Source organism: Coffea arabica, chromosome 3c, assembly GCF_036785885.1.
Source record: "Coffea arabica cultivar ET-39 chromosome 3c, Coffea Arabica ET-39 HiFi, whole genome shotgun sequence".
Taxonomy (NCBI): domain Eukaryota; kingdom Viridiplantae; phylum Streptophyta; class Magnoliopsida; order Gentianales; family Rubiaceae; genus Coffea; species Coffea arabica.
In genome coordinates this window covers 41,876,061-41,996,155 of record NC_092314.1, presented here as the reverse complement: position 1 = coordinate 41,996,155, position 120,095 = coordinate 41,876,061, and the positions used below count along the sequence as shown (strand labels likewise).

At 36.0% G+C, this 120,095-nt stretch overlaps 10 protein-coding genes, 1 long non-coding RNA gene and 1 pseudogene across 18 annotated transcripts; 8 read left to right on the top strand and 4 right to left on the bottom strand.

Annotated features, from left to right (window-relative positions):
• The first annotated feature begins 3,563 nt into the window (after positions 1-3,563).
• Positions 3,564-6,311, top strand: LOC140037997 (uncharacterized). Its single transcript, XM_072083183.1, has 4 exons — positions 3,564-3,738; positions 3,922-4,146; positions 4,314-4,914; positions 5,543-6,311. Exons 1-4 carry the CDS (start codon positions 3,564-3,566, stop codon positions 6,309-6,311), a joined length of 1,770 nt encoding a protein of 589 aa, XP_071939284.1.
• A 13,438-nt stretch (positions 6,312-19,749) lies between these two features.
• Positions 19,750-29,164, top strand: LOC113735113 (uncharacterized). 4 transcript variants are annotated; one of them, XR_011841746.1, is made up of 8 exons: positions 19,750-20,026; positions 20,138-20,259; positions 21,134-21,229; positions 21,965-22,060; positions 27,629-27,675; positions 27,764-27,849; positions 27,959-28,036; positions 28,875-29,164. It is a non-coding gene; the product is annotated as an uncharacterized lncRNA (long non-coding RNA). The 4 variants fall into 4 exon arrangements; XR_003459516.2 differs by having other exon boundaries at positions 27,959-28,344; XR_011841745.1 differs by adding an exon at positions 25,280-27,465 and having other exon boundaries at positions 27,959-29,164.
• A 368-nt stretch (positions 29,165-29,532) lies between these two features.
• On the bottom strand, positions 29,533-33,155 carry LOC113735112 (putative disease resistance protein RGA3). The gene is made up of 2 exons (XM_027262070.2): positions 30,067-33,155; positions 29,533-29,717 (listed from the first exon to the last, which is right to left on the bottom strand). Exon 1 carries the CDS (start codon positions 33,019-33,021, stop codon positions 30,079-30,081), a length of 2,943 nt encoding a protein of 980 aa, XP_027117871.1. The 5' UTR covers positions 33,022-33,155; the 3' UTR covers positions 29,533-29,717; positions 30,067-30,078.
• An 11,347-nt stretch (positions 33,156-44,502) lies between these two features.
• Positions 44,503-47,658, top strand: LOC140037996 (uncharacterized). The gene is made up of 3 exons (XM_072083182.1): positions 44,503-46,391; positions 46,515-46,525; positions 46,647-47,658. The coding sequence occupies exons 1-3, from the start codon at positions 45,445-45,447 to the stop codon at positions 47,444-47,446; spliced, it is 1,758 nt and encodes a 585-aa protein (XP_071939283.1). The 5' UTR covers positions 44,503-45,444; the 3' UTR covers positions 47,447-47,658.
• Positions 47,659-49,632: 1,974 nt separating this feature from the next.
• LOC113735983 (inositol transporter 4-like) lies at positions 49,633-51,832 on the bottom strand (annotated as a pseudogene).
• A 14,453-nt stretch (positions 51,833-66,285) lies between these two features.
• Positions 66,286-67,420, top strand: LOC113735982 (probable disease resistance protein At4g19060). The gene has a single exon (XM_027262938.2). It carries the CDS (start codon positions 66,773-66,775, stop codon positions 67,304-67,306), a length of 534 nt encoding a protein of 177 aa, XP_027118739.2. The 5' UTR covers positions 66,286-66,772; the 3' UTR covers positions 67,307-67,420.
• An 11,395-nt stretch (positions 67,421-78,815) lies between these two features.
• On the top strand, positions 78,816-80,285 carry LOC113735981 (putative disease resistance protein RGA4). Its single transcript, XM_027262937.1, has 2 exons — positions 78,816-79,133; positions 79,233-80,285. Exons 1-2 carry the CDS (start codon positions 78,816-78,818, stop codon positions 80,283-80,285), a joined length of 1,371 nt encoding a protein of 456 aa, XP_027118738.1.
• A 48-nt stretch (positions 80,286-80,333) lies between these two features.
• Positions 80,334-81,383, top strand: LOC140037995 (putative disease resistance protein RGA3). Its single transcript, XM_072083181.1, has one exon. The coding sequence runs from the start codon at positions 80,334-80,336 to the stop codon at positions 81,381-81,383; it is 1,050 nt and encodes a 349-aa protein (XP_071939282.1).
• Positions 81,384-85,493: 4,110 nt separating this feature from the next.
• LOC113735980 (uncharacterized) lies at positions 85,494-86,666 on the top strand. Its single transcript, XM_027262936.2, has 3 exons — positions 85,494-86,004; positions 86,143-86,330; positions 86,421-86,666. Exons 1-3 carry the CDS (start codon positions 85,494-85,496, stop codon positions 86,664-86,666), a joined length of 945 nt encoding a protein of 314 aa, XP_027118737.2.
• Positions 86,667-104,111: 17,445 nt separating this feature from the next.
• LOC140037994 (uncharacterized) lies at positions 104,112-105,791 on the top strand. The gene is made up of 2 exons (XM_072083180.1): positions 104,112-104,132; positions 105,288-105,791. Exons 1-2 carry the CDS (start codon positions 104,112-104,114, stop codon positions 105,789-105,791), a joined length of 525 nt encoding a protein of 174 aa, XP_071939281.1.
• A 4,787-nt stretch (positions 105,792-110,578) lies between these two features.
• On the bottom strand, positions 110,579-116,826 carry LOC113735110 (putative disease resistance protein RGA3). Of its 5 annotated transcripts, none has more exons than XM_072082774.1 (7): positions 113,828-116,826; positions 113,612-113,680; positions 112,710-112,899; positions 112,455-112,618; positions 111,374-111,937; positions 111,129-111,193; positions 110,579-110,976 (listed from the first exon to the last, which is right to left on the bottom strand). In XM_072082774.1, the coding sequence occupies exon 1, from the start codon at positions 116,822-116,824 to the stop codon at positions 114,785-114,787; it is 2,040 nt and encodes a 679-aa protein (XP_071938875.1). In that variant the 5' UTR covers positions 116,825-116,826; the 3' UTR covers positions 110,579-110,976; positions 111,129-111,193; positions 111,374-111,937; positions 112,455-112,618; positions 112,710-112,899; positions 113,612-113,680; positions 113,828-114,784. The 5 variants fall into 5 exon arrangements, with proteins under 5 accessions (XP_071938875.1, XP_071938876.1, XP_071938878.1 ...); XM_072082775.1 differs by having other exon boundaries at positions 111,129-111,702; positions 111,791-111,937; XM_072082777.1 differs by having other exon boundaries at positions 111,791-111,937.
• Positions 116,827-116,901: 75 nt separating this feature from the next.
• On the bottom strand, positions 116,902-117,461 carry LOC113735109 (putative disease resistance protein RGA4). The gene is made up of 2 exons (XM_072083179.1): positions 116,969-117,461; positions 116,902-116,918 (listed from the first exon to the last, which is right to left on the bottom strand). The coding sequence occupies exons 1-2, from the start codon at positions 117,459-117,461 to the stop codon at positions 116,902-116,904; spliced, it is 510 nt and encodes a 169-aa protein (XP_071939280.1).
• Positions 117,462-120,095: the final 2,634 nt, after the last annotated feature.

The window sequence follows — 120,095 nt, the reverse complement described above, 5'->3', positions numbered from 1 at the left end:
ACCCCTGTAAAGAAAACAAAACTAATAGAGTGAGCTAAAACTCAGTGAAGTTCCAAATATCAAATTGGCCATCAAATAAAGTAAAAGCAGCATAAGAGTGAAATAGCGGCAAAACAAGTCAAGAATTGGGTAATAACACTTCATATAGCCAAAGAACAACTATTTCGTATTTCACATGTAAGGATACAGTTGCTCGTATGTAGGTTCCACCATAGCTTGATCGATTGGTAGTTGAAACTCCGTCAACTTTCACGTAAGAATAGAGTCCAATAGAACACCACTTAACTCCAATTTCCGTCCACCGATCAAATCCCTTACCGGACCCGAACTCCACAATAAACACTGGATATTATTATCACTTCTAATCACATACTTAATATCATCTAAAAGGGAATGAAGACGAAGGGAATGAAGAAGGTGAACTACCTTCGAAATACAATTCTTGTATCATATGCACAAATTAGTTTGGAATCTGGAAGATCTTGGTATTTCCATTGAATTCTCTTAAATCTTGGTTTTGACCAAGATGAGATGCTTGGGAGGTAATGGGTTTTGTGTTTTCTGGTGAGAAACAATGGATTCAGTCGAAAGGAAGACGATGCTAAACAGTCACCAGCTCCACCCAGATGACGTCACCCAACCCACTAAAATGACGTCACTCAACCCATTGCAAAGTATCTGTTGTATTGGGTAGACTAGGTTGAGTGCCACGTCGGATGTTGAGTATACGTGGCATGTTGTGGATGGTCTGAGCATTTTATAATATTACAAAGACGCTCGGGGCGGACACGTGGACAGTGGATAGGGGGCCACGTCACCCCCCACGGGATAATTGGACGGTTGAGATCAACTCAACCCAATAGCATTTCGGTGATTTGGTTGAACAGCCCACTTGGCGGGCCCCCACATGTCCCCCCACGTTCGGAACGTGGGCCGCTGTACTTGTTTGCCACGTGGTTGAAGGCCACTGGCAGGTCGAGAGAGATCGGCCCCACACGGATGCACAGTGCCAGTGGGTGGAGCAGCACAGTGCCAGGAGGCACTGTTGCAATTGAATTTAAAAATTAAATTCGAAATTCAATTTCGAATTTTTCCGCCCACGTCGAATTTCGAATTTTGAATACTCCCACTCGAGGCGGGATGGACGACACGTGTCCCCGGCCTGGTGGCCGCCATGCGCGACACGTGGCAGAGTGAGAGGATGATAAATACGGAGCATTCCTTGCTCGACACGCCCATTCCAGTGAACTGCTCGATATGGTGCGTTTTGAAGGCCAGGAAAAAAATGGCAAACAGAAGGGACATGGCAAGATTCTTCAGGTTCGTGTGGGACTACGACATAGAGCACGTGGTGCTCCTCGGCATATACTTCGCACTTCGCATGGGGAGCCTTCGATTCATCCGCGAATTGGACCTGCTGTTCAGGGCAGTCGAGGATCTCAAGGGAACCCTGTCGGATTCAGAGGACGTTGCCGATGATGCCAGCTCCACCGGGAGCAGCTGACCTTCTTCGGTAGAAGAAGCGGACTGATGAGGAGGAATTGAACCCTCAGACTCAGGAACAATCTTCCCTTGGACGATGAAGTGGGCCCCACACGCACAGGGATATATGTATAAATGTAACGGTATAGTACTGGATAGTATACGAGTATTCGTACGTATGTATTACATAGGAATTTAATGCAGCAGTGAGACGTGTAATAGACACGCAGCACGGAAATAAAAATGCTTCAATTCATTTCATCTTTAAACGATACGCGTACAAATAAGACAGCCCTGACCCTACTATTAATCGTGATATGTTGAGATACTACATTTTTTGCATACATTGAGAAATTATTTACTGGGCCTGTTGGAAGGCCCAGTGCCATTGTTAAATGGCCCACTGGATCAAGAAATTGAGAACATTTTTGGTAAAATTCACCTGGGCCTGGTGCGAGGCCCAGTTAAAACTTGATCGACCCATTCGATCAAGAAATGCTGAGTACGCAACCCAACGCGAACTTAGTTATTGTTGTCCAATTCTTCAACTTCTTGGACAGGTGCTGTCTGGTCTTGGTTTGTGAGTGTGAATAGGGGTTGTTCCAGGAAGAAGAATGCAGCATTCTGCTTAGTCCAATTGAGAAGATCCTGGTGGTCTGGTGCACTTAAGTAGACGTGATATGAAGAATTGAGACCAGGATTGCAGAGCACAATTGTTGGAATTCCCTCTTTTATTTTTCTGGGTTTGACATATTTGCAATTGGAAGACCAATCTCGTTGTGCACCCAAGAATTCTTTCCAGTGTTTGAGAAACTGAGGGTTTACGTCATCTATGACGTTATACCACGCATCATCACAGTGATGGGCCATTAGGACTTCAACCCCAAGACCCTTATCCCAAAGGACCAAGGTTCAAATCTTGGGAAGGCCCCCCTCCAAGCACCCGTTGCTGAGGCGGACAAATACACAATTAGCCTCCACACCCTTAATCTGCATTATGACTATTCTTGCGAGCTTCAGGATTACCAAGTTACACTCATTTCCTTCCCTTTCTTAGCCATGAGAAAACCATTAACAACAAGGTTTCTACTAATTTGACACTTGATCCAAAGAGCATGGGCTTGCCTAAAGACTGATGCAAAGGAATAGTGGTTTTTGGTTTGAAAAAAAAAAGAAGTGCACAAAGCTCGCATTTGTAAAATGTGAGTTTGGCTAACTATGCTGCCAATCTTCGAAACAAAGGAGCAAGTTCTAAGCCCCCAAAACCTAAGGTAATTTGGATTTGGGAACACCAAAATTACTCCTGTTTTTTAGGCCAATACCAAGATTCAAACCAGTGTAAACATAGCATCCATCATCAGGTTTCAAACATTTGAGGAAGTTCCAGATTTGTTTCCAAAAGCTGCAAAAACTCACTTCATCTCCAGAAAAGTACGTTGTCACTGGAAAGCTTCAAAACATCGCTAGAAAAGTAGCTGGAGGGTGAGTTTAGGGACTATCTTGCTATGTCCTTTTGTTTGATTGGTTTTTGGCTTTGTTAATGTCGTTTGCAAAATAGGAAAGGTTTGCACCTTTTGGTAGCACCTTTTACAGAGAAACTTCATGTTCCTTTGAAAGGTTACATGTGAACAGTTTCTAACGATTTTCTGAATGTTGTGGGTGTATAAATGAACGCCAAAAAACTAACTTAAGCATTTTTATTCTTGACTAGACAAATTCAAGAACTTACTACTTGGTTGTCTAATTAGAATTCATTGTATTCTAAAGTTTTTGCCCAGAAACCAGATTAGCAAGATAGTGGGGGCAATCAAACTTCAAGGAAAGTGATTACATGCCTTGAATTTTTCAAGTTTTGATCCCCATTTATGTAAACTTATTTCTATAGAATTCTCCCTTGAATTTTTCTGATTTGACTCAATACAGTCTTGTACTTCTATATTATTTTTTTACAATCTTGAAGTTTGATTCATTGACAAGAATGGAGTCTACACAAGAGAGTGCCATCAAAGTTATGAACCAAGATTTCGTTAAACAAACTTGATGGAACTGGAACCAACTTCAACTGTTGGAAGGACAAACTTATGTTCTTCCTCACTGCATTGAAGGTGGCTTACATTCTTAATTCGAATCTTCCGAAAATTCCTGCTCCAGTGGAGAGTGAGTCCGAGGAAGTGACAAAGCAAAGGCAAAAGCGTGAAGAGGACGAGATTATTTGCCGAGGCCACATTCTCAACACCCTCTCGGATAGTTACTACGGTATGTTCCAAGGAGTATGAAATCCAAGGGAAATCCAAGCTACAATTGAGCGAGAGTATACAACCTAAAAGCAAGGCACAGATAAGTTTCTCATTATGAAATATTTTGAGTTTAAGTTGGTTGATTCTTTTTCTCTTATGGACCAAATTCATAATCTTCAAGTGATAGTTTCTAAACTTAAAGATAATGGTGTTGAAGTTGTTGAATCTTTCGAAGTTGGTGCAATAATTGCTAAGTTGCCACCATTATGGAATAATTACCAAAAGAAGTTGCTTCACACTTCTGAAACTTTAACTTTATCTAGTGTTTTGAAACATCTTAGAATTGAAGAAGGGGTTAGAATACTTCAAAAACTAGAAATTGACAATGCTCCTAAGACTAATATGGTTGAAGAGAAAATGAATTCTGGTAGTAAGAGAAAGAGGCCTGAGAATACTAATTCAAAAGACAATAAGAAAAAAATAGAAATTGTTACAATTGTGGTAAGAAAGGCCATTATAAGGCCGAGTGAAAATTCAACAAGAAACAAAAGAAAAATGTTGCTCCAAGTGCTAATCTTGTTGATGAGTGTGCAGAAATTGTAGCAATGATGACTTTTGGTACGGTGACTGAACTTCATATGATGACACCTACGCCTTCAAAGGATTGGTGGTATGATTCTAGTGCTGTAATTCATGTTTGTAATGCTAAGAATCAATTCAAGAGTTATGAACTTCTTGAGGGTCATGAAGTTGTCATGGCAAATGGAGTGAGAGCCAAGGTTCATGGCAAAGGGGATGTGCGTCTTCAATTCACATCCGGTGAAAAGTTGGTCCTTACCAATGTACTTCATGTTCCCGATGTTGTTAAGAATTTAGTGTCTGCGGACATTCTTTACAAGAAAGGATTGAAGGCTGTACTAGAGTCGAATAATGTAATTTTGTCAAAGAATGGTGTATTTGTAGGGAAGGGCTATTCTTGTAATGGAATGTTCAAGTTGAGTATTAATAAAGTGAATGATACTTCTATTTACTCTTTGGCTTCTACTTCTTCTGCTTGTTCTTATTTTTTGTGGCATGGTAGGTTAGGACATGTGAATCATAAAGTGCTGAAATTTATGTCTAAAGATGGCCTAATTTCATATAATGACCTTGAGAATAAGAAATGTGAAACTTGTGTTCAAGCCAAGATTACAAGGTTGCCTTTTCTTAAAGTTGAACGACAAACACAAATGCCTTGTGCATTCTGATGTGTGAATTCAATGGTTTTCTAACTAGAGGAGGAAATAGATACTTTATCACATTCATAGATGATTATTCTAGGTTTGTGTATGTGTATCATATGAAACACAAAGAAGAAGTATTTAGTATGTTTAAAATATACAAGGCTTTAGTAGAAAATCAATTGAATAAGAAAATCAAAATTTTGAGAAGTGATAGAGGGGGTGAGTACTTTTCTAGTGAATTCTCAATATTTTGTGAAGAAAGTGGAATTGTACACCAAACCAGTGCACCATACACAACACAACAAAATGGTTTGACTGAAAGGAAAAATCGAACTCTTGAATATATGGTTAATTCCATGCTTTTGAGTTCAGGGTTGCCAAATAATTTGTGGGGTGAAACTTTGTTAGTTGCATGTCATGTTCATAATAGAATTTCTTCCTTAAAAACTAAAATTTTTCCCTATGAAGTGTGGAAAAATAGAAAACCAAATCTGTCTTATTTAAGGATTTGGGGTTGTATAGCCTACTATAGGGTCCCTGATAATAAAAGAACTAAATTAGGACTTAGAGCTCTTAAAAGTGTGTTCGTTGCCTATGCAGAAAATTCGAAAGACTACTTGATCTTGGTTCAAATATAATAGTTGAGTCAAGGGATGTTGAGTTCTTTAAAGATAAGTTTTTTAGAGACTCAACAGTTAATATAGATCCATCCTCTCCAAATGCAATCTCTTCTAGTGGTACAAAAAGAAGAGAAATTGATACTCCTAGTGAACCTAGGAGGAGTCAAAGACAAAGAAAAGAAAAGCAATTGCCCCTCGACTTTGTGTCTTTTCAAGCTATTGTTTTTCTAGTAAAAGGAAATAGAGATTCTCTACTAAATAAAACTCCAATTTTGTTGAGTGTAGAGGATGATCCTAAGACATATGATAAAGCTACGAAATCGAGAGATGCTGCATTTTGGAAAGAGGCTGTGAATGATGAAATGGACTTAATATTGTCTAACAATACTTGGGTTCTTGTGGACTTGCCTCAAGGTTCTAAACCTATTGGTTGTAAGTGGGTATTTTGCAAGAAATATGTCACTGATGGAACTATTCTTACTTACAAGGCTAGGTTAGTAGCTAAAGGCTATAGACAAAAGGAAGAAATAGACTATTTTGACACATATACACCTGTGGCTAGGATAACCTCTGTTAGAATACTACTAGCTTTAGCTTCTGTTTTTAGCCTTCATGTGCATCAAATGGACGTTAAAACAGCTTTCTTAAATGGTGATTTGAATAAGGAGGTGGACATGGAACAACCGGAAGGTTTTGTACTCTCGAGTAATGAACATATGTCTCGAGTAATGAACATATGTCTCGAGTAATGAACATATGGTGTGTAAACTAGTGAAGTCGTTATATGGCTTGAAACAAGCTCCAAAATAATGGCATGAGAAATTCGAATCTGTTTTACTCTCTAGTAGATTTAGGTACAATAATGCTGATAAGTGCATTTATTCTAAATCCAATAGTGAGTATAGTGTGATTATTGTTTGTATGTGGATGACATGCTAATTGTTAGTGCCACATTTAAAGGTGTAGTAGAAACTAAGAAGTATTTGTCTTTTAAGTTCAAGACGAAAGATCTTGATGAAGTAGATACTATCTTGGGGATTAGAGTTAAAAGACATAGTGGGGGTTTTGCCTTGTCTCAATCGCATTACGTTAAGAAAATATTAAAGAAGTATCAACATTTTAAGTGTGAAAGAAGTTGGCACCCTTTTTGATCCTAATTTTAAACTGTATGAGCATACCGGTGAATCAATAGCTCAACTAGAATATGCTAGTGTTATTGGTAGTCTTATGTATGCAATGAATTGCACTAGGTTGGATATTTCATACTCGGTTTGTAGACTAGCTATATACACTAAAAATTCAAGTAAAGATCATTGGAAAGCTATTTGTAGAGTGCTTGGTTATCTTAAAAGAACCAAAGATCTTGAACTCTTTTATAATAGTTTTCCTAGTGTTCTTGAGGGGTTTTCAGATGCTAGTTGGATTACTAGTATTAGTGAGCAAAAACTGACTAGTGGTTAGATTTTTATGCTTGGTGGTCGAGCTATCTCATGGGCTTCAAAGAAGCAAACGGTAATAACTCATTCAACCATGGAAGCTGAATTTATTGCACTATCTTTAGCTTGTAAAGATGCTGAGTGGCTAAGAGATCTTTAACTCGATATTGATTTTTGGCCTAGACCAATGCCTCCAACAACTATCTTTTGTGATAGTGAAGCTACTATGTCTAGAGCATTGAATAAATTTTACAATGGTAAGTCTAGACATATAAGTTTGAGACATGCATTTATAAGACAAATGCTTGCAAATGATGTTGTCAGTATTATGTTTGTAAGAACATACAAAAACTTGGTGGATCTGTTGACTAAACCTCTAACAAGAGAGTTAGTGAATGTGACAACATCCGAAATGGGATTAAAACTCTTAAACTAAAATCACTTAGCAAGGGTAACCCAACCTTTCTTCTAGTACTACCCCTAGTTTGGAAGGTTTAAAGGGTAATAACAAGTTGCTTCAAGTGATAGTGAACATTATGTTTTTTTTTTATGTGTAGATCATTCCAATTGGTAGTGTTATGTGTTACTCTTAAGTGAGTAGGATGAGAAGTAACTCTTATTAAACATATTTCTTGTGTTTTATTTGTTAAAATTAGAAATATAGTTTACCTATATGGTTATAGAAGTGGTGCCGCTTCTAACAAGAGTTTTGGGTGATCTCTTGTATATGATCACGAATAGGATGAGCACATGGCCGGTAATAGTGCTACAGATGGTTGTGAATATATAAATGCTACATGATTCATGTATGTAATATTTCTTATTTTTGTGAATCTTGGTTTAAGCAATCTAGCCACCAAGGGCTTCACTTAAATGTGTATTTCAGTTTGGTGACCAGAAGACTCCTTAGGAGTTAAGCGTGCCACGCTAAGTGATCATGCTTAAAGATCGGAGTTCCGGTTACAAAACAAAAGACTTCCTACGAGTTAGACGTGCCTACATCTAATCCTGAACGACCAAATCAGACTAAAACTTAATTTTCAGCAAGGGGAGTTTAAGACAAGAGTTACTTTCCTTGATGCATGAATTTTCAGTGTTAGTTTGACTTTCTATTTTGCAAACTAAATGAGGGATTGTTAATGTAGTTTGCAAAATAGGAAAGGTTTGCACCTTTTGGTAGCAGCTTTTACAGAGAAACTTTATGTTCCTTTGAAAGGTTACATGTGAACAGTTTCTAACGATTTTCTGAATGTTGTGGGTGTACAAATCAATATGTTGAACACCAAAAAACTAACTTAAGCATTTTTATTCTTGACTAGACAAATCCAAGAACTTGCTACTTGGTTGTCTAATTAGAATTCATTGCATCCTAGAGTTTTTGCCCAGAAACCAGATTAGCAAGATAGTGGGGGCAATCAAACTTCAAGAAAAGTGATTATACGCCTTGAATTTTTCAAGTTTTGATCCCTATTTATGTAAACTTATTTCTATAGAATTCTCTCTTGAATTTTTCTGATTTGACTCAATACAGTCTTGTACTTCTATATTATTTTCTTACAAGCTTCTTGGTTAAAGTTTCTAACGGTTTTCTGAATGTTGTGGGTGTACAAATCAATATGTTGAACACCAAAAAACTAACTTAAGCATTTTTATTCTTGACTAGACAAATCCAAGAACTTGCTACTTGGTTGTCTAATTAGAATTCATTGCATCCTAGAGTTTTTGCCCAGAAACCAGATTAGCAAGATAGTGGGGGCAATCAAACTTCAAGAAAAGTGATTATACGCCTTGAATTTTTCAAGTTTTGATCCCTATTTATGTAAACTTATTTCTATAGAATTCTCTCTTGAATTTTTCTGATTTGACTCAATACAGTCTTGTACTTCTATATTATTTTCTTACAAGCTTCTTGGTTAAAATTTTCCCTGCACCAGCACCAATGGATCCCAATAATTGTAACTGTAATTGTCGAGGACAACATATGAAGATCAGAGGTGATTGAAATTGATCACAAATCTATCATTGGCTTGCCTAGTTATATCACGCGTATGTGTTCAGTTCATCCAAGATTGCCAAACATAGCAATCTTGAATATAAGTACTCTATGAAAGATCTTGCTATGTCCTTTTCTTGTAACTTGCATGCTGAAATTGATCAATCACACTATAAAGATCTTGAATGTAAGTACTCTGAGTCTATGGGCTATAATTTGTGTTGAAACTTGAAAATTGATCCGTCCAGGAAATGGTTTTTGTTCAGATGCCTTTTTCCATTACCTCACCTTCTTAAACGGAATTTTAAAATGAAACTTCCTGTGAACGGCTGATTGCTAGGTGTTTGTTTCATCACTAATTACTTCTCTGCCTTTTTTCCCTTTTGTGATGTTTGGAAACTTGTAATTGGAATTGCCAGCTTCGAAGATGACATTTTCTTTCTTATAATTGGTCAGCATTTTACAGTTAATTTGGCCCAAGTCAATTTGTCAATTTGAGATGTGATCCTAATATAATCACTAAACCAGATTGTTATATAATGACTCTTTTTAAGTTTTAATTTATTCCTCAAAAATATGTTATGATATTAATTGTTCAATCATGTCCCCTATACGAAGAATTTGATAGGATTCTCAATTCTTTCAACACCCAACCTTCTTATTAATTTTCTCTCCCACACAACTCTCTCTTTGTTTCCATTTTTGTCTCCCTATAGTTGCTTGAGTATGGGATTATTCCTCTTCATGCACAAATCATGGTTCTGGTTTATATAATTGCTGCAGCACTAGGAATTGCATCTGTCCTGCTGCTATTTTGTACCAGTGACAAGTTTAATCCACCAAGAGAACGAGAGAAGTCAGTAAATTTGAATTTGAATTCTCTTTGGTTCATTTTTTGCATCATCCAACTACGCATTAAGGCTTAGAATTTTATCTAGTATCTTTTCCCTTTGGTGAATTGTATAAGAAGATAATGCAGCAATTTTTAGGGATGCATTGGTAAGGAGTGAAATTCTTTATTAACGTTTAGTTCTGTGCTTTTCAGTACCTGTACACCAAAATAGTGATTGGAGAGAAATAAAATTCACTAATTTACTCTCATGAGCAAATGGCGGTCTCAAAATGGATACATATCCTATTTAAACCGGAGTTTGTGATTATGCAACGTTATAATTCTCATCTTTTGTAGTGGTATACGTGTATAGTTTTCAAAATCATTTAGATTGGTTGACAAGGAGTTTTAGCCCATTTATAGGGGAATTTTTTCAAAAGTCAAAATTTTTTCAAAATTTGTACAAAGTTGTTTAAAAAGTTTTGACAAATAAATATAGTATTAGTTGGCTCTTGAACTGTGCAACACAAGGAGGATGATCATGAGAAAGATGAGGAGAGAAGAGCGCAAAGAATGGGAGGATACATAACAATAGGCACCTTGTAGAAGTTGACACTTTAGCAGCCTATCTGGCTATCTTAGCTTTCTTGCATCAGCACGTTTGCAGTAGAAATAGGGTGGAGAACAAAGACATCAGCACCTTTCTCGCATCAGCACCTTCAGGCCAGTTAATCTCTGTTGGGCTGTCTCACGCATCAAGGCTTTAGCAGTGGGTCGCCAGGTTACTTTTGCTCATACCTCTAGGGAAGCAAATGCGGTTGCAGATGCCCTGGCACAACTAGCAAGCTCCACGCATGTTAGTCAAAGGCTCCCCCTACCTCATTTCCAGCGCATATACAGGGATTAGCCCGCCTAGATAGGATACAGACGCCCTATGTACGCTTGGCTTAGGGTTTACCTCACCCGATGTACGCTGATGGTTTTTGAATAAAAATTGGAGTGGCGCCCACCACGTATACGGGGTTAGCCAGAAAAAAAAATCTCTGTTGGGCTACATAAAACACGCATATTTGATCAATTTCGCTGCCTCACTAGAACCTGGAAACAGAGGACGAAGTATAAACAGTTCAGCCATTGTTACAATGGGTAGCTTTTTATTTTTTCCAGATTCAGAAGATATGGGCAAAAAGATATAAGTTGGTGTCTAAGCCAAGTATTAATGGTTTTTAAATGTTGAGGAGTTGTCTAAATATCTATTTGAATTCGTACTTTTTTTGACAATACAGATTGTCATAAGGTATGTTCATAGCACACACCTGCTGAACCTTGCAAATTGATTCATATAACAGATAGTTTGGATGCTTTATGTCTTTGATGATTTTTCCCATTTAAACCAACCTGCTGATGACTTTTCCCATTTAAACCAAATTTTGTTCCTTTTGCTGTTTGGATTGTTGAATTTCAAGTATTTTGGTGATGGTGTCTTGGTAAAACTGTAAGAATTAATCTCGTATAACCGGGTGGGCTCAAGCTTGGTCTTGTTTAGGCAAGCTAATGCTTTGATTCTTTTGAACCCATAGTTGATTCCAGGGTCCTGCAGGTAAGGTGAACTTGGAAACTACATGATGTTCCAATATGGTACTATGAAGAGGATTTTGAACGCAGGCTATTGAAGCTGGTGATGGCTTGTTTGGCAACCGAGACAGATTCAAGGCCTGATATCGAACATATCATGCTCAATTTGATGAACATGATTAGTGGTTGGGTGTAGTCCCATTACTTTTTTTAAAAAAAAAAAATATCAGTAATTGAAAGAGAAGGGAATTTTGAGTAATACTCGTAATAGCATTTCCACTGTAATTTTTTTTTCTGCAATTGTATTTGTATTTTATAGTAGCAAAACTACAAAGCCATTATGAGAGGTCAAAATTCTTGTCCAGCTTCTAATGAACGCCATGAAAGAAAAGGAAAGGAACCAATGTTCAATGATATAGTTGACATAACTTCATTTGTTGCAAGTTATAACTTATAAGTAACTCCTAGCAGAGTAAAACTTTGGATGAGTTAGATGGAAACTAAGATGTAGTTAGATGAACTTAGATCGATCATTAGACGAAATCGTCATCGAGCTCCAAAATTAGTTATAAATTTTGAGTACAATTCATTTATTTTTTTTCTCAATTTGCTTAATACTGGCTGTTACATGCAAATGCTCTCTGTTTTTCCTTAGTTTGGTAATTTAAATTTTAATAAACCAATAAAAAAAAAAGATTAACCATCAATCTGCATCGTCTATATCAATTATGAGGTGCCAGACTGACCTCGCATTTGGCCATCAATGTGCATTGTCTACATAAATTGTGAGGAGCCAGACTGACCTCGCATTTGTCTGGTTTTCTTTTTCTTTTTTTTTTTGAATTTTGTGGGATGGAAATTTAAAGTGACTTCGCATTCAGCAAATGAGCTCAAGACTTCACATTTGCCGAATGTGAAGACCCTTGGAACGGAATTCTATACTTAAAATGCCCACTTTACAGAAATTTTTTAAAATTCATCATCATTTTGGAAATTTCTCATTGTTTCTCAGGAGTGGAGCTGGGATGGAGGGGAAGGGATGACTTAGTTTTCCTTCTACAGGGGTTTTGGGAAAAGATTCTGGGCTTTGGGCTTTGAAGTCTGGAATATGAGAATTTTCACAAGAAGTAAGCTACTTATATCTAGTAAAAATCAATCAACAAATAGACACTATAATAAAGACCTTATTAGTACATTTTATCATCTAATTTTCTATTTTCTTTAGCTTTATTTTTTTTTTTGGTTCTTTGGTAGGATACTAGAAACAAAACTTAAGGTATTGAGATATTGAAATTGAAAATATTGGATACTTGGATGTATCCATAAATATGAAGTTATGCTGTCTAATTTATCTATAAATATGTGGCCAAATGTTCTTCGTCTGTCCTTGGAAAAATACCATTCTCAATTTATACTTTGGGTTTTCTAATAAGGACTAACCTAACAATCACCTTCAAATTGTCTGTAATACTAAATCCCAGTAGAAAACCTTTTGCTCTCTTTTTTTTTTTTACTTCCATTTTACAATATAATTGTAGGTTCACAATAGTCAATAACAAATCCTATTAAACCTAAAAGTCTAATCACGATTGTAACGCAAGTTTCGTTGCCTAAGAACAAAAGATAAGAAAACTTGTATAAATAATTAATTTAATTAATCAAATAATAGAGATGTTACAATCATTGTAAACTTATTAAATCAAAGATAAAAGTCCTTTGATCCTTCTCTTCAAAGGATTTTAGTTGAAAGGCTAAAGAGGCTTAGACTCTAATCAAATGAGCGTATTCTACCACTTAGGGATAAAACAAACAGTGATTTGATGATGTTACTAAATCTTTAATCTTCAAACTCTACCATGAGTACCATATTTGATTTTAACTTGAACTTGAATCTAAGGTCCACACTTGAATATCCAATCTTCAAATTTCACTACAAGCAACATATTTGATTTGACTTGAACTTGAATCAAATGCCCTCAAAGGGACATTTGAACTTGAATTCAAGGGCCACAAACTTGTCATTGGATTTAATATCATTTTGAAATATAATATAATGACCAAAGGCGTATTCATAGATTTGATTTTTTGTCTTGAGAGAATTCTTAAGTGAATTTGATAAAGTATTCTAAAAAAATATCGAGGACTCGAAATGTTACTTGACTTGAAGAGGAGACCCATATTTATAATCAAAATAGGTTGGTTCAGGTTTTTAGAAAAAAAAAAAAAATCTTGCAAAATCTTTTTATAGTTCAGATGACTCAGCTTAAGAAATCTATTTAACTTAAACTTTGAAAATAACTCAACCCCAGTAATTCATTGCTATCGATTTAACTTAAGTTTTGATAATAGAACAACCAAAACAATTCATTGCAAATCGATTTGAATAATGAACTCACTTTAATTAACTTAAAAATGCACCTTGCACTTTCATTTTGAAGGCCACGTGGCATTGGCTCAATTTGATTGCAAGGATTAGCGGACTTGCCACAAAGTTCATTTAATTAAACTTAATCAAGACAAATTTTTATTTTTTTAATCTTGGCTAGATAAATTAATTTAATTTAACCTTCGCTGCCTACAACAATGTTTTTTGTAATTGAAAACCAAAGATGATCTGACTAAAAGGGAAATGTTATTTACACTCCCATTTTTGTTATTCACGCTACCACTGTAATTTTAATCATATAACTATCATTTAGTAAACTAAATGATAAAACAAATAATGGGTGTGCAAATAACAAAAAATGAAGTACAAATAACTTTTTCCAACTAAAAAAAGGATCCATGTTTGTCAATTCAAAAGTAATAACACCATTGACAAAGTATATATCCAAAATCTTTTGCTCGAAGTGATCCCCAAATCTTGCTCAATGACTTCTGCATCAAGTACATCATGCATAAATGGTTCTATTGTTCTCATCTTTAGGAGCACAACTACAAGGGAAAACATTTCACCAGTCATGTTGTGAACATTTCTTTGTATTGGAACATTAATTAATTCTATACACGGGTTCCACCTTTTCATAATCCAAAACACAATTTTCCTTTACAACCCGTAATCCTATATACACCAAACAAAAATGTTTATTTGGCATATTAAGTATTTGTGAAAGAAGGGAGACAGAGTATGAAGAATAGCCAAGAGGGGTTTGGAAAAATTTTGACAGCCTCTACTTTGCATTAGAAAGTGAACAAGAAGGGGAACAGCTTTTGGACTCAAAGTTTCAGCTCCCAGCGAAATTGTGGCCAAGACCAACGTGGTTATTTAATTTTGGTTTTTCTTATCTGATTTTCTAAATTTTAAAATTGTATCTAGTTTTTTTCCCAAACTACATACATACATACATACATATATATATATATATATATATATATATATATATATAAAGCATAGACAGATGGATGGGATTTGCTACTTTACCGTATAATTTAAATTAATTTCACAAGTTAGGATATTCTAGTAATTTTATCCAAACTAGATGGATTTTTTTTTTTTGTCTTTTTCCTGGTAGGATCCCTATTTCCATTGGTACATCAACAATCATTCTTCTACATTTTAAAAGTAAGATGGAGTGGAGCAGTCCCAAAATCAAGAGTTAGAACTTAGAAGGTTCAATCGGTTTAACTAATAGTGTTTAAATCAGATGATGCCATACATATATTAACAAACAATGATTAAGGAATATTAAAAACAGAAAGAATGACAAAAAAAGGTACACAAAATAGCATGAGAAGATAATTTTTTTTGAGTTATTTTCCAACCAGACCTTTTTTTACCTAGTGAATTACTATCTTGTTATTTTGGTTAACTTGAACGGAATAGTCATTCCATCATTACTTCAATCTAATAAACTGATTGGTCAATTAAAGGCTTTTATTTATTAATTATTTTATTTTATTTAACTATTTTGCTTTTGAGCAAAGTGTGAGAAGCATTTCTAATTGGATTAGAAACTTCTCCAAAATGATTATATGTTTGTAAAAGGGGTAATTTCAAAAACCATCCGTGAGATTTATCCTAATAATATCACCCAACACCCCTCACATTTTAAAAATCTCACACAGTTTCCTCAAAATAACAATTTGGGTAACATTGCCGTCCTTTATGTGTAAAAGTAATATTAAAAAATGCATTGGAGGAGAGAAATTATCTTTCTACTTTTATCTTTCTGCAATTTGATTTATGAATTTTGAAATATAAAGAAAAAGACAAATAAGGTGGAATACTAAACTCAGAATATGAGAAGGTATAAGTGCCATAAGTAATAAATTTAATCGCTTCATAGTCAGACAACACCTTTATGTGCAAGGGTAATATTTTAAACTACTTCAACATTATAAAAAAAGAGACTAAAATTTCAGGAGATTGGTTACAGTGAGAAGAAAATTGTAGAAGATCTTTTGTAGCATAGACGAAAATTAAAAGTAAAGATTTTTGCAATAAAGGGAGATAAAAATATTTTCGATGGCATTCTTGTTATTTTGTTTTTAGATATTTTAGCATGTAGGAATTTTCTTTTACCTTTTTCAGGCCTTTGGCTATCTTTGTATTGGAACATTAATTAATTCTATACACGGGTTCCACCTTTTCATAATCCAAAACACAATTTTCCTTTACAACCCGTAATCCTATATACACCAAACAAAAATGTTTATTTGGCATATTAAGTATTTGTGAAAGAAGGGAGACAGAGTATGAAGAATAGCCAAAAAGGGTTTGGAAAAATTTTGACAGTCTCTACTTTGCATTAGAAAGTGAACAAGAAGGGGAACAGCTTTTGGACTCAAAGTTTCAGCTCCCAGCGAAATTGTGGCCAAGACCAACGTGGTTATTTAATTTTGGTTTTTCTTATCTGATTTTCTAAATTTTAAAATTGTATCTAGTTTTTTTCCCAAACTACATACATACATACATATATATATATATATATATATATATATATATATATATATATATATATAAAGCATAGACAGATGGATGGGATTTGCTACTTTACCGTATAATTTAAATTAATTTCACAAGTTAGGATATTCTAGTAATTTTATCCAAACTAGATGGATTTTTTTTGATAGGTTGCAATTTTATCATTTATTTTATTATTAATTTCTCCTATTACCTGACTTGATGTGGATTAATTGCGGGATTCTATTCACTTTTAGTATTTTGCATTTATTTCAGGGAGTAGAACGAAAATATAATAACAGTTGCTAATTTGGCAGGAAAAGAGTCCAGATGATAGAGTTTGTCCTAGGGACATTTTTGAAACAACAAAACGTGAGCCCTTATCGGGCAAATTGGGCGAAGTCTTCATTTTTCCGCACAGGAGCCGCCGCAAGGAGCACTACTTTTTATATAGGAAAATTGGCAGGAAAAAAGGGAGTCTTCTTCTTCCTCTCCGGAAGGAGGCCGTCGCACAGAGAGGAATTAGAGAGAATAGGAATGGTGGGACAGCCACTGTCTTGCTTTTCTTCTTAGTTTTCCGTTCTTCTAGTTTAGCTTAGTTTTCTTTGACTTTTCCATTTTCGTCATCTAGTAGGGACTTGACCCTTTTTAGCTTGGAGTAGTAGTTTTCTTTTCAGCCGTACGTAGGAGAAGCAAGCAAACAATCAAGTACCTCCTGTAGCTTACTTTCTCTATTAAAGATAACGAAGTGAACTCGCTCATTTGGGACTGATGGCCGCGACTCTTGCTTTCTTTTCTCGTGGGTTTTGTTCATCGATTATGAACTAAATTTCCTCGCTCTAGTAAGGGAATAACGGATGCTTTGATTCGCCTAAAAAATTGTGAGATCGATTTAATTTTATCTTTTTTTTTATTTATTGCTATTCGCATATTTCCTGGTTGCAGTGCTTATGATTATTTAATTAATTGATTGTCTTGGATCCGGATAATTAATCAATTTAATAATCTATTGTCAATTGAGGTATTGAATCCGTAATTGTTTAATTGCCTCAAAATAGTGGCAACTGGCATAATTAGACTTGTGTCAGGGGAATACGCGGGCTAATCTAAAATAACTCTGGTAGTGCGTTATTTGATTAGAATAGGGCTCCTCTAATACGTAAGACAATTGGGGAATTAAATTCTATGGGCATACCTAAGATTATTTCTCAATTAGAGCAGTGATTAACGGGTGTACTTTAATCATCGACACAGTAAGGAGGGGTTGACTGTCATCGCTTGTTTGGCAGTTATAACCTATTTATTAGTAAATAATTGGAATTGCCTTTGCTTATCGATGATCAATTAGGTGAACCATTGCTGAAGTTATTTCTTGGCTAGATCCTTAATTATCACTCATTTGATTTTAGTAATTTGTTATTTAATTATTAGTAGTTTCTTAGATTTTATTTGAATTTATTTGATTGTCACTTTCTGCATAAAAACACCCCCTTGTCACTGTGAACTTGAAAAGAAATAATTACTCCCAGTCCCTGTGGATTCGACCCTGCTCACCGCTATCTACAGAAATTATTTTTAGTTTGAGCAGGTATTTATTATTGCACAGACTTCGACACCCTGTCATTTTTTTTTTTGTCTTTTTCCTGGTAGGATCCCTATTTCCATTGGTACATCAACAATCATTCTTCTACATTTTAAAAGTAAGATGGAGTGGAGCAGTCCCAAAATCAAGAGTTAGACTTAGAAGGTTCAATCGGTTTAACTAATAGTGTTTAAATCAGATGATGCCATACATATATTAACAAACAATGATTAAGGAATATTAAAAACAGAAAGAATGACAAAAAAAGGTACACAAAATAGCATAAGAAGATAATTTTTTTTGAGTTATTTTCCAACCAGACCTTTTTTTACCTAGTGAATTACTGTCTTGTTATTTTGGTTAACTTGAACGGAATAGTCATTCCATCATTACTTCAATCTAATAAACTGATTGGTCAATTAAAGGCTTTTCTTTATTAATTATTTTATTTTATTTAACTATTTTGCTTTTGAGCAAAGTGTGAGAAGCATTTCTAATTGGATTAGAAACTTCTCCAAAATGATTATATGTTTGTAAAAGGGGTAATTTCAAAAACCATCAGTGAGATTTATCCTAATAATATCACCCAACACCCCTAACATTTTAAAAATCTCACACAGTTTCCTCAAAATAACAATTTGGGTAACATTGCCATCCCTTATGTGTAAAAGTAATATTAAAAAATGCATTGGAGGAGAGAAATTATCTTTCTACTTTTATCTTTCTGCAATTTGATTTATGAATTTTGAAATATAAAGAAAAAGACAAATATGGTGGAATACTAAACTCAGAATATGAGAAGGTATAAGTGCAATAAGTAATAAATTTAATCGTTTCATAGTCAGACAACACCTTTGTATGCAAGGGTAATATTTTAAACTACTTCAACATTATAAAAAAAGAGACTAAAATTTCAGGAGATTGGTTACAGTGAGAAGAAAATTGTAGAAGATCTTTTGTAGCATAGACGAAAATTAAAAGTAAACATTTTTGCAATAAAGGGAGATAAAAATATTTTCAATGGCATTCTTGTTATTTTGTTATTAGATATTTTAGCATGTAGGAATTTTCTTTTACCTTTTTCAGGCCTTTGGCTACTTAAAAGGAAAACATTGGAGGTAACATTAATGTCATTTCAACGCCATTAATTAGGACTTCTAGTCATATAATACTAATAGGGAATGTTAGGGAAATTTTTAAAACTTTTTGGATGCTAGTTGATATTAGGATAAATCCCAAAATCAACCATGAAATTAACTACTTCTTGTTAGGGGTAGCAAAGGGGTGGGGGATTTTTCCCCGTCCCCCGCCCCATTGCCTATTAATTACCCCTGTCCCCCGCCTCGACTTCCCTCTCCTCGCCTCACCCTGCCCCGCCTCGCCCCCACTGGTTAAAAAAATTTTTATTATATAATTTATTATAATTAAATTTGAATAAATAATTAAGTACTAAAATATCAACACATCACCAAATTATTATTCATTGTAATTTCACAATTGAAATTCATAAAAATAATTAAACAAAATTTATTTGAATACAATCTAATATGATAAAATAATCAAGTTTTTACTTTTGATACAAATACAATCACTAAATTATTATTATTTTTTTTAGAAAAAAAGTGTTATTATATTAAGTGTAGTTAGGAATTTAATATAAATGTATCAATAAATTTAATATAAATAATTAATAATTTTTATTAATAAACATGTATAATTAGTAGTATAATTGATAATATCATTATATATATAATTATATATCAATTATATTTTTTTTGTTTCAAACGGGTGGCGGGACAGGGGCCTTTTCTAAAACGGGGGAAAATCCCCACCCCTCCCCCCCCCCCCCCCCCCCCCCCCCCCCAGTAGTCCTCCGGCAGGCAGCCGCCCATTGCCATCCCTACTTCTTGTAGTTGGTTTCTAAGGATACGTCAGTGACCCAAGAAAGAACACTCGGACAGAAAGGGAGTGCCAAAAAAGGGATCAAAATCAAAACGAAAATGGCGGCTGCTGCTTCTTCTTGTTCTTCTTCAATTGCTAATAACCGCTCAGTTCATCATCGTCCCCGTGGCATCTTCAAGCATAATCATCAGCCCATCATCTCTGTTCCGCTCAGACACCAGCAATCGTCATCTACATCACTGTCTGTCCAACTTCAACCACCAAAAGATCAACTTGATTTGATTTACCTTTCTTTTTTCCTTTTTTCCCATTAAGTCAGATGTAATACTTATGTTTTTTACTTAATTTATAGAATCTGGATTTGGGATTTTGTGGAAGAGGAAGGAGGACGAGAAGGGCCGGCTGGGAAGTCTTGCAGCTGTTCGACAGTTGACTGGGTCACTCACAACTGCTGAGGGTCTCCGTTTTGGCATTGTCAGTGTCATTGCAATTTTCCTTTTCTCTCATCTATGCATTTTTTATTTTATATTCCAATCTTTTTAAAGATGTTTTAGTATGTCAATTAAATTCCTCTGTCCGATTCTTGGCTTGACAATTAAATATTACAGTATCGATTTTTTTTGGGCCATGAATTCAATAAGGAAAAGAAAGGTCTCATTTTTTGTGGGTTTTGACAGATGAGCTCCAAATTCGTCAAATTGAACGATTTATGCGAATTTTTTTTGATGTAAGGAAATATGCTTTCCTTTTTCCTGGGCCAACTTTGGAAGCAATCGATATTTTTTTTTGGTTGAAAAAAGTTCTTAACTGGCTTTTCTACAATGTGAATAAAATGCTCAGAGAAAGGATTTTCTGGAAAATGAAAGTTATTTGAGTGCAAAAGAAGTAGAAAAATAATGACAAGAGATATATAGCTTATGAGTGACTGAAATATCTTGTGTGAACTCTGTTTTCAGTTATTCTATAGATTTTTTTTTTTAATTTTAGCTATTTAATTTGTTCTGATGCGTATTTTCTTAGAAGTGGTGTTATTTCATTAAGTTGGATTCTTGTCTTATTTCAATTAGGGTTTTTGGCTATTTATTCGCAAGTGTAATATTGGGACTTGAAGGAGTTGTTGATTAGTGTTGTCACATTGTAAACTAGGTGTGCTATATATGATGAAATAGATTTAGTAGAATGCCAGTGTGTAAGATATAGATGATTCTTTTTGTATAGTATCCAACTGGAGTTTGTCAAAGAGAAATGACCTAAGGCATTGTTTTGACTTCCATGTGATTTTTCTTTTGAGCTGTGAAGCGTTTTTTGATTATTCTTTATTTTGGATTGTATTCTTTTGTGTGTAAAGGTGGTGGCTCGCTTCAATGAAATTGTCACAAAGCCACTGTTGGAGGGAGCTTTGGACACTTTCAAAAAGTACTCGGTCAAAGAAGAAGATATCGATGTAAGTAATTTTGAGCTAGTATTTGTTTTCTTGCCTTTTTTCTTGCACACTCATTAGTTGTGACTTCATCGCACAGTTTGACTTCCACATTTTGGAACTTGCTTCCCTTGATTTAAATGGACTTTTCATGTATCACTTCAATGTTATAGCCTACATACTCATTTGGTGCCTGTTGTGGTACTTTTTCTTTATGAAATTTATTGTCAAGCCAGTTTGCCTTGTCATTTCCTGACTCAAATCATTCTTGTTTTACATTATAATGTTTAACCTAGAATTTTGGTGGTGACTGTTTTAAATAAACTGACAATGATACCTTATTATGCTGGTTTCTTTATTGCAAATGTATCAATTTTTTTTAACACAATTTTTTTTTTTTTAACACAATTTGCAAATGTATCAATTTTTTTTAACACAATTTCATTTTCCCTATTACTAGAAGTACTAGCATATTTTTCCTGGTAGCTTTCTGGGATATAGTTCATTTACTGATCCATTTTTTCAAGATGATTAAATGACCTTTGGGTTCAATATTGAATCAAACCACATTATACATGTTATCTTGGAGTAGCTTTTTATGAAGTTAAGAAATGGTTCATGTATTGGAAGTAACATGGTTTACAATTGGGGTTTGTTAAATATGCAAGAAAATAAATTGGCCAAATGTACATCACTCATATGCACTTTTAAGTTCTCTTAATGGGCTACATATGAATCCTTATGATCGTTTTGCATCAGGTTGTGTGGGTTCCAGGTAGTTTTGAAATTGGTCTAGTTGGAGAGAAACTTGGGAAGTCAAGAAAGTATCAAGCCATCTTATGTATTGGAGCTGTGGTAAGCACTCATCAACTATTTCCTGTTTGATAATGCTCAGTTAGTAGATTTGATTCCCTCATTTAGTTGTTTATGTTCCGCTTATACTCTTTTCCCACTCAATTGAAGCAATAGTTGTGGTGAATCTTTTTTAGCATTCTTTGGTTTGCTTATAAGTTGCATCAGGCCTTTAAATGGCATTCTCTTTCACAAAACAAAGTATGATTGCTACTGTTTCACTCTTGCATTTGTAGCTTAATTGTGACTGACATTGGCTAGAATCCATTATTCTCAGCTTTAACGGTCCCTAAAATTGCTACTCCAATATCATAGATCAACTGTGACATTATTAGTTATTCCTGTGAGGACATCCTTGATGATTAAATCAACCTGCTTATAGCTGTGAACTGGTCGAGTGTTCCATATGATGCACTGAACTCTCATTGCTAGAGCTGTAAGGCTGGAATCCTTATGGATATTAGTTTTCCCAGGTTGTTCATAAAATTTGAAACTTGTTACGCTGTTAGATTGGAAAGTGTTGTCTTTGGCATATGAAGATTAAACCTCCCACAAATGCACACATTTGCAAGAGTTTATGCTATGTTTTGCTATCTTTCTGTTTGGGGGATGAATCATTGCTAATGTTGAACTGATCTTATTGGACCATATATGGGGTATTATCTTGATTTTTAATCTATAAATATATGTTGAGAGAGAAATAATTCAAAATATCAAAAACTCTTTAGTGAATCCATCTACTGTAGATAAATAATTAAAAGTTTCTAGTCTGGTGCATAGGGAGACACATACTAAAAAAACAGTATGCGCACATGATGGATGGCGTTGTAATCTTCTACTACTTTTATCAAGGAGTTCTACAATACAGAAAATAAGAAAAAAGAAAAAAAATAAACTTGACAAGTGAAAGATAAAACAAAAATGGCATAAAGAATTAGCTACCAATGTTTTAAAAAGCTCTCGGCAATGAAAATGCGTTGGGACAACCAGGTGGGGCTTGGGTATTGAAGGGTGTTTGCCCAGACAATTGGGGTATATGTCTTAGGTGATAAGCCATGGCTTTTGTGCCCCAAAGTTTGATGTGTGTGTTTTGTAATGCATATTTGTTAGGAGTACTTCACAGTCAGAAGTTTGTAGCTCATAGTGCATATGTTCACGTGCATTATTTGCTTTTGTAATGTGGGACCATTTACAATTATAAACTTAGAAATTCACTTGGTCTCTCTTTGTTGCACATTCCGATCTCTTAATCCATGGTATTTTTACTGGACCATCATTTTTCACTCCATTACTTTTGTGATTTACGTATGAACATTTTTTCTTTTTAATTACCCAAAAAAAAAAGAATTGTACTTATTAGTATAAATATGCCATGTAGTGTGATTTAAGGCTTCAGATAATGTTTCTATCAACATTATATTTTTGTCTTCTTGTGCTTTGGGTCAACCTTGTATGTATTTTCCAATTGTGGAAAATAATTAAAATAAGTAGTTTATAAAGTGAAAGATAGAAAGTTGTCCTTTTAGTTTTGGATGTCCTATGGATAATGATTTGATGGAGGAATTGTGTTTTTGACACCTATTTATTAGTAATTCACTTTGTAGTGTATGTTTTATTTATCCATCAGTTATAATTCTCTGTGCTATTTTTTATATTTAAAGCACTTAGTAATATTTTTCTTATAGCAAATTATTCATAGTTTCTATGTATTACCATTGAAATTTCAAAATTTGTGGGGCTAACGCCCTACAGCTCGGTGCTGTAACCTTACCTCAACTGAGATAAAATGCCATGCCCAACACCCCTAAAGATGGCTTTCAGGTGTTATAATATTTTTTAATTCCCCTAAAGATGGCTATCAGATGTTATATCATTTTGTCTTATTAGTAATTTCTAGTCTTATGAATCAGGTTCATCCCTGCATCTTTGTGTCAAACCTCTTTTAAACGGCTCTGCCCTTTTTTGAATTGTTCTCCATTTAAGTCTATGGAAATCACTTTCTAATTCACTGCCAGAACTAGTTCTTTGGCAACTCCGTTACCTCAGAATATCCAGTTCCATTTCAAAGTAAGGGCCAGCCCTCGCCTTTTTTAAACACTATTAGTTACTTAACTGCCTTTACACCTGAGGTCCAGATGAATCTGAGGACAGACATCTACCTAAGTTAGTCATCTCTAATGAAAGTTTTCCATGCTTTGATGCTTGGTTAACCGCAAACCTTCTTAGACAAGTATTGGTTTAGCCATGTATGTTATTTCTTGGAAACTTTTTGATCAAATACTACATGTTAGAATTGTTTTTGGAGCATTTTACGGGACATGTTCGTGGAAGTTAAATAACCAGTTGACAACCAGAATGAGGCCAAATATGCAGAGTGTTGCTGAATACCTAAGATGCTTTTGTGTTAAGACATGAGCCATTGTTTGAGTTCCAGGCCGAAGGAGCTGTCTGATTCTAGTGTTTCAAGCTATGTAAGCCACTGTAGTTAGTATAACGAATCTTATTGCATTGCTCAAAAATGAAGCTCTGTGTGGAATAGTTGATATAATATAGTCTTAACATTTATTAGTAGTAATTGACGTGAACTAATGGCAAATATAATGTAACTTCCATTATAGAAGGGCACGGAGAGTTTTTGCAGAAATGCTACTTAATTTCAGGTTTTTTATTTCAAGCATATCTGCTTGGGACTGGTTTCTTATTGCTGCTAGATGAGATTTCTAAGTTTTCCCTTAATCTGCATTTTGACAGTTCTTGCGAGCTTCAGGATTACCTTAAGTAACACTCGTTTCCTTCCTTTTCTTGATTGTATTGGCTGCCTCGCAGAAGAAAAGAGAAAGGGTACAATGAGTGGGATAGATTTTCTAAGGCACCAAATATAATAGGGAATAGTTCAGTCATTACTGCCATTAACAAAATCACATACTTAAGGCTCTTCCAATGAAAATTCACAACAGTCATGGTCATTCTAATTTATTTTTGAGTTGATAATATACTTCTAGATTATATAGTAGTGAACTCTTTGGTATTTACGAATTGTAATAGAATTCTTACCTTTTGAATGGTGGTGATGGCTCTAACTTCGCATAAATTTGATATCAACGATCATTATCAAATTCTTCTTCCACATTTGAACCCTGTATTCCAAAAATTGAAAATGTAAATTTCAGTTGGAAGTAGAGGAACAATTTTAATTGTGCTAATGAAAAGAGAATGCATTAGGGTTTGGTGTGACTACTGCTTTCTAAATTGGATATCAGTGGATATTGGACTCTTAAAACATAATAAGCAGGTCATGCTCTCTCTCTCTCTCTCTCTCAACTGCTCTCTCCCTCCCTCTCTCTCTCTCTCTTCTCTCATGCGCACATAATGTGTGGACCTAATTTCTTCCCATGTACTTATATTTTTTGGCTCTTGGTTGATGGATGATGGCTAGTCATCTAGTAACATTTGACAAAGCTAGACTATAGCAGGTTGCTTATAGTTTCTAAAAGGAGAGAAATGGTGGTTATGTTTCTTCATACTCATTTGAAGAATTGAAAACCTGTATCTGGATATGAGAGCAGCTGGATGATAATGTTCAATTTGGGGAACAAACTTTTCCTTCAACTTTTGTAACTTTATGATAGTTCTTCTGCTTTAAAATTGTGATTCTATGATACTTATGTTTCTTAAAGAGTACAAACATGTAATGACTGCTAAAACATCTTGTCGGTCGTTTAGATCCTCAGTTATCTTTATGAGGTTTCATGGGTTGAGTTGTTCATTCATTTTAATTGCCGAATTATGGTACCATTCAACTTCATTACCAGTTACTAGTTCCTTATTTCCTGCCAGTTGTCAGTGCATGAATCAATGTTAATGAGTTTGGTTTTTCTGGTTACTTTCTTTTCTGGGCCAGTAGATTAGAGGCGATACTTCCCATTATAATGCTGTAGCTAATTCAGCTGCATCTGGAGTACTGTTTACAGGCCTTAATTCTGGTTAGTTGATGTTAATGCAATCAAGCACAATAAGAAATGATGAAATACATGTTTGGATATCAAATTATTCTAAATAATATTTCGCTTGCATCATAAACGTATTTTGCAATCCACCTTTTTATATTTCCAATTATCTTTTTATCTCACATACATCACGTCACAAAAAGTGCTACAGTAATTATTCCAAATAATATTTCAAATAATACTTTATCCAAACAAACCTGCGGCATATCTTTTCCGCTGTTGGCGGTAACTTTCTGTATTATATCTCTCACATTGGTCATTCGCTTTTTATATATGCATTATCGTAGTACATTGCTCAGCATGAGATTTCTGTTCCTCATAAGCTGTGTAAGAAAGAAACTTTCTATAATAGATTTTCCTAATTTACCTAGAGTATTTTCTTTTTTTCCCCACTTATTGACTCTGGATTTTATTTGCTTCTGTGTCTGATTTTTGGGATACAAAGTACTAGGGTTAATTTACTGGGGTATAAGAAAAATGGTTCAGCTGTATACTTATCAGAAGTGACTTTGTTTTCCCTAATGTATATGAAATTGGAGTTTGTGCTAAGCAAGTAAAATACGATGTCTTTTATTCTTCCCTCTTTATATTTGTTGAGATGTTTGGAGGAGAGAGGAAGAGGTCAGGCTTCCAAGAAAGAGAATTATCCAGATCCCGCCTACATTTCAGGAAAGGCTACTAGCCCAGGATACGGTTTATTTCAATACCTAATGAAGAAAAAAATGTCAACCTACAAACTGTAATAATATTATTGCCTTTCATAATGGAAATGATGCGCAAGTTTTCTTGATCTTAATGATTTCATATACTAGGAATAACTACTATCTAAACCACTATGTTATCTGGAGAACCAATATTTACTAACTTGAAGTACTAAAAGCATGAATTCAGCCCTAGGGGAAATAGTTGTTAGAGGAGCTTTGGTAGATTTGATTGTATTAGCAACATATCCAATAGCTTAGTTAAACAAGTTTGTTAAGAAAGGAATCAAAAGATTGTTAAATGTGTATACTACTGATCCATAGGTTATAGGAGTGATGGAAAATTTTGCCTAGTTGACAGATGGTTCTTGTGTTAAAAGCACTCAACCCGAATGGGAAGAAAAGGATCAGAAAACCGCGATCCACATTGTAAGTTTGCTGAGCAGACCAATCAGGCATTTAGAAAAGGGAAGGGAACTTCTCAGCAAAACTTTTGTTGTTAAAAGATGTTCGTGGTTTATTGCTACATAGAACCACTTTGAAATTGTCTAACTCATAATAAGTACACAGCATAGTGGTTGTACCTGTTTTTCCCATTTTGTGCTCGTAGACACAGAAGCAGAGGGTCTTATGTTCTCAAATGTCAGATGATGAGAAAATTGTTGAGTGTAGGAGTTTGCAGATACATTCCTCATAAAAGGTAATTGAGGTGCTTAGGAATCATCCACTTGCTTTATTGTGCGCACGCCTATAACTTCATTTTTGTGTTTCATATACAGACAATTCTGTCCGTGGAATGCAGTCTTAAAACATTTACGTGGCTTAATGGTGGAGTAATTAATTTTCCTTTCAATGAATTCCAGGTGTTCCATGTGTATTTGGTGTTTTGACCTGTGATGACATGGAGCAGGTAAATTCATGAAATTTCTCTTTTGCTTAATAAAACTCATCGAAAACTCACAGTTGACCTTTCTGATCTCCTATACTCTTTTTCACAGGAGTTATTGCATAGAAAATCATAAAATAGTTCATCACATAATTGCCATGTTGCTGGATATGATAATCATCCTGTGGCTAATATTTGGTAAAATGTCTATGCTGATGGAAATTGTCACTCTGATCTTTACCAGTATTCTACAATTTTTTTTTCCATTGGTACCCCATTTCTTAAAGTTACATTATGATAAATGCAGGCTCTCAATCGAGCTGGTGGTAAGTCCGGAAATAAAGGTGCTGAAGCAGTGCTGACAGCTGCAAGTCAATTTCATTTTGTTTAGTTTCTTTGTTCTTGTCTCTTCATTTTCTTGTCATTTTACTCCATGGATTATTTATTTGCTGTCTGGTGAATTGGTTGCTTTGTGGATAGTATCTGATTTGTGTTCCGTTTAAATCAAATCTCATCAATAAAGAACCTTTTTTGTTTTTCTTTTTTGTTCGAGGCCCATTGGAAAGGGGTGATTTGACGTATTTCTCTGTCTCTACTGGGTTTTGCCCTTGTAACAGGCCTCCTTTCAATATAATTTAGTAGAATACAGCTGATAGTAATGCTTGGAAAGGGGCTTCTTGCTTAAGCAGTGAGGTATCAATCATCCAAAATGAATTACTTTTCGAGTTAAAAATGGGAGTTAGAAGGTAAATAAGGGGTTGAACTCCATAATGACCATTGGTGGACCTCTGTGATATTACTGGTTTCCCAACCAGAGTTTCTCGGCAAGACTCTGAAATATCTAGCTTTTATTAGTTCCAAGTTGCATCTAGTTTATGACAGTGCATGTAGTTATCGGTAGGCTTCTAAATCCAATTCTGATTGATTGCTGCTCATAATATTGGCCTCCTTTAGGTCATCATCTTATGAGTAAGAAACTTTGGACGGGAAGAGTCTGTTTCCTGTCATAGCATATTTATTGCCATGATGTTCATTTTGTATCCTGGGTCTGACAAAATAATGAGCTGTGTAATATTTAGACATAAATGTTCCTGTTCTGCATTTTCCTGTTGTGTCATATTTTAGAAATAAATTTTCCTGATCTGCATTTTCCTCTCTAATAATGTCTATTCATGATCCAATACCAAGGATGAATTTGTTTCCTTGTTTGAGTTGTATTGCAGATTGAAATGGCTTCTTTGTTTGAACACCATCTGAAATTTTAGGAAGCAGGTGCTGTAATTCTTCTCTTCTGAACCCTTCTCAGCAGCCAGAATATGTCCATCCTGTAATACTTGTAATGATTGATTCCTTGCGTCAAAGATTTTGTGTTGTAATTCTCTGCATGCATTCGGTCGTGGGCTAGATGGAGTATTTGTTGAGATTTTTGTAAACCTTATAAACAGTTTCTTCTATGCTCTTATGCACTGCTTTGGTTTCTAATTTGATGTTTGTGGCGATTTTTGTCAATGAACTCTGATGTGTCAAAAGTCTAATTTATCTTCAATAAATACTGCTACGAGAACTACCAGTGCTACTGCTACTATAAAAGTATCATGGGTTTTTGTGCCTTGAAGTGTACATGCATTTTTGTTGTCTGAGTTTTTGTTATTCCAATTATCTATGTAAACATTTTTTTAAGAAAGGAAACAAGATAAAGAATAATTTGTCAATTTGTTAACTTTTAACCACTAGAATAAGGATTAACTTTTTGAGCACTCACAATGTAGTGATTTTTTTATTATTAACTGTTTTAAATTCAGGTTATTCTTAGAATAATACCATAAAATAGGTACACTAATAATAGATTGTCAATAATACACTATATAGATAGGCACAATGTACAAACTTTCTTCTTTATTAAATCTGCACAAATTTACATACAATAGGACAATAATAATTTGAAGAAATAAAGATTGGTTGTATAACCACTTGAAATTCAATCTGGAAATTGGTAAGGTTGCAGCCTGGTTGATCCCCCAATGCTTTATGCTGTAGCTTCATTTTGAGCCATCGATGAGTATTATCTGGAAAACAAAGGACAAAAGCGAAAAAAAAAGATAAAAAGACAAGACATAAATGGAATTCCAAACGCTAAGAGTTTACAATTAGATATTGTTAGAAATTTAGTGTTGTATTTACTAGTTAATGGCTTGCATGTTCTCAATTTAAAAAAACCATTCTAATGAATATTTTATATTTTCAGTATATATATGGCTCTGTTAACCCTTGATTCATTATTAAGCAGTAAAAAATGATAGGTAATTCTATAGTCATATTCTATAAACTAGGCCTTTGTTTGTTGTAATTCTATAAGCAGTAATTATTTGACTTCAAAGATGATAGGTAAGTAAAAAAATGTGTGAATAATCATACCTGAGCAGATTACTATTCATCAGATATGTGAACTCGAGGGATATGTGATATCTTTATCCAGTCATCTCCTGTTTTGTCAGAATAACGATCGCTCAACTTGTTACAACCCCGAATATTTAAATTTTTGAGAGATGATATCTTTCTGACGATGCGATGTGGTAGGGTTTCAAGCTTTTCACAGTACCAAATTTCTAGCTCCTCCAAGCGTGGCATGATAGAGACCGCAACTTCTTCATCATCTTCACTTAAGTCTTCCCAATTTGTCCAATTGTGAAAGGACTCAAAATGTAATTTTCTCAAATTTGGAAATGCTATTGCTTCAGCTGAGGATGATGACTCGGAGTTTGATAATGTATCAAGAGCATCATGACTACTCTCATGCAGTGCTTTTGTAGCTCCGAAGAATTCCTTACCCAAACATTCCATCTTTTCCGCTCTCCAGAGCACAAGCTCTTCTAGGGATGATAGCTTCCCATTGGCGCGAGACTTCGTCACAAGCCAACTTGGTAACTGGGTTCCTGGATAGCAAATTAGCGTAAGTCGTTGCAAATTTGGAGGTGGTTCCATGGTTTCAATGCAACTTGGATTTTCTATGAAGTGGGTCCCCAAGCTAAAGAACAAAGACATTTGGCTCATGTTGATTTTCTTTCCGAGTTCCGCACTCCCAAAATCTACCTTTCCCTTAATACTAATGTGCAATATTTCCAATTGGTTCAGGTCCTTCAAAATTGCCAAATCATCAGAGTCGCTCCTGACGGTGAATCGAGTCAAACTACAAAGTGACGTCAGCTTCCCGAGTCCTTGTGGAATTTGACGTAATTCAAATGTCTCATGATTGAAAAGGTGTCTCAAGTGTACAAGGTCTTCAATCCTTTGGGGAAGGCACGAAAGCTTTATACAATGATTGATATCCAAAGTTTCCAAATAATACAGATCACATATAGCTTCTGGCAGTGTCACGAAATGATTATAACTTAAGTCCAAGTGCCGAAGATGAATCAAACTTCCGATCTCGGGTGGGATTTCAGCTAGCTCACAATGATTGATATCCAAAGTTTCCAAATAATATAGATCACATATAGCTTCTGGCAGTGTCACGAAACGATTATAACTCAAGTCCAAGTGCCGAAGATGAATCAAACTTCCGATCTCGGGTGGGATTTCAGCTAGCCCACAATGACATAAAACCAGAGTCCTCGCGCATTTCAAACTGTAGAACAGATTTTGGAGAACTACTACTCTTCCAATTTCAGGAAAAGTTAAAAAGCTCCTGAGCCTTTCAAAATCAACGACTCGAGAACTAAACATCTCCTCCTCAATGCCTTCCAAAATTGTTAGATGATGTGCTCTTTCACTGGAAGAATTTCTTCCAATTCCACCAAGTGCATGACATTCATTTTTTGTAAGAAATTTTGCAAATCCATGCACTATGGCATGCATCTTGCACTGCATATATTCATGAAACCCATCAACATTTCGTATTTCTTGAAAAAAGGAATGCATTGCCAAATTGTTGAAGTACTCAAGGCCCACTAGCTCCAAGCGTTCACCTCTTTGTCTTGGGCGAACATAACCTTGTGCTATCCACAGCCTAATAAGCTCTTCTACATTTATCTCATAATCTTTGGGAAAGACAGCACAATAGGAGAAGCAACGTTTCAGCTCCGGGGACAACTTGTTATAGCTTAAATACAAATGAGGGAAAAGGTCCACGGCTGCTTCCTCCAATTGCCATATCTCACTGTCCAAAACATCCTGCCATTTTTGTACGGTATCTTTGAACCGTAACAAGCTCCCCATAGTCTTCTCAGCAAGTGGCAACCCCTTGCATTTTTCTGCAATTTTCTGCCCAATTCTTTCCACCTTCTTGCACAAGTCCCCTGATCTTCCATCAAATGCTATCCTTTGCATTATTAGCCAACAATCAGAGTCGGACATCAGGGCCATCAGGTGAGTATGAGTTGTTCCCACCGCTCTGGCCACTACTAGACTCCTTGTTGTTACCAAGATTACACTTCCAGGAGCCCCATCCTTGAGAGAGTATTCGAAAGGTTTCCACTTTGAGTCATCCTCTGTCCAGACATCATCTAGGACAAGCAGGAATCTCTTACCGGAAAAAGTTTCTTTTATACGTCGGATCAACAGATCCAACTCTGCTTCATGAGAACTATTTCCAGCATTGTCAAGGATAGCTTTCGCGACCCTTTTCTGGTCAAAAGGATCCGATACGCAGATCCAATTTCTAAGATCAAAGTGATTCTTCACTTCATTATTATTGAAGAGTAACTGTGCAAGTGTGGTCTTTCCACTTCCACCGGCCCCTACTACAGAGATAGTTTGAACCCCATCATCTCTTCCTTGACTGCTACTCTTAGACAAAACTAGGTCGAGTAAAGCAACCTTATCAGATTCTCGACCATAGACCTCTGATTCGTCTATGATTGGGGTAGTCATAATTGGCTGAAAATCTTGAGAATCAGGAATACCCCCACTTGTAATAAACTTGAATTGATCTGCCTCTTTCAAAGTTAATTCTAGCAGTTCATTTATTTTCTTTATTTTCTCAGCTATATCACTACGAACAGGAACTTGTTTAGGACAAGAACAAAGGGATGGGATGAAGGAACGAACCTTGCTCCACAATGTTGCCTGCAATCTGGCATTCTGTTGAGTTCCCTCATTCTTTGCTCTGCGAATCTTGAAGCTCCATTCGTCCAGCGTGTCATCCATCTCATATGTTATGTCCTCAAGCTTTTCTAGCCAAATTCCAACACTTCTGTCCTTCAGCCTTCGTCTCTCTGCATAATGCAGCACTTTTTCAATGGTTGCCAAGTTAGAGGAGATATTTGCCACCTCCTCTTCAACCCCTCTCACCAGGTTGACCTTCTCCCCAACTTGCTTCACGACCACATCACCCAGTTCATCTATTACCTTTGGAACAAAAAATTCAGTCATTGCCTTTTTTTTTTTTTGTTTTTGTGGTACAAGGAGTATTGGAAATAAAATGTTGCGAGGATAGAATGCAATGATTTGGAAAGGATGTTTTGTTGCAAACAGAAGTTTGAAACAAAGGGCAAGGAGTGGTGACTGAGGACTACTCCTACTACATTGTTATATACGCGTTTTCTTACTTGGTCTTCCCAGTCAACTTTTATTTAATTATTGCTACGTATTTAGACGGTACTGAGGATATTATTGTTAAGGTTTCTTTAATGGTGGTGAGTGGGTTCTTTAAGATTTTAATAATGCTTATAATCACAATTATTTTCCAATCTTCCTGCATTTAGAAGAATTTGGATTAATTTTACCTTTTGCAAAATCAAAGACGTGGGAACTAATTAATCAATGCCTTCCAGGCACCGGTAAGAAAGTCTTATTAAATATTTGGGAAAATGATCGGTTTCATCTTTCACATTTCACAAAAATATTCTTTTCGTCCCTCACTTTTAAAATGAAACAATTTCGTCCTTGACATTTAAAAACTGAAATTATTACATCCCTGAACCCAAATTTCAATATGAATCAAATCACCAATCAACCTAATTACAAATTTTGGGTGTGTAATTGGTAGATCATTTGGTTAACTCAACTTGATATTCATGTGAAATTTAATGAACCTTAAAAGAAAAAAATAAAAAATTATAACATAAAAAAGAAAGATTAATCTTTTCTACATTATCATTGTATACACTGATGGTTTTATGTACCGGCATATCATTTTAATTTAACTTTAAACACCAAATTTTATATTTATGATACACATCTAGATTCGCAAGCGGATATACTAACGGTGCATGAAAAGATTTACCAAAAAAAAAACTCTACTATTCCAAGACAAAGAATGGCCTTTTTATTTTATAATTTTTATTTTTTGGTTTAATAAATATCATGTGAATATGATGAAGTTGACTGAATGATCTATCAATTCTATTTTCGAAATTTATTACTGGATTATTGGATGGTTTGATTCAGATTGAAAATTAGGTTTAGGGATGTAATAGTTTTAATTTTTAAATGTCAGGGACGAATTTGCTTCATTTTAAAAGTGAGGGACGAAAAGAATATTTTTACGAAATATGAGGGATGAAACAGGTCATTTTCCCTAAATATTTAATAATTGCTTTACCTTTTATTTTTAGTTTTTCATAAACTATCAAGTGTAGGATTTATTTTCTCCTATCCACCGGTGACTCTTTGATCCCAACTGTAGATGGCTAGCAAGTGGTAAAACTTTACAAGGTGTGGACAAAGGTTAAAAAAATTATAAAAATTGTGTACTGAAGCACCAAGGAATAGAATAAAACAATTCGTCGTCATGACATGCGTTTAAATATAAGAAATTTGTACAAAGGAAAAAGGTTGGGACTTTTGTTTGCCTATATCATTACGAGCCGTGATTTCTGATTCAATTCTGACCACCCACTCTATATTTTTGTATTCGTATAGGGTTAATTCCACTTTTCACCTTTTACCCATGCTCAGATTATTACTTTGATTCCTAAACTTTAAAATGCGAACATTTTAGTCCTTCGAATAAAAATTTGGGAAAATGACCTGTTTCATCCCTCATATTTCGTAAAAATATTCTTTTCGTCCCTCACTTTTAAAATGAAGCAAATTCGTCCCTGACATTTAAAAATTAAAACTATTACATCCCTAAACCTAATTTTCAATCTGAATCAAACCATCCAATAATCCAGTAATAAATTTCGAAAATAGAACTGATAGATCATTCAGTCAACTTCATCATATTCACATGACATTTATTAAACCAAAAAAATAAAAATTATAACATAAAAAGGCCATTCTTTGTCTTGGAATAGTAGAGTTTTTTTTTTTGGTAAATCTTTTCATGCACCGTTAGTATATCCGCTTGCGAATCTAGATGTGTATCATAAATATAAAATTTGGTGTTTAAATTTAAATTAAAATGATATGCCGGTACATAAAATCGTCAGTGTATACAATGATAATGTAGAAAAGATTAATCTTTCTTTTTTATGTTATAATTTTTTATTTTTTTCTTTTAAGGTTCATTAAATTTCACATGAATATCAAGTTGAGTTAACCAAATGATCTACCAATTACACACCCAAAATTTGTAATTAGGTTGATTGGTGGTTTGATTCAGATTGAAATTTGGGTTCAGGGATGTAATAATTTTAGTTTTTAAATGTCAAGAACGAAATTGTTTCATTTTAAAAGTGAGGGACGAAAAGAATATTTTTGTAAAATGTGAAGGATGAAACCGATCATTTTTCCTAAAAATTTTGTCCCACTTAGGTAAAATTAATGATGAAAATGAGACAGATTTTATATTTAAGTGAGACAAATATCATTCTTTAGGGATTAAAGTGGAATAGATTTTATAATTTAGGAATTAAAATAGGATAGATTTTGTACATTAAAAGACCAAAGTGAGACACATATTATACTTTAAGAAAGTAATTTAAAGTTTAGTGATTAAAGAAGGAATTCGGGAATAATTGAGCGGTGTAAAGTGAAATTAATCCTTGAAATATGTAGAATAGAAAAACTGATACTGTTTAATTTTTGGTTGAAATAAAATGACAAAAGTGGGCAGTGTTGGAAACCAAAAAGATTACATATTCGTGCCCGTTCCGTATTGAAAAGAAGAATTACTCAGCAGCTTCTTAATCAACTAGTGCTGGATTCTGTGATACATTACTCAACTAAGTATTGAACATTTATCATAGTGAATAAACAAAGGATGATATTCGATTTCTGAAATATGGACTTGGAAAGGATTTTTTTTTTTTTTTTTTTAACTTAGGAGAAAGGGATCGCTTCCTTAGTACTACTCTACTCCTACCGGGTCTTGACTCTTTGAGCTTGATTTACAGCTTTTGACGATTTACTTTACATCTTTTAATGTAGTCCACAACATTTACTCAATTATTGCTAGATATTAGACGGTATACAGGTAAACGGATCCATTCCACACAGCTCCATTTTGTGCCTCACATTTCAATTTACCAACACGATAGACCCCAAATGTTTCTTGCATTAACTATTTAAAGTTTTATCCTTCAAAATAAAAAACTATTTAAAGTTTAAGGGATATTTGGTAAGTAGGTTTTATGCTACGAGTTTCAAATTCAATCTCATTTGGATTGCTATTTTTTATAAAAAAAATTGATATATGTGAGGTAAAAAAATGATTGAAAAATATGATCACTGAAAACGTAACAATTTTTTTGAAAAAATTTGCAATCCAAACATGTAAATCTAAATAAATATGAGACGCTTATTCTTTGGATTTTGTAATTACTTATTTTTTAAATAGAGATTTAATGTTTACTTATTTATTTGTCTCGTATCTTAAATTAAAAGTAAGAAAGCCATTTTCATTTTATACTCTGCATTCCGCTTTTCTTTCAGTTTTTGGGCATCCTTTGCTGCTAATGTGGCGGTGGGGACAAAGTATGAAAATACGAAATTTCCAAGCGAACACGTATCCAAAAGACAATAGGGAAAACAGTCCAATATAGTGGTGCCTTTGCACATTTCCAAAAGACAATAAAAATGGATGGGGTGTTTTTCAAAAATTAGCTTTTTAAATATAATAAAAATTTTTAAAAGGTTATCTAAAACTTAATTTAATTTTTTTTAAAATTTTAAAATATATTCTAGAAATTCTTCTATTCTTAAATATTTCAAAATATTTTTTAAAAATATCTCAAAATATACTTTAAAAATTCTGTTATAGTAAAATTTTTTAAAAACATCTCAAAAAACAGTTAATCCAAATGGAGTGAATCACTCCGTTAAGTTTGCACATTTCCATTTCAATAGTCAATTACTTTGGATTGCTCTTCCTACCTTATTCATACCTCAGCCGTCCTTCTAGTTTCTTCTTCTACTCCTCATTTTTTCCCTTTTATCATTTTTTTAATTTTATTATTTAGACGGTGAAAATGATGATAAAGTTAGTAAAGATGTACATTACAAACTTTTTTTTTTTACCATAGAAGGCCATTTGGTAGTGAAGAAGATGATAATAGCCAATATAAATATCAATTATAAAGGACGCATATATCTTCAGTACATGGTTGTTCTACTTTTCTTTCTTTTTTGTTAATTTTCAATATTGGAGTTGATTTTACAAACCTTATTTGATTTGTTCTTGACTTGGGAGAGTCAGAATCTTCTTTTTCCATTAATTTGAGATATTCGGTAGATAAATTTATATTTGTTTTGATCTTTAATATTGCTAAACGAAAAACATTTTCATTTCTTTGGTTGATGAATTGAAAATTGCTAGACATTGTGTAAAAGATATTTCAGAATTCAGGGTTTTTGCCTTTATTTCATACTTCCTCATTATTAGCTATTTTTTTATTATTAAAAAAGTTTTAAAAAAAATCATCGAGCCGATGAACTGACTGGTTAAACCGATTTTTTTTTTAAAAAAAAAAAAAAAAAAGAACCGAACATCCACCCAATTTGTTTGGAAAAAAAAAAAATCCACCTAATTCATTTACCTGTTCGACTTTGAAAACATCGAGGACAGCACAGATAACAGAAAGGACAACAATTCTTCGACAAAATTAATGGGCTGCCCTACAAGCAATCAAGTACACAGAAGATAACAATTTGAAATTGACTACTTCCTAACAAATTTATATCTATTTGAAAGAACAATTAAAAAGTGAATTAAAGAACGATTAATGGTACAAATAAGTCACTACCAGCCAATAAATACTGCAAGTTGTCATGTGAAAAGGTTCTTCCGTTTATTTAAGTGTAATTAAAGGCAAGGGGATTGCCGGCCTGCCGCTTAAGCTTCTCAATCACAACATGTACTAGTAATAAGCATTTAGCTCTACGTGTCTTTTGAGGTGGACATAAGGTGTAAACTATTTAGCCAAACCTGCTTTTTTTTTATTTAATATTTTCGGGTTCATTCATTCAAGATGCATTTGGTAAAATTAAAATCTGACATCGTTAAGTTATTAAATTATAAATACTGAAATCATAATATTTAAGCATATTCTGCATTCAATGAAATCCTACACCGTTCGAACCCATTTAATTAATTAAAATGCTCAATTTCTCGTTATCAAACATATCTAAACATGTTAAAGATCTGAATACATTAAATAAGTTTAAGTGCTGAATTGAATTGTCAAACAGGGTTTTAGTTTAAGAAGCTTAAAATTGCATTCAAGTGTACATTTTTATTTATCAAACTAGTTTTTCACCCTCGCACGAGGATGCCCTTGGTCTGTGTTTTGCTTATCAGTAGCAATCTTTATTGTGATTTGTTAAACACGTTTATTGGGTATTTCAGTTGCAAGGGGATACGATTCTTGCTGTTGTTTATTTACCCAATGCTAGTGGCATTGCTGAGCATGTTCAATTGCATTCGACATATTGCGCTGAGAATGCAGTTATTCGTCCTGTGATGATGCAAGATTGCTTTCAAATTGGCTCTAGTCCATATGAAATAACACTAACAAAGCACACTTTTATTCAGCAAGCTGTAACCGTTCATGATTTAGCTATTCACAGTTATTATCAGTTGACTCGTTTTGGAGATTTGAAATCCCTCATTGATCATGCTAATCCAAAAAATAAGTATGGCTGACTAATTTTTACGTAAAAAGAAATTTCTCTGTAGCTTGCTTTGTTTATATGAGTGGTTATAGTTTAATAATAATTTTGAGTTGTACTGTAGTTATTACTTGGATTGACTATTCATGCTTTGCCAGCACGTACGATAATTGTAGGGAGGAGAAATGTACAAATGCAAGAATTCGTCGTTACGAATGAAGAATAGTATATCCTGATAAGCTGAAGATGTGTTTGATAGGGATATTGGGTATTAATTTGATTTGCTACTCACTATTGTTGTTCCCTGGGCTGCAAACGAATTTAATCGTTTGCGAATCGATCGCGAGAGACTCGAGTCCAGCTAGGTCAACATTGAGCTCGAGTCAAGTTCGATCTCGAACTCGAATTCAAAAATATTAAATCCGTTAGCTCACGAGTCTACTCGAACTCGATTATATATATTATTTTTTATTTTAATAATAAAATTAAAAATATATTCTTAATATTTTATTATTTGCTAAGGAAAATTATTATTTTATTTATTTTTTAAAAATTAAATTATTTTTTTATTTTTTTAAACTCGAGTTCGAGATCGAGTTTTACATTTTGAACTCATCGAGCTCGAGTTCGAATTTCATAAACTTAGGTTGAGACTGAATTCAATTAGTTCAAAACTCGACTCATCTTAACTCATTTGCAACCGTAATTGTTCCCATGCTGGTACGAATGAACAAAAAATCGGACCTCAATATGGAAGGAAAATCGAGAGCAGCACAACTAGCAATTCATGTCAATATAGCAATCACATGGTGTGCTTAACACTAATCAATATGGCATAAACATAAAAAAATGGTCTTGTCTTTCCGAAGGAAGTCTAGAATCCAAAATAGAGAAGGGAAAGGTGGGGGGCTGTTTGTGTTTTTAAACTCAGATCAAACCGACTGGTTCGATTGGTTGAACCGAGAATCGGCTAGGCTTTCAGTCCGAGTTCATTCAAAAAACCGCCCTAAATAAAAATCAGTCAAAATCGGGTCTGACCGGGAATTGAAAATAACCATAAGGACCGGGTTTGTTTTATTTGTTTGGTATTCTGCTTTTTCTTCTTCACTTTTTGACTGTTCCTATCCCTAAAGAGATGATCACTAACCTTTAACTACCCTATGTTCTCTCACGGATACTTCCATGGTGGTAATCTAGCAAGAGCCTTTCATGGTTGCCATCGTAGTTGCTAGATCTGGAACTTAAAAAAAAAGGATTGCTAGTTCTGAAATAAAAAAACAAAGAAAAGATGAATCAGCAAGATGATGAAAAGAAAACAAGGATTGAAACTTACGAGCTAACGAGTTAAGTATCTTTAAACTCGAGTTTGCTCGAGCTCGGTCACTTCAATTGCGAGTAACTGGACTCATTTGGACCTCTAGGATTGATTGAAGCTCTGATGTGGTATGATTTTTCTAATTATTTATTTATTTGACTTGTACTTTTTTTTTCAATGCTCCATTGATTTGTTAACCATTCTTTTCCCTTTCTGGTATTAGGACTGCATGGTTATTATTATGTTTGGGATTTTAAGAATGCAAAGTTCAAGACCATACCACTTTGCTGAAATATTTCTTGAAATTTTCTTTTACAATAAAATGCCTAATATTAGAACACTTGTAAATGCCTCTAAAGCCTATTTTGTGTTCGTATCGCCCACATTCTTTTAAAACCGGCCTGATATTAGTTAAAAATAGTAAAGATCGTAGACTCAATATAATTTGCCTGAAATTTAATAGGACCAAATTGATTAATTTTCTAAATATCAAGGACTAAATTTTCTTCCTTGAAACAAAAAGAACCATTTTACCCACATCCTAATTGTTGAGGACCAAAATCTAATTAGTTTAAGACTGAGGCGGAGGACAACCACCGGAAGAGAGGTAAATGGAGTTCTGGAGGGTGGTTGCCCCTCTCTTCTGCTTCTGTTCCTCTGCCGATGAACTCCAAAAAAAAAAAAAATGCAATTCCTTCTTTCTAAATCCAAATTCTATATATTTTCGATGCGAAATACGAAGGGGCAAAAGGTAGTTTTGGATGACAATCATTTTCTTGCACAGTTGCACGCACCTATTACACGTTAATTTACAACAAACTCAAAGAAGTCATTGCAGTTGGTGGAGTCAGTGACCCATCTTAATGTGATAACTTATCTTTTTGGAAGAATAATTAAAAAGTGAATTAAAGAATGATTAGTGGTACAAATCAGTGACTACCACCCAATAAATACTGCAAGTTGTCATGTGAAAAGGATCTTCCGTTTATTTAAATGTAATTAAAGGCAAGGGGATTGCCGCTTAAGCTACTCAATCACAACATGTACTAGTAATAAGCATTTAGCTGTACATGTCTTTCGAGGTGGACATAAAGGTGTAAACTATTTAGCCAAACCTGCTTTTTTTTTTATTTAATATTTTCAGGTTCATTCATTTAAGATACGTTTGACAAAATTGAAATTTCAAATCTGAAGTTTGAAAACCGACATCTGAATCCGTTAAATTATTAAATTATAAATACTGAAATCATAATATTTGAGCTTATTCTGCATTAAATGAAATCCTACACAATTTGGAACCATTTAATTAATTAAAATGCTCAATTTCTTGTTATCAAGCATGTCTAGAAATGTTAAAGATCTGAATATATTAAGCAAGTTTAAGTGCTGAAGTGAGTTATCAAATAGGGTTTTAATTTGATTTGCTACTTTTTTTTTTTTTGGAGACGACAATTGTAGTATATCCTAATCTATCCTACACTAGGGGGAGGGGGTGGACCTAAAGAGATCTAGGGATAATCCGGAGGGGACTGAACTACTACCGGACCAAATGGGTGCACTACGTACTCGTCTGAGTTTTTTGAAATAAATCCACATTTAATTGTGGTGAATGGTGGGATGGTGGCCACAAGCCCAAAGGCTGGTGGTTCCTTAATTTCGGAGTTCTGATGGCATTCGGTGTATCAGTGCTGGTATGATCGCAACCAAGAAGGAAGATTTGCTACTCACTATTATTGTTCCCAATGTCTGGTACGAATGAACGAAAAATTGGACCTCGATATGGAAGGAAAATCGAGAACAACACAACTAGCAATTCATGTCAATAGCAATCACATGGTGTGCTTAACTCTAATCGATATGGCACAAACATAAAAAGTAGTCTTGTCTTTCCGGAGGAAGTCCAGGATCCAAAATATAGAAGGGAAAGGTGGGGGATGTAGGAGGAATGAAAATTTTGTGCAAAGAGAGAGGGAGATGGAGAGGGCCTAGTTCTTGGATAAACACCAAAGCCGCGAAGAGGAAGGGAGGAGAAGTGCAGAAAGAGGAAAGACATTTGTAGGGGGTGTAAATGAGTCTAATAAAGGGTCCGTTTGTTTCGGGTGAAAATGTTTTCTAGCAAAATATTTTCCTAATTTCCCGTGTTTGGTTGCACAAAAGTTACTGAAAACATTTTCCTATGTAAAATATTTTCACTCATCTTATGGAAAACAACTTCCCTTCCAAACTTACTGAAGTTGTTTTTCGAAATGCATGCATCCCGCCTGTTGTATGTTCCAAACTTACTGAAAACATCTTGTAGTATGTTCTTTTTTTTTTTTTTTAGTATAAACAGGAGGACTTGAACCCAAAACCTCTTCCTTACACTCCCTCCCCCATACCACCCAACCCAACCCAACCATCGCCCTAGTATATTCAAAATAAAAAAAAAACCTCATCCTACTCATCCTATGCTAGTAATTAATTATGTATAATAGGGACATTCTTTTTTAGAGAACTTTCAGCAGTGAGAGTGCAAGATATACGTCACAATAAGCATTGCATGTGATTGATATTTGACACTAAATGGCCAGCAATTTGTTTATTGCTTAAGAAGATATTTTTTATTCATATATACATTTCTCCAAGATTTTTTAAAGTTAACAATGAGATAAATTTTCTTATTTTGCATGGGAACAAGTATGTAGTTATAATGTGTAGAAAGTAAAGATAGAGATAAAAGTAAAAATATTTCAAAAGTTAAACAAACACCAGAAAAATGAAATAAGAAAATATTTTCAATAAGCTAACCAAACACCTGAAAATGATGAAAGGGAAATGATTTTCGGGTCCGTTTGTTTCGGGTGAAAATGTTTTTCAGGAAAATATTTTCCTAATTTCCCGTGTTTGGTTGCACAAAAGTTACTGAAAATATTTTCCTATGTAAAATATTTTCACTCATCTTATGGAAAACAACTTCCCTTCCAAACTTACTGAAGTTGTTTTCCGAAATGCATGCATCCCGCCTGTAGTATATTCCAAACTTACTGAAAACATCTTGTAGTATGTTCTTTTTTTTTTTTAGTGTAAACAGGAGAACTCGAATCCAATACCTCTTCCTTACACTCTCTCCCCCGTACCACCCAACCCTCCCCCTAATATATTCAAAAAAAAAAAAACCTTATCCTGCTCATCCTATGCTAGTAATTAATTATGTATAATAGGGATATTCTTTTCTAGAGAAACTTTTAGCAGTGAGAGTGCAAAATATATGTCACAATAAGCATTGCATGTGATTGATATTTGACACTAAATGACCAGCAATTTGTTTATTGTTTAAGGAGATATTTTTTATTCATATATACATTTCTCCAAGATTTTTTAAAGTTAACAATGAGATAAATTTTCTTATTTTGCATGGGAACAAGTATGTAGTTATAATGTGTAGAAAGTAAAGATAGAGATAAAAGTAAAAATATTTCAAAAGTTAAACAAACACCAGAAAAATGAAGTAAGAAAATATTTTCAATAAGCTAACCAAACACTTGAAAATGATGAAAGAGAAATGATTTTCATGGAAAATTACTTCCACGGAAAATATTTTTCCAAGAAAAACATTTTACTTCCAACCAAATAGACCCGAACATGAAAAATTACTTCCACGGAAAATATTTTCCCAAGGAAAACATTTTACTTCCAACCAAACAGACCCAAAATCAAATGTCATAGTATTTAAACTTGTTTAGTTATTTTAACGAGTTTGAAATTTTATTAAAATTTAAATAATTTATTTGTCAAATCGAAATTAAATAATTTTTTTCAGCGAATATAAAATATTAATCAATTTTAAATTAATTAATTGACTAATCAAAATTGAATGAACTTTTATCAAATAAAACTCGATTCGAATATTGAATAGTTTGACTGCTCTTCCAATCCTATACATTTGTTTGGCGCTTCGGATGGTGGTGAGTGAAAAAGGCTTTTTTTTTCTCAGGCCTATGGCCGTAGATATTGGAGAGAGAAGGAAACGGCGGCGGCGATACAGTGGTAAGGGAAAGGCTACTAGGGTTTGATTTGAAGCAGGAGGTCAAACCCAGACGACAACTAATGAAACGCCACTGGATTTGTTGAAATTTACAGCATAACTGCTTTCATGAAAATGCAACTGAAGTTGCTCGAAATTACGTTAGGCAACTCATACTTTAGTGTAGTGAAAATATGATATGATTTGAGGTACAAAATTCAAAAGGACAAACCACTCTTACCGCAAAATTCAATCGGATTACCCTTACAGACCACTATACTTTTTCTTATAACCTAAATGACAAACTGAAGGCACACAAGAAGTAGAACTGCAGAAGAAGAACCAAAGAGAGTAAAAGTCAATCAGGTTATGATATTCAATCCTATGTCAGTCATGTTTCCTAATTCTTCTGATTGTTGCTAGCATTTGACATTGACTCACTGCTTGTTCAGAAGTATAGAGTGCAATTTTTGTACTTTCATATGCAAGTTCCCCCCCCCCCCCCCCCCCCCCCTCCTCCCCCTTTCTTTCTTGAGGATACCAACTAGACAGCAGAAAAAATTACAAATATACCTTTAAACCTTGGTGTTGCTGAATTGTCAGATGATATATATATATATATGTATATATATATATATTTGAAAATGGATGCTCAAATGCCTGAGAGTTGAATCAGATGATGAATTTGATTTTTGCGCTATAAAATGGTAAAATCGTGCAAACCACGAATGCAAGGTTGCCATGCACATTTTGATAGACCTATTTTGAGCTCACACTAGCTTATAGAAGCCTCTAAAACTCGACAATCCTTTAGAGGATCCTGAATTTGGATGTTAACCACTTCCGTTTACCCCAGACCTTCATAATGGAGTTAGTCCGTTTTGAAGTATTTACAGATGCTTCTACATGATTGAAGGTTTTGGATGATAACAGACAACTAAAGTCCAGAAAGGCTTGAAGAAAACTACTGCTAGAAATCTCATTGTGGATGTGTAGGAAAACTTTTGGTTTGTATTGACACAATTTACGGTGTAATAAGGTCTTTAGGTCAATCATTTATGTTGTGTGCCTGGCGCTCCATTTGATACCCTCATTTTAAAGACAATGCATCCATGTTTCTGTTAGAAGTCTCAAATGGGGTTCTTATACAGATTTTCACCTTTTTTCACCTTTTTTCACCTGTTGTTCTTGAGAAATTTTGTATATGACGAAAGCCTAATCCATCTTGTGCCATCGTCTATGTCTTTGATGCTGGAATTTGTCCTTGCTTCCTGTCCAGTTTCTCTTCTTTACAGCTGGATTGCCATTGTGAATAAAGAGAGGAAAGGAGAGGAAAGAACCAAAAAGTTGCATGGCCTTCCCCATTCCAGACAGAGTAAAGAGGCTATGGGATGAGTGGAATCTTCGTGCTGCTGTTCTCATCAGTCTTTTTTTCCAAGTGGTGTTAATATGCTGTGCAGCATCACGTTAAAGAACAGGAAACATGATAGTGACTGCTACCATCTGGTTATTTTATCTGCTTGCTGATTGGTTTGCAGCTTTTGCTGTTGGACTCATCTCCAACGGTCAAAGTAATAATTGTCCTGAGAAATTTGCAGTAAATCAAGACCTTGCAGCATTTTGGGCTCCATTTCTATTGCTACATCTTGGTGGCCCTGATAATATTACCGCCTTCTCGCTTGAAGACAATGAGCTGTGGATTAGGCATCTGCTTGGGCTTATCATTCAGTTTTCTGCTGTTGCTTATGTTTTTTCACAGTCCCTGCGTAACATATTCTATGTCCCCACAATACTCTTGATTTTTGCTGGAACTATTAAATATGCTGAGCGAACACGGGCTTTATATTTAGCTTGTTTGGGTAATATTAAGGATTCTATGCTTCCACTGCCAGATGCTGGACCAAACTATGCCCAGCTTATGGAGGAGTACTCATCTAAGGAAGCTGCTCAAGTTCCAGTTGAGATAGAGATAGTAAAGGAACATGACAGAGGCACTCAGACTTCTGCAAATCAAGAAGAAGAGAATTTGAGTCCTGAAGACATCAGTGATATAGATATTGTGCAAAATGGGCATGAATTGTTTACCACTTTTAGGGGCCTGATTGTTGACCATATGTTTAGCTTTCATGAGCGCAGTAAGAGCAGAAAATTTTTCTTCCAAAGGTCTGCATTTGATGCTTTCAGAGTAATGGAGCTCAATTTCATATATGATACTCTCTACACTAAGATGGCTGTGGTACACAGTAAAAACGGTTATTGTCTTCGATTGATCTGCTCTATACTTATAGTGCTTTCTTTTGAGAGATTTGCATCACATCATAAACCCGATATTAACCATTTTGATGTTGCTACTACCTACATTTTGCTTTCGGGTGCTGTTCTCTTGGATTTTGTAGCTTTACTAAGCTCATTTTCTCAGACTGGACCATAGTCAAGCTTAAGAATCTCACAGTCAAAACAACTGTATATGCAGTCCGTGAAAAGCTGTCATGTTCCAAAAGGTGGTCTAATACCCTTTGGCAATGTAACTTGATAAACTTTTGTGTGAATCAGCGTTGGAGATGGTTAGATATTGCAGCTGAAACCGTTGGAATCAAGGATGTTCTTGATGAAATGTACTACAAGGAGGACATTGTCATTCCAGAGGACTTAAAGGATTTCATCTTTATTGAGCTCAAGGTTAAGCTACCAAAGCAAAAACCACAAATGTTGCTAAAGAGATATACTCAGCAAGAGGTGATTTGGCACTGTTGGATTACACCAATCACTACCCATATCCCATCATTTCATCAAGTGTAGGTGACGAAGTTGAATACGATGAGAGCCTGTTGCTGTGGCATTTTGCCACTGAGCTATGCTATTGCACGAGTCCTGATGATGGCAATTCCAATCGCAATTATTGTAAGCTTATATCTGATTATATGTTGTATCTTTTGGTTATGAGGCCTAATTTGATGTCTGCAGTTTCTGGCATTGGACAAATTCGATTTCGGGACACATGTGAAGAAGCTAAGAAGTTCTTCAGCAGGTGGAAATCAGAACTAATTATAAGAACCCCAGGCTTGGGAATTTGCAGAAAATTGATCACCTGCTGCATAGCCCAGAATGGATTAACTGGAAGAGAATCAAGTTCAGCAAATCGAAAAAGAAATGCATGCGAAAAGCTACTTAATGTAAATGCTCTTGTTAAAGCCATTGAGGTGAAGGGAGATAGAAGCAAATCAATATTGTTCGATGCCTGTAGGCTTGCAAAGGATTTGAAAAAGTTGAATGATAAGAAAAGGTGGGCGATAATGAGTAAAGTGTGGGTGGAACTGTTGTCCTATGCTGCCAGTCACTGCCGAGCAAATGCTCATGCTGAGCAGCTCAGTAAAGGTGGTCAGCTCATTACTTTTGTCTGGATACTGATGGCTCATTTTGGATTGGGAGAGCAATTCCGAATTGAGGCGGGACATGCAAGAGCAAAACTGATTGTCGGAAAATAGCAACTAAGAGTGACCAATTTCATTCTAGCTGTAAAATGAAAGAGTCCTCCAACTTGGATGTACTCCTTGACTTAGGTGAGATTTGTGCGTTGCAAAAGACTTCCCTTATCCCTTTTTTTCTTTTGAGTTTCAATTTCAGAGCCACAATTCACACTAGTGCTTTTTATAAGATGTGCTGATTTATCTTATGTTTCCTGTGGCTTTGGTATCAAGTGAGCATTATGTGAAGTTTTTTCATATGTCATTCACACACATTAGGATGTGTGTTCCAATATGTTGCCTGTGCTTTTCTTTCTCTGTTTGAAATACGAAAATACTTTTATGACAAAAACATGAAAAGCTGGATTACCAATATTTCATGGGGAGAAGGAATTGCTGACTGAATCTCATCTCTCCAACCAAATAACTTGTGAAAGGCATAACAGGTGTAAGTAGTACAGTAGTATCCGTCTTGTGAAACACAGTCACCTCAGTTCATCTTCCTCTTTTGATACTGATACTGACATCTTTTGTAGAACTTAAAACTTACACTTTTCCTCTTTTAGCGAATCAACAATCAGTTATTCCATTTTTCCGAACGAATATTCACATCATTTGAGCTGATTTCAGCGCTTTTCTCAGCTCCATGTTAGCTAAGGACGGAGGTAAAATAGAATTCAACTGAGGAGGTTCTCTTATAAAACAAAGAATAAACAAAATGAAGTTTCTAATTCTTATAATCTTATTATGATTATCATTATTTTGTTTTTTCGGTTTTTCGGTTTCGACCCTTTCTTTAGTGAGTGCAGACTGCAGACCATAATACACGTCAAGGCAACTGCAATGCTAGTGGTAAAAAGTAAGATAATGTTATTTTTCCAGGCCAAACCATTTTTTTTTTAACCTCCCACCCTTCCCACTCCCAATTGTTGAGTCCAAAATTTGAACCCTCAACCAAATAGCGGGGGAAGTCCCTGACTACTTGGCCAACTTAGATTCTTCTGTCTGAGAAAACAAGTTTCATCGGCTAAAAGACTCGCATCTGAAAAGTGTAACATGTTGTTTTAATAGGTATCACGAACTATGTCTTCTGGAATTGTGCAGATGTCAAAATGTCAATTCTTTTGGGCTGAAGAAACAAATGACCATTTCTTGTCTTCCAGCATCATGATTTACACATTTACGATTTTTTCCCTCTTCTAGTAGTGCAGGATCTAGTTTGACATTGACTGATGGCGATTGTACTATGATGCATTGACAGCAAAGGGGGGAGGTGGTGCGTGTCATTTCCAGCAGAATTTGCTGGGATGCTATTAAATGTGCATATAAGACCAGGCGAATATCAACCTTCCTATTACTATCATGGTTCGAAGTCTCGGCCGAGACCGAGACGACTCGGCCGAGTCGTCACCGTCTCGGTCCCTACCAATACGATACCGTGACGAAACGATACCGAGATACTTGACTCGCCGAGAAATCGGCCGAGACGTCACCGCGACGGATTGACTCGGTCGAGTCACTCCGAGTTATCCCGAGTCAAGACGAGAAATCGACCGAATTACACCGTGACGGATTGACTCGGCCATTTCTTTTGCTATTTTTTATTATTTTTGTTTAGCATATTTTTTTTATATTATTAATAATTTTTAGAATATTAAATACTTTAAAATTTGCGTCTCACCGAGACCGCGACCGATATGCCGAGACCGATGTGGAACGTTCCGGGCCGCGACCGTGACCACGACCGCGACTTTGAACCATGATTACTATGTTAGGCTGCCTGATTTATGCTATCGACTTTCGTTGTTCATTTACCATTGACCAAGCGCGGCTCCATGGTAGACGAACGGTTTATTTTCATCAATGGTGTGCCATTGTCATGTTCTCAATTTGCTCCATCAGATTGCCTATTGCTTGTCTCGTTTATGATGTGGCAGATGAGTCTTCTTCATTTTTCTTCAGGATGCAAATCATAGAGAAATTGTGATCTGGTGGCCTTCACCTCCTCTTAGTACATTCAAGCCAACTGTTGATGGTTTGGCGAAATTAATAGGTATAGCAGTAATGGTCCTCCCCAGGTTGTACCGCACTGGCATTATAAGTTCTATGCAGAAGCTCTTATTAAGGAGGAGGTTGAGACTAGATTTTCCAAGAAGGCATATGAATTTTCATGGTTTATGGATTGAAATGCTTGCTGGTGAGATTAATCAAAGACTTAGTAGAGGGGAAGGAAAATCCAACTTCTCATATGTATCCAAATAGTGCTGGCGCTGCATCAGTAGAAAGGAGATGCAAGCATAATCGTAGTAGCAGACTTGTAAACTAGATAGGTTGCATGTTTTTCTAAATGGAAGCAAGGCACCTTATATCTTGTACTTCTCTTGTAAGCTACTTAGTCACTAGTGCATTTACCTTCAAAGGAAAAAAACATCGGAAAAAATATTAATACAAAAGAATAATTATTAGGAAAGACATACTTGGTACAAGCATATACGCGATAGGGGGTAGGAATCAATTAAATTGATCAAAGTTTACTGAAAATGAGGGAGTGAAAAAGAACGAGAATTAATTACTAGCAGAAAAAAAAAAGGGCAAAAAACCAAGAAAAACAAACATTGCCGCAAGCGAGGGTTTCCATTGACATCTCTTGTACATTTCCGATTCAGCAAACTTATCAAATCGGGAACTGAACTGTATTTTGTTTTAAGTTTTAACTGAAGGCTGAATCAGTTAAATCTTGGGCTAAGGTCTACAACCTCAGGAAGCATGTCTGAAACCAATTCCAGAATTAGTTTCTTGTTAGATTATTGGGAGAATTGTAGTTTTAGTCCCCAATGTATTACCCATGCACGGAACTGGTCCTCAATCTATTTCAAAAAGTAAATTTGGTCCCTAATCTATCCAATTTTGCGTAAAATTGGACAATTGACAGATTCCTTCCAATTGAGTAACGGAATGTGGCGCGTGCTATCACTGTACTAGAACGTGTAAGTGGTTCCAATTTTGCTGTCCACTGCAACGGGGCAAAAAGAAAATAAGAAAGAGGAATTGGAAGAATGAGGGTATATAACAAGCGGGAGGAATCAGAAAGAAAAGAACCACACACCAAGTGATCACAAGCCTCCTCCTTCCATATCTATCAACAAAACACATACTAATGATGGGCCCAATTGCGTTGAGACCAGAAGTGATGAGGGACAGTGCAAAAGCAGTCCGGTTTGAAGCAAAACCAGCGAACTATTTTATGCTTGGACTATAATACATGACAGTATTGATGCCAACAAATTGCTGAGCCACCTGAACTGTAATCCCAGCATATAGTCCCCTCCGGAAAACAGGATAACTCAAGGTTTGCCTTACTTTTGAAAGCAAGCTGCCTTCTCTTACAAAACCTTGTTGGCCCATTTCCTCATCAACTGATGATTTCAGGGCCTGCATTTCCTCCTCAACTTCCTCAGTAGGATAAATCCTCTGTAATATGGATTTGGCCTCGTCAACTTTACCCTGTTTGGCAAAGGGGAGTCACAAATGACAAAAGGCAAAAGCAGACTGTGGCGATAAAAATGTAATCGAGTAAAGAGCGGCTTCTTTCTTTATGCATTGGACAACAACGGAGCAAGAAGATGGCCAATTCTTACATGGGTGAAAGCCAAATTGATAAGATTGGAAAGAAACTGGCCTCCGGTAATTAAGAAACCATTTGTGCTAACAAGAGCACCTCTGATTCTGTGGGGTGAGGCTTCTGAAATGTAAAGAGGCTCAGTCATGGATGCTATCCCAACCCCTAAGCCAACAAATATTCTCCCAACAATGATCATCCAGGGAGCTTGAGAAACGGCCATAACGATAGCTCCAACAAAGAAGAGAATATCAGCGGCCAAAATGGAGATTTTGCGACCGAATTTGTCATTGATCCATTCGCCAAATGCAGCACCAAGAATAGCTCCTGCAACAGCCATGCTGACAATTGTCTCCTAAAATTTTTGAACAAGAACAGTTTACCTGGAGTAGTAGTAATTGAACAAGGAGAAATTCTTGAGAGAGGATGATGGAAAGTGGAAGAAAGTCGTGGTACCTGGAGCCATGTCTTCCCGTCAACAGCTTTGAAGTCATCTCTAATGTAAAGGAGGGCACCAGAAATAACTCCTGCAGCAAATTAGGGATGCAACTTGCAAGAGGCGAATAAAAATGGATGCAATCTTCTGTGAATGAAGCACGAGGGGGGTGGGTGGGGTGGCTTTCTGGATTACCTGTGTCATAACCAAAGAGGAGACCTCCAATTCCAGCGGATAAGGCCAATCTCATGATGTAGGGTGTCTTCCATATTGTGCGCCAGCACTCCGTGAATTCAGTTCTGCCGGCTTTTGAGACTCCCCCTTCAACCATCTTGATTAAATTTTCTTTTTCTTCTTCAATGTTGCTTGTTGCAGAAGAAGACCTGAGGGGCTCTTGGAAACTTGCACTAAAGAAAGAAAGAAAGGCCGAAAAAAAAAAGAAAAAAGAGAGAATGGTATGTGAGTTCTGAGCTGGGACTGACCAAAGTAGGCTTGAATTATTCTTCTCCTCTCTCCTTCGGCCGCTTCCCCTTTTTGTGTTTAACTTGGAAGAGAGCAAGGTGACCGCCTTCTCACCTCTCTCCGGTCCGGAACTGGAAGCCAACGTTACAGAATTCTTGAGAGCAAGGTGACCGCCTTCTCACCTCAATTTATATGTCGAGCAAAGATTTCATAATGGATGCTTTGAATATTAGTACACTTGGTGTGTGGTTCTTTTCTTTCTGATTACTCCCGCCTGCTATATACCCTCCTTCCAATTCTTCTTTCTTATTTCCTTTTTGCCCCGTTGCAGGGGCCAGCAAAATTGGAACCACTTGAACGTTCTGGTACAGTGAGTGCACTGCATGCACCAAATTTCGTTACTGAATTTGAAAGAATTTGTCAATTGTCCAATTTTACACAAAATTAGATAGATTAGGGACCAAATTTACTTTTTGAAATAGATTGAGGATCAATTCCGCGCATGGGTAATACATTGGGGACTAAAACTACAATTCTCCATAGATTATTTATGTATGTCGAGCACCTGTAGTTTGCGATAGACTTGGAGTTTTTCTCATAGTTATTAAACCCAATTTGATCTGGCGGTTCGACTGGTCAAGTCGGTGAACTGGTCATTGAACCAGGCCAAATTGTTGATTCAAACATTCCTATAAGTGAACCGTTGACTTTTTAACGGACCGATGGTTTAATCGGTCAATCCGGTGAACCATTCGGTTTTATAAGGAACCTAGTTTACAGGTTAAAAATTTTTAGATGTGATGATTTGAACCCTAACTTCTTGTATATATGCAAATGCAATTACCACTACAGCAACAACTCATTTGTTGATTGTTTAGTCTTTTTTATATTATCTATTAAACTTTTATCCTTATTTTATTTTTTAAAAATAAAATTTATTTGGAATCTTTTAATAAATTTTATTACTCCCCAAACTCTATAAATTATGAAATGAATATAAAACATAACATATCACACAATTCATTCTAATATCGTTTAATAACTATCATAATAATTTTTTACACACAATTCATGTCTAATAATCTTTTGCACCTAAAATTCATAAATAAACCAGATAATTACACTTAAATAAAATTTTATACTTGAAATTTGATAGATTACTAATTGAATTTAGGTTTTATTAATTTTTATAATAATTAATAATTCTATAATAAATTAGACAAATTCAGCATTTACTATGACATAATTTATTATAATTTTAACTATATCAAAAATTATGAAATATAATATTTAAATATATTTAGTGACCCACCGGTTGAACCACTCACTCACTGGTTGAACCAGTAACTCATTCACCCACCTCTTTCGTCAGTTCCCTTTCGGGCTGGGTTTAATAACTATGGTTTTTCTAGTCAAACTTTGGGAAGAAAACTGAAAATTGAGTGGCCAAGCTGATTTAACTTGAGACATTACTTCATGGTGTCAGTAAATCAGAGCTGTAGGCTTTGCCATTGTGTTCCCTTCTCACAAGTAGGATTTATCAAATCAAGCTTCTGGGGTCAATACCATGATGATTTGGAGCAAGGGAACATGCACAGCGAAGGGTAATGTCCAGAAGTTTCTTCAGCTGTTTTTTAGAACTCGCGTGTCATTTGTGGACTCTCAGCAACTTTACCTCCAACAAACAGGACAACATTAGAGATTACAGAAACAAGAAGAATGCACCAAATAACAGGACAACATTAGCTTTAACAACGAATGCAAAAGCTACAGTTGCAATAAAAGCTATAATCTTCAGTGTCCATCCAATCATCCTTTACTCCGACCGTATGCAAAGATAGGTTAGTCCAACCCATCCGTTGGCATTTCCTATGACACATCGTAAATTAGATCCTCTATAATTTTATAACTTTTCTTGAAGTTGGCTTGGTCTTGTCAGATGTAACTGCAAAACTTGATTGTTGTACCCAAACGTACAATAAAACCAGAAAATAAGTGTAATTCTTGTTAAAACTCAGAATGAGAATGGCTTGGAAATTTATTGATGTTTGCAAGATGTCAGAGTGTACACAGCGCATTTACCAGATTTCCTTGTCTATTTGGATGAAAGTGTTACTCGCTAAGTCATAAAATGTTAGGGGGTGCTTATTTTACAAATTGGAATCGGAAATGGAAATGGAATTATAAACTCTAGTTTTGGAATTAAACTTTTTATTCCAATATCTAGCTTGGTTCACACATTGGAATTAGCATCATTCCAATTCCTGATGCTTGGTTTGATGAGTGTTTCGGAATTAAATGTAATTAAATTTCAAATTTACCCATGATATAACAATTCTTATAATACAAAAGAATTACACATACGACAAATTAACATCTCCATAATTGTAACTACAATAGTTATTAACTTTTTTTATAAAATATAAGAAAATCATAAACCATAAAAAAATTAATAACAAAAAATAAATATAGTGGCTGCATTAACAAGGAGTAAATTCCCAAAAAGATGGAGTTTTTAAACTAACTTCCCAAAGGGTAGCGATTTTTGAGTCTCTTCCCAAAGGGTGAAAAATGCATCCAAGGAATGTGTTCTTCCAAATAAAACGCAACTTTCAAATATGTTATTTTAATTTTCATAATTTGTTTAAATATGAAAAATTGGTTAACTATCGCATAATATACCAGCTCTTTATGGGAAACTGGCAGGTTTTGTAGTATGTTTTGTACCAACTCTTTATGGGAAACATACCAGCTCTTTATGGAAAAAATTGGTTAAATAGCACCCAAAGGAAAAGTAGTATGTTTTGTATTTAACATAAATTAAATATGTGAAAGTTAAAAAAAAAATTGCTCATAACATACCAGCTCTTTATGGGAAACTAGCAGGTTTTGTATTTAATGCCCATAACTATGAAACTGAAAGGTATTTAGGCAAACAAATTTACAAATAGGTACAAGGTAACCAAAAGCCCACCCAAACTATACCAGTATTCACGGATCAAATAACCAAAAGATCAAGAATCGATTGACTCTTTGTTTCTAAGCTTCCATTGAATGCGTAATTCAAGAAAACACAGTGAGTAGCGTGAGTGGAATAAAAGTGAGAAGGTGATGGGTCCAGAGCATAGCATTTTGGTCCAGTTAGTGTTATTGTGTCAGATTCCCTTCTTTTCTTTTTTATTTTTAGCTAGCCAGTGAGTAGCCTGAAAAAATAGAGAAAAAGGAAGAGAAAAGCTTGCATACGGAGAAGAAAATTGCAGAGGCAACGGAGAAGAAATTTTGAATAAGAGATGAAGAAGAGGAGATAGGAAATCTGATGAAGAAGATGAACAGAAGGTGCGGCGTGTGATGGAGAGAAATAGAGGGTAGGTCCGTCATAAATATTGTCTGAGGGAATCAGTTGAGGGTTTTGTCCAAAACCTCCCAATTTGCTCAGGAATGGGATAAGTCCGATTTTTTAGAAATGATTCCAAAATTTGCATTCCAATAGACTTAACCCAAGCAACAAATAAGGAGTTCATTCTTTTCTGTGATTCCCAAACCCTTTAACCAAGCAACCCCTTAATTGATCATCCCACCAAATTCTTATCCTTTTTATTGCATCATTACATACCCCAACATTAGTTGGCAGTCAAACAAGTCTAAGTTGCCGGGGCTAAGGAAAGATAAGAAGTTCACATGGTACAGTAAACTGATTCAAAATTGCATGACCACAAAGCAGAAATCATTACTCATTAACATATCTAGTCTATTGGGAATGCAAGTGTTTCCAATTGATTTCAATTGCTGATGTGGCATGCTACCATTGGTCAAAATGTGGTAGTCACTTGTTCATTTCTCACGTGCCAAGAGTTTTGTTCTAAGATTTCCCTTGTCTTCTTTTCGCCTCATTCCTCTCCAAAGCTCCTCTCCCTTTCCATTTTTCTATTCTTTTCTTTGTTCCTTTTTGTTGTTTTTTATTTGGTCTTCCCCTCCCCTTTTCCCTTTCTTCTCTTTTCTATTTTTAATTATATGATTCTAATTGATTTTTTCCCTTGTTAGAATTAGTCTAGATTTGAAACTACGAAATGCATGAGACATAGAAATCATCTTGATCGGTAAGCTTCAATATTTCCCTAAATTTTTACAATTTCCTTTATTCAAAAGAGAGAGACATTTTTCCTACCAGGATTTGTTAATCTTTTGATTAATAACCCAGAGGTCTAAAATACTACTCGTCTTTGGGCCAAAAAAAAAGGAAAGCCACAACAAAATCTCCATCCTAACCCATCCAAAAGCACTGAAAGAAAGTCGGAAGTGTTTGTAAATCCAGAGGCCTGCTGTTTTGTCTTTTCTTCTTGAGTATGCCTCTAAGTTTGTGTTTGGCCTTCTTTTTTTTCTTGTGCTACAATGCGCCGTTTCTCCATCATCTCCCATAGGAAACGATTCCTAAACCATAACTCTAGATTTTAGTATATACAGGTATCTTTTCTATTTTATCTATGTATATCTGTAGAGTCGTGAAGTAACATATGAGTGAGCAATTTTAACAGAAAACTTGTTTATCAAAGAAGCAAAAGTAATGTGAAATGGGGGTTTTATGAGGAAGAGCCTATCAAAGGAGAGAGATTGTGAATGGTACTTAGTAAACGGGCCTTCGGAATTGGGTTAAATTTTGTTGTTTGGTCACTTGATAACCATTTACATCAAGGTCTAGCTCTGAACACTACTCATGTTTACATTATAGCAGGGTTAAATTTTGTTGTGATTGCTTTAATGTACACTTCTAGAATTTACAATGTGTGGTAAGTCTTTAAGAAGAAAAGTGGTACATGTGATTTCTTTGACATATAGATTCTGATGCAGATGGTTAAGGAATTATCGAAAAATGGACTATATTTCTCTGTTGATTAAGTAATTGTTAATAACCAAATCAATTTTTTAAGATTTTCAGTCTACTAGGGGCCTATTGGCCCATCACTATTTGGTTTTCAAGCAGTGATAGTTGATGGTTATTAGCATTTATTTCCTACTATATCTGTTAGACCACGGGTTGGACGAATAGATTAGGTTTACCATATTCTAACTTAATTATCCCCTTTTTTAAGTAGTAACTGGCTCTCCATATGGTTAGTTTATGATTGTAATCCGTTGGTTGACAAATTTCAGGTTACATGGCAAGAAAATGTTTTCAAATGAAACCATATTGCACGTGGACCTCTGGATTCTTGGTTGAGATGGTGGTGTCATTTGCAGGTCCATAACCAATATCATGAATAAGATATAATTTACAGTAAAGGTGTGTGACTTTTGCTGCCTTATAAAGAGAGGCTCCTTTGAAAAGAGAGGTTGCTTTGCTTATTCTAAAATTTTGGATGAAACTTATATGAAAATGAAGCTACTATATACATAGACCAAACTATCAAAGTTGTCTATCAAAGTGCATTCATCTTATTTTCTACTCTTGAGGTTGTAGACATAGAAGTTTTATGATAAACTGGTTTGTTAATTTGCTTGCTACTCTTGTCTTATTTAGGAAATCCTCCTTTAAAGAAAATTTGAAAGTATCTGGCAAAAATTTTGAAAATCAGTATCTGCCAAGCCTTCTTCATCTGCATACCCCTATGAACTAAATCTTGGAGTGGAGAACTGCAAATCTCTCTCCAAGCCTTCTATTTTTTTTTTAATCAAGAAAAGCTTTTGCTCTTGGTTGAGTTAAAATATGTACTTTATTGAAATCTTAGAAGTTCAAGTTCATGTTTTGATATTCTTCAAAATTGATTTTGTCATTTCACCTATTTATTATGAATTCCTTGACATTGGGGACTTTTGATTGATTTTCTGAATTTTATTTTTTTTTGATTCTCGGCTGACAGCAGTTAGAATTTGGAGTCAATTTTATCATTGACCATGATTTACACTTTTCGAGGTCTGTTGTTTTGTTTCTCAGAGATCCGGTATTTATAAAGTTCATGTTATGTTTTGAAAATTTTTTCGCTTAAGCCTTTTTTTTTTTCAGTTTGATGCAGTCAAGAAAGAAAGTATTAACTAGATTTGGCCATCTGGTATGGTTACTATATCACTCCACGTTCCCTTTTTCTCTTTCTCCTTCACTCTCTCGTAATCTCCTAGAAATTCCTCGCTCAGAGTCATTGGTTTGGTGTTGTCTATAGACTAAATGTAGTACTACTTTTTTTCCCCTTCAGAATTTTTCTTTGGTCCCTTAGATCCTTTTTTTTCTAGTTACAAGATGAGGAATTAAGATACACAACCAAGTATATATAAGAGATGGTTTTTATCCTTTTTTTTTTGGAGTGGTGCACGATTCACCTTACAATGTCATCTACATATATATACTTATTATACTTTTTTTTAATGAGCTTCCTTTCGATTGATCAGCATCAAAGGGAATACCCACAACAGTACATCAAGATTTTACCCGGAATACACTAATATGCAAACACTATCTGGATTGGAAAATAGAAAAATCAATTCCAAGTCAATACATAAATCTATTCCATTCTACCATGACTGCTCTGATATCCACAAGTGCATAATGAAACACTCCATCATTAGGATTGATGATATTGGTCTGGTAAATTTGACTAAACTTAAGCTTTTCTTTTCTATCATGGTGACTTCTTAGATTAAGAAACTCGATTGCAGATTTAGAAATCTTTAATTATGTAATATGTGAAATTTGGTGAATTTGCAAAACTTTTTCTTGTTTAGTCTCTTGTGTGGGGGTTTTTATTTCTCATGGCTGTCGGCCTCATAAATTTTGACAATGGCCTGGAAAATGTTAAGATTTAATTGTGGGTTGCCATATCTATCTTTGTAAATGTTTGGCTGCTATTTATGCCATTGGGTCACATTATTAGGTCAAATGCAAGTGGGCATTTATTTATGTGTCTTTGTTTGGCTGCTATTTATCTGTCTTTGTTTTCAACTTTAGTTTTTATCTTGAATGTCTCAAAATGAAAAGAAAAAGACAATAAATGGATATGACTTTGAACCAGGCATGTAATAAAGGATTAGTTTCTCAAGCAAAAAATGGTTACACATCTATGCAATCCATAGAGCCTATTTCTCAGTCTGCAATGTTTAGAAAACCCTGTCCTATAAGAGATAATTTAAAAAATTATTATTGTCTGTTTCGGGACTATCAAAGAAGAGGATAACTATACACCTAATTTGTGGCACCTCATCTTAAAAATATAGAATTTTTGCTACAGAGACAAAGCACCAATGATTCAACCCATCACAAGGTAGATATTGCACGCACTTAACCATTTAACTTATTTAAGTGTGTCAACATCATTATTTGTGTTGGTAATCTTCTGTGAGAATTTTGGTGCAAAGTTATGTGTTAATGTACAGATAACAAAATAAAAACAAGAAATGTAATTGTTGCCACTATCCTTTGTTGTTTATCTTAACTAGGTATTCTGCTTTAAAAGTTCACCATTATTGGGATTATTGTTTGAAATAAATGTTAAAATTACTTTCAATTAATAGAAACCACTAAGAAATGGGCTAATTTCTTCAATTATTGCCCAAAAAAATAAAAATTTGGAACAATGTTGTTCTAACAGAGGTAGGGCTGTTCACGAATCGAGCCGCTCGCGAGCTCGATTATATATATATATTTTATTTTAATAGTAAAATTACATATGTATCCCTAATATTTTATTATTTGTTAAAAATTTATTATTTTATTTATTTTTAGAAATAAAATATTTATTTTTTATTTTTTTAAAATAAAAATGTTATTATTTTTTTATTTTAAAGCACGAGCTCGAGCTCGACTTGAATTTGAGTCAAGCTTGAGCTCGAGCTTGACATTTTGAATTCGTCGAGCTCGAGCTCAAGTTCAAACTTCATAAAATTAACTGGAGTCTCGACTCGATTAGGCTAAAATTTGATTCGACTTGACTCGTTAGCACCCCTAGACAGAGGTAGGGTATAAACTATGCCTATCGGATTTGGTCAGCCCGGCAGGAAAGAAAAAAAACTTTTTTTTTAAATGTTGGGCTTTCGAGTTTAGTCAGCTCCATAGCAAAGAAAATTTGCTTTTTCAAAAATGCTGGGCTGCAGGCTAACTAACCCCGGCAGCCAAGCTAAAATTTTTTTAAAAATATGATGGCCTTTGTGTGCATCTTTGATTCCTTGTTTGCCAGTAAACGAGAAATTGATTGTAAGAAAGAAATTGAACAAATTAAAAAAAAGAACAAATTTGCCGGTGTAGAAACTGCAAAGCGTGTAAATGCTTGTCAAAGTTCGGGACCACTACCTTTCTTCTGTATTGTTTTGTGACTTTATACTCATATATGAATGTATCTCCATTACGACTCACCACTAATGGCTCACAGTCGATCCTAGTCCTCTTCTTTTGTTTCTACACAGCTTTATGTTTTTTTGCCAAATTTTCTTTTTATTTCTTTAGTTCTTGAAAGAATACTACTGCTACTATTATTTATGTCGTGTGTTGTTTTCATCATCTTCCTCTCATCTTTTGAGAGACTGCATTTATTTTACACTTTCCTGAACTGAACAAAACTCACTGCCCAACCCCAGACACCAATAAGCCCCACCTTTTTGCCGCCTCTAGAGCAGAAGAAGTACTACACTGCAAAAAGAGAAACCAACAACCTCCCTCTTCCAATTTGAGTACTACTTGCTACAAATGTGTAAAGGAGCGGAAGAATCGAGACCTGAAGGCTTTCCCAAAACATCCCTCTTGGATTTCTTCAAGAAATTCAGGCGCTTGAAGGCCCCCCCACTCTTGAGCTCACTTCTTCTGGTACTTTTGGCTATTTATTCTTCAGCTTTTGTTTGATTTTTTGTATTCTTTTACTGGATTACAGAACGGCCAACAGGGGTTTCAGCTTGCATGGCCATAGTTTACTTCTCACTTGGTTTAGTTTCAATAGTTCTTTTGCTTCTTCATCGTCGGCAGAACCCGCGAATTTCGGAAATGGGAAAGTGAATTTCCTCGAAGCTACCCACAAAGGCCATCATTTAAAAAAAAAATCAGCTTGGCTGCCGGGGTTAGTCAACCTGGCAGCCAAGCATATTTAAAAAAGAAAATTTTCTTTACTACCGGACTGACTAAACTCAGTATTTAAAACAAAAAAATTCTTTCCTGTCGGGTTGACTAATCCTGACAAGCATAGTTTCATACTCTACCCTTGTCAGAACAACATTGTTCAGAATTTTTATTTTTTGAGCAATAATTGAAGGAATTAGCCTAGGAAATGACACCATAGGTTGCAATTGGGAAGAATGAACATAGAAAGCTGAAAGTTGAAATCTGAAATAATAAATATTTTCAACTCTAACGTTAAATGCAATGTGAGAACCCCAGAAATAGAGAAAACCTAATCAAGTAGTATCTTTCTACGAATGCGTAACTTTATGATGTCACACATGGTACTAATGTGTAATTTAATAGAAATGTTAATGCCATTTAACTTCAAAGTGATGAGAATTGCTTCAGCTTCCATAGTACTTTATCATTTTTAATATTTTTTTTGTCAAACGGAATTGTATTATATCATTAGCTTGATAATACAAGTGTTAGTTACAAAAGAGAAACAACTGTCCTATAATCTTTCTATGCAAGCTGGTTTTTCTTTGGCCTCTAGGATGACTGAATTGAAACTCTCACACAATTTATTTAGTAGAATATCACACTTAGCTATTTCTCTAAAGTGTGATCTTGACCAGTGTGCTGGGTTTGTGTTATCTATCAGCTACTTGTAAGCATTGTGATCATACTCTCTTAAAGCCTTCATTTCATTTTTAAATCTCCTCACATAGGATGGTCTTACACACGCCTAAAATCTATCCTTTATTGATTGTCACGGGTGAACCTTCTTCATGTTGTTGTGTAGGTGCCATACACAATGTCTATGCTCCACACTAGAATCACTTCTTGAATGGCAGATCCTAAACCCTACAAGAATAGACCAATACAAACAACAAAAAGTCAATTCATTAAAATAGAAAATAAAAACATAGCAAGCATAAATTATCGAAAGTTACCTTTTGCCTATCACTAATGAAGGTCCAACTCTTCTGTTCATAAATTGGCAAGTCATACTTTAAGAACTCTATAAACCATTTCCACAAACTCTTATTTTCGACCTCCACTATGGCATAGGAAATAAGATAAATGGAGTCATTTGTATCAATACCAACTACTATTAACAAAACTCCAGGGTATGGACCCCTCAAGTGACAGCTATCCACCCAATTACACGTCTACAACCAGCCTTGAACCCTTTTTTCAATGCTTCAAAACATATGTATAATCTTTGAAACCTCTCCTTACCTCTAACTTCGTCAATAGAGGTCTCCATATGCACTTTTGATCCGGGATTACAAGTAAGCAGCTCTTCACAATAGTCCCACAGCTTTCTGTATTGGTTTTTATAATTACCATGAATCAACAGCTTGGCCTTCATGGAATTTTTGCTTGCTTGGTCCTTAGTGAAGTTGACATTGAGTTCTAGGTGAACTTTTTCCTTGAATTATGCAATAGTCACTCTCTTGTTCAGCTTAATAAATTTCATGTAATATCTACTTAAGAAACCTAAGTTAGGCCATTTGTGCTAAAATGTCCTAACACAATGACAAGATGGTCCATGGTCCGTATAGCAAAGGCATCACTATCAATCTCTTTGGAAGCATAAATGAACTAGCCAAAATTTGATGCCTTGTAATTAGCCCTCATTCTGTTAATATCATTCTTTTTCCATCGAAATACTTTGCCCTATTTCGCACCATAATAATCAACAGCTCTTTGAAAGATCTGTTTATCATTGAACAACAACCCAACAAAAAATGTTGGATCGTCCATGTCTATTTCAGGTTTAAACTTGACATATTTTTGCTTCTTCTTCCTTAAACTATCTTCATCCGAGAATTGACAGTTGTTGTTTAGCTCCTGAGTGTTGATTGAGGCTGATTCTTCATGCACTAGAATGGGATCTCCATCATATAGATTGAAGTCATCATAAGCCCTATCTTTAATTTTGGTACTTTCTTGCTTGGATGCTACTATTATTGCTGGATTTGTGGTATCATTTCTAATGCCTCGAGTTCCTTCACCCGGTAGTGTTTCTCCCATTTTCTAATCACTTTGTAGCTCCTTTTTAGCACTAGCAACAGATTTCTGGAAAATCACATCATCATCATCTTTGCTAAAGTCATAATCACTATCATTACAACTTTCAGCATCAATAGATTCTGATTCTACATCATTATCAACTTTACAGGCATCTTTTTCCTCAAGTACTTCAACTGGCGCTATAATATCTTCAAAGGTAGTGCAATCGTCAAGGGTTATGTCAACATAAAAACAATCTTCTTTTGATTCGCTAGACTCAGCTGTATCAACATTACAGCTGCCTAATTTACTTTCCAAGAATCTAATATGGAATTCTTGTACCAAATATAATTCAACATCAGATCCCTATGGCAGCCATATCCGCAACATCATCTTCACTATCTATTTTGCAAAGTTTAAACACATCCTTTCCACCTACTCTATAATACAATTTCATATTGCCTTCACACCCAAACAAAGTACAAAAGGAAGAGAGACTGTTCAATCTAACCCGAGTAGTAAGAACGCTCTCAAAAGATTCCACACTACCTCCTACATACTTTTCTTCTGGGGGTCCAAAATATACTCTATCTTGAAGTATTTTCAGCGTAATATCCAATTTGTGTCCTACTTCTATCTTTTTTCAAAAAAAGACAAAAAAATTATTAATTATTGCCCACATGCTCAATCATTTTTCTATCCCTATTTCTAGTAGTATAAAAGCAACAATATAATGCAATTTTACCAACAAAAGGACCACATCTTTCCTACTCATAACATGGTCAGAGTGTATAAAATGAAAAATCGATTCACAATAAGTAAAGAATTAGCAAATTATTTAACCAAATCATCACAACAATTCACTTCAAGTAAAATGATATGTGACTTGACTTGCTACAATTTCTCACTGCCATTTGACTAATTTTGCCCTTCACATTCTTTTACTCACCCAATTGTTCTGTCCATAGTGATTCTATGTCATTCAGATCATTTTCCGTCATCTAATTGATGTCTACTGATAAAGATTTTAGATGGCAGAAAAAGCCCTAATTTGGTTTCATTCTTTCTCTCTCTCATATGTTTCCCTAATTTCTGCCTTTTAATCATGCTTTTATTTTGGATTGAAGCATTAAGATGATTCTCGCGTGAACAATCTAAAAAGCCTCAAAATGGACCACCATCTATTTGAATAAATGACATGTTTGGCGTGGTACCACTACACAAGTCCTTAATTGGCACATTGATTTTACTTGAAGGACTAATTTCATGTGAAAAAACTTTCAGTGACTAAATTGGCATTAGTGAAAATGTTTAGGGACTAAATTGATGATTTTTCCTACCTTTTATAGGAAAACATGAGCATGCATTGATCATGAAAGTGAATTCTAGCGTATAAAAAATCAATTCTTAAAAAAGAGAAAAATGCAGTTTTAGTCTTCAATATTTAGCCCCCATTCAATTTTAGTCCTTAAAGTTTTGGCAAAATTAAATCGGATCCTCAATGTTTATCCATTAACAGTTATGATCTAGAAAGTTTTAGCAAGAGTAAATCTGGCCCCTAATGTATCCAATTTAAAGCAAATTTAGGACGGTGTAAAGTTTTTCCCAATTACTAACAGAATTTAATCATGTCTACTCATGTGTTTGTTAAATTAAATTTCCAAATAAAGAAGCAAAACAGTACTATCTAACTTTAAACAAACGAATTAAAACTAATAACTCTTGTGCTAACTAATAAACCAGTTAAAAAATGGAAAAATTTTTAAACTAAAACTAGTCAGAGCTAGAGGTGGCAAATCAACCCACTTAACTAAATTTACCCATACCCGTCCATGAATAAATGGGTATGAGTATCTTAAATTTTTGTATATGGGTATAAATGGGTTACCCAATAATACCCATTTAATAAATGGATATTATTGGATAACCCATCAAACCCAATTAACCCATTTAGAATTCTCTTCCCCCCAAGTCTCTTCTATTCCCCCACCTTTTTTTTTTCAAATTTTTCATTTTGTCATGATGTTAACTACTTTTGTTTCATTATTATTATTATTATTATTATTATTATTATTATTATTATTATTATTATTATTATTATTATTATTGTTATTATTATTATTATTATTATTATTATTATTATTATTTGTTGATTTTATCTTATTATTTTATTTTCTCTTAGTTTGTTAACTTGCTCATTTTTTAGCATTATCAATTTATGATAAATTTTAGCCTATTTTCTTATCTTTATAAAATGAAAATTTAAATTTATTTATGAAAAATGTTAGGGGTTCAAAATTTTTGGATTAAGTTTTTATATTAATTTTTATAGTACTTAGTTCAAATTTTTATATTCTTATTATTCAATTATTAAATAATAGGTAATTTTGTGACATAGAGTATAAATGAAAAAAAATGGTAATTAAGTTTATTGAACATTATAAGTAAATATTTAAAAATAATGATGGGTACAAAGAGTGGTATAAATTGATAACTTAGTTTACAAAATGAATTTAAATGAGTTAAAAAAAAGTTAAAATAAATGGGTTATAAATGGGTAATTGGGTTATTCAATTCATTTTTTGACTTACCCATTTATACCCATCTAATCAAATGGGTATTATTGTATTAATGAGTTGACTCACTTATACCCATTACCTATTTTACCCAACCCAAACCCGTCCAAATCACCCATTTTGACACCTCTAGTCAGAGCATCCAGTTCATTAATATAGAGTTCATTTTCTTTCTCTATCCCTACTATCCCATGCTTCGTAATTTAATTTTTCATCTAGATTAACAAATTTGTTTCCTTTTTTTTAGTTAATTAGTTACTAGTATGCCATCATATAAGTTGTTCTTATTGTTCATGAGTACTTATTAGTTTTCTTCTTTTTAAAAAGTTTAATTGAACAAACATCTAATTGCATGTAACTGATTCCATCAATATTTGAAAAAATCAATCAATTGTCCTAAATTTGTTTCAAATTGATGACATAAAGAGCTAAATTTGTTCCTGCCAAAAACTTTAGGGACTAAAACTACACATTTGCTAAACATTGAGGACCATATTTGCTTTTATCAAAATATAAGGACTAATGCATCATAAGGGCTAAACATTAGGGACTAAAATTGCAATTATCCCCTTAAAAAAATCAATTTCTTTTAATTAAAAAATATTCACGCGAGAAGACTTTCACTTGTTTGAGTCTTCTTCCTTCCATCTCTTAGTCTTCCGTCCATTCCATCTGCCGGTTCTCTTCCAGTTTTGGGATTGATTCTGACTCCCGAGAGTGATGGGATCGGTGGATTTTGGAGAAGTATCCCATTATCTTTTATCTAAGTTCTCTGCCCTTCTTGACGAAGCAGAGAGAGATAAAGATCTCAGCAGACTTTCTTGCATCTCTCGCTTCCGAAGTGCAGAGACCCGCATCAAATCCAAGTACGCCAACGCTATCAATACTAGCAAACTAACCACCCGTGCTAATTCTTGTACGGATCTTGACATCCGGAAGTTGCTCTATGACCTCATTTCTGCACTCTCGGAGTGCCGCGTTTTCGCCCAGCAGCATCGCGGGGAGGCGGCCGTGGGGCACAAGAAGGGTATCTTGCGATTCAAGCATTTGTGGTTCATTATTTAAAAGAATCGACGGTTGGATGAACTAGACAATAAGCTCGAAGAAGTTCTCAGTCTAAAGATTTCAACGGGGGCAGATCCCGCCTCAATTGCTGGTAAAAATGAGGACGACGAGGATGATGCTGGAGCAGGCTGGTTGTGATGTCTCAGAATTGTCGACTACTAATGTTGGCGATATTCCCAATCTCACTGAGAAACTTTACCGTCGACTGACGGGCAAGAGGTATCTTATTGTGCTGGATGAGATCTGGCATGTTAATGGTTGGTATGGGGATTTATGCTCTGAGCAGCCAAAAGGCGATGATGCATCATTCGGGGACTGCATATCTCACGCCTTGCCCAAAGATAGTGGCGGGAGGATCATTGTCACAAGTAGGCGAGAGCGTGTTGCTAGAGAGATGGTAGGTGAGGAGAACTTGATGCCAATTGATACTCTGCTGGACCGAGAGATTGGCTGGTCAGTGTTTTCTGAAGCTGTCCGTGAAGATGGAAGAGTTGATGTGAATAACAGCACTCTGTTAAAGATGGAGGAGATAATCAGCAAAAATTGTGCTGGCCTTCCCTTTGTTGCCAGGACTTTAGCAACGATAATTCCAGAACAAATCCAAAAGGAGGAGGAGGAGCAGGAGGCTTAACGTCTAGCTGAGATGCGACGAGAGGAGGCTTTACGTCTAGCTGAGAAGCGACGAGAGGGGCCTCGTCATCTATATGAGCTGCAACGAAATGCTAATGGCTCTTCGTTCTTTGTTTCTGATGGCATTATTGTCCAAGTCAAGGAATGACTTTTGATAACTTACAAACCTAAACCTTCAGAAACCAGAAAAGCCGGCAACTTTTATGGTTCCTGCAGGAGACTTATAACCTACCCCAAATCCCCCCCCCCAAACTCGATGTGGGATACCAACCTATGCAGGAACCTGCTACTAAGACCTAAAGAGACCCCAATTACCCCGGAAAGGCTGATGTCTTTTGTCCAAGCCAAGGAATGACTTTTGATAACACTTGATCTTGCGATTTAGTTGTGGTTGTGATTTCTTAGAAGCTGGCAAACTTGTGTGTTGTGGAGCTGGAATAGACAAAACTGACTGAGTTCTCACTTTTTTGTCTATCTTGACTTTTTTTTTTCTTGTCTATCTTGACTTGGAGAGTCCAGATTTCGTCCAACCATTGATGTAAATTCCTGTAATTTTTCCCTTTAACCAATGAAATTTCTATGTTGTTTTCTCGTCTTTGTTTGCTTTTTCAAAAAGTCTTTACTGGTTAATAAGTACTCTCTAATGATGAAGGATAAATCTCGCTGGAATCCTTGTGCTCAAGAGTCTAGAAAGGTTTTGGTTAAACTACTGTAAACATCCGGCCAGTTTTGCCCCATCATAAATAATGTCACCGTAGTGATGAATTCGGAACACTTTATAATCATCCTTAGATTCATTCATCAAGGCCAAACCCATATCCTACAAGAATCGAGCCAGGACGTTCCAAGTTCGGCGGGCTTTCTAATTGCTGGATTCCGCAAGAAAATATCTTTGTCTACAGCAACACGTATCAATCCATTAGAAGAACCCGCGGTCTGAGAATTATAATAACTCCTAATTTGGCTTTTGCATCGAAAGGGGTATTGAATGTTGGTATAGTACAGGATGTAGAGAGCACTGCGTGAGATAATGGACCTCATCACCATAATTGTCATACATGTTCCTAGGGTATAATCAGTCTATGGTGATTGTAGTCGTTGTTGTTGGAAGATTTGTTGAGATGGGCACGGATGAATTGTGATAGGGTGTTAATTGTTGGTTATTTTATTATTAATTTTCCCCTTTATCCTTGCCAAATATTGTTTTAATTATTAATATTTACTTATATTTGGTATTGGACTCAATTTCAGGAAATGGAACAGAAAACTACAAAAATGAGGGACTTTTTGGAGATAATTGAGATTTCAAACAACCGGGCCCACATGGTGCTACAAAGAGATTGCATTCCCTTTGCTGATTAGGAGATTGGAGTCCTACGGGCAATAGGAAACTAAAAGCAAGGAATTTGGTAGAGTCCCACTTTTGGTTTGATTCTCAATTTCAGCGGGAACCACAAGGATAAGAAGCTTTAGTCATTGTTGGCTTTAAAAAGGAGACAAACGTACAGAGAACTCTTATCAATCAATAGTTTTAGATTTCTTTTCTTAGCTCCTTCGCATGGTTGTTCTCCATTAATGGAGGACTAACCTCTTAATTCTAGTCAAGGGGACAACTGACGATTTGGTTCGACAATTATTGTGAGATCGAATCTGTTTTTAATTATTTTCTTCATTTATTGGTATTTATATGTTCCCTGATTTTAATTGTTATAGCCTTTTGTATGATTGATTAGTGCGCAATAATTAATTATTCATATAGGCTATTTTCCTAAATAGAGGTAATTGAATCCGTAATTGTTCGTTATCTCTATCTTAGGAGCAACTGGCGTAATTTGGGTTTTTTTGGGTTAGAGAAATAGCTAACGGTCGTACCTTAGCAATCGATAAATTAAGGAAGGGTTGGTTGTTTAGCGCGTGCGAGACAAGTATAACCAATCTATTAATAAATGTTGGATTTACCTGTGAATCAATGATCAGTTGCATGAACCATTTCTGAAGTGTACCCTTGGCTAGAGTTTTCCCTTAATTATTTCTCTTAATCAATTATTTTCTGCAGTTAACTTATTTAGTTAGCATTTAATCCAAAACCCCCCATACTTTGAACTCTAGAAGAAACGAATTATCCCTAGTTCCTGTGGATTCGACCTTACTCACCGCTATATACAAAATTTGTATTTTTCTCGAGTTGGTATTTATTATTGTACAGGTTCGGCACCTGTCAAATTGTGGGCTCGAGATTAAGGAAAGTCGTGATTTGGAAACGCACCTGAATCTCAACAGGGATTTCACTGGAACCAATAGAAGTATTTCATTGATGAGCTTGTCAGGAACATGGCCTGGATTTTCTTCTGGATCTGGTTCGTAACTTTGGCTTCAATTCTCCATCATTGATTGGTATTTGCTTTCTAGGTAAGATTTGACACTTGAGGCTGCGAGCTGGAAAGACCTAATATAGTCTGTCTTAGATTTATTGAGAGAAAAAAGACCTTTTTTTTTGTGTTCATATTTGGTTTCCCTCTCTATTTTTGTTTTGATGACGATTTCATGGTTGACTCAAAAGAGGACGATTTCTGGTAGTTTTGATGCTGCAAATGAGAAAACTTGTTTCATGAGCTCCGTCTTGTTCTCTTCATTTGCTGTAATATATGTTGTCAATGAATAAATATGCACTAGAGGTCGGATCTAGAAATTTTAATTTGATGGACGGAAATAAGTATGCGTATAAGCTATCAAATCAAGATAAGAGTTATTATCACTTTATTTTCTTAAACTATATTACTACTATCAATTATATCATCTAATGTTATATTTTAATTACTTTACCTCATAGATAATTCAACTCAGCATGTTAATAAATTTTGAACAAAAATACTTTTCTATTTTAATACATGTTTGCTGTAATACATGTTATCAATGAATAAATATGGACAGGATTAGAAATTTTAATTTGAGGGACCGAAATAGATAAGCATATAAACTTTCAAATCAATATAATATGTTTTGAAACTTTTTGAAGGGACAAATAACTTTAAATACATAAGATTTGTTTTCAAAATTATCAAAAATTTAAAGGGAGAAAATATGAATATCTAGAACTTGGGGCGCGGTGGCCCCTCCGCGTCCCGCGCTAGTTCCGGCCTTGCTAGAGAGCGCTTTCAACTTGTGGACGAGCGTCCCCTCAATTCCTCAAATTCCCTAGAGTTTTAACTCTTGGTATGAGTTTTGGAAGGTTATTGGAGTAATGTAGACATTTAACTTTAAGGTATTGGTTATAGGGATAATTTTTTTTTTCTTTTGAAGAAATGGTCAATTTGGTCTTTAAACATTTTTTTAGTGTCTTTAGTCCCTAACTTTTATTTCTGAACAATTTGGTACTTGAACTTATTTTACAGTTTCATTTTAAGGACCTCTGCAATGGCACAACTACATAAAACCCATCTAGCTCTTAATTGATTAATTAAATAGAGTATTATAAGGAATATCACTCACAAGACTATAATAAAACAAGTAAATCGTGTAAAAAAATCACCAGATAAAATTTTTTTAAAATTTAATCTTGTGATTTTTTACATGATTTACTTAATTTATTACAACTCTTGAGTGACATTCTCAAAATACCACTATTTAGTTGATTAATTAGGAGTCAAATCGGTTTTAAGCGGTGGCACCGTCACAGAGGTCCTTAATTCGAATTTTAAAATACGTTCATGAATTAAATTGGTTAGAAATAAAAGTTAGGAACTAAATCGGCAATAGAAAAAAATTTTAAGGACATGACCATTTTCCCAAAATTTTTAAGCAAATTTCTTTCTTACGTGTGCATAGATCCTACTCTCACACTAGTTTGTTTATAGATCAGAATATATACCACACAAGGAAGAAAATTCAATGGGATGGATATTGGCGATAAACAAGAGTGGGAACAAATTTCTTGGAGAATACTCTCGTATATCTACTTTAAACGAAAGGAGAAACCAATTATGTTCCTGAACTTAAATTGTTTGGAAGGAGGGGGAGGGAAGAAGGAAGAAGAGGAAGACATTTGAATCCTAATTCTCGGACATGGAACAAAGACTCTTTATTCTCCAGCCAAAACCAACTCCAAACGGTCTAGAATCAGTATTATTTATTTGTTCGATCCAATTACCAAGCCCAGCTGATCTCCTGTGATAGGAGTCTGGCTGCCCCTGACCTTCAGAACGAAATCGCTTGATTATAATTTTTCGCTCTCAGAATGTACAACAACTCATTTGCAGTCAAAGATTATTCTTGTTGATTTGTCAAGCAGCAGCTGCAGCCGCAATTCTTGACTTTGGATGGCAGAATTTTGCATCCCACATCAAACAATGGCAAGGAGAAGTCGGCTGCTGAAGGCTATAAATATAGGGGCCTTCGATTAGTTTCAATTGCACCACTCAAGAGAGTTATATGGGTTATTACCTTCTTGAGTCATCTAGCCCATTTAGTCAAATATTTTAGGCTCTCTTGTTTTGAGTTTAGGAATATTTTCTAAACTCTTTTGTAAGTGCCTTATTAGTCTAGGAACTACTTTCCTACGATTTTTGTATTTCTTTTTCATAATAGAAATATTGCTCCTTCCTCGCCCGTGGACGTAGGTCAATTTGACCGAACCACGTAAATCTTCTGTGTCTTTTATTTGCTTTGTTATCCTTCTTTATATGGTCGGTTTTACCGCCTAATTATTATATGGCCGGTATCTACCGCCTATCTATTATATGGTCGGTTATACCGTCTACTTTGTTCTAACTTGAATTTGTCTATTTCGTGGGCCACCCCTAACAAACTGGTATCAGAGTTGGTTATTATATTTTGCAAGACAGGTTCATCTGGTGGGGCCCGTTCATCTGGTAGGGCTCGTCCATCCTGTGGGGCCCACTCATCCTGTGGGGTCCGTTTATCCTGTGGGGCCCGCTCACCTTGTGGGGTTCGTTTATCCCATGGGGCCCACTTATCTCGTGGGGCCCGCTCACCCTATGGGCCCACTCACGAGACTTGCATATTTGTTTCACCAGTTTTTTGAGACAAATTTCAGGTTACAGATTTTGTGGCAACAATGACGATAACAAAGACGGTTGTCGAGAAATTCTACAGGAATGTCAACTTCGGCATGTGACAGCTCAAGATGGAGGCCATTCTTGTTCAAGACGGAGTTGATCTAGCGATTCATGGAATCGAGAGCAAACCAGAAGATGTAAAGGATGCGGATTTCGCTGATATGGATAAGAAGGCTAGGTCCAGCATAATTTTGAATCTCTCCGATGAGGTATTGCGTGAGGTAACAACGGAGACTTCGGCCAAGGCTATGTGGGACAAACTTAAGGCCTTGTATATGAAGAAGACAGTCGAAAATCGGCTATATTTGAAGCAGAGTTTGTACATGCTTCGGATGTCTGAAGGTACATCTATATTCTCCTATCTTGATAAATTTGATTCCATTATTATGGATTTGGAGAATATAGATTCAAAAATTGATGATGAAGATCAGACCCTATTACTTTTGTGTTCCCTTCCCCAGTCCTTTAAGCATTTCGGTGATATTATGATTTATGGAAAGGAAACAATCTCGTATTGGGAAATTAAATCCGCATTAAAATCTAAAGAGCAGATAGATAGAGATATTACTGGGAAAACTAGTGGGAGTCAAGCCGATGGCTTGTTTGTTCGGGGTAGATCTGAAAGGAAAAACACAGAAAATAGAAGTAAATCCAAATCCAGACATAAAAATGTGGTGTGCAACTATTGTAAAAAGAAGAGCCATATTATCTCTGATTGCTTTAAATTGAAAAATAAAGAAAAGCAAAAAAGAAAATTTGTTGAGAAAAATACAAAAATCACCGAGGTTAGTATTGCCGTTGATGAGAATGATAGAACCATTTTCTATGCAACAGAAAATAATTTTAGGTCTAACAATGAGTGGATTTTAGATTCGGGTTGTTCGTATCATATGTGTCCCAATAGGGACTGATTTTCAACATATGAATCAATTGAAAGTGGAGTTGTCTTAATGGGTAATAACGTCGTTTGTAAAGTTGTTGGTAAAGGTACAATCCGAATTAAAATGTACGATGGTATTGTGAGAACGCTCACAAATATTAGACATATTCCAAATTTGAAGAAAAATCTCATCTCTTTGGGTACTCTTGAGTCTATTGGGTGCAGGTATTCAGGTGGAGACGGAGTTCTTAAAATCACTCGAGGAGCTCTTGTTGTTATGAAAGTACACAAATCTGGTACTTTGTATATTTTGCAGGGATCTACTGTTATAGGTTCTGTTGCTGTTTCAACATCATCTTTGTCAGATACAGACATCACCAAATTATGGCATATGCGTTTGGGGCACATGAGCGAAAAAGGTTTGGACATACTGAGCAAAAGAGGACTTCTTTGTGGACAAAGTATCGGGCCATTGGAATTCTGTGAACATTGTATTTTTGGGAAGCAGAAAAGAGCCAGCTTCAGTTCACCAGCAATTTACAAGACAAAAGGTACTCTTGATTACATTCATTCAGATCTATGGGGTTCTTCTCGTGCTCCTTCTAAAGATGGTGCCAGATATATGTTGACTTTCATTGATGATTATTCAAGGAAAGTTTGGGTCTATTTTCTTAAGCATAAAAATGATGTTTTCCTAACTTTCAAACAATGGAAAGTTTTGATTGAGAAACAAACAGGAAAACATGTTAAGCGGTTGAGAACAGATAATGGCATGAAATTTTGTGAAGGTGAATTTAATGAATTTTGTAAGAATGAAGGAATTGTTCAGCATCACACGGTCAGGATGACGCCTCAACAAAATGGTGTGGCCGAACGTATGAACAGAACGCTTTTGAAGAGAGCAAGATGTATGATCTCCAATGCAGGGTTGACAAACGACTTTTGGGCAGCGGCGATCAATATGGCCTGTTATATTATCAACCGTTCTCCTTCTGCATCTTTTGATTTCAAAATTCCTGAGAAAGTTTGGTCAGGTACTCCTGCTGATTACTCCAATTTAAAAGTTTTTGGATGTCCAGCATACATGCACGTGAATCATGAAAAATTGGAGTTTAGGGCTAAAAAGTGCATTTTTCTTGGGTATGCTTTTGGGGTGAAAGGATACAGATTATGGTGTCCTGATCCCAAATCCCCAAAATTTGTAATCAGTAGAGATGTTACTTTTGATGAATTATCTATGTTATCTTCCAAGAAAGAGTCGTCTAGTTCTTGTACTACTGATAGTACACAGAAGCAGATGGAGCTTGATATTGGCAGTTCTGGTCCTTCTCAATCCAAATCTTCTATTCAGCAAGTGCCAGTAGATGCACATGAGTCTACTGTTGAAGATAGTTCAGAAGAAAAGGAGTATTCCATAGCCAGAGATAGACAAAGAAGAGACATTCGACCACCACAAAGATATGCAAATTTAGTTGCATATGCTTTGTCTGTTGCAGAAGAAACTGATACAGTTGGTGAGCCTTCCACCTATTCAGAAGCAGTTTCTTGTGATGATTCTAGAAAGTGGATGATTGCGATGAATGAAAAAATTGAATCTCTTCATCAAAATGAAACTTGGGTTCTTGTAAAGACGTCGTCAGCTAAGAAAATTATTGGTTGCAAGTGAATTTTCAAGAAAAAGGAAGGTATTCCAGGGGTTGAAGATGTAAGGTATAAAGCACGATTGGTTGCAAAGGGCTATAGTCAGGTACAAGGTGTTGATTTTAATGATGTATTCTCACCTGTTGTTAAACATAACTCTATTCGTGGTTTACTTGCTTTAGTTGCCATGCATGATTTAGAGTTAGAGCAGTTTGATGTTAAGACAGCTTTCTTGCATGGCGAACTTGAAGAACAAATTTATATGAGACAACCCCAGAGTTTTGAGATTGAAGGTAAGGAAGACCATATTTGCTTGTTGAAGAAATCCTTATATGGATTGAAACAGTTTCCAAGACAATGGTATAAAAGATTTGATTCCTTTATGTTGGGTCATGGTTATTTGAGAAGCATGTATGATAGTTGTGTTTATTTTCGGAAGTTAAATGATGGTTCTTTCATTTATTTGCTACTTTATGTTGATGACATGCTCATTGCTGCCAAGAATTTGTCAGAAATTCACACTTTGAAACTGCAGTTAAATAGTGAATTTGAAATGAAAGATTTGGGAGCAGCTAAGAAAATTCTTGGCATGGATATTAAGCGAGATCGAGGAGTAGGGAAGTTGTTTTTGACCCAGAAAAATTATCTTGAGAAAGTCTTGGAGCGTTTTGGCATGAAAGATACTAAACCAGTATCTACTCCTCTTGCTAGCCATTTTCGGCTATCTGCTGCTCAATCACCACAATCAGATGAAGAGAAAGATTATATGGCATGGGTTCCTTATTCCAGTGCAGTCGGCAGTGTTATGTATGCAATAGTTTGTACTCGTCCAGATATTGCACAAGCAGTCAGTGTTGTTAGCAGATATATGTCTTGCCCTGGTAAAGCACATTGGCAGGCTATGAAATGGATTCTCAGATACTTGCAAGGTACTTCAAATGCATGTTTGGAGTTTGGAAGAAATAATAACACTTTGGTTGGTTTTGTAGATTCGTACTACGCTGGAGATCTTGACAGAAGAAGATCACTTTCAGGCTATGTATTTTGCATTGACGGTTGTGCTGTTAGTTGGAAAGCTACTCTACAACCTGTCGTAGTTTTGTCTACTATAGAAGCAGAATATATGGCTATAACCGAGGCAATCAAAGAAGCCTTTTGGTTGAAGAGTTTATTTAGCGAGTTAAGTCTATATCAAGGTGTTACTGATATTTACTGTGATAGTCAAAGTGCCATACACTTGACTAAAGATCAGATGTATCATGAGAGGACGAAACATATTGATGTAAAGTATCACTTCATTGGAGATATCATTGCTGAGAGAAAAGTCCTTATTCAGAAAATCAATACTAAGGACAATCTAGCCGATATATTTACGAAACCTCTTCCAGTTTACAAGTTCAAGCAGTGCTTGGACTTGGTTGGTATTCGTTGTCGGTGACTTAGGCCCATTGGGGCTTATGTGGAGAAGGTGGAGCAATTTTACCATTGTCGATAGTGGAACTAAAATTATGCCAATGTGGAGATCTGTTGATTTGTCAAGCCGCAGCTGTAGCCGCAATTCTTGACTTTGGATGGCAGAATTTTCCATCCCACATCGAATAATGGCAAGGAGAAGTCGGCTGCTGAAAGTTATAAATATAGGGGCCTTTGATTAGTTTCAATTGCACCACTCAAGAGAGTTATATGGGCTATTACGTTCTTGAGTCATCAAACCCATTTAGTCAAATATTTTACACTCTCTTGTTTTGAGTTTAGGAATATTTTCTAAACTTTTTTGTAAGTGCCTTATTGGCCTAAGAACCACTTTCCTACGGCTTTTGTATTTCTTTTTTATAGTAGAAATATTGCTCCTCCCTCGCCCGTGAACGTTGATCAATTTGACCGAATCACGTAAATCTTCTGTGTCTTTTATTTGCTTTGTTATCCTTCTTTATATTGTCGGTTTTACCACTTAATTATTAAATGGCCGGTATCTACCGCCTATCTATTATATGGTCGATTATACCGCTTACTTTGTTCTAACTTGAGTTTGTCTATTTCCTGGGCCAGCCCTAACAATTCTCGCTCATTATGTGTAGTGTATTAGTAGGTTTTTTTGTTGAATTTCCAGGTTTTGGTTACAAGGTGGAGGAGGGGGTCCTTACCAAGCTTTTAGCCGGATTGGATAATTCAGTTACGAATTTTGGTTTGACTGTTATCTCTCCAAAAGTGAGTGAAAGTGGATTCATTCTCTAATTCATGACAATTTGGATAATAGTTTTCGTTCTTCTGTAAAGGACAATTCTTGAAATTGGACAGGAAAGATTGAAATCTATACCAAGAAATTATTCCTCAAATGCCAAAAAAAAAAAAAAGCTATTCAGATGGTTCAGTAATAATAGGCTTCCCTTGCTTTCTCAGCTTGGCCACATTTTCTTTCATGGCTTCCTTCCTCCTCTTACTTGCTAGAACTTTGGCCGTTAGGCCGCTCACATTGGGGTCCTTTTTCTCCTCCGGCGGAGGTGGTGGTGCCCTTCTAGCAGCAGCACTTGCACTTTTTTCAGCCGAGTTCAAGCCTAGCACTGCACCAACCAAACCAAATGCAAGACTTCTGCATGACAGAAAAAACCCCCATGATTCAAGAAGATGTCCATATCCCTAAACTGGTAGTACTTCTTTTCTGTTCCTGTGTCTTTTTTTTTACAGAGAAGTGATGAAAGTAAAGCATTCTTGGAAACTTATACACATAGATTAACTATTGTTAGGCATTGTAACTGAGTCAATCTATCATTTTCGCGTAGATAAGATAGCAAATTTTGCTCAAACCAGCGAAGGCAAAGCCTAAGTGCCACTGAGAATTGGAAAAATCATTTAATAGTTGAACTCCATTTGACAATGTTGAAAAGTTTGGTTATTTCCAACATGCTAAGTTAGTTCATTTCCCTAGAGAAATTCGTGCTTAGGTTTTACTTCTATTTTCTTCTTTTAAAGAATGCATTAACTATCTAAACTACCATCACCAAGACCTGTATTTTTACTGGATATAAATCTTTAATTTTGGATAGAAGAACTTTATAATGGATTTTCTTTTGGCAGTGAAGGAACAGTTGGCTTTCATAACTGTCTAGGCAAAGGCATACAACATACAAGAAATAGAACCAAACTGCATTGTTTAGCAAACCTGCGGTAGAGAAGGTTAGGGCCTGGAGCTTGATCAGAACCACGATGAAATGCAGAAACTCTAGGGAAACTCAGCGACTGAGTAGCATTACTCTGCTTTGATCTCATTGAAATTGGAATTGCTGTAGTTGCTGGTGCTGTTTGGGTTAAAAATGAATGGGCCACAATTTTGAATCACCTGTTAATTATGTTTGAATCCAGATGAATTGACATTTTCTTTTAAAGTCCTCTGTGAAGCACGGAAAGAACTGCAAAATGGATGTCTTGTTACTTGTCTTGAAAATACCTTTTAAAACGCTACTAATGTTTTTGTACAACTTGTATGCAAATTTTTTGCTTTTGTATCAAACTTTGGGCCTGTTTGGCAAATAAGTTTTTAGTCAAGTTTATCTTCTACAAGTTTTTTAATAACTTTAACTACAGTAATATTAAAAAATTTCTCAAAATTTTTAAATTATACATTTCAAAATATTTAAAAATTTACACACTTTAAAAATTTTTCTTACAATTTTTACAGTAAGTTATCGTAAAATTTTAAATAAACACCTAAAAAACTTATTTGTGTGGGACCTTTATTCCCCATAAGTAGTTAAACACGTTAAGCTGCAGAACAGGAGTCAAGAAAGTTGCCATTGGATAGCTGTGGGTCTAAGCAATTACTAACTGTTTACTCATAAACTTGTCAACCATTTTCTCCAACCAAGTCTTCCACCACTTTTTTCCTCTTAGTTTGTTTAGGCTCGCAAGGAAGCAAAATGGCTGAGCTAGCTGTGCTTAGTGCCTCGGTGAAGGCCATTGTACACGGTCCGCTGGATAAGGTGATTTCTTTAGTCAACAAAGAATTTAGCCTGATCTACGGCTTCAAGAAAGATCTTGAAAAGCTGAGAGGATCACTGGTCATGATACAGGCCTTCTTGCGAGATGCTGAGAGACGACCAGTTGGAGAAGAAGCTGTAAAACTGTGGTTGCAGAAACTTGAAGGCGTGGCTTATGATGCCGATGATGTATTGGATGAGATGAACTACAAAATTCTCCAACACAAAGTAAAGCTACAGAAGAAAGTGGAAAGCAAGGTAAAAATCTTCAGCGTGCTCTCAAATCCCTTTTCTTTTAAAAGGGAATTGGCTGGTAAACTCAAGGACATAAATACAAACTTGAAAAGGATTAATTAGGAAGCATATGAGTTTGGCCATCAGTTCCATATCAGAGATGTGGATGCATATTCTGCTGCTGGTGCTGTGTTTTCTCATTCCATAGCAAGAAGCAGAGAGACTGACTCAGTAAGTGTTGATCCTAATGTTCTGGGAAGAGATAATGATAAATCTGATTTAGTGAAAACATTGATGAGATCAAGGGATGAAGTTGTTTCAGTTATTCCCATTGTGGGAATGGGTGGATTGGGGAAAACAACTTTAGCTCGGTTAATATACAATGATGAAAGAATTAAGAACTACTTTGATGCAAGAATTTGGGTTTGTGTATCTGAAAATTTTGATGTAACTAAGCTTTTTGCCATGATGCTCGAATCATTGACACAATCACATGTTGAAGTACAGGGTAGGGAAGCCATAGTGAAAAACCTTCAAAAGGCTATAGGGGTTGGAAGATATCTTCTCATACTAGATGATGTTTGGAATGATAAAGCTGATAAATGGGGTGATTTTAAAAGATCAATGGAAGGGATCAACACAACCAAGGGAAATAGCATTGTTGTGACTACACGTAGTGAACAAGTAGCTTCAATTGTTGCGACGCTACCCCAACATTTCCTTAGAAAGTTATCTGAAGAAGATTGTCTGTCAATATTGAAAGCTAGAGCATTCCCAGGAGGAGAAGCTCCAAGGGAATTGGACACCATAGGGAAGAAAATTGCAGCCAAGTGTCAAGGTTTACCATTAGCAGCAAATCTGGTAGGAGGAATTTTACGCAACAAGGGGAAATCTGAGTGGATGTTAATTTTGAATGAAGGCCTTTCTCAAGTAAATGGAGATGAAAATGGAAGTAGTATCTTGCAAATACTGAAGTTGAGCTTTGATCATTTGCCAACTCCTGCTGCTAAAAAATGCTTTGCTTATTGGTCAATCTTTAACAAGGATTTCAATTTGAAAAAGGAACAAGTGGTTCAACTATGGATGGCAGAAGGATTTTTGTATTCCAATCAAGGAAGTGATGTGATGGAGAAAACGGGGATAAAGATTTTCCACCTTTTACTGCAAAACTGCTAACTTCAAGATGTGGAGAAGGATATATATGATAATGTCATTAGCTGTAAGATGCATGATTTTGTGCATGATCTTGCAAGTTCTGTTTCAAGTGCCAAAAGCAGATGCTTCGCATTGAGCACATTGAGTGAAGCACCACAAAATCTGCTGGAAGAAAAGGCAAGAAATCTGCGCACGTTGTTCTTGAAATATGATGTTTCTCACCAAGTATTGCTAGAGTTTGTACTCTTGCGTGTACTAAATTTGGAGGGTGCAGATCTTGTTAAGGAACTGCCCTCCAAAATCAACAAGCTAACACATTTAAGATATCTTGATGTGTCAGGAACCCAAATTAAGGTTCTGCCAAACTCCATTTGCAAGTTGTATAATTTGCAAACTCTGAGGGCCCTCCATCTACATGGTTCTATCGATAAGTTTCCACAAAATTTTCATAACTTGATCAGCTTGAGACACCTTCATTTTTACTTTCCTGAAAGATTTCAAATGCCATTTGGGATAGGAAAACTGACTGATCTTCAAACATTGTCATGCTTTAATGTGGATCAAGAGAAGGGCCATAGAATTAGCGAGCTGGGGTGCTTGAATAACCTTGGAGGTGAATTGAAGATACGCAATCTAGAACTGGTGAATGATGCAGAAGAAGCCAGAAGTGCAAATTTATCTGGAAAGCCAAATATCTACAAATTGGAATATTACTGGGGAACAAATAGACAAGGCGACAACCGGGACGAAAATGTACTGACAGGCCTCCAACCTCACCCAAATATAAAAAGCTTGAAGATAGAGAACTTCATGGGCAATGAGTTTCCTGTGTGGGCTATGAAAATGGCTGTCAAAATCGAGAATGCATGGTTATTACTTGAGAATTTGGTGGAGATAGAACTAGTCCAGTGTAAAAGATGTCAAAAAATTCCAATGCTCGGGCATTTACTATTTCTCCAGTGTCTCAGATTGCAAGGGCTTACTAATGTAAGAATTATAGCTCCTCCATCTTATGGAACTGATTACTACATTGGATCGAACTGTAGTAGTCTAGGTAGAGCCATATGGTTTCCAGCACTTGAAAATCTCTTTCTAGAGGAAATGATGAGCTTGGTATAATGGATTGATGTTCCAGATATGCCATCTTCAAGTACAACAGCATCAAGTGAAGTGAGCTTCTTCCCTCGCCTCCAAAAATTGATCATCAGGAATTGCCCGAATTTAAGGACCACTCCAAGAAAATTCCGTTGTCTCGCTAGTTTAAGCATAGCGGGTGATGGCAGCATCTTGCCATTGTCAAGCATATGTAGTAATGTTTTCACTCTTGAAAGACTACGCACATTTGGCCTGTCAGATCTAACATGTCTTACAGATTGTTTATTTCAAAACAATCCAAAGCTTGCACATTTTAACATGGGCTATTGCTCAAACCTGACAAATTTTGCTTCAAAATTGTCAGGCTGTGCCAATTCTCTTAAGATATTAGAGATTGAGCACTGCGATAGTCTGATTGAGTTACCACAAGGATTACACACCCTCCAGTCACTTGAGAGACTAACAATAAATGGATGTGGCAGTCTCAGATCTATACCAGTGCCAGAGTGCCAGGGCCAGGCCTTACTTCTCTTTGTAACTGGGAGTTTGCTGGTTGTCATGGATTGACCAACATCCCAGGAGAAGCATTGCAGTTTTGCACCTCTCTTGAGTATCTGTCGGTACAGAACTGCAATGAGCTTGTAGTTTTTCCAGTGGATTTGCAGAAGTTGCCTTCTCTCATTTGTCTAAGGATACGTCACTACCCCAAATTGGATATGGTGCCCATAGGTTTGTGTGGTCATACTAGGCTAAGGCAATTGTACATAGGTTGTTTCTTGGAGTTTGGTTCATTCCAAATCATTTTCAATGGCATTGAGCAAAATCTTTCAACCCTTATAGAACTAGAATTGTTTGGGTGTTCTGACTGGGATTCTCTGCCTGATTAACTTCAGTACCTCACATCTTTGAAACAACTGCGCATAGATGATTTTGGAGTTGAAACTTTGTCCAATTGGCTGGGGAATCTTTTCTCTTTCGAAACTCTGAGGCTGTTCAATTGCGAGAAACTGCATCAGCTGCCTTTCTTAGAGGCCATGAGCCATATGATCAAACTGAAGGAATTTACAATTACAAATTGTCCTCTGTTAAAAGCTAGTTGCATCCAGAGAAGCAACCCCAACAGCCAGTGGTCCAGGATTTCTCATATTCCCACAGTCGTAATGCATTAATTTCTTATTCAGTCCTTACCAAAAGCTATGGCTAATACCTTTGAAACTTTCTTGAACGTTCAGGTGAATGTTCAACTCTCTGAAATTTCCATTAAACTTCTATTTGGTTTCACTTCTAAAATTTGGCTATCTAATTTGTTACTTGGCATGTAGGATTCCTTGCATCTTTGGTTCTATATCGATCGGGGATCAGTGTATCAGGGGATCAGGGATTTTCTGTGCTAAAAAATAATCTATTTCAGGTGATTTCTTGGGCATGGCTTTTATGACTGCAAATTTGTTGAGTAGTAGGAACCAACAATTTATCGCCTCTTGCTTTTGCTGATTCTTATTTTCCATCTATTGCATGTCCTGTTTACCAAGTTAACTTATGACGAAAATCCTGTAAAGATAACCTGGCTAGTTCCTATTTAGCTTCAGGTGAAACTCATAAATCTAGAGAAAAAATGACTGCAAAACATAAAATCAATATCTGTTCTTGATAGTTCAAGCCATAGCAATATGAATCCTAAAAAGAGACACAGCAACCAAGAAATTCTGAAGACAAACACCACAACCAAAGTAAAAATCATGAAATTTCAGTTGAAGTTGAGCAGAATCCATCAGCTGATTAATTATAAGTTTAATTATATCCCCATTTCATTGAGAAATTTCAAGTTCTTTTTGCTTATGTGTGTGATCAGTGTCAATTTACTTTGCTGCAGTGGAATGATTATGTTCACCTTCCAGGGCCCTGATTCATCATGTCACAGGCTATTGGCACACCACCTATTTTGCTCAAATCTCCTGTACAAAATTCAAGATTTGCTCCTTGGTAGAATAGCTTTTATCATTCTGTGATTTTCTACTCCCAACAAAACTCTCAATTACAGAACTTTCTACACTTGCTAAAGTGAGCATGTAATGGCAGGCTTATTGGGAAGCATCGTAATCTGAAATTTCCCAACTGCCAAATGTATAAAAAAAAAAAGAAGTCTCTTTAAAAAATATAATGTTAAAAAACAGCTCAACAACTTGCTCTAAGAAGTACTCTGTTAAAATTCCATCAAACAGCATATCATAACAACTTTATTTCATCTGGCATTGATACAAATCAACAAGCATTTCCATTTTTTTTTAAAAAGCCAAAACAATGTCTGCAAGTATTACTGACTTAAGCCAAGAAAAGAAAAGCTTTAGCATTACATGCAAAAGAAAATATAAGATTGACAATAATTTTTTTTTAAAAAAAAGAGAGGTTACTGATATGATTGTGCCTAACAATTTGTTTAGAAACCACAATAATCAGTTCAAAGTTTGTGGAACCCTTGAAATTAAGCTAAGCTTCATTGTTTGCATATGATAAGATGAGTGGCATACAAATTCTTAATCTGATATAAAAATTTATAGACCTCTGGGAAATCTTAATGGTTGCAACTAGGGTAATAGTGTAAACGGATATTGAATTTCTTAAAGCAATACTGCATTTTCCCGTTAGTGTAGAATTTTTTTTTTAAAGGAAACTGCTATAGGTAGTTGATTTTAAATGTTAGAGTTAGAGTTAGAGTTACAAAAAGGGGACAATTTCAGAAACTTCCTCTGAGGTTTCTGACAGTCTCACTCACCTCCCCTGAAGTTTCGAAATTCCCATCTACCTCCCCTGTCAGATTATTGGGCCCCAAATATGATGTCATGGATGTTGAATTGACAGAAATATCCCTGCTGTTGAAGTAATATATTCTGATAATAGAATGAAATAATTAGTGAAAGTATCAATACATAAGATTAACTAACTTAACTGGAATTTGGATGCAAAATGAATTGCTAATTTCGGTTAAGAGAAAATGCGCCAAAAATAGGTGCCCAAACAAGGCTGTTGATGTGACAATGAGAGTTGACTGATCGTTTATTTGGGTGAGGAATAGACCTTCATCAGCCATACTGAGAATGAGAATAGCATTTGAGAGCTCCAGGAGAAGCGGGAGAGTTGAAGAAATTAAGTTCAAGAAATTGAGGTGAAGTATTGCTGGAAAGGGTGAAGTATTGCTGTTCTGAGAGCATCTGAAGCAAAACAAGGTTAGATACTACGTAGCTTATGGCTGAATAAGAGGTTACTAACCGTGTGGAAACTGAGCATGTCTTCTTATTTTCCTACATTAGCTCTGCGTGTCTGTTTGTGTTATTAATATGATCACCTGACAGTGTATACTGTATTTCTGGTTATATTAGTTATAAACTAGAATGTGTATTCATTCATATGTGATGGTGCTGTTTGTACGAATCATACAAAGTGGTTTGCATGAGGTCAGAGGAGTTACTCTAAGCTAGTATTATATGTTTGTATTCATTGAAGTTCATAAATGGTGATATCTGACCTTGTAGGATGGTGACTGGTGATGTTCATAACATTGTACTCCACTGTGGAAGGATAAAAGTTCAAATTCCTAATATAAATCCTCAAAATTACTCATTCATTAATCTACTGAATGATGTCTCCGAGAAGGTATTACATGAAATGCCTGGAAATGTTAATCTTCTTGTACATATGACATGTGCAATACCTGGAACAGAAGGTTACATTGATGTGAATGATGATGAAGCTGTCCATGATATGTTCTGCGTGTATGAAGGTCAACTAGTTATAAACATAGAGGTGTTCAACATGGACATTATCCCAGCTGAACAACCTGAACACATAGAAATTCAGAACAAACATTTTGCCTTGGCTGATGATGAGTAGAATGTTTATAGAGTTGACAGTCAGGATGAGGGGGGGTATGGGGGTGAATCTAGCTCTGATGAATCATGGAAGCAAGGATTTGATGATGACAATGAGGATGATATAGGTGATGAGCTAATGGCACTGTCCGATACCAATAGCAGTGATGAAGAGTTTCCAGAGTTTTATGATCATGAAATTGGTGAAATTGTCAGATTCTAAATCTGAGCAAGAAATTGACTCTTTAAGAGAAGTGTTAAGAAAAAGATGTGGACTTACAATTCAAGAGAGGACATAGAATTCAAGAAGGGACAGCTATTCACTAATGTTGATGCCTTTAGAGCAGCACTGAAGGATTATGTGATCCAAAAAGGATTTCCCATCAAAAGGCCGAAGAATGAGAAAACCAGGTGTACTGCAATCTGTGATGTTGATAGATGTACTTGGAGGATTCATGCGTCTCCTGTAGCTGATTCAGTAACATTTATGATTAAATCATACACACCTGAACACACATGTGTGATGGATAACAAAAATCGTGAGGCCATCTCTGATTGGATGGCCAAGAAACTGATAGCTGTGATAAGAACCCATCCTCACCTGCCAAGAAAGGGCATTGAAGCTGAGATGCTAAAATATGGTGTGCATCCTAGCAAACAGCAAGTTTATAGAGCCAAACAAAAGGCAAGAGAAGAGATTGAAGGCACACATTCTGAATCATTTAGTAAACTGCAAAAGTATGCTGTGTTTCTAAGGCAACATAATCCTGGTAGTCTTTGTAAGATTTAGTATGATAGACCAAATCTACTAGTTGAACCAAGGTTCTTGAGACTTTTTATTAGTTTTAAAGGACAGAAAGATGGATTTTTAGCTGATTGTAGATCATTTGTTGGATTTGATGAATGTCATTTAAAAGGTAGTTTTGGTGGAGTATTGCTGACTGCTGTTGCATTGGATGCTAATAACAGCATATTTCCCATTGTATTTACTAATGCTGAGGTCGAAAACAAAGAGACTTGGAGATGGTTCTTTTATTTCTTTGAAGAATTCTTTGGACCATTCCATAACAATTCCCACTTAACTGTAATGAGTGATAGACAGAAGGTATTACTGGAACACTGAGCATGTTAAAATTTGGACAACCAACTGTGTAAATATATGTCTTTCTGCTGACTGGTTTTATTTTTATTGTAGGGGCTGAACCTTACATATGAAGAGCTACTCCCATCTGCAATTGGAAGATACTGTTGCAGGCATATTTGCAGTAACTTCAAGTATCAGTTTCCTAGAATATTGTTGACCAGTTTCTTTTGGCAGGCTGCTAAGAGTTATGATGCAATTGGATTTAGAGAAGCAATGCAGAGAATCAAGGACATGAATATAGAAGCATGGAGGTACTTATCCAAGATTCCAGTAGGCATGCATTCTCAACAGAATTGAAATGTGACCATGTCACAAACAACTTCACGGAATCCTTCAATGCATGGATTGGAGACTTAAGGGGCCAACCAATTCTGACACTTGTTGAGAGTTTGAGGAAAAAATTTATGAAGAAATTGCACAAAAGGTACTAGAAGGCTTGCACATGGACGTCTGCTATCCAAAAAAACATCACAGAAAAGCTCAAGAAAATTGCATTGCATTCTAGGAGATGTTCATTGCAGATGGCAAGTGATGACTTGTTTGAAGTTAGTGATGGTGACATAGCATTGATAGTGAGTTTGAACCAGAAGACATGTGACTGTGGAGCTTTCCAGTTGTCTAGACTCCCATGCAAGCATGCTGCACTTGGAATTATATACAGAAGACAAAAATTGGAGGCATATTGTGATCCTTGCTTCTCAACAGAAATGTATCTGAAGACATACAGTGGCATGATACATCCAATTCCTCACAAGAAGAGATGGCCTCCATTAATTGATATCACACCAAAAACTGTCCTTCCACCACCATTGAGAAGAGCTCTAGGTCGTCCAAGAGTTAATAGAAGGAGAGGGCTTGATGAGTCAAGCCAATCTGTTGCAAAAAGGTCAATTACTATGAGATATGGAAACTGCAAAGCTTTTGGCCATAATACTAGAACCTGTCAAAAAGCACTTGTGAGACAAAAGAACACAAGCAGCAGTGGCACTAACAAGGTTCAGTATAGTGATTTAATTGACAGCATTGAAATTGCTAAACGAGCTTGTAATTTGTTATCAATTTTCATGTCAGGTTACTCAATTTGCTAGAGGAAAGCCAGGAAGCGGAATTGCAAATATAGGGCTTGCAGGATCTGTTCTATGGGTTACAATTCTTTTAGATTCAGATACAGAATTTTCCTATGATGACAGGCCCCAAATTTGCTAATGCATAAGTGATTTCTGCAAGATCATGCTGATGGCAATGTGCATGTTGTGGTTTCTAGTCAAGGCAGCAACCCAAGTCCATCAACTCAAACACCTGCAATGAATGCTGACTTCAATTTGCAAACAGCAACGAATGCTACTAAGAGAAAGGTATTTGTTCCTTAATCCCTTTTAATTTCGGTGGCACTAATTTGGCTAATTTACATGCCTGTATATTAATACTCCCATCTACCAAAATTTCAGAGAGGGCGGCCTTCGAACAAATCCACACCATCTGCTGCATATAACCCCAAAACGAAAACTTCTACAGCAGCACCTCAACCAATTGCAGTTGAGCATACTGCTGCACTACATCCCAGTGGAAGTGCTCAAGTGCAAACAGTTGTCAACATCAATGCTTCAGCTTCTCATGATTCTCACAATGTCAGTAGCAACTTCACCTTTTAGTAGTATCTGATTAAGAGTCTTTTGTTATTTGGATGTCAGAGGACATGAATATCTGATCATGTGGTATTAACATTGGAGAAATGTGATATCTGATCTTTTGATGATCTCATTTTGGTATCTGAAAATTTGATATCTGATCTTTTGGAGAAATGTATCTTTTTGTATGAAACTGGATACCAGAAGGTGCCATTTGGCTGTTGTACATATAAATTCCACATAACTCAAAGCTTTTGTATCGCAGCAACTAAGTAGTATGAAATGGTTTCTCAACGGAAACTGAAGTTTCATTTGCAGTATTACTTCTAGACTTGGTTATTGTGTAATCAATGCTTGTGGTATTCAATAAGCAAAGCTGGAAGCTTATGTGCATAATCTGGTTCTTTACTATTATAAACCAGTACTCATTTAACCTCTTTTACAATCAACATAAACACATAAATAGCTAAAAATACAAGGTTCATTATAAGCAGTGCCATCACTATGGAGTTGGACTAGACAATGTTGCCAATCTGCACTTGATCTTCTCTTTGTATGATTGAATGTCTTTATGCTCTTTGGCTGCTCACTTCATCATCTTCAGACCCTTCGAACCACTGAAAGAATATCAACATAAAAACGTAAATAGCTATGAATAAGAGGTTCATTATAAGCAGCTATGGAGTTCAACTGCTCTACTTTGGCAAACTGCACTTGATTCTCCTTTTGCATGCTTGAACGTTGATCTGTTCTTTGGCTGCTCACTTCACCATCTTCAAACCTTTCGAACCACTGAAAGAATTTGCAATTTGAGTAGCAAAAATATAGCTTGTTTGGATTCCTTTTGCTCTCAGAAATTTTAATGCTTGCTTTCCTATGACAATGGCAATATCTGTTTCTTATTGAAAATGAAGTTGGAGAATTCCATGATGAATCTACCAGGCTTGAAGCTGCCATCTGCATCTGTTTGTAGCTAGTTCAGCTTATACTTGTATGAGCACTTTTGCAGAAATCTCAACCACAAACCAGCTTCTAGCCAAATGCTTTCTGTTGCAACTCCAGTGGGCAATTATATAGAGCTCCAAAGCAAGACTGCTCTACTTTTTACCGTTACAAACAAGGCCACAAAGAGCCATTGGCATGAAGCAGACAAAATTTCTTGTAGTCATCCTTGCCTTAATGCAAAGTTTCACATACACCCCCTCAAATTTCAAAGGAACTAGATAGCTTTTGTACTATTCAACATAAACATCCTCACTAATGACAATCTTGAGGGTAGAGGTGAAATTTCTTTATTTTCTCTCTCCTGATACATATTTTATATTCATTGTCAACCTCAATTGGGGTAAATCTGATACTATCTACTTAGTTTTAAGGAAGGTAGATGGAAATTTCGAAACTTCAGGGGAGGTGAGTGAGACTGTCAGAAATCTCAGGGGAGGTTTCTGAAATTATCCCTACAAAAAATTATCGACCAAATGCTCTAAAATAATATATAAAACTCAAGCTACTGTTTGGTTTTACAGTTCCTCTTTTTACAAGCAGGAGAATTGTGGGATTTAAGAAGCAAGAAGGGAGAATGTGGAATTTTGATCCAAGATTTCTAACTTTTCGGATAGTTTTATGGATCATTAAGATATAGTCTTCTAATAAGATGTTGGAATGCTATTAATTCCCCAAGCTCAGTACACCATATAGAAGGCGGGATGGGAAATAGGCAGTTTTACATCTATTATTAACATTGGATAACGAACAAGCTCTAATCCAATTTTGAGATGGAAAACTATATTCAAAATCTCATTAACTTTCAATTGTATTATCTGCTGGGGACGACCGCTCCGAGAATTCCTTCCACATATTCCTTCATAATCCAAAGATGTGTATAGTGACATAACCAATAATGTCATTTCTCCATAGATCTCATTCATCAAATTAAGGCCAACAATCTTCCCCTTTATAAGAAATATTTCCCATTTTTTCTTTTGGAGCTTCCAATTAACATAATAATTCTCCCCAACAGAACGACTTGTCCCAACAATCTTCAATAATTTTTCAAGAACTCGTGTTTCTACTATAAACATCAAAGCTAAGTTTGCCCCTTCATGATGTTACCATAATGACGAATTTGGAACGTGTTATAATCATCCTGTAGTGACTCTAGAAATAAATTATTAAGACATATTTGGAAAAATGTGGAAATCAAGGCTGTAAATTGAAATTAAAAAAAGTTTATAGGACTATTTGTAGTTATTTAAAGGGCAAATTTCACTTTACCCCCTGTGATTTAGCATTTTTTTTATATAACCCCCCTATGGTTTCAAAAGTTATACATAACCCCCTTATGGTTTGGATTAAAGTGTCAAAATGACGAGAATGATCATTTATAACGGCTTCACCTAAAATATCAAAATTACGCTTATGTAAAGTTAAAAATTATTTATTAACCAAGGGAGGTTATGTGTATATTTTAAAAATTATGAGGGGGTTATATGGTAAAGTATTAAACCATAAGAGGTTATATAGTAAAATATAAAAATTATACGGATTTAATGTGTCATGTATTTATAAGGGTAATTTCGATATTTTTAGAAGTTCCATTACGAGTGACTATTTCCGTCACTTTGACACTTTAATCCAAACCATGAAGGGTTATGTATAATTTTTAAAACTATAGGGGAATTATGTAAAAAATGATAAACTACAGGGGGTAATATATAATTTACCCTTATTTAAAACACTAAAGGGCCAACAGCAAAAAAAAACAGAAAAGTTTTGGGCATGATTGTAAGTTTATCGCTTTTATGACCCTTTTTAAGGCAACTTCCAGTTTTCACTTCACTTTCGTTCTCGTCGCCGTCGTCAAGTTCCGATGCAGGCCACTTTCGTTTCTTTCTTTCTATATTTTTTTTCTTTATTCTACTGAAAAAACAGAAGAAAAGTTTCTTTATTTTTTCTTTTTGGGTAAGTAGAAGAAAAGTCTCTTTACTCTCTTCTTTCTTTCTTTTCCTCCTCATTTGTTGTTTCGTTGAAACTTGAAACCTCCTCTCTCAAAGTAGTAATCTAAATTGGAAAAGTATAATATATTCTCTACTACCCGTCTAGTCTGCCTATCGCACAATTGAGGAGGAAGAAGAAGAAGCCCTTTTAAAGGTTCCAGACTGCAGGCTCCCAGGTACTTTAATGTTCTTCCAACAAGTTTAAATTTCTTCTTGGTTCATTGATCGCTCAGACATTTACTAGTTGTGAATATAACTATAAAACAAAAACCCAAAAAATAAAAGTTGACTTTTTTTTTTCTTTTGAAATGGTTGAGTTTTGTATGCAACTGTTCTTTGACCTTGAAGTAAATCTTGATTTGCATGTGGGATTTTATTAATCAGCAGTATAGTGGATTGTCTTGGTTTGTTTTAAGCATATAAAAGTTTTATCTTTGAAGATTTGATTGCTAATGTTTTCTTAGCTAATTGGAAGAGTTGTTGCTGTAGTTAAGAATGCCAACTCAAAGAAAACCCGAGGAAATTGTCCCAATACTACTGGCTCGTCTGGAAAAAGCTAAGCAATTTGTAGTAGGGAGTATCAGCGAGAACAGTGAGGGAGACCCTCTGGTTTTGAAATTCAAAGAAATCAAGAATGAACTTGGCAGCATGAAACGTTTGTTCCCCAGGATAAAACATTGGGAAGGGAAACTCATGGAACAGTTCAGAACTTTGGAGCAAGACATCGATGATGATGTTTTCTTTAAACAGCATGACGAGGCTAATGAGATTCTTAATAGATTGGAGCGCATCAGTGAGAGTGTTGTGTCTGTAAAACAGCTATTTTCGGTAGTGGAAAGGCAGCTAATAGATAGAACACGTACGATGCCTTCTTCTGGGATGCAATTCCCTTATGAGGAGGCTTTTAGGAAGGATCAGACAATATCTGAAGAGTGGTTGAGACTTGGTGTGGAGGAAAAAATTTATGCCAGCAAAGCAATATCAAATTTTCAGAAAAGTTTTGACTGTCTGGAGAGCTATCAATTGAAAGCATGCTCCTTGTGCCTTTCAATTTTCCCTGAGAATAGCATCATAAAGAAGAGACCCTTATTTACTGGTGGATAGGAGAGGGCATGGTCACTAACACCTCAGAAAAGACTGCAGAGGAGGTTGGAGAAGATGTCTTTAATGAATTGATAAATGAAAGCTTCACAATCCCCATATTTGAGAACCTTTCTCCCAATATAAACACTTTTATTGTGCACCCTTGGATTCGAAGAATGCTGATCTCGATTGCAAAAAGACTTAGCTTTTTTGAATTTACTCCCTCAGGGATGCCTAGCAATGGTCATCGTCGTGCATTCTTATTGCCGGGTGGTAGTGATTCATACAGTACAATGACCGAGGATACTCTTATGGTTTTCAATGTAAATGATCAATATCTTGGATTTAAACCTGACTGGCTCTCAAAGTTGAATAGGGTTGAGGTTCTTCAGTTGGGCCGGTGGCAAAACTCTGTCAAACATCATATTGAAGTGGAAAATAAAGATTTGACAGTTGAGTCGAAGAAGAAAAAGAAAGTGGAATATGAAGTCTCTTTGAATGGTTTGGGACGTCAGACATCCCTAAGATATCTAAGTCTCAGAGGCGTTTCTAGATTGACTAACCTACCTCGTTCGGTGCTTAACCTAATAAGCCTTGAGATCCTTGATTTACGTGCATGTCACAATCTAGAGAAACTGCCTTCTGATATATCAGCGCTGAGGAACCTGACTCATTTGGATTTATCAGAATGTTATCTGCTCGAAAGCATGCCAAAGGGTATTGAAGAGCTCTCTGCTCTTCAAGTACTTAAGGGCTTTGTGATAGGAATCGTCAGAAGAAATCCATGCAGGGGAAGTGACCTTGCTGACAGGTGCCGAACCTGTGTAATAATAATTATCTACTCAAGACAAATACAGATTTTGTATATAGCGGTGAGTAGGATCGAATCCACAGGGACTGGGGATAATTCGTTGCTTCTAGAGTTCAAAGTATGGGGGGGCTTTTGGATTAAATGCTAACTACATAAATTAAATGCAGAAAATAATTAATTGACAAAAATAATTGGGAGAACTCTAACCAAGAATACACTTCAGAAATGGTTCATGCACTGATCATCGATGCATAGGTAATTCCACATTTATTAATAGATTGGTTATAGTTGTCATGTACGCGATAAACAACCAACCTTTCCTTAATTTTTCGATAGTTAAAGTACGACCGTTAACTATATCCCTAACCCGGAAACAACCCTAGGTACGACCGTAGGATTTAATTTCTAAATGGCATTAATAATTAGAAAGGCCCAATCCTAACTAACAAACACACTACGAGGGTTTGTTTAAATTAGATCGTATGTTTCCCTGACATAAATCCAATTATGCCAGTTGCTACCGGGGCGAAAGTAATCGAACAATTACGGATTCAACTACCCCCAACTAGCAAATAGCCTACGTGAATAATTAAATATTGCGCACCTTTTCAATTATACACGATAGCTATACCAACAATTAAAAGCAGAAAATATACAAATATCAATAAATGAAGAAAATAGTTAAAATAATTTAGATCTCACAGGCGTTGGTGAACCAAATCTTCAGTTGTCTCCTTGACTAGAAGTATAAAATTATTGTAATGAAGCAAAGTACAGGAAGAAGGAAGGCGTGAAGTACAAATAGAGGAAAAGCGTGATCCGGCATGAAGTGGGATGAAGAAGACGTGAGTTAAGCAGAATGGTCACCAGCAGTTCATCAAAGAAGACGAAGGCGTGAAAGCAAGAGAGGGAAAGGCGCGAAGAGACGCGAGAGGCGTGAACTGGGAAACACGCCTTCCCTGGGTTCATGCCATTCTTGCTGAGTTTGCACCAGACATTCCAGAAGATTCTCCCTCACATGCATTACCGTTTTCATTAGCAAGTGGGAGGAGTTAGTTAGAATAGTTTTTCTATAAAAAGGGGAATCATGTATTTTGTTAGATATCAGAATTGAATTGTGTAAAACAGCAAGGAGAATATCTTTGTTACTTCCTCAAGTTATTTCCTGCAATCTTTCTCCCCTTCTTTACTTTTTCCGCCATTTCTTAATTCTGTATCTTTGAAGTTTTCTTCAATAAAAAGTAAGGTCGATTTACGAATTCATCTTAGCTTGAAATCCAGTTTGTATATTTTTTGGATTAATTCCAATTATCTCCAGTTCCTGCATCATTTTTCAGTTCTGTACCACAACAGTGGTATCAGAGCTCGATCACGAGCCATAGGGATGACAAAAAACCAGGAGGAAGCATTGAGGAGAGACGTGGTAGAGTTAGGAAGTGTGGTCAGGACTTTTTCCAACAAAATGATGGGATGGAGCAGGCCATCAGAACAATGGAATTCAGACAAGATGCTACTGAAAAACTGCTCAAAGGATTGGATCAGAAGTATGAGGGGATGATGAATATGATGGCTCAACTGATGGCCAAGGTTAGCGATCGAGGGAAGGAGCTAGAAGGAAGTAGCAGTGCAAAGGGAAAGGATAGGCCAAACGAATCCAGGATGGATTTGCAGAAGGAAACAGTCAGCAAAAGAGATAACAGAATTGGTGGAAGACTGCCTAAAATAGATTTACCAATTTTTGAGGGGAATAACCCCAGAGAATGGATCCGGAAGGCTAATAAATATTTCAAAATACATGAGATAGAGGAGAACATGAAAGCTGAGGTAGCTGAACTCTATTTCAGGGACAGGGCTGATATCTGGTTCCATGGGGTCTTCCATGGGAGGGAAACCATTTCATGGACAGAGTTGTCCACTGGTATGAGTATCAGATTGGAGAGGGGAGTCCAGAGGAGGCCATTGAGGAATTCGACAAGTTAGTGCAGACTGGAACCGTAGCTGACTACCTTGAAAAATTTGAAATGCTTAAAGCCCTGGTAATGCCCTCCTTACCTCACTTGTCTGATTCATATTACAAAGCATGCTTCATGAGTGGTCTAAAAGAGGAGATAGTTAATATGGTTAAAATGTCCAAACCTGAAACCTTAGCTGTTGCTATTGAAATAGCAAAACTCCAAGAGAAAAACCTCAAAGCTATACAGAAAATCCAGAAACCTACCACTACCAACTTTAGCAACCATAGACCTCCCAATAAAATGACCCCAACCCCCAGATGGAACCAAAACCACCCAAAACACACCAACCAGAACCAAGACCAGAAAACATCCAACCAGAACCAGTTCAAAAGAATAACACCTACAGAATTTAACCTGAGGAGGGAGAAGGGGCTATGTTATAAATGTGCTGAACTTTATACTCTGGGCCATGTATGCAAACAATCACATGTGCATTTCCTGTTAGCTGAGGAGGCTGAGACTAGGGAAGAGGCTAGAGAACCAGAAGAGGAAGTTTACTGTGATTGCATTAATGGGGAGCTGACAGATGAACACATAGAAGTATCTATTCATGCTTTGGCTGGGGGGACAAGCCACAGGACTATGAAATTAAAAGGACTTGTGAAAGGGAGATTGGTCACTGCATTAATAGACAGTGGAAGTACTCACTGTTTTTTGGATGAGCAACTGGCAAAGGACCTTAAACTGGGTACTCAGGGACCAAACCTGGTTGTCAATGTTGCTAATGGGGAGAAGGTGAATTCCAAGGGACTGGATAAACCCTTGCAGTGGGAAATGCAGGGTCATCAGTTCCAACATGCCTTCAACACATTAAGGTTGGGGGGCTGTGACATGATACTTGGGGTAGACTGGTTGGCCAAACATAGTCCAATAGAGTTTAATTTCAGAAAACTCAGTATGAAAATCCACCAGGGGAGGCAGGAAGTGGTGCTACAAGGGGAAGGGGACATCATCAAGCTGAAGGGACTCAATGGAGGAAGGTTGGCAAAATGGTTGAGGAAACAGTCATATGGGGTGGTGGCTCAGCTGGTGGCAGTAGAAGAAGAGGGAAGTGCAGCACAGCTGCCTGCTGAGATCAGGCAGATACTGGAGCAATACAGAGATGTCTTCGAGGAGCCTAAGGGAATGCCTCCAACCAGGGGCCATGAGCACCAGATTAACCTTAAGGAAGGAGCCAAGCCTTTTCAGGTAAGACCTTACAGGTGCCCCTACATCCAGAAAACAGAAATTGAGAAACTGGTAAGGGAGATGCTAGAACTAGGCATCATACAGCCTAGCAGTAGCCCCTTTGCCTCACCAGTACTACTAGTTAAGAAGAAAGATGGGACATGGAGGTTCTGTGTTGATTACAGACAGCTAAATGAGCTTACAGTAAAAAACAAGTTCCCTATGCCTCTGATTGAAGAGTTGATGGACGAATTGCATGGAGCCAAGTTTTTCACCAAAATTGATCTGAGGGCAGGATACTTTCAAATAAGAGTCAAAGAGGAGGACATTTCAAAAACAGCCTTCAGAACTCACCAAGGGCTCTATGAATTCAAGGTTATGCCATTTGGCTTAACCAATGCCCCAGCAACTTTTCAAAGTTTGATGAACCAGGTCTTCCAAGATCAGATGAGGAGGCATGTGCTGGTGTTTTTTGATGACATCCTGGTCTACAGCTCAACACTGGAGGAGCATGTGAAGCATGTAGAGGAGGTAATGTGTATCTTAAGACAACACCAGTTATATGCTAAAATGAGCAAATGCTCGTTTGCTCAAATGCAGGTAGAATACCTAGGACATATTATAACAGCAGAAGGAGTTCAGGCTGATCCCAAGAAGATAGAATGCATGGAACAATGGCCCAATCCAACCAATATCAAACAGCTGAGGGGATTTCTGGGACTGACAGGTTACTACAGAAGGTTTGTTAGAGGCTATGGTGCCATAGCAAGGCCACTGACTAATCTGTTGAAGAAGGACAATTTTCACTGGAATAAGGACTCAGAACTGGCTTTCCAAACACTAAAGAAGGCCATGTGCACCACTCCTGTTTTAGCAGTGCCTGATTTCACTCAACCATTCATAGTTGAGACAGATGCTTGCTACTCTGGTATAGGGGCTGTACTCATGCAAAACAGGAGACCAATTTCCTACCTCAGTCAAGCTCTGGGACAGAAGAACATGGGATTGTCCATCTATGAGAAAGAGTTGCTAGCATTGGTGACAGCAGTAACCAAATGGAGACACTACCTAGAAGGGCATCATTTCATCATACATACTGATAATCAGAGCTTAAAGTACTTGCTGGATCAGAGGATTACTACACCTCTCCAACAGAAATGGCTCACTAAGCTGCTAGGATTGAGCTACGAGATTCACTACAAAAAGGGAAAAGATAACCTGGCTGCAGATGCCCTATCCAGACAGGGCAGAGAGGAAGTGAGAGTGTGAGAACCCTGAAAAATGGATATATAAGTCGGTGCATATTTCATTTGCATTTCTTTTATTGTTCAATAACTTCTAGCATTACTTTTAATTGTTCACAATTAAGTGTATAAAAATAGGTTCACGTGAAAAATAATATAATTTTTTTCAAAGTTATAAAATTTCTTGGTAGTGTTAGACTAAATGAATACCTTTAGGGTTAGATTAATTTCTTCGCTTTAAAATAAAATGTTAGAATACTTAATTCCTTTATGCTAAATTAATGATAATTGAATCGTTAGATTTACTATCTTAAAATAAATTAATTAAAGTCTTATGATTGATTTCAATTAGTTGCTAATGTTCAAATTTATATATTAAGGTCAAACTTGATTTTAATAGAATGATTAATAAAGAAAGGATGTTAAGGGTTAATAGGAACCTTAAGATTTGATTGTAATCGATAAATATGTTTCTAATATATTAAACATACTTAAAGCGTGAAAATTCGATAAATATATCCTTATCCTTCTTTGTTTTCAAATGAGTGCGTAAAAATAATTTTATATGCAAATTGACACCCTTGGATTAATCATTATTTCACTAGACTTTATATTATTATTTAACCACTAAATTTCGAGTTAGATTAACTCAAATTCTTGAGAAATAATAATTGGAAATTCTAATAACTAATTTAATCGCTAAATAAAATAAGTATTACTAGGAACCTTAATATTCAAGTTTAATCGATATTTAATCGTTAGAAATGGTTTAGGTATATTAGTATATATTTAGGCGTTTGAATCACGCTTGGGGATAATTTTTAGAATTAAGATGGAATTGAGAAATTAAGTTGAGGTTAGGGAGTAAAGTGAAAAGACTAAAATACCCTTACCTTACCTTTCCATGCAAACCAAACGGAACTTCTGACCTCAAATCAAATCACGCAGCTATTACCAAATCTGTACGCAAACCATTCTTACACGGAACCTCTGTTACTTAAACAACGGCACCACTTATACTATTCTCTCTATTTCACGTCTCAAACCACAACGCTTCTTAATACCTCTCAATACCAATTCCTTCTCTGCACAAGTAAACCACAATATCAGTCTCTTCATTTCACATCTTAAAAACCACGGCCCCACAATATTTTTTTTTTGTTCATACTACCGAATCCAATTCATATCATAACCCACGAAACCATTCACTCTAGTTCACCTTTCATGCCACAAACATAAACCCTCTGACAAATTTCCATCACCGCACCATTCGACCAATAGGAACTTGCACCCTTCCTACACTCAAATCTCATTTCAGCCGTATACCATTGCCATCTCTTATCCGCCCCAACTCACCCAGTCCGCAACCAAAACCACTGCTCTACTACTCTGCCTTGCTACCAACGACCAAAGGAGAGAGCGAGAGAGGGGAATCCGCGAGCTGCAAAACAGATTTTCTGGTTTTGCCCGTTAGTTGAAGGAAGAAAGGGAGAGCTTGTGCGTGCGTCTCCTCTGTTTGCTTTTCAACATCCACCAGCTGCAATTATCTTCATCAGCTACAACCAAATCCAATCGCAGCTTAGGAGCCAAGAACCAAGACTGCACGTGAAGTCGAGAGAGAGAGGGAGCAGAAATTTTTCAGATTTTCGTGTGTGATCTTAGCTTGCTTCGAGGTAAATTTTCTGGACTAAAAATGGATGATCAGAGGTTGTAATGATGTTTAACCACCTGAAAACAAGATGATAAAGTCATGCGTGAAGTTAAATAGCCTGGATCATGCTAGAAAATAAAAATGAAACAGAATCTGCTTCATGCAAGCCATCCGAGAGTAGTTGCACAAATTTCTGGAGTTATGGATGAATTTTTGTTGTTGTCAAACTGATTTCTGATCTGGATATGATAGCTTTTTAGTTCAGCAGTTGTGCATGTGAGAATTAAGTGCAAAATACAAGATTTAACCGTAGAAAAAAAAATGGTTTGTGGCTAAGCAAATGCTTGAAGAATTTCTGGTTTGGCCGAGAGCTTAGTCCAAATTTTTGTAATTTAATTTGGTTTAGTGTTGTTGTTTAAGCTGATAACTATAATTAGATGATTAATAATAAGTTAATTAGGCTCTGCATGTAATTAATTAGCTAGTATAACACAGAAAAATAAAATAAAAATGCAATCGTAGCTTGTATGATTACCGAAGCTAGCTATACAGAAATTCTGGAAAATTTTGGGAAATTGCAGCTGTTACTTAAGTTAAATTTTGAATTGGAAATATCAATTAGTTAGATAAGTTTTTGCATGATTAATTTGGGTATCTAAAAAAAAAAACTATGTTTAATCGAGGAAAAATTTGATTCATACACACATAGGTGCTGGAAAAATTCTGGATAGCCGAGAGGTGTGAGCAGAAATTTCAAATTTGTTTTCTTTGGAATTTTAACCTATTTTTGGATTTTCCTTGGATTAAAATGGTTTAGTAATACAGGGAAGTTGTAGGTTTTAAGTGGTATAAGTTGTTTAGCAATAAAATAAGTGCTAAATTGAAGTTGGAACCAGAAATGTTGGGTTACATGCTGGAAATTTCTTATGTGATCGTCAAAGGGTGAGTTGGAACCTTAACTTGACTTTTAAATTGTTCCTTGAATCATGATGGATGGAAATGCTTGGAAAATGTTTTTTTGAAATTCTATAAGAAGTGTGTGGATGGTTGAAATAAAAACATTTTGGTGTTAAAGAAGTTTTCACAAGTGAAAAATTGAAATTTCAAATTTTCAGATGCTCCTGACCAGTTCCAATAAACTGTTTATATCTTGGTGTAGGAAAATCCGTTTAAGGCGCCGTCAGTGGCATTTGAAACTAGAATCATAGGCCTTTGTCCTGTAGAAATTTCGTATTTTTCCTCCATGTGTACGGCTGTCTGTGAATCCTCAAAGTGGATTGTTTGTGCGAAGGTTCTGTTTCTTAGTGAAACTAAAATTTGGTTTTGGATTGAGATTTTAGCTTACTTGTGGTTTAAATTCTTGATTAAATTGTGGTTGGAAATAATTGATGTTGTCAAGGGCTAATGATTGATGAAGCCCTTGGCCATTTGAATGACTTTATACGTACTACTGGGTGTTGAAAGTTAATTGCTGGAATATTGTGAGGCCTTACTTTTATTTTTATTTGCTTATGATGGGTTTGCTGAGACCAAGTGCTAATGATTGATGAAGCCTTGGTTGTTCAATTTTATTTTATCAGAAATGCAATTGTTGAAATCTAGGGCTAATGATTGACGAAGCCTTAGTAATTTGCTATGTGATTTTTGCCACATTTTGATCCCTAATATTATTTCGAAACGAAAATCGTAGCTATGGAAGTCGTTTTACCTCGCGAACTCGAGTAACCGTGATCAATTTAATCAAAAATATTATTATTATTATTTTTTTTAGCTAGTATTAAATTATAAAACTCATATCTAGTATTTTGCCTAAAATTTTCCAATCCGATAAATTCCTTTAGCTCAAAATTAGCCATGATAGCTATAGTGAATAAATTCTATAGCTTTTGAAAACCCTAAGTTTTATATTAATTCCTTTTCTTTCTTTAGGCTTTACACTTGGATAATTAACTATAGGAAAAGTTCCAAAAATACAAGTTTTACTAGTTTTAGTGAAAAGCATGGGAAACTTGCTCGGCAAGAAACCTTATATTTAAGTAAAATAGTTAAGTAACCATTTTTGCAAGAATCATAGTTTTAAAGAAATATTCAAAGTAACTTCCTAACATTTATATTAAGAGGTTTGTCGACTTATTCCAAGAAAATAATACTAGATACCCTTTTATATGGAAAAGTATCTTAAGAAAAACTATAATAAACATTTCTTCTATTTTGTCAAGTTTTAACCTAAAGAAATTCTGGAATTTTCTAAGGGAAAATAAACTAATAGTATAATTGATATACCTCGATGCCTATAAGCTTAAAAACTGCGCAGAAACTTATAGTTTCAAAAATTTAGTTTTTAGGATATTGCGAGGACGCGGAATTCGAATTTCCACTTGATATCTGAACTTCACTCTTGGTGAGTGTCCCTGCCTGTTCTATTCCTACATGGTTAAGTACCTTCTTGAAATTAGATGTGATAATTGCAAAAATTGGTTTTGATCCATCGAAGTGAGCGGTGTGTACTTTATCACACTAGCCGTTCGAGTGGTGACTTACATGAATCATTTTTCTCATAAATCTAAACGCAGTTACGTCGTTGGGTGAGTCCCTCGACGCATGAATCTGACTGCATGAATCTATAAACCTAAATGTAGTTACGTTACTGGGTGAATCCCTCGACGCATGAATCTGACTACAATAAATAAATCGTTAAACCTAAATGTAGTTACGTTGCTGGGTGAATCCCTTGACACATGAATCTGACTACAATACTGTCGTTGGGTGAATCCCTCGACTTCTGTATCCAACTACCTTGACGGGTATATCTCGAGTATACTACGTCTTTAGTCGGTGAGCGGGCCCGAGACAGAGGTATGAATGGTGAAGGGTTAGGAAATAAAATAAGAGTATCTACATGGACCTTAAGTAGTGAAAGTTGACGGAGGGTCAACTACGATAAATGGTGATCAAGTGAGGAAAATGGCTCCTGAGAGTCCCTGTATCCTACCTTGTGCTGTTACACGCTTTTCTAATTGTTTAAATTGTTTAAATTATTATCCGTTGTTTGCTTTAAGTGACTGCATGTTTTGGGGCACCACTGAGCTTTAGCTCACCCCACGTTTATTGTTTTCCTTAACAGGTTCTGGAAGTTGAAAGTTGGAACATTTGCTCATGTTTTTCCTTCTTAAATGTACTGAATACTATGACTTATTTTGTGGGCTGTAATGCGTTTAAATTTGGATAATATACTTTTGTTTTTGGATTGCCACTTGAAGCTGGAAAATGTGTAAACTCTAGTTCGATTACTTGGCTTGTAAGTTTGTAATATGGATTTATGTATTTATCTATCTGGTTTGGTACGACTTTATAAGTTGGTACGTAGTACGTAGGACGCTTAAGGATCTCGATTGGTTATTTTTAATTCTGTTATCTCTCAAGTTAATGTGACTTTAGTAATTAGTCTATTTCAGGAGAATTGTTTGTAATAGATTAGGTTATTCTTCGAAAGGTTTTGGGTTAGTGTGTTTGCGTGAGTCCTGGCGAGAGCTGGGCAGACGGCCCGCCAATCCTCTGGTTCGCCTTAGGGGGAAGTGGGGTCGCCACAGAGAGAATGCACTGCCATTTCCTGTGCAGTACCTGAGTGGATCAAGGAAGTAGTAGAGAGTTATAAGGGGGACGAGTGGGCTCAGAAGACCATATCCCAGGTACTTCTGACTCCTACACTAGCTCCAGATTTTTCCTTTCAAAATGGTATTCTCAGGTACAAGAAGAGACTAGCCATAGGAGGACAAGGTGACACCAGGAAGAAACTCATCACTGCATTGCATGACTCACAACTGGGAGGTCATTCAGGCATCCAAGCTAGCTACCTGAGGGCCAAGCAGCTATTCTACTAGCCAGGGATGTACAGGGAAATCAAGAAGGCAGTTCTAGAGTGTGATACCTGCAGAAAATGCAAAGATAAACATGTAGCCTACCCAGGATTGCTACAGCCACTCCCCACCCCTCAACACTCCTGGAGCCATGTTACCATGGATTTTATTGAAGGACTACCACGGTCAGAAGGAAAAGATACCATAATGGTTGTAGTTGACAGATTTACCAAATACTCACACTTCATCAGCTTGGCACATCCTTTTGATGCCCCTAAAGTGGCCAGACTCTTTATTGACCAGGTTAGTAAACTTCATGGGATACCTCAAAGCATGCTCTCAGACAGGGATAAGATATTTGTAAGCCAATTTTGGGGGGAATTGTTCAGTATGTTGGGAGCCAAACTAAGTTACAGCACAGCTTACCACCCTCAGACTGATGGCCAGACTGAGAGGGTAAACCAGGTGCTTGAAATGTACCTCAGGTGCTTAACTCATGGGGAACCTAAGAGATGGAATCAGTGGTTGTCCTTAGCAGAATGGTGGTACAACACCTCACACCACACAGCTATCCAAATGACTCCCTTTGAAGCATTGTATGGGTTCCCTCCTCCACAACTGGCTCTAGGACCCTACTTGCAGTCCAGGGTAGATACAGTAGGAGAATACCTCAGGGAAAGGCAGCATTTGGATATCATGCTGAAACAGAACCCGAAACAGGCTCAAGAAAGGATGAAGAAGTATGCTGATGAAAAAAGAAGTGAGAGGGAGTTCAGTGTGGGTGATTGGGTCTACCTACGGCTACAACCTTATAGACAGAGTTCAGTGGCTCTGAGGGGAAACACTAAGCTGTCAGCAAGGTATTTTGGTCCATACCAGGTAGAGGAAAGAATTGGGGGGGTAGCATACAGGCTGAGCTTGCCAACATCTTCAAGAGTCCATCCTGTTTTTCATGTATCGTTACTCAAAAGAAAGGTGGGGAACAGAGTCACTCCTATTCTCCATTTGCCAGAGATAAACGAGAAGGGGCACTGGAGGGTGGAACCAGAAGCAATTATGGGCAGAAGAATGGTAAAAAAGAAGAATGCTGCAGTAACTCAGTGGCTGATCCACTGGTGGGGAACAGACCCTGCAGAAGCCACCTGGGAGGATGCTGAAGAGATCAAAGCACAGTTTCCCACGTTTCAATCTTGAGGACAAGATTTGCAGTTAGGGGGAGGTATTGTAATGAAGCAAAGTACAGGAAGAAGGAAGGCGTGAAGTACAAATAGAGGAAAAGCGTGATCCGGCATGAAGTGGGATGAAGAAGACGTGAGTTAAGCAGAATGGTCACCAGCAGTTCATCAAAGAAGACGAAGGCATGAAAGCAAGAGAGGGAAATGCGCGAAGAGACGCGAGAGGCGTGAACTGGGAAACACGCCTTCCCTGGGTTCATGCCATTCTTGCTGAGTTTGCACCAGACATTCCAGAAGATTCTCCCTCACATGCATTACCGTTTTCATTAGCAAGTGGGAGGAGTTAGTTAGAATAGTTTTTCTATAAAAAGGGGAATCATGTATTTTGTTAGATATCAGAATTGAATTGTGTAAAACAGCAAGGAGAATATCTTTGTTACTTCCTCAAGTTATTTCCTGCAATCTTTCTCCCCTTCTTTACTTTTCCCGCCATTTCTTAATTCTGTATCTTTGAAGTTTTCTTCAATAAAAAGTAAGGTCGATTTACGAATTCATCTTAGCTTGAAATCCAGTTTGTATATTTTTTGGATTAATTCCAATTATCTCCAGTTCCTGCATCATTTTTCAGTTCTGTACCACAACAATTAGTTCTCCATTAATGGAGAACAAGCCATGCAAATAATTGTTCCAAGCTTTTCCGTTGTTTCTTTCTCTCAAAATCGGCTAAGGAGAAAAGTCGAGACAAAAAGTACCAGCCGAATTATTGTTTGATAAGAGAAAAACTGGAGGGGACAAAAGATTGGCCAAAAGGCCAAATGGCTTTGCCGTCCTCCACTTTGCGGCTGACCCCGCAAAGATAATGAGAATCCCCCGAAAACGTTATTGGCTTCTCCTAATCACACGGAAATCTAGCTTTTTTTTCTCCTTAGTTTCCTAATGGAAATCTACTACCAAATAGAACTAGTTTCCTAAATAGAAAAAAAAAACCACAAAATAAAGTATTTCAAGTTTCCTAATTCAACCATAAGACTAATAATTAGAATTCAAGTCTTCCAAATCTTCCTCTAAAGCTGCCCAGAGTTTGAATCGAACTTGGAAATCGATCCCGAACGTGTCACCATCAAATTAATTGGAAGATTGCCCCTTTTTGTCACGTTTTGCTCTTTTTCCTACAATTAGCACCATTAACCAAATATAAGTAGAATCAATTAATTAAAATAATATTTGGCTAAAATCAAAGGGAAAAATAATTATAAATTTAGCAACAAATTATGACTTATCACTTGCTCAGTTGAAAGGTTTAAGGAAATTGAGCATAAGAATAGGGAATGAAGCATTCGCAGAAGGAGAGTTTTCAAACTTGAAGGACTTTAAGGCTCTTCAAATTCTTGTGATATCTTGGGGAATAGTTTTGTCGCAGTCGAGTACAGAAGCTGCTCTGAGGTCATTCTCAGTCCCACCAAATCTAAAGAAACTTGATCTCAGGTGTATCCCTATAGTAACCTGGCCTGAATGGTTAGGACCTGGCAGATTGATATCTTTGGAAAAACTTTACATCAGGGGAGGTGAACTCAGCAGCATAGAGCGCCATGATGAAAAAAGTTGGAAAGTTAAAATTTTACGTTTGAAGTATCTGAAGAACTTGAAAATTGACGACTCAGAATTACAATTAATGTTTCCTGAGATGGAGTACTTGGAGAAAGTCAAATGCAACAAGATTGGTCGTGATGAATATGATCCAGATATCACATGGAACAAAAAGCAGCACGAGAAAGCAATTGCAGCAACTACTTGAGTGAGTTTTGCTGCTACTTTTTCGTTTGCTATTCATTTTTAATTGCTCCTGATTTGTCCTATATTCCTCCAGCTCCTGTTTTTAAAGCAAGTTATATTACTCAGTTTCTAAGAATCAATTGCTTATGTTGTTTCCGACCATGATTGAGTGTTCTAGAGTCGGTAATATGTGAATCTCTTTTTATTTTCCCTACAATCCTTGTAAGATTTTTTGTTGTTAATATTTTGAGCATATTATTGCCTGAAGACGTTTCTGAAATTTTCTTGTTAGTGTTGAAATCTCATGTTTCAGTCTGAATTAAAATTTCTCTTCCTACTCCACCTGTCAGAGCAAGGTACTTATCCTTTCAATTTTTAGGTAGCGTACCCTCAGAACTGATGAATAGTGGAAAGACATAATCTGCGGAAAAGAATATGTGATATAACTGTTATTGTTATTTTGGCAAGACAAAGTCCAACCTGCATGGTCTAGGGAGTTGGAGAAAGAGAAAGTGCTGCTTGGATAATCCTTCTGCTTTAAATTTGTAAGGTGAAAAAATTGGTGTTCATGTGGTTTCAGCTTTCCTGTTTGATCCAAGCAATTTTGAGTGCATGTTGAAAATAAAAATAGGATAAAGTAGAATTAAACAAAAAACTAATGAATCATTTGATGCTCATATTTGCAATTGAAATATTTTTCTCTGTTGTGGGAAAATTGGATTATTGTCTTTTGTATTTAAGGATAATTTCTCTTGTCCATGAGATCAACATGGTGCCGCCTGCTGCTCATGTCTTTACATTTTATAGATGCAGTATCCTGAGATAAGCTATCCAATGGTGCCTTCCAGCTTATTATGGGCATTTCCTTCCTTTTCTTATACTCATCTGCCCCAAACTACAGTCTTGAGTATCATTTACAACATATTCTAGACCTTTTCCAGTTTCCATTCCTTTCATGAGAGCCAATAGATTGGCATTCTCTCCTCTTGATTAGATTAACTAGGAAACTGAACTAAAAGTCTTAATTGAAGAAACAGCAATTAGATCCTTATTTGGTTGCATAAAGGGTCAATGGCGAAATTCCCAATGAAGCTAGTCAATCATCTTGACAATTGTCTAGAATCAGGCCCCAAAAACTTGGGTTATGTTCTTCAGAGTGCTGCCAAGCTTGTGAATTCCTATGGTTACTTAGATCAAAGAGATTGTGGCAGTAATTATTTGCTTAAGTGTCTAAAATACATGCCATTTTTTTGTCTTCACTAAATTATCAATGCTGTTTATTTTTTATTTTTTCTGAGTGCCACAACTTTGTGAAAATTAAAAAAGAAATTTCTAAAAGATCAATAATCTTATAGAACCATCTGTGGGCATAATAGGCCAACAATCTGACATGGCAAAATCCAGGATCAGCCAGAGAGAAATTTTCTGATACAGTTATACAAGCCTACCTGTAATGACATCTGACAACGAGGGAGAAAGTTAAAAAAAAAAAAAAGACAAAAAACAAGTGTACAACAGAAGTTATCATTCATCAAGTGTTTCACCTTTCTTATTAAATATCTTATGCACAACGTTTTGAGTAATTTAAGTAGTATGAATGAGAAAACATTACACTTTGCAATGTGAATTAGCAATATCATGAATTTACTGCATGTCAAGATTGCATAGGGTCCAAGTGCTTCATCATTTGGGATGATGGCAGACCTCTGCCGAGCATCATGTTGAAGTAGAAAATGAAGATTTGATAGTTGAGTAAGAAGAAAAAGAAGCGCAATATAAAGTGCATTAAATGATTTTGGGAACTCTTAAGTGTCTAAATAAGCCTCTGAGGTGTTTGTAGAATAACCACACATCTTCAGTTCAATTGTTTGAATGGAATATTAATAATCGGGAATTTGATTACCATCCTAAGCATGCTGATATGAAATTGTCACCTATTGTTCGTTCGCGCTATTTCCTTATTCTATGTGCTACCTCTGATAAAGCTTTTGAAGTTGTTATGGCTACTTCAACAGAATATGGGGATTGTCTGGTTTGTGTCCTAATTTGCAGTGTTTTCCTGGCTGGCATAGAGGAGGGAAGGAGCATGCAGCTGCATGAGTGTTTTTATGCCTCTTGGACAGTTGCTTGTGACTTGTCTAGGACTTCCAATTACCTCTTCGGGCTGTCTTTTACTGATTGGACGGTTATGATAGCAAAATAAGATACTCCCTCCGTCCCAAAATTTGGGTCGCTTTTTGGGAAACACACTTTTTATGTACAGTAGTATAATGGGACACACTTATCTGATTATTCCAATCGTGCCCTTTGTTGTCCGTGGAGTAAAATAACAAGCTGTTGGATGTTGGGGACCACTTGCCATTAAGACATTTGACTAAAAGGCAAAGACAAGTTAAAGTAAAGCAAACATCCGTTTCCAACTCTAGCTATTCCTCTGTATACTTGGGTTTCATAAAATCAACAAGATCAGTTACAGAAGATTGACAATGGAAAAAGGTAATATTTCTACAATTCCGTCTATCACTTTGTTGGTGCTTTTTTTTTTAATTTTCATTTTGTTTTATGATCTTTTGATCAATTTGAAGTAGATAATCTTGAGACTTAGCATAATTTAGCTAATCTTTTATTTGGCGCCATTTGTTATTTTTCCCTTTTTTTCTTGAAATTTGGCGGTTCATTGAAAATTTGTAGATGCATTTTTTTAAGTTTTTTGTTTCTCACGTTTCTTATAAATAGATTTTGGAAGCTGATAATTCTGATGCCTTTATTCTCTATATAATGAGATTATAGAGAGATTCGTCTATTGCACAAATTCTGTTTGATAATATTCCACAGTGAACATGGATAATATTCCACAAATTTTACCTTTTCTTTTTTCACCTTTACATTAAAAAAATTAAATAGTGATAAACAAAAGGGTAAGGAATGCATCTAGCATTCTTTATTTGTTTATCCAAAAAAAAAACTTGATTTGTATTATTGTAAGAAATTTGTTCTTTTGTTTAAAAAAAAAAGATAGAAAGACAAGAAATGAAACTTTCATTGCATCTGCAAACACTTGTGTAGCTTGAAAAGAGTAAAGAAAAGAAAAAAATGAAAAACAAGGAAAAAGAAGAAAAAAGGAAAAAAAAACAAAGATTTGAAGTGCAAGAAAAGAAATGGAAATGAAAAACACAAAAAAAAAAAAGCAAGGAAAAAGAAAAAACAAAGATTTGAAGTCCAAGAAAAGTAACGGAAATAAAAAAAAACGCAAGGAGCTAAATGTGTTATGGCAGGGCCCATCATAATTGTTTAGTGCAATTTTGACTTTTCAATAGAAGGGTATAACTGGAAAGTAATTTTAAAAGTAGTTTGACTTTCTTAAAGTGACTCAAATTTTGGGACAAGTAAAAAGTGGAAATATGACATTAACAATGGGACGGAGGGAGTAATAGATTTGGTCTGTCAAGGCACTCATTACGAGGTATCCCGCATCAGTGGTGTGGTAAAGGAAAGGAAAGGTATAAGAACTTGGGTCCTTGGGCTATTAGGTAATTTGGGTTAATCATTTTGGGTCAGTGGATTTCGGTCCAAAAATTACTTGGGCCAGCATTGGACCTTGGTCGTGACAGATTATGTGGGCAAACGTCAGCTCATTAAATGTGTTCTAAATATTGATTTGTATTGGACTATTGTGTTTGTGCTTCCAAAGTAAGTGTTTAAGAAATTAGATAGTCTATCAGCAGCCTTTTCTTGTTCAACCACATGTTCAAAATAATTTTCATCCATTTAAATACATGACAACTAAAAAAAATCAAATATTAACTTTGATTATATATATATATAAACTCTCATAATAAAAATTAAAATTGAAAAAAATTGAAAAGGGGAGAAGAGCCGAACTTTGTTTTACACATTATAAATTAAAATTTTCAAAACTTAGGGGATTCATGGCCCCCATCAGCCCCCTTAGCTCTGTCATTGCGAACAACACTGTAGCCTAAGCTGCTTCTTAGCTGTCGACTTGCTCAATTTTGCAGATAATTATCCTACTGGAGAAGTTATTGAAATATTCCAGTTCTTTAATCTGATGATTCTGTCTTAACCGGCATTACAGAAATTTAATGTTTGAAGACAAGACAGTTACCCTACCTTCGATGGCATTTTAAATTTATACACAACTGCGCAAAAAATAAAATTGCTCTCTGGCTTATCAAAATCCTGAATTGATCTCAAGGCTCTCTAGTGGAGATTAGCACAGAGACGAGAGAGTATTGCTCTTTAATTCTCAAAGTCTCTTAGTTGTAAAGGTTGAAAATAGAGATTGCGAAAATTGTGATAGATCAAGACAAAGCATATCTATCAGCCTGCTAATTGAGGTTGGCACCTGCATAGCATGAAGAGCACTGGAAATGGGGTAGGAACGGTCTGACAACCGTTCCTGAAGGTTCACGGCCACGATGTGGCCTCAAAAATTTGTGCGGCTCAGATTACAGCATGTAACTCGATTTTCACGCCATGTGTGGGGCCCACAAAAAATTGTTCTAAAGTTACTCCATGTGTAAAGAAAGTTACGCGATGTGCAAAAAATGTTACGCGCTGTTGGAAAATGCACAAACCGGCACAAACGGTTGCTTTGTGCCCCTTGTCCGAAGAGCACTGGTCTCCAAGAACAAATTTTTTGTACATGTCTTGTCCTGACATTTCTAATCGTCCATGGCATTTCTGTAAATGATTAATATGCAATACAACAAATCTCATAAATTCTTTTGACACCAGATTATCCACTTAAAATAAATTGTGCAAGATCATACAGTTTACAATGGGTGATGTTGTAATACTCGTCCACTTTTACATCTAACAACAATGTACTCTTCAGCAGAATGTCACAGAAAAGGTATAGCATCATAAGAATAATACACTGAATTGGAGACAGCATTATTGAACATACAGAATTGAAGAAATCATAAATACAGGTGTAGACTAGAGTTTCCATACACTATGATCAATCTCAAAGTGAGAAATCTAGAAATGTTGCACCACTCAGAGTCAAAAGGTCAAAAGATACGCATTCCATAGGGAGGCTTCTATTTGATTGGCGGGCAGGCTACTACTAAAGTTTTTCACATATTCCAACTTCAGATCCTTCAAAAACTGAAAGCTTCTGGCTTTGACCTGGCAATATCTCTGTAAAGGGGCTGACAAGCCTCATTTGCAGCATTTATCATCTGAATGGAGACAAATTTCTCCAAATTTAGTTTCTAAAAGGCTATAAGGCAATTGGATCACCACTAGTTTAAGTGCAATAGTAAACAAACTCCAGAAAATGGATGTAGTAGATCCACGAAGTGCATCCATGATTATGAGAGGGAGGACATACCATGACTTAAAAATCCAACAAGTAGCTTTCCCATGTATTGGCTTATCCATAGCTCTATTCTTTACCTAGTAAAGATTGAGTGAAAACTCACAACGTTAGACAAGTTTAGAATAAATGGCAACTAACGAAGAAATTGCTGATTCTATCAATTATGAAAGTTTGAAGAAAGGACAAAGAAGCCAGCAGAAGTGATGAAAATTAGATATATCTTCTTGAATCAGAACATTTTCATCACAAAAATGTACCTCGTGCATGAGCATCCCTGTAGAAGCCTGAATCGGCTTTGATGCAGCTTCTTGGAGAGCTCTGATCCTCAAGAAAATCTATGACTGCCAGCCTCATATTCCAAACCACAATATTTTGAGGTGGTTCATATCTTCTTGTTTTATATATTTATTTATATTTGCTTTTCTAATTTCATTATGTTTTACAAAAGGTATTTGACTTTGCCTATTCAACATACTTGAGATTCTTGCAGAGCAAAAATAAGTCACCAAGATTTTTCATGAAAGGTTACCCTTACAATGCATAAACACACTGTTTCACCAGGAGACTGCCATCCACATGGATTCTACTGCTAACAAGATTGACGCTCATCTCAGAAATTCACTTCCTGCTTGAACTTTATGCAACATTGTGATATGCAAAGGGAGAGTACTAACCACGGCATGTTTTCCATCAGCCATCTGATAGCCCTGAATGAGAGCGTCTGCCCCATCGCCAGATTGAGAAAACAGCTTATGCTTATAGCTTTCATACATCAGAAACATCTCTTCAGGCCATTCATCCAATTTCTCGCTGTCAAACAGCTGTATGACAAAGTAGAATTGCATTATAGAATTAACAACATAAAAGAATGCAATCTCCCTATAACATTGTTCAACAGGCACACAATTTATTACAGGATAAGAGCTAAATCCACAACTAACAGATGAACCACCTCAAATATTATGTTTTGCTAACCAAGAGGTGAACCACATCAAATAAAGCAGATTGCCTATTATTACCCCATGTAGCTCTATTTGGAAGATATATCAACGGAATTGCTTCATGGCACGGCTTGACCATTCAACCATCGGACAAGCATCATTATTTCTTGATATCTAAGGGACTATTAACGAAAAGTTGCCAAAGAGGAATACAAAAAGTGGTGCCTTTTTTTTTTTTGGGGGTGGGAGGGGGTCTATAGTGGGCTTTTCAAAAGAAGTATTCCTGATGTTTGTGAATTTGATTATCCAGATCCTCATAAGTTTAGTTCTTAAATTATCTTCGAAGTCAGATAAACTTTTTGGAATCATGAAATTTTCATCAGAACCAAAAGTTTACCTCCTGCATGAGAATCCCAGTAGCCTGCCAGAATAATCTTTGTTGCATCATCTTGGAGAGCTCTAAGACTCTAAGAAAATCTATTACACCCTCAGCCTTTAATACTATACCATGGGTTTTTACTAATGGTTCATTCTACACTCTCAAACTAGACATAGTATTGCCTACAATAGAAGAAAAGATGCCATCAGATCAGAACTGCACAACAATTGAATATAGCAGAGGGAAAAGTGTTAAAGTCATACTGAATTGTACCTAAACCTTCTCCATATAATGAAGGAGAATGAGTCCCCTTTGAGAGAGCCCTGCTGGATCCATTTGTAGTAAATAAGCCCTCAACAAGCATACAGCCCCTCTTTTTTGCAAGTCCAAGAATGTGTAGGTATTTATTTGTGTCACCATATAAGAGGAAACTATGGTAGCTGAAACTTTTGTCGCAATATTTCTGTAACCATATAAAGAAAAGCTCATACGTGGAAAAAATAAAAGATAAAAACGTACACATAAAAGAAGATGGTTATCAAATACTTTGCCAGACAAAACAAAATAGTCATTACAATTTTCCAATGCAGTAAAAGATGGGCCTTGGTAGCATTTGTTGCTATAGAAGAAATTGCAAAAGAAATAAAGCTACACTACTTCCAAAGGTTAACAGGTTAATTGCCATGAGCTCCTGAAAGAAGTTTAGAGAGTTGATTTACCAGAACCATATAGGATTATGTTGATAATCATGAAAAAAGAAATAAAACAGAAATGGCAAAAGAAATAAAGCCACACTACTTCCACCAATTAACAGGTTAATTGCCTTGAGATCCTGAATTAGGCTAGAAAGTTGATTTACCAGATCCATAAAAAGCCCAACCTGGTGTTATCCTTATCAGTTGAAATATTGACCTTTTTCAAGTTCATTACTTTAAAGGCTAACAATCTCCTAAATATAGGATCACGTTGATAATCATGTCAAGTTTAGAATCTCCACGTAACCTAGGAAATTCAGTTTGCTGCTCGAAGGATGTGCAAAAATAAAGGAAAAATGAAGTGTTAATGGCATGCTGATATAAATATTGCAGGAACTTAAAAAGGGTAGTAGATCACAAATGAATATGGTGAAAATGGAAAGAAAATAAAAACGCACAAAAACACAAGGGAGAGGTTACCTGGAAAGCAGAAATTCAGAGAGAACCAAGGAAAGACAGGTTTGCAACAGTAATTCAGCAGAAGGTAGGCTGCATAATCAAAGATTCGATTAACAAACATCATCAATGCATTACCGCTGTCAATACCAAGAAAAGATATCAAGGGGGAAATATATATAGATGGATAGAAAAAGCAAAAATTAATTGAAAAAATTGCGCAGTAGGACAGAGGATTGCCTAGTAGCTTTAGTTGGAGATTAGCCTCTGATTCGCTCCCCATTAATTATAATTCTTGGAATGTGGGAGATCTTGGACCACTCAGAAATGGGGTTGGTGCTACTGCTGCTGCTGCTCTCTGGATTGGATCTTTCCGTTAGAAGGGGACATATTTCAATCTGCAGCTCTCTTAGTCTGGTGAGGCTTCTCATAGATTTATGAGAGGGTAAATTCTCTAGCTTTTTACAATTGTGGAGGAAGAGTCGTTCAAGTGACGAAAGCTTCCCAAACCAATCGGGCAATGATTTTACTCCAAAACTATCTAGTTCAAGAACTGTCAGGGCAGAGAGGTGCTGAAGTTGCTTGGGCAGAGATTCCCAATGAGGCCATCCATACAAGCTTAATCTTGAGAGGGAGGGAAAATAGTGGTGGGATGGTTGGAGAGCATCAAAGAGGTTTAGGAAGGAATCTAGCTCTGTGGTTCTTGAAAATGGTCCAATTCCCAATTCTCTTAAGCTTGTAAGAGAACAAAGCTTCCCCTTGGGCAAGTCGGTTAATTTCTTACAGTATGGTATGTTCAGGAAAGAGAGAGAAGGTCTGTGGGTTAAATCAATTGGAAAGGAGACAAGATTGGGGCATCCCCATATTTCCAATTCCTCAAGAGGAGAAGAAGGACAAGTAGAGGTGGATGAAGAACTAGAATCCCACTTTGACTCGTATATTTGCGAGATGGACAAATGGGCTAACTTACTGCACATAAAAATCCTTAATTTTCGCAAGGCATTGAGGTACGGGTGTCCCCAAGGGATTGAGATCGACTCCAGTGAGTGGCACCTGCAAACATGTAATTCCTCTAAGGATCCACGGCGAAAAATATGTAGCTTAGTGAACCCATTCATATTATCAATGGAAAGGCTCTTGAGAGTCCTGAAAATATTGGAAATACATGTCACTATACTTGATCCATTGTTGATGTGCTCAATGTGCAAGTTCTCGAGACATGGAAAATGACTTGTGAAAAGTGGCTATCTGGGGACACTTTTTAATCCTCATCGTGTTAAGGACTGGAAACACCTCCACTGCTCCATCATGATCTAATGCTTTCCCCCATTCACGCAAATTTAGCATGTTTTCTAGAATGAGATGTTCAAGTGCTGGAAACAATTTACTGCGACTATGCATTATTGATTCACCATAAAAAGAAGGCCCTATGGTTGTTATGTTGTCGAGTCCTTCCAGGTGAAGATATTTGAGGAAGGGCATGTGTCCAACAGTTGGTAACTCCTTGCAGTTTCTACAATTTCGCAGTTCGAACTTCACCAATTTCTTGAGTTCTCCAATCCATGTCGAAAGTTGATCACCAAAAAATCTTTCAATTATCAAACCTTTCAAATTTTGGTGAGGATGCAAGCCTTCCAACACTTGATTGTATTCGCTGTCGTTCTCTCTCAAATTATCTAATTCATTCCACAATAATTTCAACTCATTAATGTTTGACTTTTCAATCAGATTTGCAGACTTGGCTTCTTTCTTGCTTCTCACCAATTCAAGATTCCGTATCTCGAAACTTCCACTGAGATTATCTAAACTCCTCAATTGTCCAATTTGTCGACCCGCATCTTCACCAATATTAAAAAATGGTAATGTTTGGAGAGCATACAACTGTCCGATCTCAAGAGGCATTATATCACTAGATTTATCTCTAGAGAAAAAGTCAAAGTGCCTCAAATTCACCAAATTCATGAAATTGTTTGGAAAATTTGTCAATGATTTGCAATCTCTAACTCTTAAAGTCTGCAAATTGATAAGCTGACAAAGAGACACTGGTAATGTTTTGATCGGAGTATCTGATGAATCGAGGTACCTTAAATGAGACAACTTGTTAATTGATTCAGGAAGCTCCTCGACATCTGATGAAGCTAAGTTTAGCACCCGCAAGCTAGTCAAAGATGAGATCCAACCATCAATATTAATTGATTTGTTCTCCAATAAAAATAATGTTGTTATGTACCTGAAACTCTCGTTCAATGGAAATTGTATGGCTTCCCCACCACTTCTCTCCACTGCAAGATATCGAAAAGTCTGGTCAAGAAAATCAGCTTCTGTTGAGTTTTTCAAACTTCTGGTTTTAGATTTGGAAATGAATTGTACCATATCGTACACAAGACCATTCATTCTACAATTCAAAACATTCCCATAATCATCCTTCTCTCCATCTTGAAACAAGTTACTATCCAACAAAATGGTAAAATACTTGTTACCAATTTCCTCCATTTGCATTCTGTCTCTTGGAATTGAATGAAGAAATCCTTCTGCCGCCCAGAGTTGGATTAGTTGATTCCTTTCCATTTGAAAGTCCTTGGGAAAAATTGAACAATATGCTAGACACTTTTTAAGAGATGGATATAGAAGACGATCAAAGCTTAATTTCAAAATTTCAACAACCTCAATGTATTCACCTCCACCTAAACTTTGAAGCTCACTCTTTAAAATTCGCCATTCATCCGCTCCCTTGTTGCGCAGCCTGCCACCAAGAATGTTTGCAACTAATGGTAAGCCTCGGCAACTTTGCGCAATCTTGTATCCTACATGTCGTAGTCCATTCGGCACCTCCCCAGTGCCAAATGCATTTTCTTTGAGAATGAGCCAACATTGATCATCTGATAATCTTTTCAAGAACCAAGGACGAGAAGAAATTCCCATGATGAATGCCACTTCTAGGGAACGAGTGGTCACAAGAATCCAGCTCCCCATGGCTTGGCTAATACCATTCAAACTTTCAAGAAAATCATTCCATTGTTCTAAGCCCGTTTCCCAAACATCATCCAAGACCAGTAGATACTTTCTACCATCCAATAATTCCTTAAGCCGCTTGACCCAGACTTCCCTACCCTCAACTTTGGGCATTGGTCCTTTCAATGATTCTAGCATCAACCCAAACAGCCTATTGGCATTGAAATCCTCCGAAACACACACCCACATTCTCAGGTCAAAATGTCTTCCAATATTTGTGATCATTGTAAACTTTTCGAGCCAATGCGGTCTTCCCGATCCTGCCCATCCCTACTATGGGAAGAACGGAGATAATTTCATTGTTATCCGTGGCAGTCAACTGTGTTACTATTGCTAAAACATCATCATCTCTTCCAACAAAACTCGTACCAATAGTAACATAGTCAGTCTCTCTGTTCTGAGGAGAAAGAGCACGTTCAATGCGAGCCAGTGGCCGTAGGCCAAAGCGGCATGCTTCTTCATGGATTCTTTCAAACTTCACATTGATTTCCCGAATCTGTTTGGCCATTTTGCGACGGAATGCAATGGAATTAAAGCGTGAGAAGAAGAAGAAGCATACCTTCCTCTTCGTTTGGTTTTGGATCTCGATCCTGCGCCGATTCACTTCAAAGTTGAAGTCATCCAGAAAATTTTCGGCATCGAAAGCGACACGTTCAAGCTCCTCCAGCCAAAGCCTCGTGGCCTCTTCAGTCACCTGTCGTTCCTCTGCGTCACGAAGGACATCCAGGATCACAGTCAACGTATCCTTCAGCTTCTCAAAATCATTCTTGATGCCCGGAATCGAGCTAATATGTACTGAAGCCAAGTTTATTGCCGTCTCCAGTGCAACTTGTACAGTGGCACTAAGCAGTGCATCCGCCATCAGGTCAGGTCACGATATCTGATGGGAGTAAGAAGAGAGAATTGGATTAGTTTTGAGAGTGTGGAATGGAGCCGAACCGGGGGCAATTTGCAAGTTTGAAAAGGGAGAAAGAGTAGAATGAATGTAGCAGTAGATGAAATGAAACCAAAAGGAAAATTAAATGAAGAAGGAACCCGGCAAGCATCAGCCACGTCAATGAATGTAGCAGTAGATAAACCAGTCCAAAAGGAAAACTAAATGAAAAAGGAAGGAAAGGTTCCCGACGAGCATCGCGTTATAGGCAGGCAAATGAATTCTTTACTTATTCCGTACTTCTCTGTTCGAAATGCATTGGGATTCTTTGCTTTTATTCGGTTGACACCTACGTACTGTTGATATATATATATATATATATATATATATATAAATCCAACTTTATTTATTTATTTATTTGCTGAATTTTTCCTCTTTCAGTCACCTTGTAGTATTTCTTATTCTTCATTATGCTTCACTTCACTCACGTCCTTTTTCTTTTCTCATGAAAGCTTTGAAAGCTTTTTGGGTTATAATTATAAAAGTATCAATACTAAGTCAAAAGTAACAATACTGAGTCAAAAGGTTACTAAAGTGCGGGAACCACAAACCCATACAATGAGGAAGAGTGTGCCCACATCATCCTCCATGTTTTCAAAAATTTGGATACTCGCTGTTTCGAATGTGCTCATTTGGTTTAGACAATGATGATGATAACATAGATTGTAATAGTGTTAGTTCTTATGCCCAAAGCATTTTATTGGATGAGAAATTCTTTGTTTCTCCGTGTTCTTGAACACGTTGTGTATAGTTTTTCGAGCCTTTGCTCGATGTGTAAACATTTTTATTGATCAATGCAAGAGTACTATCGTTTCGAAAAAAAAAAAAAAGACTGGAATTTCCATTTGGGGTGGACCCACACATCTATGTCACACAGCCAAGTTACAAAGGTTAAAAACGGAAGTTAGACTCAATTTTTATGAGTTTTTTTCAAAGTTTTATATAACTCCGAAACTTACTGTTTCTTTTAATTTCACAATTTTTATAAAGGAATATTAACATGCTGTTTCTTATCATATTTAACCATTTTTAGGTACCTACAACTATGCTGTCATGCTTTCGATCCTAATTTATCAAATACCAAATACCATAAAAATATATAATCTTCCATAATTGTTTCTTGATTTTTCATAATTTTATTGTGTCATTCATTGACAATACTTTTCATAATTCTCATAAACTTTTTGTATTTTATATCACTTTTTAACTATTACAAGTCAAAATTTGATACAAGCTTCGCCTGCATTTTCAGGGAAATAAAACCTCTCTTACAACTCTTCAACTTTTCAAACCACTACTTCAAATGGTTGGGAATTGAGAGAAGTAAATGGAAATGATCTTGGCATTTTTACAAGAGTGCCCTTACATTAAAAATGTCTTTTAAAGTAGGTAATTAATTGTAACAAAACTGAACGCTTTCAGTTTGTTTGTTGTATGAGTCAATATGAACGTAAAATAATAATTGACTCTTTTAGAAAGATATGCATCATAATCTCTCATCCTACTCGTCCAAGATTGGGAGATGTTATTGAAGAGGGATAATCTTGAAAGATTATTGAAATCCTATATGATTCAAATAATCCAGTAAGAGATTAAGAATAACTTATTGTGCCACGCATTCTACCTATTCTTGTTTGATTAAGAATCAAGTGGTGGATTTTATCTAATCTAAGTATACAGAAAGCACAACCAAGTATCTTGTAAACAACTAATACATGTGAAATTTTAAATTTAATTCATCAGCAATTGTGGAAATTCATAAGACAAAAATGGAATTCCTTCCTACACCCCAAGTCAATGTGCCTATAAGATGAAGAAACTATCAATGAAATAGAAGATTACCTGGTCTTGGAGCAAAAAGATGGGAAGGAACAACTTCTCTGTTTTCTCTCCAGCAGTGTCAGAGACGCTGTTATGAAGAGAAGGAAGAGTGAGATGAATTTTTTGTTTGGTTGGTTTCACGGGGAAGCTAGGAGTCATGGGGAATTTAATTTTTCCCTAGAAGCTTTTTAAGGGTAATGCTGTCATATTGTAAAAATAAACTTAAGTTTTCTCCTTTTCGTACCATTTCAGCCGAATTTCGGGTGGAAAAGACGAAATCCGTTCAATTCTTTCGTTAACTTTCCCACTGTTTCTTTCAAACGACAGAAATTAAAAAGTCGATGACCAAAACCTTTTTTCTTTTTTGACCGTTTCTTGCCTCCCAAATGCACTATTAGTTTTTTCCCAAAGAAAGAAAAGAAAAATGTTTTGTTGTTGAAAACAAATTTATTTTGTCTTAGAATTAATTTCTCTAAATTTCACAATAGCCTTAAAAGAAATTTTAGAAGTCAACATTTAATTAGCATTTTTACAAAATAATAAATTTAATATCTATGATGATTTAAGACAATAGCTTACCAGGTTGACAAGTGTCGAACCTGTACAATAATAAATATTTATTCAAATAAAATATAAATTTTATATATAGCAGTGAGTAAAGTCGAATCCATAGAGATTGGAGATAATTCATTTCTTCTAGAGTACAGAGTAAGGGGGGTTTTTATGTAATTGAGAATAAGT

Excerpts from the sequence above, each read along its gene's own strand:
- LOC140037995 (XM_072083181.1), top strand. The coding sequence starts at position 80,334 with ATGCATGATTTTGTGCATGATCTTGCAAGTTCTGTTTCAAGTGCCAAA.
- LOC140037997 (XM_072083183.1), top strand. The coding sequence starts at position 3,564 with ATGTTCTTCCTCACTGCATTGAAGGTGGCTTACATTCTTAATTCGAAT. Across the intron at positions 3,739-3,921 it reads CCTCTCGGATAGTTACTACG|ATAATGGTGTTGAAGTTGTT; the intron begins GTATGTTCCAAG and ends CTAAACTTAAAG. Across the intron at positions 4,147-4,313 it reads TGAAGAGAAAATGAATTCTG|AAATTGTAGCAATGATGACT; the intron begins GTAGTAAGAGAA and ends ATGAGTGTGCAG.
- LOC140037996 (XM_072083182.1), top strand. The coding sequence starts at position 45,445 with ATGATAGTGACTGCTACCATCTGGTTATTTTATCTGCTTGCTGATTGG.
- LOC113735109 (XM_072083179.1), bottom strand. The coding sequence starts at position 117,461 with ATGGCGGATGCACTGCTTAGTGCCACTGTACAAGTTGCACTGGAGACG.
- LOC113735110 (XM_072082773.1), bottom strand. The coding sequence starts at position 116,824 with ATGATCACAAATATTGGAAGACATTTTGACCTGAGAATGTGGGTGTGT.
- LOC113735982 (XM_027262938.2), top strand. The coding sequence starts at position 66,773 with ATGAGGACGACGAGGATGATGCTGGAGCAGGCTGGTTGTGATGTCTCA.
- LOC113735981 (XM_027262937.1), top strand. The coding sequence starts at position 78,816 with ATGGCTGAGCTAGCTGTGCTTAGTGCCTCGGTGAAGGCCATTGTACAC. Across the intron at positions 79,134-79,232 it reads AGAAGAAAGTGGAAAGCAAG|GAAGCATATGAGTTTGGCCA; the intron begins GTAAAAATCTTC and ends AGGATTAATTAG.
- LOC113735980 (XM_027262936.2), top strand. The coding sequence starts at position 85,494 with ATGTGGACTTACAATTCAAGAGAGGACATAGAATTCAAGAAGGGACAG. Across the intron at positions 86,005-86,142 it reads ACATAATCCTGGTAGTCTTT|GTAGTTTTGGTGGAGTATTG; the intron begins GTAAGATTTAGT and ends GTCATTTAAAAG. Across the intron at positions 86,331-86,420 it reads TAATGAGTGATAGACAGAAG|GGGCTGAACCTTACATATGA; the intron begins GTATTACTGGAA and ends TTTTTATTGTAG.
- LOC140037994 (XM_072083180.1), top strand. The coding sequence starts at position 104,112 with ATGAAGTGGGATGAAGAAGAC. Across the intron at positions 104,133-105,287 it reads TGAAGTGGGATGAAGAAGAC|TTGAAAGGTTTAAGGAAATT; the intron begins GTGAGTTAAGCA and ends TCACTTGCTCAG.
- LOC113735112 (XM_027262070.2), bottom strand. The coding sequence starts at position 33,021 with ATGACTGAATTTTTTGTTCCAAAGGTAATAGATGAACTGGGTGATGTG.